A 131,849-nucleotide genomic window follows, 5' to 3' on the forward strand; every position below is an offset into this window, starting at 1 on the left:
TCCTAGATTTATCAGAACACTGGGTTTCACTGATATGACAATCTACAACAGAGTTTACTTACATTTGGAGAAATGTTATGTTCTTTCTAGAACATAGGTTAAAGTAAAGCTCAGGTTGGATGCATGGAGTATGCATTGGAATGGACCGATATTGAACTTTGAATTAGATTTTGAAACTTACCGTAAACATCTATTCAATTCAATATCATAAGTTGATCCTAGATCACATGATCGAAATCTTGATATGGTTAGGCTTAATTTCAAGAGTATTATTCGTGTTCTTTGATTTGTTAGTTAAGCCTAATCTTTAGTCTGGGCAATACATACATTTTGGGAACAACAGTAGTGCGATTGAGTGGGAGCGCTAACATAAATATGGAATCTATAGCTTCTATCTGGCGAATAGTAAGCAAAGGGTGATTTCCTTCGAGCTTAACCAAACGAGATAAATGATTGAGTACTCATTTCACTTAGTTGAAATATCATTTATACAGGGTTAAGTGTTTTAAGGATAAAATACATTGTAGGGTGTTACGGTAATTTAGTCCCGTTACAGTGTAAATCATCCATATAGAGGATCATTGATCACATTAGGATTATAACAATGGATAACTAATAATGTGTCTATATGGTGGAACATATAGAGCATTCTATATACTGAGAGTGCAATTCTGAGTTCTATGTGTGGATTCAACGAAGAATTAATAAGTCAGTGAATTTAAGTGGTAAATTCTAGATCTGCTTATTGGAAGCTCGGATATATAGACCCATAGTCCCCTCACTAGTTGAGATGATATTACTTGTAAGACTCATTTAATTGATTTTAATTAATCAACTAAAAATTCTCAAGATAGACTTGTCTATTTGAGAATTTATCACTTATTAAGGGCAAAACAGTAAATAGAGATTTTGAAGGGCATATTTATTAATTAGGAAACTTTAATTAGTTTCATTATTAATAAAATAAATGACAATATATTATTTGATAATTAATTTTAATTATTAAATAATTAGATTTGACATTTATGTGGTTGAACAAAGGAATTGGCAGTTTTTGACAAAACAGGAAACTATCAGTGTAGGAAAAGGAAAGTTGGAAAAGTGGCAAGCCTTGTTTCCACAATGCCTAGGCCGGCCACTTAGCTTCCTTTTCTCTTTGATTTTTTCAATTCCAAATGTCAATCATAGCCCTTGGTGGTCTTCTATAAATAGAAGGCAAAGGCTTCAGAGTTGAAAACAACTGTACAACCTTTTCACAACATTATTCTGAAAGAATTTTCTCTCAGAAAATTCTCTGTGAGCCGCCACCCTCTCTCTCTCTCTTCCTTCACTGTTTCGAAAAGTATAAGTGCTAGAGTAGTGCCCACACACATCAAGTAATACCTCAATCATAGTGAGGAAGGCTGTGTAGAATTCAGAAACAACAAAGAAGGACTATCGGGCTCAGATCTTGATTATACTCTGCTACAGAAAGGAATCAAGGGTTAGAGATCTGAGTGGGAGGAGACATATATTCCGCTGCAATCACTGTAAGATTTCTGATACTCTTATGTGTTTAATTTCCTATCATTTTAGAAGTTCATATTTAGGTTGTTAAATCAACATACTTGTGAGTAGATCTAAGATCCTGGTAAAATAACTTCCAACAGTCTTAGGGATTGATTTAGATGGAACAACATTTAAAATGTCGGTTGCCATCTGAATTGCATATCCCCAGAAGGACGTAGGTAGAGTTGAAAAACTAAGCATGGACCAACCATTTCCAAAAGCGTGCGATTCCGTCTTTCTGCAACTCCATTTTACTGTGGAGTGCTAGGGGCGGTTAATTGGGATTCAATTCCAAGTTCAATTAAATGATCTTTGAACTGCATATCCATATATTCTCCACCCCTATCAGTTCGCAAGATCTTTAATTATTTACCTAATTGGTTTTGAGCCAATGCGTGAAATTCTTGAAACTTTGCAAATATTTCAGATTTCTTATGCATAAGGTAAATATGTCCATATCTAGATTAATCGTCAATGAAAGTGACAAAGTACTCATAACCACCTCGGGCTTTGACATTCAAAGGTCCGCAGACATCGGAATGTACTAACCCTAGGGGTTGTTTGGCACGCTCTCCCTTTGCAGAGAAAGAACGTTTCGTCATCTTTCCTTCTAGGCAAGATTCGCAAACAGGTAATTCACCTAAGACGACATTTTTCAATGGACCGTCTTTGGTTAGCCTGTTTAGTCTGTCATAGCCAATGTGACCTAAACGTAAATGCCATAGATATGTTTCATTATCATCAGCGATCTTTTGCTTTTTGTGGTTTCTAGGTTTAGCTACTTTAAAAAGTTTGTTATGTAGGACAAATGGTGTTTCTGGTCTTATAATCCTTAAGTGTCTCTGGATTTTCAACTACGTTGTTGAGTTATACATCCAGCCATGTGATTCAAGTTTGGAATGCATTTAGTCTTTAATTTGCTTTCACAAAAAGAAAATCAGAGCAGATTATCAACTAAAAAAACCCTAGATCATTACTGAAGGAGAAGATTATTGTATTGATCTTCTTGATTGATGCCAAAGTTTTTCTCATTCCCACATCAACGTCTTCTTCTGTGAGGGGTTCAAGAGCAGTCGTCTGAGAGTGGTTCGGTTCGGCTCAACGACGTCTTCCATTTCAGATTTTTGTTTTCATTTATTAATTTACTATTATTAGTTTAATTCCAATTAATGTTTTTATGGGGTTAGAATTATAAAGAGTTCATTCCTTAATTAATTTTAATGTTGTGATCGCGTTTATGTGTTGAAATTAGTTTTTCTATTAGTCTTGTCTTTTGACATGATTCTTTAGTCTTGTCTTTTGACATAGTTTTTTAGTCTTTTCCTTTTAGTTTTTTCTGGTTCGAGTCTTGTCTTTTGGCATGGGTTGTGTAGCTCAGAATTATCATGGTGATATGGTAGAAACATTCAAGAAAAGGAAGATTGGATGTGTTCAACCCAAAATTGCTGTGATAATAGGGCATTAAAGAAGCATTGAGTGGATTGCAACTCATTCGTGGGATAGAGTCATGTTGAAAGCAGATTACTTAGTGTGTGTCCAAGCAATTCAAAGCGGTATTTTATGCCTTCACAATTTGTGTTTTGTAAAACGATCTGCAAATAAGTTGCTCATTGCTTGAGAAGAGACTCTTGTTTCTCTATCGGTCGTGTGATGTTCTTCTGAAGTGCGTTCTATTATTTTGAACGAATTTATTAATTAATAGATTTTATGATTTGTATTAAAAAAAATTATTTAAATTTATATTTTTTTTAATAATGAAGTGTATTTATCATTTTATATGTTGTAAATTAAATTTACTTTTTGATGCATTTAACATTTTAGTATTTCCAAACTACCCACATTTTAATATTAATCTGATTATTATATCTGAAAAGTAATTTATTAATTATCATATATAAATTTCAGAATATAAAATTATTTCAATAAATAAATTCTACAAGATTTTTTTTCCTTTTTCTCTTCTTTTCTTTCTCGATTATTCCTCTTCTCAAGCCCAAGGCATCGCCGTCGACAATGTGGTCGTCATCTTTGTGATGCCGAGTTGGAGGTAGCTTTTGCTTGCGAGGTTGGTGTTCCGGACTTAGGGTTAACGGCATCGGCGACGAAGGTGAATAAGCCGAGTTTTGTGTTGTCTACTACGGGGACGGGGGATGCTTGTGTACCTGGATTAGATTCCAGATCTAAGTTTTCAAGGTGAGACGATTTTGGTTTTTTTTTTGGTTCACTCACCACATTGAATTTAGATTTGTGTTTTTATTGAGGTGTTTGATCTTGGGTTCAAATCTGTAATTTAAATTTTGTTTGTGAGTTTTTTGTTAGATTGATTTGAGAATATGGATTTTTGAATAGTTTAAGAATTGTTTGAATTTATTGAGTTTGATTTTTGGCATTTGGATTTGATTTGGGTTCTGGACTACAGTTTGTTTTGATGTAAGGGGTTCTTGAATGGTTAAACTTGAGTTGATGAAAATTTTGAATGCATATATTATTTGACTTTGTTTTGTTATTGGCTTTTAGTTTCAATGCTTGGACTTGGATTTGGGTATGATTTGAATAGATGTTCCAATTAATTTTGATTAGAATATGATAGAAATGGCAATATTGCTGCAGTTGAAATTGTCTGTATTAATGAGAAGAAGAGCAGGCTATATCCATGAATGCAATACAATATTGGTGGATTGCCTTCATTTTAAATTTATTTATTTAATTATATTAAACTATTTTTATAATTTACAATTACATTTTACTAGATTTATTTTCAAATAAATATTTTAATTATTTTTTTTTAAAGTCAATTAATAATTTTTTTCCCTTGTATTCTATACTTTGAAATTAGTATGATGGTTTATAAATTTAGTTATTTTTTTTACATGAATATAATAATCAGATTAATATTAAAATGAAGGTAGTTTGAGAATGCTAAAATTTTAACAAAACACAAGGTTCTAAAATGAGTAGTTTTTACAAACAGAGAGTACCAAGTGTGTAATTAGGGTTTTTTAAATTTGGTTCTTCTAATGAAGTCTCTGGTTTTTGTTTCTTCTAACAATTTCTCCCCTTGTTAATGCAGTGACCCCTGGTTCGTAATTCTCTGTAAAATTTGTTTCCTAGTGAAGGGGAAGGGCTTTGGAAATGGCAGCAATCTACAGTCTCTATATTATTAACAAATCAGGAGGTTTAATTTTCTATAAGGTATTATTATTTATTTACTTTCTCTACTAAACTGTAATAACATCATATCATATGATCATGTCAATCCAGATCTATTTGTTTCCCGAGTAAATGGGATTTAAGACAAAACATAATTTTGATGGAAAATTTGTTACGTGAAGATTCTAGGTTTGCTTCTGATTTGTTTTTGAAATATTTCACTCGTGTGTCTTTCGGAAATTGCAGGATTATGGCTCGGCAGGCCGTATGGACACCAATGATAGCTTGAGAGTGGCAAGTTTATGGCATTCGATGCATGCTATCTCGCAGCAGTTGTCTCCAGTTTTGGGTTGTTTTGGAATTGAGCTTCTCCAAGCTGACACATTTGATCTCCATTGCTTCCAATCACTAACGGGTACATTAATTATTTGTTTTTAGCAGGAGTCTGTAGAGTTGTGTTGTTATTTTGTGAGTGAGCCTTTTATTTATGCTAATTTTCTGGGGAGAGGGATATATGGTACGATAACTTATTTACTAATAGCAATATCCCATATCAATTTGTATAGACACAGTCAAGAATTTTTTTTTTTTTTTGTAATAGGTTATGAAGTGTTAATCAAGGATTTAAGTGAAAATTTGTAGTTTGTAATGAAGTAGGATATTATGCAAACATACACATTTCATTTTTGTTGAGGCTGTCACTGCTTGATTTCCCATGAATTCAAATCTCTTAATTGGAGATGTTTAGAAGAGAGAGCAGTAAATATGCGAAGAACATTGAATAGGGACAATGGGGATTACAAATATATTTTGTAAATTTGGTCCTTTGTTGTAGATTTGTATTGCCGGGTAGCCAGTGAATTGTTCTTGTCAAAATGGCTTACTTAATATGGAATTTATTCTAAGGAATCCAATATTGTTGCTTTTGTTGTGGGGCGATATTAAAGAATAATTTACATGCATAGTTTTCCTCATAAATTTGTTAGTTATAAGTTCAATTTTTAGTGCAGCAGAAAGAGAAAAATATGAAGTATTTACCAAAGGTTCTATTCATGCTGAATTTGTCATGTTGAGTACTACTACTAGCCCCCTTGTTATTATTTTGCTTTAATTTGTGAAAACATGATAAACCATACCTGAAGCTATAGCTTACAAGTATTGGGATGCTAAATTAATATAGTAAAGCCTGGTTCTTTGTCTAGCCATATTACTATCTAGCAAGCAGAGGAGAGGATCCATATCTAAGGTGGTCCATGGTTTGTATAGACCAGGGTGAACGATATTTTCTGTATTGATTCATCTGATCCTTGTTGAGAAAGTATAGGGGTGTAAAGTTCTCCTTGGAAGTGAAATGTTGCTTGAAGCTTTTGTTAGACCATAATTAACAGTTCTGTTTTTGTAGTGTAAATTTGAGTAGTGAACATCTTCCATTTTCTAGGAATTTCTTAGATTGTTTTATTTTTGCAGGGACAAAATTCTTTGTGGTCTCAGAGCCTGGGACACAGCACATGGAAGATCTCTTGAAAAGCATCTATGAGCTATACACAGATTATGTCTTGAAGAATCCCTTTTATGAGATGGAGATGCCTATAAGGTGCGAGCTTTTCGATATGAATCTAACGCAGGCAGTTCAAAAGGATCGTGTTTCCTTGTTTGGCAGATGAACTGGTATTTAGCTAAGCTTATATGATCTGAGTTATTTCCTTTTTTATATGTACATCTTTGAGCAATCTCATATACTCTTTGAAAACAATGTTTTGAATGGCATTGGCTTTTCTAACATGAGTAACTGAGATATTGTTTAGTTGGGAACTCATGTTTTCTTCCTTGAGATCTTCATAAGGATTTCACCTTAGCTATATACTCTGTATGCCTATTCTTGCCTTGTTGAAACTTGAAACCAAATGAATTCAATTCTATTTTGAGAGAGAGGGAGAGGTGGGAAGAGGGCAAATTAGTCAAATTAGTGGAGATGCCCACTATTCTTGTGGAAGATTTGAAGGCAACCAAAACTATGAAGAAACAAGCTAGAATTCTTCAATCTTCCTAATATGCAAATTTTGGTAAAATGCAGGTGTAAAGCAATGTGATGACTAGTCCACTAGGGATTGGACTTGTATAATCCTTTTCCCAAAAATTTTATGAGTTAATTTTCTAATTAATTAACATATTCTTATTGCCAATTAATTTCAAAAATGTCGAAGCTCAATTCTATTTTTGTCATGCAAGGTGATTCTAATTTCATCAATCAAGTTTGCGTCAATTGATAAATAAACTAGTTGAGAAGTAATACCAAATCACTCAACACTGTAAATAAATATTGACTGATCCAAATATTAAGTTATTAAAACATTCTTGCAAACATTAACTACAAATTATAATAGTTCATTAATATTTCTAATTCAAAAAGTTTAGCTCATAACTAAAACTAACTTGGTCATAAACTCATAAGTGGCGCTTGGTTGGAACGAATGAAAACACAACAATAGAAATAAAAATAGGAATATGAATGGAATGTATTTACTTGAAAATTGACGCTGATGATGTGGACATCAATATTTGACGCATGGCAAGAAGAAAATTGACTCGAGAATTCTCAGAGGCATTTTCTCCATTTTTATCAACAACAAAAATAAAAGTGTTCTCAAGAAGCAAACGAAAGCATCTGTAGGCCAAAATAGGAACCCAATGCCTAGGTTGACATTGGGGTTGGTCCATGCGCCCAGGTTGACGTTAAACCTAGTTCGCATGGTTCTGCTGCTCAAACGTAAGTTCTTTTCTTGACATTCTTCTTATCTTGGTCCAAAATGAAGTAATAGACCTCCTTTGCAATTTTGAATGCCATAGAAGTACCAAAACGAGTCCTGGGAAGCTCAGTAATGAGCACCCAACGCCCAGGTTGACATGTGATATGGTACGCTAGATTTTGCTTATCCGATTTGAGTTCCGTATCTAGTATGTGACTATTTTTTTGTAGTAAATGAGAACTACGACTCGTGACAAGTCAAATTCAAACTTTGGTATTTCACATTTTTAGCAAAGTGGAATATCGACAAATTTGTCGCAAATCGGGAAGTTTTGAGTTTGCCCGATTTTGCAAAAAAGCAACATCTCCGAAAACTGGTGAACAATTTCACTAGAACCAAGAAATTGATTAAGTGATGTCTAAATATCATTTAGACATCAAAAAATACAATTCTGACACGTTTTCTTACCATACAATGTCCAGGTTGACGACAAAATGTCAACCTCGGCACTGACTGTTACATAGCCTTTAATAAAACGACCAGAACTCACTCAATGTTACTCCGATTGACATGATTCTAAGTGTGTTTGAAATATCTTTTCAAGCTCTTTCTACACACGTACGTCTCACACTTATATCTCAATTATGAATATTTTAAGTCTAAAATTCATCCCTAAGTTGAAGTGCAATTTTGTCCACAAATAACCCGAAAAGATTCGACGGACGCGATTCAAGCTCCAAAAATTAACGATCACCCGGAGTCATTTTAACCATTAGATCACCATCAATGGTAAAGACTAGCCCAAAATTATTTTTTCAATTTTTTGTAATATTTTATTATTATTTTAATGGACATCCTTGACTATTAAAGGAGAGCTCCACTAGCTCGTTTTTCATATTATGCTAAGTCTCCATAAGGTGAGAGCATATCCCTATAATTTCTCTCTCTAGAAATATGAGGTATTCCCTTAGTCAATTCTCTTGTAATTCTCGTGAGTAATAAAAGCTTGAAGTAAATGTAGCTCCATTACTATCGTGATATGTCTCTCTTATTTAATTTCTTTCATCTATTACTTTTCTAGCCAATTTAACGAGATGATGTTGGCCAATTTTCAATATTAATATTTTGGTGCTTTCATTAAGAGCCACAACTCGAGTTCCTTATTATCGTTTGAGTTCTTCACTAGGAGCTTTATTCCGAAAGTGTTGTCTATATTTTTTACCAAAATACGTGGCAAGTAGAGAATAGAACATATATTTATGGGGCCCACATAGAAGAGATGACAGATCAATATTTCATGTTAAATTTCAAAAAACATTCTGAAAGCACGGGGACATTCGAGACTGCACAACGATTCTAAAAGGATTGTTGAAACTAGGTTCTAACTCTGTCCTCTAGGAGAGTGAGAGCCTCTTGGATCATATAGCGTCTAAGAGCTACCAAGGTGCCTGACTCCTCTCCCAAGACGAAGCACTGTAGATGACTGCTTCAGCGCAGACGGTAAAGTAAACCTGCCCTAAAAAAGAAGATATCTTTAGGATTTAGACCATATTGTTCTGACATTGTGTTTTCCTATAAATGCTAATTGAAGGCTAATCCTGTTGCTGTCCCATAAGCCGTATAGAAGATAGGTCTTGTCTTATCAAACTCCTACTTTGGAGCTTAGACTATTCACACATAACAAACATTATTTCCTACACTTACAGAAAATGCCATGTAGAGCCTAAAGGTATGAGGATGTACCAATCACACAAGAATATCCCATTTCTCTGCCTACAAATAAAGGAGGAATGTCAGAGAAAAAATGATCAAAAAATAGAAAAGAAAAAGGAAACTCTGAAATTGAAAAGATCTATGGTAATAACAAGGGTAAATATTATTTTGGACCCTGTATTTTGCAAAAGTTACAGATTGGACCCTGTGTTTTGTTAAATGACAAAATGGACCCTGTATTTTCTAAAATAGTAAAAATAGGACCCTGAGCTTAATTTTTGACAGCTTTTTTTTTTTTTTAATACAACCAACTTGAAGACAATGCTTAATACGAACAGATACAAAAAATGTAAACAGTTTTGTCATAGCACTTTTAGATCAGATTATAATTAAACTTTATTTTGACAAAAAATCAATTCAGGGTCCTATTTGTACTATTTTAGAAAATACAAGGTCCATTTTGTCATTTAACAAAACACAGGGTCCAATTGGTAACTTTTGTAAAACAGAGGGTCCAAAATAGTATTTACCCTAATAACAATATTACTCATAAATAAAAGTGCTCGTAAACTAAGCTTAATTAACACTTAAACCACACAAAAATACTTTTCTGACTCATAATTAATTTTCCTAAAACAAGATTAAGAAGTTGTTGAAAATCTCGATCAACAATATTACTCATAAATAAAAGTGTTCGCGAACTAAGCTTAATTAACATCTGTACTCATAATTAATTTTCCTAAAACAAGATTAAAAAGTTGTTGAAAATCTCGATCAACCAAAAGTAATTCTTAAGTTCAAGCAAACAATCACAGAACTCAATAAATGTCACTAATGTCTTTAAACGCACGAAGCAACACTGCAACAAGCACAGAGGTGCCCCATAGGAAAACAAATTATAATCGAGCATTTGAAAGGACTCAAACTTAGGAACACAGACCTATGGGTCCTCCGCCTGATGTAGAGCAGTCACCTGTTAGAGAAACAAACTACGAACAAGCGTCCGAAAGGACTCAGATTTGGGGTCGCAGACCTACAGGCCCACCACACACCATTAATAGGACCAACCGTAATTCTGCTCGAAGCAGATCTCCTCCACGGCTGCCCCATGACCCTAAAAAGGGAAAGGGACCTCTTCTTGTGGATCCCATCGATCTATCCCCTTAATTGTCTCAAACTTCTTTGTCATGGAATATACACAAGGCCAAGGAATTGGAAAGATATGAAAAATTTGCCAATGGATGATGCAATTTTCTTTATAGCAATTGTCTCTTTGTTGAGCTAGAGATCTAAAGCTATTAAAGCCTGAAAGGAAATAGGTGATTTTTGATATGAATTGGGTTCAGTTTTTGGCCAGATAATACGACTTCAACCACACATTAAGATGAATATATTTTCAGGATGAAAATGTTAATAGCAGTTGATACCAATTACATGGTTCAAAACAATAACAGATCTACCTAAGCTGCACTATATGTATTGTAAATGGTTTTTGTGGATTATTGTTTCTACTCAAATTTAGTGAGGCATGTCTTGTATAAAGCTAGCTTATTGTATCATACATATTACATTTTCTATTATCAAAAGTTTTACAAAAATAGAGTATTTGACACAAGAAAACGAGTTGAATATTTAGTAGTGTGAATAAGACATGTGGCCATTATCACCAATATCAGGATACTCAACTATCCCAGGCTGCAGACATGGCCTGAATCCATATAATACTTCCACTATTTTCTTACTAATAGTATCTCTATCTGTGGAGCCTGGTCTAGGCATTATCAGCAACCGGTTAGACCATTCCAACACCTCAGGAATAAAGGCATGCCAATAATACAAAGACCTTATCCAAGTTGGTACTGTCAAATAGTAAGCTCCCTCACATGCGCTGTTGACAATTGCTTTTGCAGTCTCTTTGGCTGGCATCATTGGTGTCATGCTCATCTCAACCTGTGTAAGTTAGTTAATATAAGTTTGTATAAATTTCATTGGTGGTATTTGATTATTTCCAATGAAAGACAAGACAACTTACATCTCTCATTTCTTGATCCAGTTCTAAAGTGCCTCTTGAGGTTAAGAATTTTCCTTGAGTCATTTCTGATTCAGTCAAGCCTGGAGACACAATTGTTATGCCAACCTCTTTCCCTATTTCCACTCTCAATGTCTCATAAAAGCTTGTCACTGCTGCTTTGGTAGCCTGAAATGAAAATTGTAATAAGAAAATATTAACTCAAACCACACTTTAAAAGAAAGTTATATATATTTTCTTACACTATAGAGGCCAAGTCTTGGCACTGGTAACCATGTGGCAGCAGAGGAAATCACTATGATCTTTCCTTTGGTCTTTTTAAGGTATGGAATTGCAAAATGTGTTGCATACACTGAACCCCAGAAGTTTATATCCTAATAAAAACAAAAACAAAAAAGTTATATTTGTAGACAGAGAGAGAACTACATTTACATTTGAATTCTTTTTAGAAAATAAATTACCATAGCAGAAACAAACTTAGTAAGGTCAGGTGTTTCTCCAAACATGCAGACAGGAGCTACTCCAGCATTGTTCACCAAATGATCCACTATATCAAATTTTCAACACTTCAGAAACTGGTTAAGAAAAATTAAGTTTATTTGATTTTTTTTTATACACTTACATCGTCCATAGTAGTTGATTGTTTTATCAACAAATCTTTGACAATCTTCAACTTTGGAAACATCAGCTGTTATTGTGATAACATCTTTGCAGCCTAGCAAGGTGGCTATGCTAGCCACTGACTGGAGTCTGCCTTCTCTTCTGGCCACTAGTGCTAGACGAGCTCCTCTGCTAGCATAATCATACGCCATTCTCTTTATAATAAATTAAAACATAGTTATCTTTTTACATTTTCAATATCTATGTATATATATTTATATAACTAATATAAACTTGTAATTAGCTTAGCTTATTATTACCTCACCAATGCCAGAGGAGGCTCCAGTGATGATGACTACTTTTCCCATAAGGTCTTCAGAAAAGATGGGTCGTAAAATGGCTAAAATGTACTTGAAGAAGAGATATGGAGGCAAAACTACGATCAATAATGTTAGGGACACAAGAGGGATTATAATGTTCATCATTTTGTTGATGAAATCAATCGTTTTTGCTTTGAGTTGAATTGTTTCGTCGTTTTGGCTATGTAAGAAATAAATATGGTTAAAAAGAGTATGTTAGGTTTAGCCACGTAGTAAGTTTGCATGGCAAGGTAACTACACGTAGATGAAAGGGCTCAACAAAATTACTAGCTGTTTACACACTGAAAAAATATTATCCACTTGTCGTATTTTTGCAAATGCTTGTTTTCTTTTTCAATACATTTTAATTTATATGTTTATTTATATTATTTGTTAGTAATTTCTAGGGTACAGAAAAATTAATAGCATCCACCTTAGAATTCCATACTTGGAAAGAAGGGAAAAATATTAATGATCTGCTTAATCCGATCATGGTGCTCTGTTCGACACTTGTACTCGTGTCCATCTATAGTGTAACGACCCAAATTAATTTTCTATTCAACTCAATAATTTTATGTGTCAAATGGAATTCTAGTATTATGATATTTTTACTTTTCACACCAAACACATCAACATAGTTTTCTTTATTTCCTTTTTCAAGTAATTTACCTCTCATTCATTCTTATATTCTTTCCCAACAACATAACATAGTTCAAGACAACAATAAATGCTCAAAGAGCTTCTCAGCTAGTCATAGGCATAATATATACTATGTTAGAACACAGAAATGTCACCAACGAATTCCACACAGATTGTTCAGGTAACTTACCCTGGTTTATCACCTCTTCCAACAACATCACACTTTCATATTGTCTACCCACAGAGCAAAGACCCCTAATAACTATATTGAAAGTGTCAACACATGGCCAATAAGATTTGATTAACATCTCCTCCAAAACTCTGTTTGCTTCAATAAATTTTCCCTCACGACACAACCCATCAATTAAAATATCATATGTTTCCTTATTAGGAACACAACCAACTTGTTTAACCATCTTTCTCAAATACCCAACAGCTGATGCCGATTTGCCTCCATCACAAAGTCCTCTTAAGACTATGTTGGAACACAGTGAGCCTTCACCATCTCCACTTCAATAACCTTCACTGCTTCATTAACTTCACTTTCCCTACATAAGGTAGCTAACTTTGCTTCATAAACCGATAATGTCGGGCGAAAACCTGTGTCTTGCATTTCTTTGACAACTTTATCAGCCTCAGTAATCTTATTTTCCATGTAAAGATCAATTGTCATTGCACTAAAGCTAGCCAGACTAGGTATTCCACCTTTTATCAGAGCTTCATTAAGCAATCGTTTAATGGCCTCTACATCTTGAACATTACTACATTGAGTGATATCAATGCGGAATCGAGATCGATTAGGGGCCTTCAGCCCTTTCCTTAATATCTTACCAAGAACTTCAACTGCTTCTTCAACCTGTCCATTATCACATAAAGCATCTAACAAGGTTCTATAGATTATAACATCCTCACCACTACCCCTCTGAGAAATCCTCCAAAACATTGAATACAACAAATGAGTTCCCTCATTCAACCTGCCATCTTGACACAATCCTTTCATTAAAATCCTATAACTTTCCCTATCCGGACAACAACCCTGATAATCCATCTCTAGGAAGATTTTTAAAGCAACATCCGAACGACCCTTTTCGCAAAGCGTACTCATGAACAAATTCAAAGACCGAATTCGAGAGCTCACTTCCCATTTACAACAATTCTCTAAGAAAAGGCATCTAGCATCATCAAACCTCAACTCATTCACCATTATCTGCAAGATGGTATTGAAAGACATGGTCCAATTCACACAGTTGAATTCTGGAATATTCTTAAACAGAGAAAAAGCTTCATCCATCAATCCAGCTCTAGCATATGTCTTCATTGCAGCTACAAAAACTGAATCTTTGCACTCACATGAGTCATTTTTCATCTGATTAATTACCTCCTTCATCTCACTGATTCTACCTGAGTTTCCAAGGATTCCAACCATGGTTTGATAGACTGGACCATTATGACGGTAACTTGGGTACATAGATTTAGCTTCATTAAAGATTTGGAGAGCTGTTAATGGTTTTTTCTGCTTCCTTATAATTTGGGAGAGGTCTGTAGGTGTCAAAATCCTCGACCACCTTATACACATGGCGTTTCAACAAGACAAAATAATGCCGATACCAAATCTCAACTCACAAGAACTCAAATTTATTTGAAACAAAAATAGGTTAAACACTCAAAATTAAGAGACCTAGAAAAATGTAAAGTTAAATCCCAAATGCAGTTCTCAGAAGAATTAAAGAGCCATGTTGAATTATATCTCCAATAGATTTTCAAGATTCCTGAAATTCGGTAAAATCAATACAGCAGAATACAAATTTAATCAATGCAGACACTCTTTTAGGAACATCAAATTAAAAGTATACCATACAACAATCGATTCAAAATCAAGAGTGATAAGTAACTTAAGATTAGACGGAAAAAGGGAGAAGAGGGTAGCATAGGCATAGACGTTTGAGAAAGACGGTGGTGAATAACCGAAAGGAGGCGAGAGAGATAGGTTGCGGTGGCTGCGAGGAAGGAAGAGAGAAGCAGTGGTTGGGAGAAAATAGAAACCCATTCAGAGGAGTCACAAGAGGGAAGAAGAAGAAGGTTGAGATACCATAGATTGGTTAAAAATGATTTTTTTTTAACAATGAATAACTTCAAAGAAATCAAATTGTCATACAAAGAATTAAGAAATCCTAATGAAATCTCATCAAATTATATGCCGAGCTAATTCATGTAAAGTTCAAGAAAATTGGACATCAAACTAGCTAAATCTTCTAATAAGAAACTAAATTTATTAAAGAAAAAAAAGCATTTAAAAAACGTATTTACAACTGCTAAACAAAATGTAAGGAAAGACTAAGAATCCAATCCAATACTACAAGTAAAACCACACTCTCTGTTTGGATAACTGGAAATCAACTTACATAAGACCAACAAAAATAACATCAACTCCTAAAAAATCGAAAAAAGATAAATTAACAAAACAAATATATTTGCTTATGCTAATAATAATAATAATGATAATACATTTAAGGTGTTTATTAGATCACATTTAATATTTTTAGACCCATCCAGATCCAATCTAATTATACATTGTATGTTGGATTTCTCCAACCGATCCAATTCAATACTGTAGGCTCAACCGAACCGAACTGATCCAAAAAAATATTAGATTGGATCGATTCCATACAATAGATGAATCCCTGTATTAGATCGGATACATCCAATACTTTTGATGTAATATTTTTAGACCGGATTGGATGAGATTTTAGAGTTTATTTTTTTTTAAATGTTTTTTTTATATGTAATCCCTAAAATTTATTTATTTATCTTTTGTTTTTAAACTGGACCAAAATTTATTGAATATTATTTTTAGTCTATTATTCTGTATAAGAAACTAGTTAGTTTCCTTTTTTTTTTTTTTTCAAAAGAAAGGAAATTAGATACTTTGAAATTTAAGATTTATTTATTTAAAAAAAAAAATCAAAACAAATCGAATTCAGTTATTATTTATCATTTTTAAAAGATAAATTTACTAATTACTTAATTAGTATTTAAAGGAAGCATAAAAATAATTAAAAAATAGTTATTCCTATTCCTATTCCTATCATAAAAATAATTAGTTTTTGAGGGTTTCATTATTCAGTTTTAAATTTCACACAAAGGATAGTACACTTACAGTAGTTGGACTTGTGGAGCATCAGAATACGACGTCGTTTCGTTCTAAACTTCGGCAGTTATTCTACGCCTTGGTTGGTCCATCAGATCTGTTTGGTAACTAGGAAAATCTTCCGATAGAAAAGAAAACCAGACCTTGGACTAGAAATTAGCTTCAGTCTGGATCATTTAGTTCAAACGGCATAGAAAGAAAATGTAAGTGAGCCAATGGAATTTTTTATTTTTTATTTTGAAAAATTTATTATTTCATTGAAATCGATCCTTGATTGTCTATTTTGTACCCAAATTCTTTTACGTCTTCATGTATGTTGTATGTGCCTTAAACTGTTTCTATGTGACTATAAATTTCAATTCAATGTATACTGACTGCAATGCAATGGGTATGGGTTGGTATATTTTTTTTGTTCAATGCCTTCATCATAGTTTAGTATGCAGTTTTTGTGTAGAACAGTATGTGGTTTGTGTTTATTTTTCAGGACCCTTTTCTTTTGATTAAATGAGTTTCATTGTTGAAAATCTCATTTAATTCAATTTGAAAAGAAAAGAGGGGATTTTTCTGCTGGTGAAAAGTTTTTTTATTGACAAGTGACTGTCATTGTTGATATTCTATTTGCATAGATTGTAACTAAACCCAAAGAAGCAATTACTAACCATAGAAATGTCATGTTTAACTATTTTGTAATGGAAAGAATCGAGGGGAAGTGATTTAAAGAGGAATGAGAAGGAACTAGAAATTGGTAAACTTGTTTCTTGAATTAAACAGGGAATGCATTATTTTCATTCTGGTCCATTACAGAATTGTAAACATGACCTTAGATATATAGGACCACCTAAAGGTAATATAACTTAGTGTTTGCCAACTTTCTTATGTGTTTTTTTTTTGTTTTCTTTCTCATGATTAGTGAGGTGGAGATAAAATGGATGATAGTTGCGTTGTTTGTGCGGAAACACTTGAATGGGTTGCATATGGACAGTGTGGCCACCGAGAGGTCTGCTCAACCTGTGTCATTCGACTCCGTTTTGTCTGTGAAGATCGATGCTGCTGCCTCTGCAAGAGCAACTGTGGAGTCATTTTCGTCACCAAGGTTAGCTAGCGTGATTGTTCTATTTTTCCTTTTGGGGGAATTAGATGTCATAAAAACTAGAAATTATTTATGTTTCTATTAGGAGTTTCGAAAATCCAATTACAATGGCTGAGGAGAAGGTTAAGTAATGTTGGCAAGTTTGTTTTGTTTGTTTTATTTTAATACTCCCACCGAACTCTACATTGTTATCACTTATCAACATTCCTTTGGTGTAAATATTTCATTTTCTATGCATGTGATGTGAGTCACTGATAAACTTATTGCTTTAAATATTGGTTTTTGATTCTATCTTCTGCTCCCTCACTTTCTATTCATATTTCCTTAAAAAGTTATCCAGGCTTTAGGATATTCTACTTTGTTCTTATTTCTTTAATTTTTTTAACAATGATCCAGGCTTTGGGTGATTATACAAAGGTGATAAAGGACTTTACAAATTTTCCATCTGATTCAACGGAGGGTCAAGTTGGAGAGTATTGGTATCATGAAGGAACACAGGCATATTTTGACGATTTTGATCATTACAAGATGATAAAGGCCATGTGCCGACTTTCATGTAGTGTTTGTGATAAAATAAATGAACAAAGGACTCAAGGATCGAAGAGCACAGGGGAATTTCAAAATGTTGAACAGCTGAAAAGTCATTTGTTTCATCGACACAAACTGTTCATGTGCACCTTGTGTTTGGGAAGTAGGAAGGTGAGTTAGATTTCAATGGTACACTCGATCTTGTCTTTGTTCATATGTTTCTTATCAAGAGTGGTATTTTAGTATCTCTGTACATAATACCAATATATATTGTTTGCCAAAAAACAAAGACAGGTTTATTGCACTGGTGTTCTATGTATTTGTTTATATTGATCATTACTGTATGTCATGGACATCTGCTGAGCTTCTTACCATTTTCTTATTATCAGGAACATTTTATTCTGGTATTTGTTTTCATTATGCATGCATATGTATAATTTGTACGTGAGCAAATTGATATTGTACTGTGATATCTGATGTTGAAATTGTTTACCAGGTTTTCATATGTGAGCAAAAGTTGTATACTAAAGCACAACTAAATCAGCATACAAGGAGTGGCAACTCCGAGGTTGATGGCAGTGAAACTGAAAGAGGTGGATTTATGGGACATCCCTTTTGTGAATTTTGCCAAACTCCTTTTTATGAAAAAAATGAACTTTACTCTCATATGTCAACCGAACATTACACTTGCCATATATGCCAAAGGTAACTTTATTATTACTATTTCTCTCTGGACTTTAGTGTAGGCTTTTTTTCAAAATATATATATATATATACACACAAACACTTATTTGTGCATCATATTTATCTTGCTTAATGCAGGCAGCAGATTCCAGGAAATTTTGATTACTTCAAAAACTACGATTACCTGGAGGTCAGTTGTGCTCTGTTTACTTTACTTACTAGATTCTATGCTTTTCTAATATTCGTTTCTTAGTTGACCCAAAAAAATTCTTGTTACAGAACCATTTTCGTGAAGCACATTTCTTGTGTGAGGATGAGGCTTGCCTAGCAAAAAAATTTATTGTTTATTCAACTGAACCCGAAATGAAGGTACCTTTTTTTTTTTTCTTTGTACTCATTTTTTTTCTTTCGTTTTCACTCTCTTTAGCCTGTGTACAACTTCACTTATACTATGATGTAAAATTTGTCTCACGTGAAACTTAAATTCTTGTAGAGGCATAATGCTAAGGAGCATGGAGGGCGAATGTCTCGCCGTCAGCGCTTTGCTGCTCTACAGGTTATTATGTCACTGAAAATCATGCCTGTGAATTATTCATAAATCATGCCTGTGAATTATTCATAAATCATGCCTGTGAATTATCTACATTCTTGCTACATCATTAGATCCAAATGCTTCAATTTTTTTTTTGTTATATATATATTTTTTTCCTACCAGATTCCAGTGAGCTTTCAGTATAACCGAAGTAATGAGCGAGATCATCATGGAAGACACGGTCATCCCTCGAACTTGGTTAATCTTGCAACTTCCAATGCTGCGAGTGTTCGTGAAACTTCATCCATTGCTGGAGCAGTTTCCAATCTTAGAGAAACAAGCGATTTGGAGTCAGTTGTTGTCCCTTTTGAATCCTTAACCACGGGTGATCGCGAGTCATCTTCCTCTCATGCTTTAAGACAAAGCTTGAGGAGTGCACCATTGGAAGATTCATCCTTTCCACCACTCCCTGTGGCTCCAAGTAGAGGTCAAAAGAAAAACAAAAAATCGTCTGCCTCTGCCTCCAATGCACGTCCTCAGGCTTGGTTGACAGCAGATTTTCGCCCCAGACCTGGGCTTCCTAGCTCTAACCGGCTAAGGCCTGTCGCAAATTCTGGGCTTCCATCAACATCTAGATCTCCTATTATAATCCAAAGTGGGTCGACAACAACAAATTTACGTCCATCACCATCTTCTGAAAGCACCATCTCAGTTAGACTGATAAAATCGCATGAAGTTGCATCATCCAGCATTGCTAGCTCGTCAAGAAATTCAGTTAACTCCAGTATGGTCACTGATTCTGCTTCAACATGGAAACTTGTAGGCAGCAACAGGTCTTTTGACAACTCTACATCTAGTTTTCCACCTATTAATGTGGCGCAAACTCGTAAAATACCTACAAGCAGCCAGACATTGCCAAAGGGAGAAGATGTTAATTCTGCCAACAAGTCTCTTGTGGAAAGAATTCGCATTGCTTTAGACCATGATGAAAAGAACTACGCTGCATTGAAAGAACTATCTTCACGGTTTCGACGGGGTTTAGTTAGTACAGAAGAATATCTTGCCTTTGTTTGCCAGTTTGGCTTGTCACATCTTGTTCTTGAATTAGCTAAACTCTGTCCGGATCTGGAGAAGCAAAGAGAACTAATTGAGACATACAATTTCAACACAAGGAACTGTGGTTCTAATGAGAATAGTACAGTGAATGGCAGTAGCCGTTTAAAGAACAAGAAAATTACCAAGAAAGGTAAAGAGAAATGTGAAGAGAGTGCAAGCAGCACTACTTCAAAGGAAGCCATTATAAGCAGTATGAACAATTTGGAATCAAATCATAATGTCTTATCAAACAATGGGTTTCAAACGAATTGTCATTATAATGAGAACGAATCTATTCATTTGAAGAAAACTTCAGAGACCGGTGGTGGAAGCAAGCAACCGAAAAAAACTCCAAAGTTCCTCAGAAACCGACTTGGCAGCGATGCTGCAGCTAGTTTTGAACATGGTAGTTCCAATAATGAAGGAAAAATAGATGACATTAAGGATCCACCTGACGTATTGCCAGTTAGGGGAGTTTGGCAAAATGGGGGTGGTCGGAAACTTGTCGAAAGTACCCAGAGAGATCGAAGAAAACGTTAAGTGCAAAACTCAGTATTGAAGTTTTTCTTCGTTCTGTTAAAAATACCCACACAATCTGTGGCAATGCATTGGTTAGTTTATGCAATGTTATGGTACTTAATATTTACATTCTCTTTATGACTTGTACCCATTGTTGTTATTTGGTACTCGGTGCCCAACATTACATGAAATAGTAAATTAGGAATGTTAAAAGGGATGAGATGTAAAATGGTTTTAAACTTGAAATTAAGTTAATAAATGTCTTTTTTTTACAAAAATTAATAAAATAGCTAAATATAATAAATTAGTTACTAAAAATTATAATACACTTATTACATATTAAATTTTTATTAAATATATACAATAGTATATAATATATTGTATCACTGAAAATTAATATACCAGAGTAAAAATATTATATATCACAAAAGAAATTATAACAATACTAAATTAATACTCAAAATATATATATTTTTTTTAAAAAAAAATACTTAAAATATATATTATGCTAACAAAATTATATATACTACTATTAAAATATGTATATATATTAAAAAATTTATATATAATAAAATATAAACTAAACATCATCTTAAATAAATGATATAAAATATACAATAAAATCATAAATCATACAACAAACAAAACATATATACTTACAATAAAAAATAAAATAATATAATATAATATTATTAAAAAATTATTTATATCATATTAATAAAATTATTTATGACCATAAAATAAGTATGTCATACTTACAAAATTATATATCACTTTTATATTTAATAAAATGAAAACTAAACATGTATGATCTAAATAAAATGATATACTATACCACAAAACTTATATATATCATATAACAGAAAATATATATTTATAATAGAAATATATATAATAACAACAAATAAGAAAAATATAACATGCTAATAAAATTATATGTCATGTCAATAAAAGTTCAATAGAAAATAAAATTTAAATATTATTTTGATAAAAATATTATATCGACAATAATAATAATAAATATATTACTAATATATATGTATATACTATGCTAACTAATTTATATACTACAATTAAAATATATACACCGTGATAATCAAATTATTAACAACCATTATATAATAAAATAAAAACCAATTAAATATTATTTAAAATAAATTATATATCATACAATGAAAATATATAAAAATAATAATTAAATATATGTAACTTCCGTTCGGTTCAGTCGGTCGACGTCGCCGATCAACGACGACCAGTCGTCTGAGAGTGGTTTCAACAACAGTCGTCTTAAGTCATCTGTGAAGGGTTCAAGAACAGTCCTCTGAGAGTGGTTCGATTGTAGGCATCCGATTCAATTCAATATTTTTTTCTTCATTCGACCTAATTCAATTAGTAATTAGATTTAGAAAATCATCATTAGATTCAATCCAATTAGATCTGAAAATCCAATCCAATCCAATTACTAATTGAATTGGATCGATTTTTAATTGGATATCTAATTACACACCTAAATTTTAATATTAACTTAAAAATATGAAAAAAAAAAAATACGTAAAAATTAAGTATCACTCTTTATTTAAGTTTAATACTCCATAAACATACCACTCTTACATGTGTAATGTAACTAAAAGTTTCAAATAATTAAAAAAATAATATTTCTAAGTAATAAAATAAAACAAAATATGATGAAAATAAATACACAAAATAAGTAAGTATTACAAATTTAACACAAAACAAAATTAATAAAAATATAATTAATATATATTATATTTTTCAATATTTTTTATTATATAAATAATTTTTTAACATATATAATTATAATTGGATTAGATTAATTTTTAATTAGATTCTAAAATTGACATCCAATAACCGTTCTAGTCCAATTAGAATTCAACTTTTAGCATCTAATCCAATCCAAATTGTAATTGAATATGAAATGGTTTCACGAGATTCGATCAATTGTCTTGATCGTGGGATATCATTGAGAAATAGGAATCCGTGTTATCAAAAGATTTCCTGCGATTATTTCTAGTATGGAATGAGTCAATTATCCACTTTGGTATCTTATTGAACAAAAATAGTGATATTATTCCTCCATTGATCAAGAATTTTGATTTTTGGGAAGTATCATGATCATTCAATAAAAAGGGTTTTCATTTTTTTTAAATGAAAGATTTGAAGACCTATTGATTCTAATAAGTGATGGCAGAGTTGATCATTCGGACCTTTCAATTCATAGATGTGGATTTCGGACCTATGAATAGGGATATTCCTAAAACTCACAAAGAAAAAAGGAAGTGAGTTAGACAAAAAGAGAAGAAACTTGGACCAAAAAAAAGAAATAACTTGGACAAAACATGAGATAGATCTTCCAAAGAACGAGGCTTTTTTTGAATAAGCCAATTCATTTGGAACCCTGCAGATCCACTCTTTTTCTTATTCAAAGATCAGCCTTTTGTCTCTGTGTTTTCACATTAAGAATTTTTTGCAGATGAAGAGATGTCAAAAGGGCTTCTTACTTCCCAAACAGATCTTCTTACATCTATATATAAACGCTGGTTTATCAAGAATACGCAAGAAAAGTACTTCGATATCTAATATTTTGTAATTAGATTGGATTGAATCGATTCGGTTCAATTGGATTGATGGAATGTTGCCCACCCCTAATTATCCTTATATTTTTGTGCTCATGGTTCTTTGGATTTTGATTCATTTAATTATTATTTTCTTTTTCTGAGGGGTCAATTCAATTTAAACCTGGGTCACACCCATTAGAAAGCTAGCTAGCAACATTTAACATGCGAAGATGGTTTGAAGAAAGAGTAAAAAATATTGACCAATTATCATGCTCGAATATACCAAAAGCAACAGTACATTGATTCTGCCATGATTCATTTCATCATGACAGAAAAAATCCATAGCTTTTTTATTTCTTTTCAGAAGGCCAAGAAAGTGAGTAAAATTCTTTCAAAAGTAAATAGGAAGAAGAAGAAGAAGAAGAGATGAACACAATGACAATCAATGAAGACATATTATTGGTGAACTGCAGGCAGTGTAGCCATAAGCTTACTCCTTAGGCTTTCTCCACTTTAAGGGCTTCACCACTTCCCATGTAAAGTCAGCATCGTCTCTACCGAAATGTCCATAAGCAGCTGTCTTCAAAAACCTTCCATTGCCACCCCTCTTGAGGTCCAGGTTAATGGCAATCATTCCAGGCCTGAAATCAAAGTTCTTCTTCACAATCTTGAGGATCTCCTTGTCTGGAATCTTTCCAGTGCCATAGGAATCAACAAAAACCGACAAGGGCTCTGGAACGCCAATGGCATACGAAACCTGGACAATGCACCTTCTAGCAAGGCCACTGGCAACAATGCTCTTGGCAGCCTGCCTAACAATGTAAGCACCACTCCTGTCTACCTTGGTAGGATCCTTCCCAGAGAAAGCACCACCACCATGAGCTCCCCAACCGCCATAAGTGTCAATGATGATCTTTCGGCCTGTCAAACCTGCATCCCCATGAGGGCCACCAATAACAAAACGCCCTGATGGGTTGAGATGGAAGATGGTCTTCTCATCTAGGTACTTCTCAGGGACAATAGGCTTGATGACATGCTCTTTAAGGTCAGCAGCAATCTCATCATTGGTAACAGTTTCATCATGCTGTGTAGAGATGAGAACAGTGTGGACACGAACGGGAACCATGGCGCCATTGTCATTGATGTATTCGACAGTAACTTGTGTCTTTCCATCAGGTCTCAACCAAGGACATGTCCCATTCTTCCGGACTTCAGTGAGACGAGCACCAAGCTTGGTAGCAAGAACATGGCTGAGGGGCATGAGCTCAGGAGTCTCATCAGTGGCATAACCAAACATGTGACCTTGATCACCAGCTCCAATTTCCTCAGGGCGCTTAGTAAGGTGGCCGTGAACACCCTGAGCAATATCAGGACTCTGCTGCTCGATGTAAACCAAAACTTTGCACTTGTCAGCATCAAGACCAACATCATCCGAAACGAATCCAATAGAACGGCAGGTGTCACGGGCAATCTTTTCATAGTTAACTTTGGCTTTGGTTGTGATCTCCCCAAACACCATAACCATATTGGTCTTTGTACAAGTTTCACAGGCGACCTTACTGTCAGGGTCTTGAGCTAAGCAAGCATCAAGAACTGCATCAGAGATCTGATCGCAGAGCTTATCAGGGTGTCCTTCGTTCACTGATTCTGAAGTGAACAAGAAGGAATCCATTCTCCCAAGCTGCAATTCAAATTAGATGAAGAGAAAGTCAGAATTGACTACCTGTTACTTTAGAGATACCACAATCAAACACCATGTCTATGATCCCAATGAGGAACAACAAAGCATAAACAAATAAAAAGAACCTTAATAACAAATGAAAGATCACATTCATTCACCAATTTCTCATTTTTTTCTCATGATTTTATACAGAGAAAAAGAAAATTATAACAATACCTTTTCTCCTTGTTTTCTTAATGGAAACTATGTTAAGCTAAACCCCAGCAATGAAGTTTCATAAAGAACAATTCAGAAACAATAAAAAACGAAACTTTTCAGAAATGAACAAGAACAAGTTGATGAAAAGAGAAAACCCCAGCAATGAAATTTGAAAAAGTTCGAACCTTTTGGTCTTTTAAGAAGATTTGCTAGTGTTGAACGTGGAAACCTTTAAGAGTTGTCTAAATCTCACAACTCAACTCACTGGGACAATTGGTCCAACAGTTTGAGTTGGTATTTATAGGGAGAACTAACGAGTTCCCATCCAAATATAGACTTGACTATGATTTTAGTAATTTAATATTTTAATGTAAATTTTAAAGTGTTGTTATGAGGTCAATTTGTAAAGGTTGGTTGGTGGAAGAAGGAAGAGGGAAGAATTTCAGCCGTGGATGAGCAGGAACCAACGGTTGAGATTGTTTGTAGTTGGTAGTTAAATCGATGAGTGCAAAGGAAAGGACCACTGATTCTCTTATTTTTTGTGGAAAGAAAATTGACTAATTTTGGATGTAGTTGGTAAATTCATGAAGAAAACTAATAGTTCTAAGTATGTGTGTATGTGACCAACAAGAACAATGCTATTGCTCCCGTGGTTGGTGGCTGGGTTTTTTTCTTTTTTTTTTTTTTTTTGAGAATTATTCTATATATTAATTTTTTAGGTCTTTTTCATTTTTACATTTCAAGACATTTTTTTTTTGTATTTTTACGGAATTCTACATAGAAACTCCTATTGCAACTAGTGCTGCAACTTAAATTGCAACAAAAAATCGTACAAAAACTCCTATTGCAACTACTGCTACAACCACTTTAGAAACTCAAACCGTAAATTTAAAAAAAAAAAAAAAGTTAAAAAAATAGTATATGGGGTAATTCCCCTTAATTTTTTAATTTTTTTTTTTAAAAAAAATTTACAGTTTGGGTTGTTCCAATAATTTTTATGTGGTTACTATGTAGATTTTGTTTGCATTTTAGGTTATTCCGTTGATTGTTTGGGTTTTTATATGGATTTCTGTAAAAATATATATATAAAAAAAAAACCCCTTGTTTTTTAGGCTTTTTTCGGTTATATCTAAAAAAGACAACAATATTACAAATTTATAATGGACTGGCCAATTAAATATTTATACAGCCTAAATAAAAAAAAAATTACACAAATACATTTTATACTCACCTTCAAGCCGCACGATCCACGCTTGAGAGACTCGAACCCTTCGTGCGATCAAACGAGAACAACAACAATGAATCAACCCCGACAGTCGAAGAACCATCATTAATTCTGGAAACGTCACCTGAGAAGAAGACCTAAATCAATCTAAATATCTACAATTCTCGAGTGATGCAAAAATTTGTAGAAAATTAGTTTGAAACATAAATTTAATCTTGAATTATAATTCAAATTCTAGAAAACTAATTTTTCTAAATTCAACTTGCAGATTTATAAAATGTAGATTTGTAAGAAATAGATTTGTAGTTCCTGATCAATTTAAAACATGTATAATCTTGAAAAAAAAAATTGTATCAATATAGTAGCTAATATTTTACCCGTTGTATTAACGCTGTTTTCCAAATTTTTAATGGTAGATTTATTCATTTCTAATCACAAAAATTAAAGTAAATTTGAATTCATCTCAAGCCACAAACATGAAAAATCATTCTAATTTTTATGTTTCTGAGTAGTTGCATTACAATTAGCTTAGTGTTTTACTAACAATCTAAAAATTGACATGTTACAATAATTTTTATGATATTTGAAGGTATTTCATGCTAACAACCTAACACAAATCTATCTAAAAAATATTATAATTTGGTTAGATTGTTTCATATTTAAATTGATTGATTTAACGTTGGTTTACAGAGTTCTAACAATTATTTCTCCACAAATTATTATTAACGTACAAGTGATTTTTAATCAGTGCCAAAAAAATATTGATAATTTTTTACTTAACCATGCCCAAACATATTTTTCATTCATAGTTGTGATTATGTTGTAAATATCTATTGTATAATAGTTGTGCTACTACAATATTATTATATATAAAAATAGGGTTTTGAATTGGCAATACATGACTCGTATAGAAAAAACTCAATTATGGTAAGTTTGTATCACATATGGGGTGTTATTAGTTGTTTTATATTAGATGCCTAATAACAAATATAATTGTTGCGTTACAGTTTTTAGATAGTTTGTTCATAATTGATTTACCATGCTTGAATTTTTAGATCGTTAGGAAAATGACACAATTTTATTTCTCATATTTTACAATGGGCAGTTTGATCAAGGAATGAATTATGCAAATTAGGAAGCTAGTGGCATTCATTTCAATTGATTGCAAATATAGAGAACTAATACACAAGTGAAATAGGTATTGGAATGCAACCAAGAAAACCCTCAACTGCAACTAAAATACCAAGTGAAAGAATGATACTAACTGATAATTTAGAAACTTAGTTACTTACTTAAGTTATGACTTCACTGGTTATATTGATTCACGTAAATTAACATTTAATTACGTCCTTACAATTACTAGTAAGTTGTATCGTGGAGAATTTTAATTGTTATTTCTATTATAGAAGTCAAATTCATTTATTGTTTTGAGGATACATCTCGTATAGTGTATTATAGAGTTTTATACTAGGTCTAGAGTTCATAATTATATTTTCAGGCCATTAAGAAAATTTTACAACAAATCAGCTACAATATTTATGGCTAAAAACTATAAGAGTACTGGTCAAAGCTAGCATATTGACATTAAGTATTTAGCCATAAAAAATCATAAGTGGTCATCAAACACGCAATAATGAATTGGGTGATTGCAGTATTTTTAACTAAAGGCATGTCGCAACACAAATTCAAGGATCGTAAAGTAATAATGGGATTCAGTTACCCCTTATGCAGTTTTTGGTTGTACAACTAAAATTATTAATGAAACTCTTATTTTACTATTTTTTTCTCATATTTATGTGCATCTTAATTTTACATTTGAGAAAATTTTAAAGAACCAGAATAAACATAAGGTTTAGGATTTATTCACTTAAGTATATTGCCACATAAAGTATATTGTTATGTAATGAATATATCGTAATACATGGAAGATAATACTCGTCATAAAATGAGAACCTATCGCTATAATTCATATGTTTATTATATAATGAGTAACGTTGGATTTAAGTGGTAAATCTAAATGCTGACCAAGTGAGAGAATATTAAAATATTTCTATTATTAGTACAAAATCATTTATGAATTGATTTTGCTTTATCTCGTTACCTGTTCGTTGACTGTATATGATCACAAATCAAATTGTGATAAGAACGAATATTCTAAATATGGTCAGATTACGATTTACTAATTGATTTATTTACCGAATTAATTATCAAAATATTCTAAAAATTAATGTGATACAGATACTAATGGAGTATCTCACTTATAATATAGAGTTTTGGTCTCCGAGCTCATTACTCATTCTGTGCAAACAACAAATTCCATCTAAAGGGAGTAGAGAGAGCTTGGAAGCACGATTAGCCAATCAGAAACTATACTAGGGATTTAGACTTAAAGTTCAATGATTTGCATATATGTTCGATATGTTTATATTATTCTGTATTTCATATCGATTGTACATGCTTTATTATTTTTAAATAATAATATCTAATAGGAAGCTCACTTTACTCTTATATTAATATGATATTATTCATTTTGAGTTTATTTCGCATAATTTTATTTTTGAATACCTTCCAAAAGACTCTGTACTAATAGAGTAGGTAGAACACTTATTATATTCGACACAATTGTTTTTTTTTTCTTTGTATGAACAACTTGGGTTGAATTAATACCCCCAACAAATCCAAATTCTAAACATAGTCAAAAGATGATTTTAAAGTGAAAAATGATTGAATCTGAAAAGATGAGAATGGTGGGGAGTTTAATACAACTGGTATGGGGTTCGCTTTCACATATATCCATTGTTGTTTTTATGCATTAAAATGACAATATACCTTTACATGCTCAGCACATGTATATGTCTACACACCTTTCAAAATGCCCATGTCATATTGGGATTGGCATTAAAAAGTGACACAAATAATTGGCACCATTATATTGCATTGATTCCCATGTCCATAAAGGGGAAAAAGACCCCTCAAAATGATTTCATACAATTTTCTCTGCATTAGTATTAATAGTAATACTTGTTTGTACTTTCATGTATAAAAAAAACTAGTAGATTGCATATTCAGTTTCAGCACAAAGAATCCATGTTTCACAATAATAGGGTTTAATTTTTTATGAGACAATTTTGTTTTGGTGTGGATGTGACATATACTAGTTGCTTAAGAATTAATTAAAACAAACGTTGAATATCACAAACGACATGAATGATACTGTATCTTGATTTAAGTGTGTGCGTTTATATATATATATATATATATTTATATTTATTTTATATTGTATATATGATAATGGGTGATTCTCATTGCTCATAAGATGTGCTGGAGTCCACGTTTTGAACACATCAGGGAAATGAGAGTCACCTAACCCTTTCACTATTAAATTACATTATAGGAAAAGGAACAATAAACAAGTGGGTAGGTGAATTTGTTGGTTGGTCAAATTTTTTGTTTATTATTATAAGAAAAATAGAAAAGATATGGAGATTATTTCAATGAGTTTGTTGTTGTTGTTGTTGTTGTATATGAATGATTTTTGGAAAAGGGTTATTTTCATAATTGAAATTTCTAAAATATTAATACTTGTGTCTTAGGTAAGATTAGTGTGTTGTGTTTATTCATCATTCAATTTCATGCCCTTTTATTAAAAAGACTGTTCTGTCACTTTACAATGTTTAATTCTTTCTTTGGTGGGAAATGGATATTAAATATATGAGAAGTTTTTATGTCATTTATCACTAATTAATCAAATCCCCACCACTTTGGAATGTCTATCATCACACAATACTGTTAAAACGACAATAAAGAACACATCACATGAATTATAAATGATTTTTGGATGAAGTCACTTTGATACTTTTTTGTTCATTTATATTATGTTCTTAATTTTTGCAGCTACAACAACAAAGAAGAAAGTAAAACTTAGATAATAGCTTCTGTTCAACTAAACTACTTAGTAAGAAATCAGACCAAAAAAAAAAACAGAGAAAAAGCATTAGAAAAGATAAGTTCAAATACAAAGGGATATTTACTTTATAACTACACAATTTTTAATGGCTATTTTTTAACAGTAAAACTACCCAATGTTCTTAAAAATTAATCTGATTCAATTCTCTCACAACAGATTTTGTTTCTAAGTTTGTGTGCACACATGTAAAGACACCATTAACTACACATGTTACATGTACAGTTTGTTTAAACTGTAAAATAATTACAAAAATACTTTAATAAATGCTTTTGTAGTTTTATTTTTGTTTATGACTCACTAAAATTCAGGGTCGGGCCCGGGTCCAGGTCCGGGCCCTGGAATGATGATTTACAGAGAAGCAAAAGAGGTAACATATGTACATAGATGTTAATGAATTTGTGTTATCTTCTCTGGTAGTTCAACCTTCCTATGCAGTAAGTGAATAGAGATGAATAAACAAGAGGAAAGGCAATAAGAACAGCTGCCACAAGTGGTAGTTGGTCATAGTGAAAACCAAAGTAATCTTCTATGAATGTAGCCACTGTTTTGACTTCTCCATAGATTTCAATTTCCTTGCTTATGTCTCCATATTGAGAAGTTAGTAAACCGTTTAGTGACCAAGATGTTGGAATCAGATAGTACAACCAAATCCACCACTTTGGAATATGCTGCAAATATACAGAAAAACACAAAATGGTTAGTTTTTTCTTTTCAAACTATATCTTTTTCATTGTAAAATGGAAAGCTAGACTGGCTTACACGTTTAGGAATAAGAAAACCCGCGAAAAGATTGAACAATGTGTAGCAAGATGAAGCTAGAATGGCAGCAATGTTGAAGTTGGGTGTCATAGAAACAAGCATCATTCCAAGATAGTTGTAGTACAAAAATGTACAAAAAATTGTATAGAAGTACCAGAAAATTTTATATGTTGTCCAATAATATCCAATCATTGGATATGTTATTATCAGAAAAAGCACAGCTTCAGTGAATGTGTAAGGAATTTCAACTGCTACCTACAAAACATGGTGAGTCAAAAGTGTTGACATTTTCAAGCAAGACACTTTAGAAGGTTCTATCGAAATTGTACCTGGGCAAGTGAATAAGTCCACGATGAGTACATCCCTGCAAATTTTTCTCGATACATAACTGTTCTCTCTGTTGCCACATGTTGTAACACAGTCATGCAATTGTTGATTCCCAAGAATCCCACGGATGTATACATCGAACCAAATATATTGAATAAGTTCTGCTGGTTGGTTCTGAAAAAGATGAATGAATAAAGTTAAGTGTTTTCAAAACTTGGAAAAGAGAAAGCTGATTTAATGAATGAAAAAAGAGTAAGGACTTTGTTTACATTTTCTTTCCTTGGTTCCAAAATAATGCCCCAAAGACAAAAGATGTAACAAGGGTATGCATTAAACGCATAAAGTTGTATGAAGGACTTCTCCAATAAGACAAGTTGAGTTTCCATAAGCAAGATTCGAATTGTCCCCATGCATTTTGTGAAAAACGAGTTGGGAAATGAAGATTTCTTGAACCAGGTGGTGGAGTACTCAATTGCTTTGCGAGATTTTTATTGTTCCTGCATACATAACATTGAGGTTATTTAACATAATATTCAATCTGCAAAGATATTTGTATATAAGAAAACAACTTTTGTTCTAGTAACTGTAAGATTCTACTTGCTTGTATAAAGAAGAATCTTTGTAAATTTTGGCAAAATCTACTTCAAGTCCAGCTTCTGAAGATGAAGAAGTGACTTCTAGCATCCATGTTGCTGGATTACAGTTATTCCTAATATTTGCAACTCCAGAAATACCCTGTTAGAAAGAACGAAAAAAAAAACAAAGGAAAACAAAAGTTAATGAAGCAAAAGAACAAAGAAGGATCATACATGTATCAATTGGAAGTTGCACTGACCTCAAAGTATTCTATAACTCTAGTTGAGTTCTTCCCAAGTGGTCCAGAGTATATTATGCGTCCACCAATTTTCAGAAGGATTAGCTACGTTGAAATAGAAGAGCCATCATTAGCAATGTTCCATAGTACCATCTTTGCTATGGTGTTTATATTATCAATCACATTATTTCTTAAACTACAATCAAAGACATGTTACCTCATCAAAAGATTCGAATATGTCGATACTAGGTTGGTGAATGGTACAAACAATTGTTCTACCAGTATCAGCAACATTCTTCACTGCTCTCATGACAATTGCAGCTGATCTAGCATCCAAGCCAGTTGTGGGTTCGTCCATAAAGATTATGGATGGGTTTGAGACAAGTTCCACAGCTATTGTTAGCCGCTTACGCTGCTCATTCGAAAGACCACTAACACCAGGTATTCCTACTAAGGCATCTTTTATTCCATCAAGTTCAATGGTCTCAAGAACTTCATTCACAAAATCCTGTTAGAACATTTCAAGCATATATTAGCTCCAAGTAGAAAAGAAAATTTTGGTAACTGAAATAATTAGCTTACAGCTTTAGTTTTTGCATCAATCTTAGAATCTAGACGCAACCAAGCTGAAAAAATGACAGATTCTTCTACAGTGATTTGTGGTGAATGTATATCAGTCTGCTCACAGTATCCTGAAATCCTGGCAAATGTTTCTTGAACTTTAGGATATCCACCAATTCGAATATCTCCTTCTATGTATCCAATGGTTTTTCTTCCAGCAAGAACATCAAGTAAAGTAGTTTTCCCTGCCCCACTAACTCCCATCAATGCAGTGAGAACTCCAGGCCTAAATGAACCTGTAATATCAGCAAGAAGTTGGAGTTTTTTCTCACTAAATCCTCGTTCCTTCATTTCCTGAACACGAAAATAGAAGCAAAGAAATTAGTTCAATTAATGTGAATAGCTTCTTAACTGAATTAACTGAATTACCAATGGGGTGTCAACATAATATTGCACATCCTGAAACACCATTGTCAAGGGAGTGAAAGGTAAGACCATCTTGCCTGTGTACATTGAAAAAAGAAGAAAGAAAAACAACTCAGAAGGGCTTTTTGAATTCTGTCAGTGAGATAGATTGCCTAAATGGGGATGGGAAGTTTGAGTACTAACATTCATCAGTTTTAGGAGTCCAAACGTTAGAATCTTCTTTCTGATGCACACCAGTTCTTTGAAGTTGGGAGAGCTTTTCTTGTGAAATAATTGCACCAGATGATGATTTAGGAGCTGCACATATATGAAAATAGCATGTATAATATAAAGTTGGTTTTTAAGCTAAAGTATCATGAAAACAACAGAAAACTTACACTTAAAGAAACTCAAAGCCAGTATAAACCCAACATTGAAAAGTATTGCGAAACCAAATAAGGCACCAACTGATATCCAATAAAGATATCCATCAAAGTTCAGGCCACGGCTCATAAGTGTTTCTTGTCCAATTGTAGTATTAGTGGTTAACATCTAAAAGTGAACACCGAAGGTAGATCATATATATACTCAAACTCCATAATGGTAGGAAATTTGTAAAGGAAGGGTTAAATTGAAAATGCAGAATCACCTTTTGCCATCGTGGTGAAAGAAATTCATTTACTGAAAGGCCTATTTCTCCGTATGTCAAGGGTGAAAACCAGAAACCCCATTTCAACCAAACTGGCATTGACGCTGTAATCATCAACAAAACAAAATCGAGTTAACTTTCTAGTTGGTTCTTCTTTATTACTCAATATGGAAAACCAAGCAAAATATCCTTACGTTGTGGTATAATGAATCCAGCAAAGAGTAACACAAACAGTATTGTAAAACTACCAGCTGTCGTAGTAGCAACCATAGTCTGAAAGAATGATGCCAAGAAACGGAACATGGACAATGATGCCAAGTGAAGAACAAAATACAGAAAGAATTGCCGCAAGAACCTAGAAATGAGAGAGATAAACCATATCAAAGATATTGTGAGTTCTTATATAACAATGTCTAAATTTATCAAGAAGTTATGGTGATTTCAATTTAAACTCACCTCTGGATCTCAGGACTGTATCCTATCACATAATAAGTAAGACAAGTCCAAACCACAGATTCCAAAAGTGAAAGAGGAATCTTTAACAAAGCAGCTGGAATTGCATAAGCCCAAGCTGGGTAAAAACGCAATTCTTTCTGTTTGTAGAAAATATTAAGCCTTTGAATAGTCATTGACATCTCAGGAATTCCATTAAGAAAAAGTATGCTAAGAGCATAGTACAGAGCACCCATATAGAAATTAGCATGAACAACATCAACTTCCATTCTAGTCCTCAAGAACATAGTCATAGTCATGAAAGCAATGATGATGAGCTGCAAAGAGGCAAATTATGTTTCAGATTTAACTCTAGTTCTAACATTCAAATATACAAGAAACGATTTGAATCTGATTAATCATGACCTGGCTTGTTTTGAATATGTAAACAAAAGAATTTCTCTTCATGAGAAGAAGTTCCCTTGATGCACAAGCTCTAAGAAGTTCCCATTTAGAGATGGAATACACACTGAAGGAAAGAGCATTCTCATGGCCTTGAGATTTATCATATGGCTGTGTAAGATCCTCATCTAGCTTCTTCCCAAAACGAGATGCCTTAAACTTTTTGGAGAATTCCTCCACTGATACATACCGAAAAGCTTTCTCGGTTGAGTACCAGTACTGCTCTTGATCTTTCTTAGAGATTACCTACATACCAGAAGATAAAGTGTGTTTTTAAAGAGTACATGACAACAAAAGTTGAAAGGCATAAAAGAAAAATTATAATGCTTACCTCTTGGACAAAATCAGCTACTCCTTTCCTCTCTGGACACCTAAATCCGCAACCTTCAAAAAATTCAAGAACTTGATCACGAGGACCATGATACACAACATTCCCTTCTGATATTAATATGAGGTCATTAAATAGTTCAAATGTTTCTGGTGCAGGCTGAAGGAGCGAAACGAGTACTGTACAATCTGTAATGTGTGCCAACTGATGAATACAAGCAACAATCTGAAATGCAGTAGAGCTGTCTAAGCCATTTGTTATCTCATCCATGAACAAAGCTTTTGTTGGACCAACAATCATCTCCCCTGTTGTCAATCTCTTCTTCTGACCACCAGAAATGCCTCTTCTCATGGCATCTCCAATCCAAGTGTCAGCACATATATCAAGTCCAAGAATCTGAATGGCCACATCACACATCAGATGAGTGAAAAAACATACATTAGCATTTGGAGTTATACAAATACAAAGAAGTTATAAGTTCGGTTGGAGAGGATGACCTTCAGTATATAGTCTGTTTGAAGGGTTCTTTTCAGTCCCTTCACCGAAATTTCCTGTCAAAAACAGATTAACAAATTGTCAAATACATATTTTTAGAACAACATCCAGCTAAATTATTATCCTTCATATTATTATAACTCATAAACAAGGACTAAAAGCTGAAATGCACCTTCATGAAAGTATCAATGTCAGGATCAGGTACAATTCCAGCTTCTTTCTCTCTTCTACTGACCTCCTTCATAATCTCTACATGATCAGAAAAGACATCATCAGTCTGATACCCAACATATGAGTCATGAATACATACTATATATGGCTCAAAAAAACATACCAGCTCGGCTTCCAACACCCTGACAACGAGCTGAAAAGTCAAGTGTTTCCCTTACTGTCATTTCAGGGATGAGCTGATCAAATTGGCTTACATAAGCAGCAGTTTTCTCAGGAACAAACTCCTCCACTTTGTATCCATTGTAAGAAATTTCCCCTGTCAACTATTAAAGAATATGAACCAAAAAAGTAGCATCATGTTTCCACTATTTTCACTTCAACATATGTTTCTCAGTTTCTGGATATATAACAGGGTTGATGATTAAGGTATAATACTCTGAAAAAGCAACATATGATACCTTAAGGGACGAGTCTAGATTGGCTGATAGAGCTTTCAATAGTGTTGTCTTACCACTTCCTGGGGGCCCAAGCAGAAGTGTTAATCTGTCAGAAAACAATAATTTTACTTGGGTTTTCATAAATGCATCAAATAAACTTCATTCTGGTAAAAGAAGAAAAGAAACTCAATGGTAAAGATATGAATTATATTTTTGACTTTGAACACATTTTCAAACCAATAGTTCAATATTCGTTGGGTCTCATAAACAATGAGAAAAAGTAAGTAGTTATAGCTATATTTGAACAAATTCATATAAAAGCTACCTTCCAGGCTTTATGATACCGCTAACATCGTTAAATAAGCTGATCTTAGCTTTAGCTGAACCTAAACCTGGAATCTTTGTAAACCCCTGTAATAATATATTAACATATTTAGTGTAGAAGATCATATGGATAAGGACTTAATCATAATAATAAACCATGTACTTTTATATAATTGAAATCAATCAATCAATGACTCACAAAAATCATGCTCTTAAAAGAATTCCATAGAGTTGGCAGAGGCTTTCCATGGACAACCTCACACTCTGCATCAATTCTAAGATTTTTATACCTCACCTCTACAGTAGGCAATTTCACACCAACCCTGCATATTCCATTCCAACTTAAATATTTTTCTGTTTTCAACTACGGAAATGAAAAAATGTATAGTAAACTTCCTGAAATTTATCACTAATTTGGTTCTCTTTTAGGAAAATCTACGATAGTGTTCAAAATGAAAGAGAGAAGAAGAAGAAATTGTTAAGTAAAGTAAGCCTTACTTGTCAATTCTATTTCTGATTCTCGTCAAGAGCTGGAGATTATCGTTCTCAACGTGTTTGATAATTTTCTCAATGAAACAATGTCGTTCTTGAGCTCCAAGCTTGGCAACATCACCACCATAATGATGAACTGTTTCTTTATCACCATTATCGTCCTTCTGGTCTCCATAATCATCCTCTTTGGATCTTAACCTTTCAAACTTCAGAGCCATTCTCTCTGTTTCGTCGTCATTGGCTGAAGATCCCAAGCTCCTTATTCCAACCTCGGCCAACTCGATTCTCAATGACTCTGACTCATTGTCGTCTGTCCCTACCATTGACGCCATTTTTGGCTACTCAATAAAGCTAATCAAATCTAACTATAGTTGCTGTAGTTACAGTTACTACAGAAACACAAACAGCATATATATATATAAATGTATGTTTATATATAAGTGTGTGTCAAAATTAAAGAGTTGGACCATTTTAATATAAGTAAAGCTTATTAAGATTTTGAAATAAGTGATTATATGTTAATTAAAGCCATATCAAAATGAATCTTTTGAACACTTTTATTAATTATTTCACACTATTTTCACATGAACTATAATTAATATTAATGGATTTAAATTGATGAATTGTGAGAATATTCTTTCTCATAATATATAGTTAAGTAGTATGTACTATGCTTGAGATCGATGACAGAAGCATGCATGACTTAAATTACCATGATACACCAAAAACTAAATTATAATTAATAAATTAGTACTCTGCTTAATGTAGTTTAATATTATGTAGGGTTTTCACATATTTTAAAATAAAAAAATTCTAAATTTAAAAGACATAATCAACACCACTCAAGATATCATAGGGCTGTTTTAATATTGAATCTCATAATTTTAATTTAATAATGACAATGCTATGCTATGGTCATTTAATTAAATTAAGGTGTTCACACTTAGCAAAGCACGTGCGGCTAAAGCTCTCAGCCTATTTACGTGCCGCGCGCATTGCCTCCTTATAATATATTATTATAAATAAAGACCTTGTATTATATATTGTATAAGTTTTTTTTTATTTGTTTTGTTTACACAATTAATTATTATTAAAAAAAAATCATAGTAATGTTTATACAGATTTGTCTCAGATTATGTGTTTGTGGCCTGGAACTCCCTTATTTTTTGATATTAATATAGTGGGGTTGCAATTATTTTTTAGTTTTTCAACTTTATGTCCTACAAGATTGTTTTGATCTGACACTTGATATATGTATGTGCAATTATTAGGTAAAATTAATTATAGCATTTTATATCATTTCCTAAAAGTTAATTCAATATAACGACTGATTAGTATATAATATTATGTTTATTTATGAATGACTGTATCACCATAAAACTAAGCTTATAGTCTTTCTCTAGTCTTGACTCTTGGCCTATATGTAAAGTAAACAATAAAACGATCATAATACACAGCAATAATATTCTGAGATTATCTAGAGACCCAACCTAGATAATTCAAAAAAAATACAAAGACTGAAGCTATATTTCTGGAAATGGTAGATAACAAATTCTTTAAGAGCTTTCAACTCATTAACCCACGTACTCGTGAGTATGTTGAAAGACTGAGAAAAATAAGAGAGGAGCGACCAGTCTCGAAATTCCTAAAAGAGTAATACAATAATTAGCGTAAAATACATGATTTTCAACAGCTCTCTTACTCAAAATGTGGCACTTTACCAGAGAGTTGTGTGGAGTTCTCTAACATTACCTAAACTAAAAATATTTGTTCTATAGCAAGCAATGAACCTTCAGCTTTTAACTAGAGACAATCTAGTTAAGCTTCATGTTGACATTGATTCTCTGGGTTGCCCTGTTTGTACAGCTGAGTATGAATCACATTTTCAGGTGTTATCTATCTTTCGAGACAGGTGGTGGAGCAGATTTTTAATTGGTTGGGGAAGAGAGCTTGGTCGACTGGCCTTGTCGGGTGGTAGAGTTAGTTAGCCCAGCCTCCTTCGAATACCATGCAAGTTGTTGATGTTGCTGTCTTTGCTGCCACTTGCTACTGTCTTTGGTTAAATAAGAACAAATTTTCTTTTGAGGGATATTCTAAAATAGCTGCTCATATTGTTAAAGAAATAAAAAATATAATTTGGCAAGATTTAATTGTAATTTGAGGGCTATTTTTTTCTGGTTTGGAGCCGAATGGCTTGATCTTGTAATCTTGTATATTCTCGTTTATTAATTAATGAAGTTTTCTTCTTTCTTGATAAAAAAAAATATAAAAATACATAATCTACTATTCTCATTGAGATGAATCCACTTAATTCATTTGCTTCCATATTCTTAAAAGACTTTAATTATTACTCAATGTCATTAATACTTTTTTTCTGGATGGAACAAAATAATTTTTACTTGTTTCATTGTATAACTAGTATTTAAATATTTTATTTTAGACATTTTTATTTCAATACTTTCTTGTGATAGGGCAGGTCATTAGATGATTTTTTTATTATTATTTTTAATTCAGGATGCATTAGACTATAATTATTTTCAATAAAATACTCGGGCTCGTTTGGTACGCCGTATTAGGTCGTATTGTATTGTATTATATTGAATTGTATTTTATGCAATATTTTTACATAAAACTATATGTGGTATTAACTTTTATAGACACCTAAATATATAATATTTTAGTATAAATTAAAGTTTAACATAGTATTATATAAAAATATGATATATAATCCAATTCAATATAATACAATACAATACAATACAATACGATCTAATACGGCGTTTCAAACGAGCCCATAGAGAATAATAAGAGTTTTTGTAATATCATATTACAATACCTCTAGCTCCACATTTTTTTGAAAATAAACATGACTCAAAATACCAGATCCTAGTAAGATTCTCTCTCACATTATGCAACCCAAAAAAAAAGGAAGAAGAAAATTTACTATAATACCAATACAATATATATATATGTACAATCTAATCACTCCATCTAATTATCTTCTCTGGTAATTTAATTTTCCAATACAATAAGTAAAGAGAGATGCGTAAACAAGGGGAAAGGCAATGAGAACAACTGCCACAAGAGGCAATTGGTCATGGTGAAATCCAAAGTAATCTTTTATGAAGGCAGACACTGCCTTCACTTCACCATAGATTTCAATTTCCTTTTCTATGTCTCCATATTGTGAAGTTAGCATACCATTTAGTGACCAAGATGTTGGAATTAGATAGTATAGCCAAATCCACCATTTTGGAATATGCTGCATATATACACACACACACATAAACAATACAAAATAGTATTAGTTTCTACACACACCGAAACTGGTTCTAAGATTTCTCAACTTTGAATTAGTAGTATATGTATATGTACCTTTTTAGGAATAAGAAATCCTGCAAATAGATTGAACAACATGTAGAAAACTGAAGCTAAAATGGCAGCAATGTTGAAGTTGGGTGTTAAAGAAACGAGCATCATTCCGAGGTAGTTGAAGTACATCAATGAACAGAAAATTCCATAGAAGTACCAGAAAATCTTATATGCTGTCACATAGTACCCAATCATTGGATATGTTATTATCAGAAAAATCACTGCCTCTGTGAAAAGATATGGGATTTCAACAACCACCTGCAAAATGAAGTTGGAGAAAGGTTATGTAATAGTTCAAGAATAAGAGGCTTGATCATAAGCAGGAGACTCGAGCAATTTCTAAGGAAAATGTACCTGAGCAAGAGAATAAGCCCATGATGAGTACATTCCTGCGAATTGTTCGCGATACATAACGGTTCTCTCTGTTGCTACATGTTGTAAGACAGTTGTGCAGTTATTAATTCCCAAGAAGATCACAGAAGTGTACATTGAACCAAATACATTGAATAAGCTCTGCTGGTTTGTTCTGAAAAGATGGGGAAGAGATAAAATTGAATAAAGAAAAATTAGAGCTTCGGAAACACGTTAATTTGATCAAATGAATAGAAAAGAAGAAGAGATTTTTACATTTCCTTTCCTTGGTCCCAAAACAGTGCACCAAAGAAAACAGCTGATATAAAGGTATGCATGAGACGCATCAAGTTGTAGTCAGGACTCCTCCAATAAGACAAGTTTAGTTTCCATAGACAAAATTTGAATTGTCCCCATGCATTTTGTGAAAAGCGAGTGGGGAAGTGAAGATCACTTGAACCAGTTTGTGGTGTACTCAATTGCTTTACAAGATTTTTGTTGCTCCTACATTACATAAAATTTAGCCTCTTTAATACCAATGAAACTGTAAAATACTGATATTATTATCCTTGATAGTACTCACTCGTATATAGAAGATTCTCTGTATATTTGAGCAAAGTCTACACCAAGTTCAGCTTCTGCAGATGTAGAGGTGACTTCTAACATCCATGTTGCTGGATTATAGTTATTCTTAATATTTGCAACTTTGGGAATACCCTGTCAAAAACAAAAGGATTAAGTTAAAAAAAATATTCATGTTCTCATGCTTGTGGTTGGACCATACTAGAATTCCTAAATAAAATCCAAAACTAAAACTGACCTCAAAATATTCTATAACTCTTTCTGAGTGCTTCCCAACTGGTCCGCAGTATATTACACGTCCACCAGTTTTCAGAAGGATTAGCTGCATTGAGATGGCAGAGCCAAAAGGGAAGTTAACTCTTATAATTTGTATCATCTTACAAAGATCTTTGTCTTTTAAAACTGAAATTCAACGACATGTTACCTCATCAAAAGATTCGAATATGTCAATACTAGGTTGGTGAATGGTGCAGACAATTGTTCTCCCAGTATCTGCAACATTCTTCACTGCTCGCATGACTATGGCAGCTGATCTTGCATCTAAACCAGTTGTAGGTTCATCCATAAAGATTACAGACGGGTTCGAAACAAGTTCCACAGCTATTGTAAGCCGCTTACGCTGCTCATTTGAAAGACCACTAATACCAGGTATTCCTACTAAGGCATCCTTTATTCCATCAAGTTCAATTGTCTCAAGAACTTCATTCACAAAGTCCTGTTAGAACATGTCATACATATATTATATCAAAGCTTCTCAACAATTTTAGATACAAGTGGGGAGCAAAAAAACTTGATAACTACAAATAAAAAACTTACAGCTTTAGTTTTTGCATCAATCTTAGAATCTAGACGCAGCCAAGCTGAAAAAATGACAGATTCTTCTACAGTGATTTGTGGTGAATGTATGTCAGTCTGCTCACAGTATCCTGAAATCCTGGCAAATGTCTCTTGAACTTTAGGATACCCACCAATTCGAACATCTCCTTCGATGTAACCAGTGGTTTTTCTTCCAGCTAGAACATCAAGCAAGGTAGTTTTTCCTGCCCCACTGACTCCCATCAATGCAGTGAGAACTCCTGGCCTAAATGAACCTGTAATATCAGCTAGAAGTTGGAGTTTTTTCTCAGTAAATCCGTGTTCCCTCATTTCCTGACGAAAATAGAAGTAAGGAAATTAGTTTAGGTAATGTGAATAGCTCCTTAACTGAATTAACTAGAACCTTAAAGCATCATATGATTACCAGTGGGGTGTCAACATAATATTGCACATCCTGAAACGCTACTGTCAATGGAGTAAATGGTAAGACCATCCTACCTATAACCATTAAAGGGGAAAATACACATACACAACTTAGAGCTGAAGAGATTTCACAATAGTTGAAAGACTTGACTTTCAAAACTAGTTGGGAAGCTCAAATGGAAATTATTTGAATAACTTCTAAAGGTGTAAGAAAGTTGTTCTAACATTTATCAGTGTGAATGTTGGTTTTAGGTGTCTGAACTTTAGAATCTCTTTTCTCATGTGTTCCATTGTTGGAGCTTTTGCTTCTTTGAAGTTGGGAAAGCTTTTCTTGTGAAATGATTGCACCAGATGACGAGCCAGGAGCTGTACATTTATCAAATTAACATGTGTAATGTCACTTGGTATTGTAAGTTGAAATATTATGAAAAAAGAATGAAACTTACACTTCAAGAAACTCAATGACAAAATGAATCCAACGTTGAAAAGTATAAAGAATCCAACTAAGGCACCAAGTGATATCCAATAAAGATATCCATCAAAGTTCAGTCCACGACTTTTAAGTGCTTCTTCTCCCAATGTAGTATTTGTAGATAAATACATCTAAGTGAAAGCCAAAGGCAAACACAAAAGTTTAGATCATTTATTTAAAGGAAATCAATCCTGAAGAAAATATTAAAGGAAAAGATAAAGATTACCTTTTGCCACCGTGGTGAAAGAAATTCATTTACAGATAGGCCTATTTCTCCATATGTCAAGGGTGAAACCCAGAAACCCCACTTCAACCAACCCGGCATTGCAGCTGTAAACAACACATTCAAGTTTATTTTTTTGGTTGGTTATACTTCAGTTACTTAACACCAATAAAGATGGAAACTATTCTTACGTTGTGTGATAACGAATCCCGCAAAGAGTAACACAAACAATATTGTGAAACTACCAGCCGTCATTGTAGCAACCATAGTCTGAAAGAATGATGCCAAGAAACGAAACATGGACAATGATGCCAAGTGAACAGCAAACAGCATCAAAAGTTGTTTGAAGAACCTGTTGAGAAAGGCATTTTCCAAGAAACAACATTTAGTACTCATAATACAACATACTATAACAGTTAACATAATGTTACATTTTATCTATGCTTTATCTGTTTTTGTATGTCTACCAGATACCTAATGTTTATAAAAGAATGTGAAATGCAAATAATAAACATAAGCTACTTAAACACACCTCTCGACCTCAGGACTGTATCCAATCACATAATAAGTAAGACAGGTCCAAACAAAAGATTCCAAAAGTGAAAGAGGAATCTTCAATAGAGATGCTGGAATTGCGTAAGCCCAAGCTGGGTAAAAACGCAATTCCTTCTGTTTGTAGAAAATCTCAAGCCTTAGAATAGTCATGGCCATCTCAGGAATTCCATTAACAAGAAGTATGGTTAGAGCAAAGAACAAAGAACCCATATAGTAATTAGCATAAAGAACATCAACTTCCATCCTAGTCCGCAAGAACACAGTCATCGTGATGAAAGCAACAAGGATAAGCTGCAAGATAAAAGAAATAAAACCATGTTAGAGATTTCACTCTAAATCTAGCCTTCAAACAAGCAAAAGTGATTAGAGTATCATAAATCCTGACCTGGACAGTTTTAAATATGTAAATAAAAGAATTTCTCTTCATGAGAAGATATTCTCTTGATGCGCAAGCTCTAAAAAGTTCCCATTTAGAGAGGGAATACAGACTGAATGAGAGAGCATTCTCATGGCCTTGAGCTTTATCATATGGTTGTGAGAGCTCCTCATTTAGTTGTTTCCCAAAATGAGATGCCTTAAACATATTGGAGAAATCATCCACTGATACATAGTGGAAAGCTTTCTCCGTGGAATGCCAGTATTGTTCTTGATCTTTCTTGGAGATTACCTGTAAACCAGAGGGTTAAATATGTATGTTATTTACAGACTATAAAATCAGATTTTAGATATAAAATATAAAAATTATATGATTGTAGTGCTTGCCTCTTGGACAAAATCAGCTACTCCTTTCCTTTCTGGACACTTAAACCCACAATCCTCAAAAAATTCAAGAACATGATCACGAGGGCCATGGTACACAACTTTCCCTTCTGATATTAAAATGAGGTCATCAAAGAGTTCAAAAGCTTCTGGTGCCGGCTGAAGGAGTGAAACAAGTACTGTACTTTCTGTGATGTGCACCAACTGCTGAACACAAGCAACAATCTGAAATGCAGTGGAACTGTCTAAGCCATTTGTTATCTCATCCATGAACAAAGCTTTTGTTGGACCTACAGTCATCTCCCCTGTTGTCAATCTTTTCTTCTGACCACCAGATATGCCTCTTCTCATGGCATCTCCAACCCAAGTGTCAGCACATATATCGAGCCCAAGGATCTGAATGGAAGCATTAGGATGAGTGAAAAGATAACAAATAAGAGATACACAAAATGAAAGAGGTGTGGTCTGTTGAAGAGAATGACCTTCAGTATGTAGTCTGTTTGGAGAGTTCTCTTTAGTCCCTTAACAGCAATTGCCTGTAAAAACAAACATCCTTTCATTTTCAACACTTAATTGTCACTTGCATGGCACTTTAATTGCCATTGTACATGTAACCAGGTTCATTATTTTTGGTACAATGCATTGTATATGTTGTTACTTATAGTTTTTCTACTCATAATATGATAAAATAATTTAGTAAACTCATAAATAAGGACAAAAAGGATCTGAACACTATTTGAAAAGCACCTTCATGTAAGTATCAATGTCTGGATCTGGTACAATTCCTGCCTGTTTCTCCCTTCTACTGACCTCCATCATAATCTCTTTTATAAGCAGAAAAATACATCATCACTCTCATGTACTAATAGAATATCCAAACATATGAGTTATGAACATACTTTATATATATATATAGCTCAACAAAACATACCAGCTCGGCTTCCAACACCCTGGAAACGGGCTGAATAATCAAGTGTTTCTCTTACTGTCATATCAGGGATATGCTGATCAAATTGACTGATATAAGCAGCCGTTTTCTGGGGGACAAACTCATCTAGTTTGTATCCGTTGTAAGAAACCTCACCTGTTAACTATTAAAGTATATCAAAAGTTAAGTACCCAGTTGAGTATATTGACTAGATATAGTGTTAAAATTAATTAACCTATCATTCACCAGCAAGCATAGTTTAGAAATTGTATCTTATTTTCTACTACTTTCTCATTAACATTTCTTTCCAAATTTGCAGGGGTGATGATAATGGAATTCATGCAAGTTGGTGAGAAGGCATAATATGAACCTTTAGTGATGAGTCTAAATTCCCAGATAAAGCCTTTAGCAGTGATGTCTTCCCACATCCCGGGGGACCAAGCAGAAGAGTTAGCCTGCCACAAAAAGATTAAAATTACTTTACTTGAGGTTAGTGATTTTATGAACACACTAAAGTGTCACACTCAATAAACCACTTGAGGCTAGCTCAAGTGGCCATAGGAAGTGTGTGTGTTGGAGGTCCTTGGTTCGATTAAATCAAAAAAAAAAAAAGGTGTCACACTTAATAGTGTTACAAATTTAACTTCAGAAAAATGTACTTATGTTGACTTGTTGAAACTGGAAAATAAGAAAGCCTACTCTTGGACCCACAACTGTGGATCCTACCATATATGGTGACCATATCTCTTTATAACTAAACCAAAAAGAAAAAAGAAAAATCTTGCAAAACTAAGTAAAAGACTTAAGATAAGGAGTAAGGACCCTGATAAGTAATAGTCAACCAAGATAGTAGTTGAGTAGCTTTCAAAAAGTTAATCACCCACACAAGTGAAATTATAGTAACTGACTTAGTCCACAGTCAAGTTAATTTATAATAAATCCGATATATATTGTAAAAATTAATCAATAATTGATCCACAAAATTCCAATTACACAGACAAGGACAAAGAGTAATTATATTATTATATGTGATCAAATTCAAAACTCAAAGCAGACAAGGCTGGAAGCTTACCTTCCAGGCTTTATGACGCCACTAACATCATTAAATATGTTTATCTTGGCTTTACCTGACCGTAAACCCGGCACCTTTGCAAACCCCTGTAAAACAAAATATTATAATATAAGATAAGATCAGATAATTTTGGTCAAGATCATTAATTAGTCTAAACTAATTAAATCAATTTGGCTTGATGCCCATTAAAGCATAATCATATTCCATTGAAATTATTAATTACAAGTTACTACTCACAGAAAGCATAATGCTCTTGAATGAATTCCAAAGAGTTGGTAATGGCTTTCCATGAACCACTTCACATTCTGCTTCCACTCTCAGATTTTTATACCTTACTTCTACAGTGGGCAATTTCACACCAACCCTACAAATCACACAAATCAAACAACTTTGATAACTATTTTGAACAAATTAATTAGGATAAGTAATTAATTAATTAATAATCAAGAATACTTACTTATCAATCCTAGTTCTGATTTTTCTCAAGAGCCGGAGATTATCGCTCTCTATGTGTTTGATAAGTTTCTCAATGAAAAGATGTCGTTCTTGAGCTCCAAGCGTCGTAACATCAACCACCTTCTTCGCTTCATCCTCATCATCATCACCATTGCTATTTTTCAAATCGAATAAAGAAGATCTCAGCCTATTGAATGTGGGAAGCTTCTCAATAACGGTCCATTGCAGAGCTAGTCGTTCGGCTTCGGCAACATCGCCGTCGTCGTTCGCCGAACTAATGCTTCTGAAACTGGAATTGTTTCGACGCTGAAACGACGATCTTAAGCTTCTTCCGATCTCAGCCAACTCGATTCTCAGTGACTCAATATCATCTCCCACCACCATTTGCGCCATTTTTCTTTTGGATTACTCAACAATAATATTATTTCATCATCAATGCTTTGAAGTTTGAATATACATATAATTAAAAGCTAATTATCTGGGAAACTGCGTACAATATATATATATATACACATATATAAAACTGATGAATTAGTATATATGAAAATGGATGAAGTAAGGTAGTGCGTCATCTTATTTTTACTTAAATCCCAAGGAAGTTGAATTATGCATGATAATATTGTTAAGAATATTTTACTTTCAAACATGAAGAACAGACACACATATATACGTATATATATATATATGTAACAGTGGTCAGAAATATAAGACTTAATAGAGTTGATTTCAAGTTGATTGGTTCATGGGGCTCTATTTATATATATATATATATATGAAGATCAATTTATGTATAGTTGACTATAGATATATCTTAATGAAATGGGTGTAATTTTTTGTGTGAAGTTTTAAAGCCATCTTTATATAATGTGCTATGTCATGTATATTATTTTAATATTTACACATGGATTATTTAGCTAAGTACATAACTAGACAATGAACTTAAATTATTGACTGTAGATCTTGTTCAAACCTTCATTCGATGCGTTGACTTTCTTTAAAGAAAACTGATTGAAAAGAGATTAGTGGTTAATGGTACCCGCCGAAAATATGGCTGCCTTAAAACAGTGAGTACATTATCACTATAAATAGATCAATCTAATAACATCACAATTTAAGCAAAAGCTGATAATTAGATGTAAAATTAGTACTTAGAATAGTTTGATGAAAGAAATATTACAACTTGTGCATAGAAAAAAAAAAATATATAAATTTGTTCAGTCATTTTTCGGTAATTTTTATGTGGGTTGCTATATATATATAGATTTTGATTGTTTTTTAAATTGCTCCGCTATAGGAATTTTTATGTGTAATTCCTTAAAAATATAAAAAAAACTATCTTAAAATGTAAAATTAAAAAAGTCCAAAAAAAAAAAAATACAAAAACTTTAAAGAGTAATATTACAAATAAAGTAATAATGTCAAGAGTAGCTAGAAAGAACACTCTCTCACACACTTACACAACTTTGAGTACGTATAGAGGAGGAGATCACTAAATTAACTAATAATGTTCAAGATTTTCTTTTGTTTTTTGTAACTATAATGTGGTGTTTTGTTATGGGGTTCTTGTGAATAGGAATGTAAAACTAAATTTAATATTTGGTATGATTTTAATGAAATTTTACTTATGATTATTAAGCAGGTTTCACTTGTAAGTTTATTTTTAGGGTAATTATTTAAAACTCCTTAAATGATTAAGTTTAAGATTCTCTTAATTTCAACCCCTCTTAACTAAAATTTACCAAACAAAATTCTTACACCAAACTTCTCATAAGATCTGTTTGGTACGCAAAATTAAACTGAATTGGACTATACTGGACAAGATTGAATTATGCTGGTGTAGACTATTTTATTTATTTCTTTTTATATAATGATAAATAAATAAAAATGAATAATTTGTAATAAAAAATAAAATATTATATATCAATTAAATATATATCATAAATATATAATAAAATAATTTATCATATTTTTATTTAATGAATAATTAAAATATTAAAATAAAAATACTTGAATAATATAAAATTATTTATAATAAATACTAATTTAACATAAACATAAATTTTTTAAAATATTGATATAAATTTTCTAATGATTTGAAAAGAATATATAATTTTATTGTTATATTGTTTCTCTTAAAATCAATTTAAGTAATTATTGTTTATTTAATATTATTTTAAATTTTGAAAGCTTATGTATTATAATTTAAAATTACATATTTTCACTCATTTTAATGAATAAGCTTTTCATAAAAAACAAATTATTAAATAAATTTGTAATATTTTTTTCATATAAATTCTTATTAAATGTAAAATATATTAACAAAATCAAAATTAAAAAAAAAAATATCTCACCTATATAAGATTATTTATTCCCTGTTAGATTAGCTGGATGGGATAAATAATCTCAGACAGATAAAATTAGCTGGATTAGTTATCCAGACTTCCAACATGCCCAAACACTGGACTGGAAAAATTAGTAGGGTTGTACATAAATTTTTGTAAACCGCCCAAACCAAACCGAACCAAAATAACACGACAAAAAACGCAAACTAAAAAACCTGACAAAAATATAACCCGCCCAATCTTTACTGAGCAGGTTACACTTAGATTTTTGTAACCCGATCTTTATATTGGGTTGAACAAAATGTAGCACAAACCGATCAAACCGACCGACGTGTTGGAAATTATTTTACTATGATCTAGATTTACTAACATGTATGTTGATTATAATCTATAATCTAACACCCTAAATATGAATTTCTTAATACCATGAAATAAACACATAAGAGATTAACAAATCCTTATATTGATGGCAACAGAATAATAATGATTCCTTCTGCTCAGATCTCTAACTCTTGTTCCTTTCTGTCGCAGAGTTATAACAAGATTTGAATCATGAATAAGGTGATCAAGCTTAAACATGCAATAAAAACAAAAATGAATAAATCACACAATCTAGGAAGAAAGAACAATTAACTAATTTTAACTCATGAAATAATCTCAAACAATCCATCATATCTCTAAATAGAGAGTTTAGCTCATAATCAAATTCACAATTAAACTAGACACAAATAAAAATATAAGAAATCAAGAGAAGAAAAGGAAACTAGATGGATGATTCTCATAGATTGCCTACGTTCGCTCCAAGATTCTTCTTCTTGTATTTTTAGGGTTTCATTTTGTCTATTTTATCCCCCTATAATTCGCGACCCCCTTTTATTAAATAGAATTTTTTAGCCCAAAAACGAGAAAAGACAAAGTTCTCCTTGACCCGTACGGAGTCGGCACCGCGACAGTTGTAGAAAGTTGAATTTGAGGCTTTTTGTAGTCATCTCACCGCAGCCACGAATATTAGTCACGACCAAAATATTCCTACTTCAACCTCTTTCAGTAAAATATGCATAACATTCACATACAAACTCCAAATGAGTTGATTTAATATGAGTTAAAAAGGTAAAAAAAAGATCTAAAAGTTTTATGTTTTGATTTTTTCTAAAATCGGATCAGAACATAGTAAAATTTAGACCTGACGTTTCAGCTTTATTTTTTTGTAAAATTTTCTCTATTTTATAAATTACCGTTTTTCGAAATTTGATAAATTTATACATTCTAAGTCTCAAAACTTGAAAATAAAGAAAACAAGCATAATTTTATTTGAAAAATAATAACAAAGGAGAAAAATAATTATAAAAAGTGACGTGAAACTTAGGATAAAAATAGCCTAACATAAGCCTAATGTCGTGGGTTTCCTTCGTCAAAAGTCGTGGATCTCGAAGGTCTCCACAGTGGCTCTCTATTTGGGTGAGATTTGGGTCTGGGTTGGGTGTTTCGTGGGTCGACAGTGGTGCAGTTTCGCTGGAACTCCTCGATCAGGAAAGAAAGTAAAGAGCGAGAGGGGAAGAGAGACCAGGCCAGAATGGGGTTTTTTTAAAAATAAGAGAGGTAACTTTGGGTGTCTCACCTCACCAATTTTACCAAACTTTAGTTTAGCTTATTAATTTTATCTTAATATGAGCATGTTAAATCAAATTTTCTTTGTCTTATGCTTACATACAATGTTGAGTGAGAGTGAACTAAAGTACTTCAGCTTATTTTGGTAGATATATGTCTTAGTATCTTACATAATGAAGAAAAAGTCAAATAATTTTATGTTGTTTTTTCATCCTCAATGGACTGTTCTTTTATTAATATAGAATTATTTATTAAAAAAAATACATATATATTTATAGAATTATTGTATATATGACAAAGTTTATGAGTTTTAAACAACAAAATGGGGAACAAACAACAAAATTAACCAATCATTAAACTCCGACTCCATTACAAAATTATGCTAATCTTTCTCCTTTTTTTTGAGATACCCCTCTCATTTTAAATTCTCTTAATTTTTTCAATCTTTAGTTCTTTCTTCTTCTTTCACATCTTTCTATTCTAAACTCACATTGAACCACCATCAACAGCAGTTGACCTTTACCACCACCACCGGGGTCGGCCCAAGCAGAAAATAGGCCTAAAAATTGTGTTATATGTAAATATGGAAATGACTTTGGGTAAGTGTGGGTTTGGGTATTAGTGGGCCTATTTCACAAAATTTAACTGAAATACCATTTTTTTCTCTACATATTTATAATATTGCATAAAAACTTTGGGTCATGGATTTGAGTGGGTCCTAGACACAGGCCTAGTCCGTCTTAGACCAGAAATTATATTATTTTTTTGTACTTAGAGGGAAGCTTTCATAAGTTTGTTCCTTTCTCTAACATTTATGCATTGGTGTTAGTTTTTACATGTTTAAAGGTTTTTTTGAACTGATTTGTGCCTTTTATTTATTTGCTATGTTGAATTTTTTTTTTTTGGCAATATATATTTGCTTTTTTTCTGCATTTTTTTGGAACTTTTTGCAAAAACAAGATAGGTTCAATGGTTACTCGATATAAGTATGTTCTTGAGATTGGGAATGAATTTTCGAAATATATACTCAATAATAATCGATGGTGTTGTTATGTTATTTGATTTAAAACATTCATTGTACTCTGTTAGAGTTGTTAGTTAAGTTAGTGACAGTTAAGTTTGCTAGTTGTCATTAGCAAGTTAGTTAAGATTCAGTTCAATTAGTTGTTATTTGTTATTATCTTTGGTTGTAATAGTTTTATATATAAACATTTACTTCAGCTATAATAAGTGAAACTTTATTCACCATCGAGTACTATCAAGAACCATCAAGTTCACCATCGAGTATTATTGAGTATCATCAAATTCAACAAATACTTTAAATTAAATGACATAATTTACCAACACCATCGAGTACTATAAGTACCATCAAGTATAGATTGAAAATTCATCTACCTAAAAATAGACAATTTGGAAACCAAAATGCAAGATTCAAAATACATGTTATTTGATTGAGTATTAATGAAGCCATCATAGGCTTATAGCTTAAATCATGTGATCTATTCTATTGGGCATTTTTATAAAATCAAGCCCATATCTTGAGTCACAACCATAATGTTGTCGTTTTCCCTAAAAGCTAGAAAGAAGTTGGAATTAGGTGTAATCACATTGCATAGCTTAGCTGTTTTACTCAAAAAAAAAAAAAAGTGATGGATCATGGATCACAACAAAAAGGTACATGTCCCACAACGTGGTCTCTATTTTATCTTATTATTATTTTCATCTCTCATGGCAGCTGGAATTGAAATTGATTTCTTTGTTGGTCGATTGCAATTATTATTATTATTATTATTATTATTATTATTTATTTTCTTTCTTGCCAAACAAAAAAAAAATAAGAGAAAATTTTATAAGATAAGAGGGTTTAACCAGCTACCAATTCTGTACACATAGCTCAAATGTTATGGGGATTTTCACAAACCACCACTTCAATACACAAACAATACTCTCTCTCTCTCCATCTACAATTAAGATGCAAAACCAAAAAAAAAGAGCCAAAAAGATCAACCAACCAGTCCCCTAACCATGCCCCTCAATGCCAAAATGGCAAATATATTGGCTCAAGATTGATATACAATACAAGCCCAAGAAATTAAAAGAGTTGAAAGAATTTCAAGAATTTTAAATTAAGTGTTGCCCATCAGATAATAGATACTCATCATATGACTTGTAGTTGGTAATGGAACTCATGACCTTTGGTAGCTTCTGCTACCTGATCTTGAACCTGGATTTTCACTCCTATCGGTATCTGAAAATTCCTTTTGCGAATCAATCTCCATGCTGCCCGCTTGGGCTCTACGGTGCCTTCGATCCTGAAATGAAACAAGCTAGATTTGTTACAAAAAGCTTTTGGTCAAAAGTTATAAGATTCAGATATGGGATTTATGAAGTTGAATACAACAGAAAATGTGCCATACCTCTCTTGATATAGGATATTCCTCAGACTCGAGCATTCGAACAACTTGGCCCATCTTCGGTCTTTTCTCAGAATCTGGATCAACACACCTTAACGCAGTCAAAAGTGCTCGCTTTAGGGCTCTTGTTGATGGTCTTACCTCAATGTTTGGGTCTACCACTTCTTCTGAGCGCCGGCTCCCTACCATCAATTTCAGCCAATCTACAAGATTTACCTGTGAGCAATGGTTTCAGTTCATGTCACTATTCCAATAGAACAGGATCAGATTCTAACATCATAATGACCTTTTGGATCACTCCTTAGGTTGAGTCAGATTTCACTTGGTCAAAAAGATCAAGTAAAAGTGGTGAATTAACATGAATTACAGCCATAAATGTCTACTGATAATTCTATGTGATACATTATGTAATTCGTGACAAATTGAGCTTTAAAATTCATTTTTGCAGTCATGACCCTTTGAGGATTCTAACAAATGTTTTCAATAGCAACATACCTCATTGGTAGGGCGTCCATAATCGACAGGATCTCGTCCTGTAATTGCTTCCAAAAGGACAACTCCAAAGCTATAAACATCACTTTTTTCATTCAAAAGGCCAGTATTCGCATACTCTGGAGCAACATATCTAGAAATAAAATGGTTTACATGTCAAACAGTTAATTCACTGTCACTAATTTTAAAACTTATGAACAAACATGAAAAGGGAATTCAGCATATACCGCTCTAGGAAGAAAAATATACTAACCCGAAAGTCCCCATAACACGAGTTGTTACATGACTTTTCCCAGCTCCTAACAGTTTGGCTAGGCCAAAGTCAGATACCTTTGCATTGAAGTCGTCATCAATCAGAATATTGCTCGATTTGATGTCTCGGTGAACAACCTTCGGCTCAATAGCTTCGTGCAAGTATGCAAGACTGCAACAAGTAGTCAAATTAAATCAAAACTCTTTTTCCCTTAAATCTTTTGTAAATACTTAAAAGAGAATGACAGATAATGTTGACTTACGCTTTGGCTGTGCCAAGAAGGACCTTTATGCGGGCTTCCCAAGTGAGATATCCATGCTGACGCATGGCACCATGAAGCCACTGCTCTAAATTTCCATTGTTGACATACTCATAAACAAGCATCCTGAATTATTTTAAACAAAAATGAAACTAGAAACTGTCAACTAAGATATTCTGAATCATTGAGCAACAACAACTTGAACTTAAGCTAAAGATGTTGTTCTTCTTCTACTAATAGAAAATCAAGATATGAACATCAAAATGCGAGCGGTACCTATGAATGCCTTCAACGCAGTATCCAAGAAGACGAACCAGATTCTTATGGCGCACATGACCAATAGCTTCAACTTCAACTCTGAATTCTTTCTCAGCTTGGCCCCTGCAATGGTAACAAGGAGTTTAAGCCACTAGACAATGTAGCAATAAATATGAAATCAAACACAAAAAACTAAAAGCCATCAAACTCACACATTATTTAGGATCTTTTTAACTGCTACTGGAGTTCCATTGATCAGATAACCCCGGTAAACAACTCCATATCCACCTTCACCAAGGATATTTTCCTTTGAAAAACGGTTAGTAGCAAGCTCTAGATCTCTTAATGTAAACCAATGGCCCCAACCCAAGTGGGAAAATTCAGGCAAGCCACTCAATGGAGATGGTGCAGTTATGGGATATGAAGAAGATGGCTTATTATAGCCAGTAAAGTTACCAGAACCACCTTCTTCTCCTGATTGTGAACCTCCACAATCTTTATCAAAACGATTAAATGAGCCAGATTGACTGCTAATCTCTCCATTCTTTGACTTCCCCATTCCTCCTACATGAAGCAGAACCTTATCTGATTCTCTTTCACTTGACTTGTCATGAATGGTGAGAAGTATTCCATCTCGTGGAACAAACTCACTTGCAGCAACTTGCTCAACTCGAACTTCTTTAATTTCTTTTGAAACAGTTGGGATTTGGCTATGAGGATTCCTGTCCCTAGCTCTTTGGGACCTTTTCCGGGAAGTGAGGCATAGAGACAACACAGAGAGAATAATTACAATAAATAGTGCAACAGCAATACCAATTACTTCCCAAACCTTAAGACCAAAGATAGCAGTTTTCTTGGATAATTCAGCATTGAGGTCAGAACCCATTTTTCTTTTCTTTCAGATTTCTGGGTGCCTGTAAAGTTTAATCAAGAATCTCATATTAAGCTCTAAATTTTATGTACTGAAAGGATACTGACATAAAGCTCTTCACCATTTTCAGATACAGAACTGAAAACAACAATAGTAAACATATGACTAAAGGCACAACAATATGAAGTCAAAATACCATTATGCATTAGAACTTAGAACTTAGAACATTAAAATGTTGGTTACTAGAAAAGCAAGCCATGATTTTGCTCACCTCTCTGGGATAAAATTTCACAAGGGCAGACTTTTCAAAGCCCAGATCTTTGAAACACCTTCAACATTTCTTGTCCTTCTAACAAACAAAAAAAACCCAGATCTCAAACCAAACAAAAACTCAACCAAGAAACCAAATAATCCCAGTTCAGATAAAATTCAATTATATACCCAAGTATATAATTTGGATAACCTTTTAGGAAAAAAAAAATATTTTTCTGGGGGGGGCAACTGTGAGACTGAATCTAAGCTGAGAAGGAGCTTTCTGGCACCAGCTTTGAGCCTTCTCAAAAACCCAAATCCAAAAATGACTGTAGGGGTCCTCTTTTGCCTCTTGCAAATGGTACAAGGACATAGAAAAAAAAAGAAAAAAAAAAAAAATCAGATAATTCTAAGTGGTGGTGGGGATCATAAGAAAGAAGGGGTGGAGTTATCAGTGGTAGGTGATAAGAAGTTTATATGCCATCCAATACATATTACTATGCATACATAATAAGAATAACAGTGAAAGAGAAGCATGGAAGGAATTCTGTAAGGTGTTCTTGGGATTTTCTTGATCTGTTATGAAGATGACTCATTATCAGTAAGTAATTTAATCTCTTCTATTTATTTAAAGTTTTATTTTTTGTTTAATTATTAAAAATTGAAAATTGGTATAAATTATATATTTGTGTGTTGTGTTTGACTGCTGTATTTGTATGTATGTGTGCTGTAATGATTATACAACATAAAGTGTTACATTTATGGGTCATTTTGTTTTTTTTAATAAAAACATAATTATAGTTCCCCATGTTTTTCTCTTATTTTCTTACTTTAATATTTTTTATTATTATTATTATTATTTATAAAGCTGTATCATTCTAATTCTTAGTAAGACATCTGGGTTGAAAGATGATTAAATGACCAAGTCAGAAGAAGTAAAAATTGAAAACAACTCCCACCACAAAAACTACTACCCACCACCATCATAGTGTCTTTGTGTTTAAGTGTGAATTTATATCATTTTTAATATTTGTTTTACTATATTATTTATTTTATCTCATATTTATAATAATGTATATTAAGTTGTAATTTTACTTTAGAAAAATCATATATATGTTTTTTAATATGTAAAATATATTCTATTTTAATAGATAATGATAAAAGAAATAGTGTAAATTAAATATGTTGTGCAAATAAAAATTAAAAAAAATTATTTTTTATGTATTATTTATAATTTTACAACCTAAAATTTTTATTTACTAATATATATTTGTAAAGTTTTAAAATTACAAAAAAATATACTTTTTCATAAAAAATAAATAAAAAGTAAAAAATAACGAGAAATTAATATCATAATAACTATAAATAAACTATAAAACAATCTCATAATAACTATAATACAACTATAAATAAAAAAAATAATTTATTATTTTTACTAAAAAAAATATTTTTATAAATAAAAAAGTTCAAAACGTAAAAAAAATCCGCATTAATGTATTTTTATAATTTTTATGAATTTTTAGTCTATGTAAATTTTTTAAATAAAAAAATCTTAATACCACATTGGGGTATTACATAACATTACTTTATATTATTTTTAGTAAAAATAAATAAATATAAATAGAGTAATTTGTGGCCTAAATACTTAAGTTTAATCTTTAGTTGCAAATACATAAGTTTAGTTTTTTTTCGGTAATAATACTTAAGTTATAATTCTAGAACATCCGTAGGTACCTCGCCGCGGAAGTCCCTTATTGGTTCAAGTCGTTAATTTTTATTTTTATTTTTTTTATTTTTAAAAATACTATTTTTCATGTTTTATTTATAATTTTACGACTTAAAATTTTTATTTATTACACTTATAAAATTTTTAAATTATAAAAATACACTTTTTTCAACCAAAAATATAAAAAATAAAAAACAACAAGACATCAAGACGACTATAAATCAATTATCTATAAACTATAAAACAACTCCATGAAAACTATAAACAATTATAAATAAAATAATAAAAAATAATTTATTATTTTTACTGGAGAGATATTTTTATAAATAAAAAAATAAAGCGTAAAAATAAAAATAAAAAATCTGTGTTGGCGTATTTTTGTATTTTTTTAAAAAAAATTGGTGATTTATGTAAATTTTTCAAATAAAAAAAAATCTTGATAACTCATTGGGATATTATATAACATTACTCTATATTCTCTTTAGTAAAAATAAATAAATGTAAATAGAGTAATTTGTGGTTGAAATACTTGAGTTTAATTTATGATTGTAAATAAATATTTAAATTTAATTTTTCATGGTAATAATACTTAAGTTATATTTTTGAAACATTTGTAATTACTTAACCATGACAATCTTTGATTGATCCAAGTTGTTAAATTTTTTATTTTTTATTTAAAAGTTAATTAAAATATACCTATTAGAATATAATAGGTGAGAATAACTTGACACTTAATAATTATATACTCACAAAAATTTTAAAAATATAACTTAAGTATTATTATTTGTAATCGAAAATTAAATTTAATTATTTATACTATAAGTCACTCACATAAATATTAAAAGAAAGATAAATGTGGTGTGGAAATATAAAGGGAAACAAAACATGCGGCAAACTTTCTAAAATAGGGAAGGATTAATTAAATACTGTTTAAAATTAATTGGTTTAGCATATTAATAAGGAATAATTAGAGAAGGTGCTATTTTTTAAAAAATATATATATTTTTATGTTTAAAGAATTTTTTTATAATTTTACAGTTTTTCATAAAAATAGCATGAAAATTATATAAAAATAACATATATATAACAAAAAATCAACAACAAATTAATAAGAATACAACATAAAAAAAAAAATTGTATTTTCTATAAATAAAATCGTAAAAATATTTAAAATTCCTTAAAATCATATTTTTATAATTTTTTTATTATCTTTGTATATTTGTAAAATAATCCAAATTAATAATCAGCAGAACTATTTACTGATATAATCCACTACAATACAAACACTCGTGGAAGAAGGAATAAGTTTTGTGTTTGACCTTTTACAGTGAAGAATACTACAAACCAAGTATTAATAGAGACTATAGTAACACCACACCACCTAATAAAATTATAAATAAATTACAACACTCAAATATATACTCGTAAAAAAACAACTATGTATATACTCATAATAATAAACAGTCAGGATCAAGTCAAACCCAGCTTTTCTTATATTGAATGAAATTTAATATCTACTTGAACAATGAAAACCATACAATAAAGAGAGAGTGACCCTTTCCAAACCCATTTATGTCCTTCATGTGTTTTTTTTTAGTTTCTTTTGCTAAGAAAAAAATCCCAAAAGAGACTCGTAGTGCTTAGTACTTTTATATGTGTTATATCGTTATTAGTATAATTAAATATTGTGTTGTGTTTCATGTAATTTAATTTAATAATTTTTAGGAAATATCGTTAATCAATCACAAGACGTCACCAATAAGTGTACTAAGTACCTCTAGTGTCTATAGCAATAACCTATTTAGTTTTTAAATAGATTTATATATATATATACTAGGTTAATATTACGTACAATGCACGTATGCTTAGTTATATTATTTTTTTTTTGGGAATTACCCCATATACTATGTTTTTAACTTTTTTTTTTTCAAATTTACGGTTTGGGTTTCTAAAGTGGTTGCAGCGCGCTAGTTGCAATAGGAATCTTTATACGATTTTTTGTTGCAATTTAAGTTGCGGCGCTAGTTGCAATAGGAGTTTCTATGTGATCAAAGTCTTGTAGACAACATTACAAAGGCTTATAGGACGGAAATCTTTCATAGTTTGAGGCTTTTTGACTTTGGGAATCAATGTGATCAAAGTCTTGTCAATAACAACAGGATTACCACCATCATTAAGCACATGGAGGACACCTTTTGTAACTAAATTTCTAACAATATTCCAATTATGTTGATAAAATATCACTGACATACCATCAATATCAGGACCCATGATTTTCAAAGCAATAAGAACTTCTGCTGCAGTAAATTCTTTAAGTAGAAAATCATTATGGGAATCAGTAATGGTAGTAGGAATTGTGGAGAGAACATGTGATAGGGCCCAATAATCTTCCTCAGAAGCGTGAATAAGGTGTCAAAATATGAGGAGATAATTTTTGCAATTCTTTCACGAGAAGTGATAGTATTGCCATTTAAATCTTTCAAAAACTTGATTTTATTATTTGAGTTTCTTGTCGAAGCTTTAGCATGGAAAAATTTTATTGCATCAAATCAACACGTGACCTCTGCTGCCAATATTGTTCTACAGCAGCTAAAAGTTTATCTAAAATAGTCTCCGCCAAAATAACATCATCAGAATGAGCAAAACCTGGTGTTTATGAATATTTTATTTAGCATATTAAGTTTCATAAAAAAAAAATTGACTTAAATATTTTTTCATATAAACATATTTTTGAAATAGTGTAAAAAGAGATATTTTTTTTTTTATATTTTCTTTAATTAAGTAGCTAAATTAAGCATAGAAATTTAAATTTTTCTTTTATTATTTGCTATCGGACCAAAATCTAATGGTTTAGTATTTTTAAAATTAATATTTATAGTTAAATTTGTTTATTACCCATTAATGGGTAATTCCATATATATTTATGTATTAGCTTAAAGTAACCTAAAAATATAAACAATATTTGACATCCACATTTGGAGAATAATTTTATTTCTAGGTTAGATGGATTCCAGTAAATATGTATATTATATATACTGTTATAAAATATTATTTATATAGATGTATGTTTAGCACAACTTTTAGAAAAGTTAAAAGTTATTTTTTAAAAAATTTGTGATAAAAATGTGTTTGGTAAGAAATCGAAAAATAATTTTTTGAAATTTTTTTAAAAAAGCTACAGTTAAAAGCTAAAGCTGCTTCAACTCAACTTTTAGAAAAAACTGTTTTAATTAAAATACTATAATAATTTTTTTTATACTAAAACCATATTTACTTATTTATTATTTTTTAAAAAATAAAAATACTTAAAATAAATTATTATTAAATCTCTTATTTTTTACATTTTATTCTAATATCAACAAACAACATTAACCTAAAACTTTTCTTATATACTTGAGTTTTTTTTTTACATTTGAAAAAACATAATATAAAAATATTATTAATTATTTTTATCAAATTGCATATAAATTTATATTTGAAAAAAATTAAAAATATATATAAAAAAAATATTATATAAAATAAGTTTTTAGATATTTGTAATTATAATAAATTAGATTATTACATTATCATTATCATTATAATAGATCTTAACAACTCACAGTACTTTGAAATTTATAATTTACTAAACACTCGACTCAGTTTTTTTCCACAGTTCTGCTACAGCTGCTTTTTCTTACAGCACAGCTGGAATTATTTTTTTCCAAAACACAGCTATGCCAAACTGGTCCTAAATCACTCAAATATTTTCTATTAGTTAATATTAATTGTAATTATTATTTTTCTCCTTAATTTTTTAGTATATGGCTCACATATTTGTATAAATAAGAGATCATTCCATTAAAATAAAGTACTAAAAAATTCTCATTAAGTTCCTCTTTTATCTCTTTATTATCTTCATAATGCTTTTGTACATATATAATATACACATATGACTATTAATTAGTATGTAATCTTAGCTAGCCAATATCATGCTAAGAATTTTTAGAAGAATATTTGATAGATGAAAATAAAAAGAAATTTCAAATATTTTCATTCTTTTATATTTGTAGGATAAGAAATTATACCATTGAATGAAGTATTTTAGTTATTATTATTTTTGGAAAGAAAGTGAAATATTTATACTAGTTGTTTGGAATTGATATGATGTAATTATATGTTCATTTATTTTTTAGTACATGGAATAAATGCTTGAAATTTATTTTTGCGTTGTGTACCATTTAAATAGGTTTTTAAATACCATTTTGGAATGTTTGGAAAGTTACCAATGGTATTTTGTTAAATGACAAAATGGACCCCGTATTTTCTAAAATAGTACAAATAGGATTTGAAATTTTTTTTTTTAATTATAATCCGAGTAAAAATATGCATATGACAAAAATATAAATTTTTTTTACATTTATTAAGTATTGTCTTCAAGTTGGTTGTATTAAAAAAAAAGTTGTCAAAAATTAAGCTCAGGGTCCTATTTTTACTATTTTAGAAAATACAAGGTTTATTTTGTCATTTAACAAAACACAGGGTCCAATCTGTAACTTTTGCAAAACCCAGAGTCCAAAATGGTATTTACCCATTTAAATATAAATGAATCAATTTTGTTTAAGAGATTTCTATTTGTACCTCAAAATATGATAAATACATTCTATTACTGAAAAAAATAAACTTAAATAATTTTTAAAAATTAATCTTAATATTTTTTTTTCTTTTGGAATTTCCTCACATTATTTTATGTTAATTCAATACTTACTTTGATTATGTTTTCATATTTTTTTCTAAACCATGTATATATATTTATTTTTTTTATAAGAATGTTACATATAAATTTTTATTTTAATATTTTTGTCACAATATTTAAAATATAATTTATTTTTATTTAATAGGTATATTTTAGGGTAAATACCATTTTGGACCCTGTGTTTTACAAAAGTTACCAATTGGACCATCTGTTTTATTAAATGACAAAATGAACCTTGTAATTTCTAAAATGGTACAAATAGGACGCTGAGCTTAATTTTTGACAATTTTTTTTTTTAATATAACCAACTTAAAAATATGAACATATACAAAAAATATAAACAGTTTTGTCATAACACTTTTAGATCGGATTATTATTAAATTTTATTTTGACAAAAAATCAGTTCAGGGTCCTATTTTTACCATTTTAGAAAATACAGGGTCTATTTTGTCATTTAACAAAACAGAGGGTCCAATCGGTAACTTTTGCAAAGCACAAGGTCCAAAATAGTATTTACCCTATATTTTATAAAAATATGAATTGGAAAAAAAAATTACAAAACTTAATACAATTAAAGATGCAAATGTTATGTAAAATAAAAATTATTAAAATCAGGTTTTATTTATTTATTATTATTTCTAGGTCGATATAATACACATTTTTTATATAATAAAAATATGGGAATTGTAAATTCATTTTTTCGCCAAATATTTTAATTTTGTTGACAATTTAGAATGTGAAGCTAGGTAGATTTTATTTTGAGAATAGACTACGTAGTCCTAAGAAAAATATTGTTTTATTTTACAATTATTAATATTAATGTTTCATCATTATTTTGTGAATTTATTATGCTGTTTGGACTTTTTATGGTTTGATTTTTCTTTGGTAAATAAACTGATTCCTTATAGGATTATGAAGTTTTTTTTTTTTTTTTGTAAAATAGGATTATGAAGTTTTGATTCCTATAACTTTTTTTAAAAATTATTATTATTATTATTATTATTATTATTATTATTATTATCGAAAGGGATTCCTATAGTTAGTTATTATTAGAGCCTAAATCCCATGCGGCGAACTCGGGATTGTGAGTGGACATGGAGTAGGGCCCATTAACGGGCCCAATTACAATAAGTCCAAATGATTTATTTGTTAATTGTTGTCTATATTGCCTAATTAGTAATATATATAATATATATTTATATATTAAAGTTGTATGATTTTGATGTATCAAACACCTCCAAAATGGATTCATTTTTTTTTAGTAATTATAAAATTCCATTCCCATTTTTCCATTATAGAGGACACAGCTGACAATTTTTTTATATATAGATTATTATTATTATTTGTTTGATCTCATTGTCATTTTTCTTATTCTATTATCTTTCATTAATATTATGACTTATGGTATGAGATGGATGGATTAATATAGATATTTAAAAGCAAAAATAGTCGATTTAGAAATTAAAAAAATAAAAAAAAAAAAAAAGTAAAGTAAGCATTGTAGAGCATAAGCTGCAACATTAATTAAATTATTAATTGGCCATAATAATCCAAATATTTTTCACATGTTCTAATCATCAATTAATTAGAGAATTGTAGTAGTCTTGTTAAATATTTGATAAAGAAACCCTAACGAATACGATTTGAAAGGTATTTTTTCCCAACATTTAAGTAATAATCCTATCTATATTATGCTGTCCTACATACCAATTATATTATATATTATATAGAAACTTCTTTTATAGACTATATAGTTAACCTATTGTATATATTGTGTGATTAATTAACCTATATATATATTATGTGTACTATCTATGGCCAAGAAAAATTTAAATTATGTGTCGAACATATATATATAATCATTATACAGTCAAAAAAAAAGAAAAGAAAAAATAGCCACACGAGCATTGTGGTTTTTCCTAATGAGTTGAACCCATAATAATAGTAATAATAGTACTTTTTTTAATTAGTAAATTAATTCTTTAATTTCTAGCTTTAATATTTATATATAATCAAAATCAATCATAATAATTAGTGTAACTAACCATAAACGTCAACATCAAATTATATGCATGCATGCATGCGCTTAATTATATGTTTATTAATTATTTATTTTTGAAGCATTATTATTGATAATACAGCAATTAATATATTTATCTGAAATCTTTGGTTAGGTAGTGTTTGTTTATATGTCCCATTGAAATGATTTTTAATTTGTCAAAAGGAAAAAGAAGAAAAAAATAAAAAGTTATTTGTAATCTTTAATCGATCTTTATTATAATTGCATTGAAACAAAGATTTTGCAAGCTAGCTAGAGTACTTTACTAGACATGACAATATAATGTTAATTAGTTTTTGGCTTTAACTAAAAAAGGTTGATACGTTGGGTTAATCAACTTTATTTGTTCAATCTTCGATAGTGATCACCCTGATCTCAACGGTTTTGTTTTGTTTTTATTATTAATGCAGATTTTTGTTAACTAAATTTGAGCCTCACGATCATGATTCAATATAGAAATAATAAAAACTATATAGAAAAATAAAAATATGAACACCGAATTTATACGTGATTTTGTAGTTAAAATTCTGCATAGAGTTCACGAGTCAATCTTATTCAGATTTCTGAGTATATTTTTTTAGGACCTCTTGTGTAAGAGTTTTTTCCATCCCTTTTTTGAGATTGCCTGCCACTATTTATAATTGCATAGTGGTAGTAAATTACAAGGTTGACCAAAATGTAATTACAGTTATTATCCCTTAAATCGTGGGATCTGATTACATATTACAAAATGTAAACGCGGTGCATGATTTTGAAAGTCATACAATACAGTTGTGATTTTCCTGCTTTTACTAGATCAGAAATATCGTGTATTAAACACGTCTTTAATTATTGATTCTGGAGATGTCTCGACAGAAACTTGATTGTAGTGATCCCAATAGCGAGTTGGAACCACTCTTCTTTCCGAGATCGACAAGATGTGTCTTGCGTCGATCGCGGATATAAGAAAATCTGCTGACTTGTCAGGATTGTGAGTCTCGCTTCCATTAGTTGGATGAAACTATAGGAAGTTTCCTCATAGCGAGATGGTCGTCTCGCATTCTTGTGTTCCAAGCCGGTTTGACTTTTATACTTAGTCTGCTTATTGCAAGTTGAGGTATGTGTTATTCTTCTCTGGTGCCTCGCTATTATCTCTTAGCGACATATGGTTTCTCGTTAATACTCTAAGTACCAGTTCATACATTGATTCCTTGCCTAAGACTTTACAGTCAGCGGGTTACAAATATATACTCTAGTACTTACACAATTAAAGAGTTATTCCAAAAAAAGATATGACACCGATTCACATTCCATTTATCTTAATACTTGTCCTCCAGACGAATTTCATGTATAACATTTATTATAAAATCTTTGTATGGTCACACTCACTCTGAATATCACAAAATGTGAAAAATAATTATTTTTATTATTACAAGAGTAATTATATCAAGACTTGAACATATTTTTAAAAGACTACAATACATCAAACAATTATACTCTTAGGGTTCGTTTGGTACGTCGTATCACACTGTATTGTATTGTATAGTATTATATTGAATTGTATTTTATACAATATTTTTATGTAAAACTATATATGTTATTGACTTATATGGATGCATAAATATATAATATTTTAGTATAAATTAAAATTTAACATAGTATTATATAATATATAATCCACTTTAATATAATATAATCCAATCGAATACGACTTAATACAACATTCCAAACGAACTCTTAATTTAATACTAGATACATTTACAAGTCTTGTATATAACTCACACTTTTAAGACACTCTTTAGAATATTTTAGGAGGCGTTTGGTATGAGGTTTAAACTTGATGGAAATAAAATTGTCAAACTAAATTAAATTTTAATAACCAAGGGATTTGTGTGATTTAGAAATTCGAGTATTTATAAGTAAATATTTAAATTCTAATAATTTAATTATTTTTTTATTTGAGTGCATGTAAAATATTGTTGAAAAATTAAATAAATATTAATTGAAACTATAAAATATACATATAGTTTAGTAATTATAACTCATTAATTGTAAAAAAAATTGGAAAAAATAAATCGTGAATTTGAGCTCAGATATGAAAATGGGTTGGCCTGTTTAAGAAAAACGGTTTGTCACGGCACGAAAATAACGGGTCATTCCGGGCCTACCCTTTGAAAGTGTTGGCACAACACGACCCGTTTTCGTTAAAGCGCTATACGACATGACCCATATTTTTAAAAGCACAAAAAAAATATAAATTGAACACTACGAATTTACTTATAAAGGTAGCCATTATTAATTATTGGACTTGAAGACTAATTTGATAGTGTTTATTTTTATTTATACTTTGTATTTTTTTTTAAATAATATAGTTATATATGTGAAACCTTATTTAATTTTTTTTAAAAGAAAAGTTGAATAAATTAGGTTCAATTAGTTTACATCATAATTTCGACTAGAGTTGTACAAAAAAATTTGTAAACAGCAAAACCAAATCGAAAAAACCGATAAAAATTACAAACCGAAATAACCTGAAAAACTTACAACCCGCCCAATCTGTTAATTGGGCGGGTGGTTGAAAATAGGTCCAACCCGCCCAATTAAACCGAATAACCCGACCAATCCGACTTTGGCTTTTTTTTTTTTTACTTTTTAGTTTTTTTTTATATACAACATAAATGATTAAATATATAATAATATAAAATTATATACTTAATTGTTAGTTTCAAAGTCATATATATTGTGTTGTGTTTTGGTGGAATTTGATATTTTTAATTTATCTTTTTAATTTTTATTGACTTTGAAACTAAAAAAAAAAAACAAAAAAGAAGTTTGGCCGGTTTGGGCGGGTTAACCCGACCAAACCGCCCAAACCGTTAGTCGGTTTACAATGGGCGGGTTGCACTTAAATTTTAGCAATCCGAACTTTAGATTAGGTTAGAAAATATATAGAACAAACTGCCCAAACTGACCGATGTACAACCTTAATTTCGACATCTTAAATAATTTAGATTCTTAACCAAAAAAAAAATATAGAAAACTTGTTAAAGCACTAAAATATTAAATACACGCTCCATCAAATTATGTATTTTAGAGAGTGCTTTTCCACATATAGGAAGTATTATTTATTTTTTAATAATAAGTGCTTCGGATGCTCAAAAATAAAAGTTCTCTAAATCTAATTTTGATGCTTTAGATATATTTGTGGTATGTCTAATATATGTCCTAATACAAAATTTGACTCATTTTGTACTATAATGGTCTCAGAAATTAAAACTTTAGCTAGTTGGGATTATGAACTCGAGCGTTGGCTGAAACTCTAGGTGCCCATGTTAATTTCGAGGTGTTGATTCGTATATTTTCAACTCTCGAATTATTTAAATTATGTTTTATTCTATGTATTATATATATATTAAAAAATATATGTTATTTAAATTTCAACGGAGAAAATATGTTCTTATAGAAAGAATAAAGAATAAAGTTACAATTTAAACGTGTGAATAAAATATTAAAATAACCTATATATATTAAATAATAAAAAAAAAACTCAATAATTTTCATATATATATGTATTTATTATGCTATCATATTTTAATAAATACCCTTGCATTTGTACATTGTAAAATATAATTAAATAATACTTTTTGACCTATAAATTATTATAGTAATGTAAGATTTTTTAGTACAACACATACTAATATTGTAATGTAAGATTAATGTATTGAAAATAAAGAGTAATAAATAATAATAATGCCTAATGTGACATTACACTTTACACACAATGAATTTAGAAAGATCTCACTCCTCCTAGATTACAGACCTAAATTCAGATCTGAACTTTGAGACCCAAACTCATACCCCAACTATGCTCCCAAACTTGAACATGGACCCCGATCCGAACTTAGACATGGACACAGGATTTGGACCCAGACCCCGAACCCTGGACTCATACCCGACCCCGATCCCAAATCTCAGGATTTAAGTCTGAGTCCAAGTCTAAGTCTAGGGTTCGGGTTTGGGTCTGATCCTAATTCGGGTTTGGGTCTGGGTCTGATCCTAAGTCTAGGGTTCGGGTTTGGGTCTAAGTCTAGGGTCGGGTCTGGGTTCGAGTTTCGGGTCCGGATCTAGAGTTCGGTACGAGGTGGGATGGGTTCGTGTTATGGAATAGTATGGTGTAAAATATATATATATAAAAAAAAATCTAAAAATAGTTTTACAAAATCTGAGTCAAACACCATTAAATTTTTAAAATGACCAAAAATGTTTTCTATTCTTATTTTTGAAAACACAATTCTAAAAACTGAAAACCAGCCAAATCTAAATACAAATTTATATTTTTAGTTGAAAAACAATATGCAATTTTATGTTTTCTAGCTTTTAATCATTATTTTCAAAAGTTCTCCAAATATTTTACACTTTTTCATTTTAATAAATAACAAATTCAATTTTTTAAGAACTTTTTTTTTCCATATTTTTATCGGTTTAAATTTTAAGGTATAAGTTTACAAAAATATGATTTATCAAAAAAAATTTATTTTATGGAAATATTATATAAAAAAAAAAAGAGAGTTAAAAATATAAGAAAAACAATATATATTAAGTGATTATCTCTCTAGTTACCCAAAGTATGAGATTCCCATAACTTTTAACTTTTTATTGAAATTTTCTCATAATATATATTTATTTAAAAAGGCATGTTTGGCATAAATAATGGAAAATCCCATAAAATTTATAATTTCCTAAAAAAAAAAAAAAATAACTAACATTACAATTAATCACACTTTGAAAAACAAAATTAAATTAAAATTTTTATTTCGAATTTGATCTTTTTAAAATTACAATTTTCTAATCATAAACTCTTTAACCCCAATACTAATAAGATCTGAAAGTTTTTTGTATTAGGCAATTGCAAAAACAAGAAAAATAGATATAAGTACTAGTCTTAGCTTAATTTTAGTTTTTTTTCTTACGAAGGAGCTCCTAAATTCTACCTTGGGATATAGGTAAAATTAGAAAGCAACCAAATGCGAATAGAATAGAGAAATATCAAACAACACCAATATATAATAGCTTTATATTACTGTTGATTAATTATATAATTAAGTATTAGGTGTTATATATATTTTTATAAAAAAAAAATCTCATATATTTTAATTTAATAATTATTATTAAATATTAACTATTCACAAAACACTACAAAAAAAAAGACCACTTTTAGTAACAACCTTTTATTCACAATAAAAAAAATTTATGATTAAATGTGATTTTTAGTTACAACAAAAAAGTTACTTGTAACTAAACATAGTATTTAGACACAAGTTGTCACTAATTTAGTTTTAGTCACAACAAATATTGTGACTAAAAATACATTTAGTCACAACAAAATTTGATTTTTGTGACTAATACTTTTAGTCACAGACTTTTTAGTCACAGCGTAGGAATAATAATTTATAATATTAGTCACAACATTTTTACTTTTAATCACAAGTTTTGTTGTGACTTCAAGTAAATTATTTATTAGTAAAATATCACTTAGTGATAGTCCAAACCACTACTAGTATCTAATAATAATACTCAATATAATAAATTACTATACCAAAAATATAAAGTTGTTAAGCCTAACAACATAAAAATAAATAAACAAAATAATCATAGTGCTATTACAAATATTAAGTGTCGAAATTGATAAAAATTAAATTCAATGACAAACAAGAATTTATTGAAATTGCCTTTTCTTCAAGGAAAGTTAAAAAAAACAGATACACATAAAGGAAGTAAATATATAAATGAGCAATTATTGCATATAGAAGAAAATAAGTTACTTGTATGGAATTCTCTTTCTTAATCATATAATTTAATAGGTAACATTTATGGAAATTGAAAGCAAAGTTGGTATGCAATACATAATGAACTTTAAGCAAAGTTAATGGTAGCCACCCCAATATAAATTTCTTATACTGAAATGGAAGTTAATTTCAAGTACTCTCATCTAGAATAAATTCTTAAACCCCACCCCATCAGAATGGGTTCTTTCAATAGTATTTAGTGGGAAAAAAGGAAAAATCAGTACATACTAGAATAGAGGAAATAAAGTATTTTTTTTTTTTTTTTTCAAATTATCCAAAATAATTGTTAGTGACTTGAAAATCAATTTGGTTGGTTTGTAGGTGTTGGTGGAGTTGATGCAAATATTAATTTGACGTGTTCTAACAAAATAATTACACACCACTTGAGGTTAGCTCAAGTCGTTATACGGGATGCGTGTGTATTGGAGGTTCTGAGTTCGAGTCTCAAATTATACATTGTTGTAATATATATAAACGCTTAAATTAAAAAAAAAACAAAATAATTACACAAAGAATCAAAGTTACAATCTTTAATTATGAGAAATGAGTTAAATTAAATATGAAGATCATAAAACAAAATCAATATTCAAACTAATTGATTTTTTTTCTTCAAAAATTCATATAAATATATAAAAACTTACAACAAAACAACATTAACATAAAATTGCAACTTATTTAAATTTGAATAATCCATTAGTTCTAAAACATAAACTTTGAAAATTTGTATTTTTGCAAATGTCAATAATTATACTAAATTTCAATAAAAAAAAATACAATTGTAACAGTCTGCAACAACAGAATGCAATCCCGTCACTGCAGAACACAAATTTGCAGAATCAAAACAGAACCAAAAATAAATAGTGCATTATTTAAAAACTTGACACAAAAGAATTTTACGTGGTATCAATATTTTTTCAAACACTACTAGTCCACAGGCCACATCTAGAGAATGAAATCAATTAGTAAAGTATCAAAGATTACAAAAACAATTGACTTAAATAAATTTAGACTCACTCTAATGATTTGCCGCAATCCTTTATAATCCGCCTTGCTAATTTGATCTCTGAAACACACCAAGTAGTGAACTACCTTCAACTATTGATGTGTGCTTACTTCCTCTCTAAGTAAGGCTTAAACAAATCTTCTCCCAAAGATATATGCTCACATCCTTCCGAAATGAGACTTAGAAAAGTCTTCTCCGGAGACCCACACTTGTTCAAAGCTTCTCTTCAACCTATTCTATGAATAGTATGAGATCATAATAATAAGAAAACTAAAACTTAGTTGAACACTCTAGGTTTTTACAAATGAAACACTCTTCTCACAAAAAAAAAAAAAAGATTTGAAAATATGAGACTAGCAGAGATAAATTGCTGGAACATTAGATTTTACAAAGTTTATTTTTCCAGAACTTTTAGTACCATTTGATCCAAAAACAGCGAAGCCTCTTTGACCTGCATTGTGAATTTCCTCAAAAATAGAAGATTCAGGGTTAAGCATATTTGAACATTTTTCTTGAAATTTTCAAGTTCTTTCTTTAATAAAATAATTTCTCCACCTTTTAAACAAAAATCAGTCTCATATTATTTAATTTTCAATTCAAGAGATTCAGTTTGATGAGACAATTGTTTATTTATTTTTTATAATGTTCTATTTTTATAAGTAATTTGTATCCACTGACTCCTCACAGATTTCAGATTTATCAGAATCATATTCCTCCTTAATGGAATTATTCAAGCACAACGATCTTTCTTTCACCCGTGAGTCACAAACAAACTTAGAAGAAATTGAGGTTAGTGCAACATTGTTAGAAATATCTTCATCACTATTAGTTTTATCGTCACTCCATGTGACATTGAAACTTTTTTTTTTATTATTTTTCAATGTATTTGCACATTCAGATTCAATATGTCTAAAACCTTCACATTCTCTAAATTGAATTCTCTTTTGATTGTTAGTCATTGAAGGTTTTGAAAAAGTATTACCTTTGGAGAATTTTAGAAAATTCTTTTTGTCACTTATCTTTTTCATGTATTTCTGAAAGTTTTTAGTCAAAACATCTATAAATTTTAGGATTCTTTCTATTAACAATTTTTGTATTATGTAATTAGCTACTAGTTAGTTTTATCATTAACAATCATATAGTTGATTACTAATTATAAAAATTTTATATAAGTTTTATTATCGTTATTTTAATTTTTTTTATTATATTTTTACTATTATATAAAACCATTCTAAAATCTGAAAAAATACAGGTAGGGAAAATTGTATGGAAATCTGCAATTTTTCCTTTCCTACATTTATGCTTCATTTTATAACCGACGCAATAGGTGAAAAAAAAAAGTATTTCAACAAGTTATGCAACATGTAAGAACCGACGATATAAGTTTTTTGTGACGGTTTTGAAATGACACAAACTTTTTTTGCGTCACTTCCAAACTGACACAAAATGTTATAAAGAACATTGTATATTTTGTGTCAGTTTTAAAATGACGAAAATTGTTTTTTGCGTCACTTTAGAAACGTCGCAAATAAAAAACTATTTGCGTCTACGGCTTACACGTCGATTTTGTAGATCGACGCAAAATCTTTATATGTCACTTAAAAATCGACGAAAATACTCCTTTTTGTAGTAGTGATTCAACTCAAAATTATGCAAAGAACCCATTAACTCCTCCACATTCATCTTGCTAAAATCGTTTGCTTACTCTATAGCCAAGAGTTTAGTGTCAAACATGTTTGGAAGAACTTTAACGATTTTTCATACAAGAACAAATTCATCAAGCTTTTCACCAAGAGAAAAATATTCATTAGCTATATCAGATAATCTTTCATAAAACTCAAATAAAATTTCAGATTCAAACATTCTAAGATCATCAAATTTGGTCTTTAGCATAATAAACCTAGAACTCTTAACATCAGAAGTTCATTCAAATTGAGTTTGAAGGATTTGCCAAGCATCTTTAGCAGAAACACGTGAATATATAAGTTTAATAAAACACTCTCCTACTCCATTAAATATAGCATGCACGACCTTATTATTGTAAACAGACAATTTATCATCTTCATTAGAACATTCAAGTTCAGGTTTTAACTTAGAATTACCTTTGAAATCTACCACAACACAGGATGAGACCATCCTGAAAGAATTATTATCCATGCTTTATCATCTTGAGACTTGATAAATGCCCTCATTCTAACATTCCAATAAGGATAGTTAGAATTATTGAGGAGTGGTGGACAAACAATAGAACTTCCTTCTGCAAAGGAAAACATATTGTAAAAACACAAAAAAAAAAAAAAACATTAAAGGACCACATTAAGAGTTTAGTGTCCCGCTCTGATACCGATTGAAAAAATTGTATTTTTACAAATGCCAATAATTATACTAAATTTCAGTAAATAAACACAATTGTAACAGTCTGCAGTAATAAAATATAATCCTATCACTACAAAACACAAATTTGCAGGATTAGAACATAACTAGAAATAAATAGTGCATAATTTAAAAACTTGACACAAGAAAATTATACGTGGTATTAGTGTTTTTTCAAACACTACTAGTTAACGGGGCCACGCCCAGAGAATAAAATCAATTAGTAAAGTATCAAAGATTACAAAAGTAATTGACTTAAATAAATTTAGACTCCCTTTAGTGATTTGCTGCAACCCTTTGTAATCCACATTGCTAATCTGATTTTTGAAACACACTAAGTAGTGAAATCCCTTCAGCTATTGATGTGTGCTTACTTCCTCCCGAAATAAGACTTAAACAAATTTTCTCTCGAATATATATGCTTACTTCCTCCCGAAATGAGACTTAGAAAAGTCTTCTCCCGAAGACCCATACTTGTTCAAAGCTTCTCTTCAACCTATTCCATAAATAGTATGATATCATAATAAGAAAACCAAAACTTAGTTGAACACCAAAACCAAAACCTATTCCATAAATAATATGAGATCATAGTATGAAATAATTACATAATACACTATTTTTTTAATAAATTTTTAACATTTTTACGTTCATTTTTTTTAATACATTTTCACAGTATTCTATAAAAACAATACCAAAACAAAAAGAAAACTACATAAAAGTATCATGAAAATAATATCAAAACAACAATAAAATAACAACAAAAAATAATATACAAATAATAAAAAATTAACAATAAATTAATAAGAGTACAACATTAAAATATATCAAAAGATCTTAATTTCTGTAAATAAAATCATAAAAATGTTAAAATTCTATACAATCCTATTTTTGTAATTTTTATGTTATTTTTGTGTATTTGTAAAAGGGAAATTTGATTTTCTATACTTAGAAAATCTTAAAATTTTTTCCCTAAATACATACTTAATAATATTGGTAATATATGACCACATTCCTAATATCCCACAAATACCCCTCCCATTTGAAAAAAAATTAAAAACTGAAATCAGCCATGGATGCTTCATCCCGAACCTCTCTCTCCCATGGCTGCCTCATCCCGACCACCACGCCCGGCCACCGACGACTACCCACCACCCCGACTACGCACGACCACCGTCCGAACCACGCACGACCCAGCCCCTTCTCTCGGACCCAGCCCCTCTCTTTCTTCCTCTCTCTCAAACTGAAAAAAAAAAAAAAAAACCGGAGGTCGATGGTCGGACCACATGGTCCGATGGGCCCCATCGGACCATGTGGTCCGACCATCGGACGTTGTCTCTTTGTTTTCCTCAAACCGAAAAAAAAAAAAAAAAAAAACGATCGTGCGTAGTCCAATCTGGTCTCCTTTTATGAATATGTTATGAATAATAGACACAGGTATGTTCTCTGGAAATGGTAGACCTATCACCAAAACAATATAAATGTCAGATAACATCATATACATATAATTTATTTATTTAATTGCTTTTATAATACAGAACATATATAAGCAAAAAGAGGGAAAAGTAGACAAATTTTTATTAATAATATATAATTTATTATTATTATTATTATTATTATTATTATTATTATTATTATTACTAATGTTGTGTATGACAAAAAGTTCTATAAATTTTTTCAGTTTGAGGAAAACACGAGACAAGTCGATGGTCGGACCACATGGTCCGATGGGTCGGACCCCATCGGACCATGTGGTCCGACCATCGCACCTCCGGTTTTTTTTTTTTTTTTTTTTTTTTTTTTTCGGTTGAGAGAGAGGAAGAAAGAGAGGGGCTGGGTCCGAGAGAAGGGGCTGGGTCGTGCGTGGTTCGGACGGTGGTCGTGCGTAGTCGGGGTGGTGGGTAGTCGTCGGTGGCCGGGCGTGGTGGTCGGGATGAGGCAGCCATGGGAGAGAGAGGTTCGGGATGAGGCAGCCATGGATGAATGATTTCAGTTTTTGATTTTTTTCAAATGGGAGGGGTATTTGTGGGATATTAAGAATGTGGTCATATATTACCAATATTATTAAGTATGTATTTAGGGAAAAAATTTTAAGATTTTCTTAGAAAATCAAATTTCCCTTGTAAAATAATCCTAAGAGAAACTCTTATAGTTTCCTTAAGTTGACGACCCAGCCCAAAAAGGCCCATTTTGATATACGGCCCTCTTTCTTCATCCTCTCGTCGTCGTCCGTACAATTTACAATGCTATCAAACTCAAAAGTGTGTCAAACTCCCGCCTTCTCACACTGACAGATTCTCTCTCTCTCTCTCTCTTGCAGTCATGGCTTCAAATACAGGTACAAAGAGAAAACTAGATGTTACATCATTTTCAAATTTCCCTTTCTTCTTTCCTTACAAGTTATTTAATTTATTATGCTTCAGGTGGTAATGGCGTCGATCTCTGGTCAGAGATCATAGCTTCCCAACAACAACAACAACAACAACAACAACAGTCGCATGTTGAAGTGTTTTACAGAAGAAGAAAACCATCTAAAACCCCTCCTGATGTCCTTCCTCCGTAAGTTTTTGTTTTTGATCAAGTGTTCTACCAAACTTTTTCATGCTTAATTTGTAGCTTTTGAACACTTTAATTGTGTTTTGGATTTTTCAGGAAGCAAATGGGCTTGGAAGATGATGGGATTCATCATCGACTAAGCTTGGTTGTTCTCCCCCCTGGTCCAACGAAACGCATCAGTTGGAATCGTTCACTCTCTACCAGGTTTATTTCCCTGTTTTCTGAACCCATTTTGGGTTTTTGTTTATACTTTTGATTTACATTTACTTTCTAGTGTTTGAGTTATATCAATTTTCTCTTTTTTGGTTGCTTCTTATGTTGGTAACTGGGTTTTGGCGATACACATTATTTGCCATTGTCACCATAATCTTTTGAGATTATGCTTTAAAAAAATTCCCATTTTCTTCATTTTTATTTGTCTGTATATTGTATCGTTTCTGATTTTGGCTTCAGGGTAATGATTTATTAGATTTATAGTTTTCATTTGTGGTTTTCATTATTGGATTGTATGCAGAGGTCGGACTAGTATTGCCGTTGGCACTTGCATTAATCACCAGCCACAACCTAAGAAGGGCAAGAGAAAGGGAAAGCCTCCTCGACCCAAAGTGTGATTTCGCTACTCTTATTATGCTGTTTCTTTGTATTGCCAGTGGTTGTTAGTATGTAGTAATTTGTTTGTAGTGTCCAACATGAAATTGCATTTTGTCAACTTTGAATTGAATCATATTTTTTTACGTTTTTGGTACAACTGTTTGTATCTAGAACAAGGAAATTTGCTTTCAGTTGTCTCAAGAGGTAGATCAAAATGATTTGTTTTGGTTGACATTATCATAGAAGTTTTGATGTTTTAAATTCTAAACGGATAAAGGTATTTGAGAACTTTTTTTTTTGTTTGTGAAAACCATGTATTTATACTATCTTGTGTCCTTGTGGTCAGGGAAAACAATTTAAACCTCAAAATTTTGAGATGGAGAGGATGTATTTTGAAGAGGTTGATGCCTTTGAATTATTGGAGGAGAGCCCCTCTCCCAAAGTTTTTGGCACATGGGCCGGGCCCAACAATACTGATAGTGTTGCATTAACACATCTGTCCACAAGACTAAACAAGTGGTTAATCTGTAGGAATTTGAACTACTCCTGTGGACCTTCGAGCACGTTATCAAAGATTCTAGGAACACCGTCTGTTAAGTTGGAACCTATAGATTGTGATAACATTGACCCTGGAAATATGAAAACTCCGGAAAAGTCATCTGCCAAAGGCACTTCTCGTTTGCCTTGTGCTGAGATCACATCACATAAGGTTGAGGACGTGGGCAATGAGAGTTTTGAAGAATTAGAAGCTTCAGTCAAAAAACTGTCACTAGCATCAACTTCTTCGTCAGATGCTTTGCAATTTAATCCATTTGCTACACTGTTAGCAGTGTGTGAACAGTCAGTGCCTTCTAAGTTTCAGGATGTTTTCTCAAAATATTGGTATGTTTCTTGCTCTTTATATAGTCATATGTGTGTATAGGTGTAGCAGTTACTTGTGTCTTATTAAAAGCTAAAAAATTGGAACCAATTGAACATGGCTAACATCTTTTTAACACTTTATTCCCATTCATTGTGTTCTTATTATTTCATGGCTGTACAAATGATAGTAACATTCAACTTGCAAACCAATGTACACAAAACAGAATGCTGGATTCATCAGCAGTCTTATGTATGACTTGTGTAGTAATCACTTACTAAGCTTCATATTTTCATTCTTAGTCCTGGCTCAGGGTCCAGGTTTGAGTTGCATAATGATTCTGATTTTAGGTCCTACAACTAGTTTTATAGCATAGTACTCTCTAAGTAGCAAAAAATTTATAAGATGACAAGCTAAGTTGTTAGTTCAATAGAGAAGGAATATTTTTTGATATGGCATGTTAACTATAATAGGTATCTTGAAAGTATATCCAATAGTTCTCTGGTGATATTTGAGGTCCTCCAGTTTTCTCTCTCTGTCATTTGACATCCAATTATATATTTTGCAGTCAAGACTTTTCTTTGTTTTTCTTTTTAATTGAATTGTTCAAGTCAGAGTGCTTGAGGTTTTAGGCTTTAATTAATATGAATTTTTTAATAATTATGTGACCTGTCTTTAGGCTATTTTGCTTATCATATCTGTTTGTGCATTTTACCTCACAAACAAGATTATGATCTTTAATATGTATATTTTTAAATTTAGTGATCCACAGGAGATCATTAAAATTGGAGAAGGGACGTTTGGAGAAGCTTTTATGGCTGGAAATTATGTCTGCAAAATAGTTCCTATAGATGGAGACTTCAGAGTTAATGGAGAAGTGCAAAAGGTATGCCTATCTACAACTTATTGCAACGGTTTTGTCAATTAATAAGACTATTGATAGTAAGTAAACGTAGGACAACACAGATGTATAAAATTATAAAAAAAAATTGTTTTAAACCAGTTTTTTTATCACCTTGGCAAGTATTCATCAATGCACCTTAGAGTTCTTTCAAGACCTTATTCATACCTCTGCAAGTTTTATCATTATGTTAATAGGCTTTGTTTACTGCTGACTGTTGCAATCTTTTGTGGTTGCTATGCTCCAGAGATCAGAAGAACTGCTCGAGGAGGTTGTACTTTCCCGAACTCTTAATTATTTAAGACAACACCAAGAAGATGCTCGTAATGCCTGCACCACTTTTATTGGAACAATAGAGTATGTAATCTCTCTGCTTTTGATGTTCAAAGTTTTACGATTCTTCTTGCAAGGTGCAACTGTATCATTATGCAGAAAGTTCCTTAATTTAGTTCTGCTTAACTTACTTCATTCACATCCTGAATGCTACGAACACAGTGCTATAGGCTGTTGAGAGTTCTGAGTGAGCGTTTATGTCATTGGGGGTGAACTTTTATTTATTTAGATATTACTGTCTGACCTCAACCTATTGCAGTTTAAAGGTATGCCAGGGTTCCTATGATGCTAGTATGATCAAAGCGTGGGAAGAGTGGGATGAAAATAATGGTTCAGAAAATGATCATCCGAATGAATTTCCTGATAAACAGGTTTGTTTTACTTGCTGTTGAATTTTTGTTATCTTTTGAATCTATTTTGACATCTCTACCATACCAAGTGTGCATATTGATATTTTTATGTATATTTATATAATGAGAATTGAATTTCATCCTCTATTTAAGGATTGCTACAAGTTTATGAGGTGAATATGGTCTTTAGTTGTTTTATACAACTGGTGATGTTGTATGCAGCGCTATGTCATGTTTGTCCTAGAACATGGTGGTAAGGATCTTGAGAGCTTTGTACTTCTAAACTTCAACGAGGCTTTGTCTTTCCTGGTTCAGGTAAGTTGCAGTCATGTATAATATCAATCCATATTTCCTGCGACCAAAAATCTTTAACTTGTTATTATGTAATTATTTTGTTGTGCTTTCCAGGTTACAGCAGCCCTTGCAGTGGCAGAAGCTGCATATGAATTTGAACACCGGGATCTGCACTGGTACAATTTATTGCAAAATGTGGTTTTGATCGATTGATTGTGGAGTGTATTTTGTGGCTTAACGAAATTTGTCTGATTGCAGGGGAAATGTCCTTTTGAGTAGGAATGAGTCTGCAACTGTGCAGTTCATTCTCGAGGGGAAGAAGATGTCTGTGAAGACATTTGGATTATTGGTTTCAATAATTGACTTTACTCTTTCAAGAATAAATACTGGTATCCTTTTTCTCTCCTCTGGTCAGAAATTATATAATCCGCTATATTATAAATTTTCTTTTAGTAGCATAGTTAACCAATGTCATGGATGCACAGGCGAAGACATACTTTATCTGGACCTATCCTCAGATCCTTATCTTTTTAAAGGTCCCAAAGGAGATAAACAAGTAAGAAGTGGTGATATGGAACTAATGTTGCATTAGTAAGTTTATCTTAAAACAAAGCTAATTTAGGTTTCATTGCTTCCAGTCAGAAACTTACCGGAAGATGAAGGAGATAACAGATGATTGTTGGGAGGGAAGGTACAGTTGAGAAAATAGTGATGCATGATTATAAAATACTGGATAGAATCTGTTCTCGGATGATATAGAAAAAGAAAAAGAAAAAAAAATGTATATTGTGCATGCACCATTGAACAAAATTAACCTGGATCTTTTTCTTGGATCCTAATTATTGTTAACTTTTATTGTTATCTTTGCTTCTAATTTATAAGGATCCTTAATCTTAATGTGAACATATTATATTTGACAGCTTTTCTAAAACAAATGTGCTGTGGTTGCAATACTTGGTGGATATATTGCTCTTGAAGAAATCATTTGTAAGCTTAATTTCTTCTTTAAACAACCTCTTCAGACTTTTTTTTTTTTTGTTTCTGTTAGTTTAAAGATACTGCATATTCATTGCTTTAAATCCATATCTAGAATGGATAGTTGGCTTTGATGTTGTGAGGGTCTTTCAATACTATTAGGATTTGATAGTTGGCTTTGATGTTGTGAGGGTCTGTTGATACAATTAGGATTTGATATACATTGCCCTCTAAAAGAGGTTTCTTAAGCTTTCAAAATATGATCCAAAAGGGGTAGCTTGTGTAGTGGACACGCGGTTTAGGCATACCTACAATGCCTGAGGTTCGAGTAGGAGGTACCTACATGGCAATTGCCATAGTTTCCGGAATTCCAATAATTGTAGGGTTAGGCGTAAGTTAAATTACAAAATATGAGGTTCTTAATCTGAATTGTGTAAGTGTTGGGAATGATCTTTCAATAGTCATGAATTCTTGAATCTAAGCACTCATAATCAGATATGAAGAAGTGATAATATTTTCGGTTTTAACTAATGAAATGGTGTGGTAGGAACGTACCTCAAAGAACGAGAGAGATCTGCGCTCTTTGAAGAAGCGTTTAGATACATATGGTTCTGCCAAAGAGGCTATTTCTGATCCATTTTTCAGTGACTTATTGGTTGAACGGGTACAAATTATTGACTTGGATGACTAGTAACTTACCTGCACAAGAAAAGAGGGAGGTTTTTTTTGCATTGTATATCATCAGCAGAAAGATTTGTAACTTTTTTTTCTTTCTTTCTTCTGTCTAAAGTTAGTGTCCAAACACTGATAATTGTCATGTGAAACACGTCATTTTATGGACCAAGTGTTTGGATATCGATGAGAAATGTTGATTATGATATAGATCACTTGCCTTTTTCTGGTCTGTAACAAAGATTTGCTATGTCATTATGCACTATATATACTATCTAGAACAACTTGTTCTTTTGAACCCACTTTTGTGTGCTCTCCAAACAACACCTTAACCAAGAAATATTAGCAATTATTCAATGTACTTTCTTGTTAATTTTTTATAATATTGCTACTGACTTTTTCATCACCTGATTTGTTTCAAAAAGATGTTGTGTATATGCTGCTGATTTCACCAACCCCACCATTTTTTTTGGGGTAACTACTTGCTCTAACAAGTTTATATATATACATCAACTCAACTCATATGTTTTTATCCATTCCAAACTTTTAAGAGTTAGAAAATCAAAGCCTCCAAAGCTAATATCTCAAATTGAATGTACCCATATCAGAACTTTATTATATCTTTTAATTTTATGGGTCATCATATTCATATGATGACACTTAAATAAATATATATAAAAATGTACTCAACCTTATCGCCGCTAATGACTGTATGACCATCTTTGCTTTCGGCTCAGAACTTTAGTCACATAATAATGTGCTTTTGATTCACTCTTTTGAATTTCACATGGGTTGTCTATACTCATATTAATATTGTATTGTATATATTCTATATGGTCAGCTGATAGACAAAAATATAAGGCTCAGTTCAGCTTTTTATTTATTTTTACTGCTACTTATCATTGATATTAACTTGCTTGAATTTAACACACCTACCTAGACTAGAATATGATAAAACTGTTTTATATATAATAAATAAAAGTCCCACCAAGGATATTGTGGTTGATTTATACAATCAGGCAAAGAAACAAAAAGAAAAAGAAAACATTTTTATTTTTCTTTTTCTTTTTAGAATAAGTAATTTTGCATGGTTTTGTTGAATGGATATATATGGGTGTGGTACGTTTTTTTATTGATCATGGGACCATGATGATGCAGCATGGAATATTTTGTGTCAGATATTTTACACGAGGGATTAATTGTTAAGAAATTTATATATTAATTAGACCATGTCTCACTATCACATCTTCTTGCAAAGCCTTATTCAACAAGTAACACTATCCAAAAGTAGGAATCAAATACCCAAAAACAAAAACGAGAAGACTTTCTATTATTTTATCGTTTGGAACGCCGTATTAGATCGTATTGTATTGTATTATATTGAATTGGATTATATATCATATTTTTATATAATACTATGTTAAACTTTAATTTATACTAAAATATTATATATTTAGGTGTCCATAAAAGTTAATACCACATATAGTTTTACATAAAAATATTGCATAAAATACAATTTAATATAATACAATACAATACAATACGACCTAATACGGCATTCCAAACGAGCCCCTTATCATTTACAAATTACAAATACTGAATCATTAAGATGGTTTTTGCCTGGGATGAGAAAAAGGGAGAGTGTATGGGTTAGAACCCAAAATTTTTAATACTACTACCCTACACTAAAAGAAAAAAAAAATCAAAATTATAAAAAATTGTTTTCACTTTTTAAAAATAAAAAATTGCTTTTAAAAACAAATAGAGAATGTTTGGCCAAATTTTTCATTAACAATTTTCTAAAAACTGAATTAAAGAAAACAATTAAAAAAAAATCTAAATGTTATTTCCTATTTCAAAAACAAGTTTTATTTTGTTTTGTCTGATACGTTCTTTTTTTTTTACATTTTCTCATATACTCGGGTTCGAGCTCTGGGATTTGGATCTAGGTTTGGGGTTTGGGGTCCGAGTTGAAGTCTAAATCTGGTATATTAGTTTTTTACATATACCCGAGTTTGGGGTTCAGGGTTTGCATACAGGTTTAGGGTCCGAGATTTGGGTTCGGGGCTGGAGCTAGGGTCTGAGTTCGGGTTTGAATTTGAGTTCAAGTTCGGGTTCAAGTTTGAGTTTGAGTCTGAGTTCGGGGCTGGGGTTCGAGTCCATATCTAGAGTTGGGGTCTAGGGCCGGGGTTTGGGTCTAGGTATAGGTTTGGGACCAAGGCCGATGTCCAAAGTCGGTGTCGCAATGGACTTGGGGGTTGGGATTGAATCAAGCAAGGTATGGAATATCAAAGCTTTTCTTACTAAAAAGAAGTCTAAAAACAATTTTTTAAAAAATATTAACTAAACACGTCTTGTATTTTGAAAACTACATTTTTATTTTTGTTTTCATTTCAAAAAATACAATTTTGAAGACAGAAAACAGAAAAGAAAAAAAAAATATACTAAACACCACTTTAGTATTTTTCTTTGAATCCTCTTTTACAACTAGGAAGCGTGTAATTATTTAAATGAATCGGCAAAGCTTGTGAAATTTATCCATGAATCTTTTTTTGTATAGGCTATTTTTCAATTAGAAAGAGTCACATTAGTTCGTAATGAGTGATGACCTAGCCTTTTTTGTGCTTATTCATTTTGACCAACTAATTAACAATTTTCAAGTCTTTTAAGAATCTAAGTTGTCTAACCACTTCATTGATCATCCTTCTCTTTTCTAGATTGATTTGATCAAAAATGAAAAAAAAAAAAAAGGTTTATGTATATATACTAAGGTGCCGTTTGGTAACACTTTTATTTTTTAATTTTTTAATCACAAAATGAAAGTAAAATTTTTGTTTTTAAAAAATTTATTTTTTAAAAAACAAAAATGCGTTCTATAACCACTTTTGTTTTTCAATTTTAAAAACAGAAAACAAAAGTGTGTTATGTAAAGTTTATTTTTATTTTTATTTTTTGATTTTATTTAAGTCGGGTCTAGGTCCGGGGTCGGATTCGGGTTCAAGTCAAAAACCGGGTTTAGCGCCAGGGCCGTAGGGAGGGGATTTGGGTCCGGGTCTGGTCGTAATCTAAAAGATTGATTAAGAAAAAAAACTGTTTGAAAAAAATATTGAAAGTGATTTTTTTTGTTTTTAAAATTTTGATTTCTAATTATAAAATTGAAAAGTAAAAACAGTTTTATAGAACATGTTTTTGAAAAATATTTTCACTTTTCTACTTTTAAAAACAAAAAAAAACTGATTAAAAAAGTGTTACCAAACGCCACCTAAGTATAGTTTAGAGCATCTCTTATGGAGTTCTAAATAAATGATGCAACATTATATTTTAATATTTTTATAAAAAAATCATTTCTAATTGTGTGATTTAACATTAATGAATTACTTTAATATATTTTTTTAATTAAAATATTGCCACTGATTTTTAAAATATATATCTAATTTATTAAATCTCGTTAATATAATAATTATTTTTTATTTTAATTTTATCTTAATTTATTATTATACATTGAAGTACAATTATAAAAAGTGTATTAAATATAATATTTACTAATATTTTTTGCTAAATTTTATATATTTTGGGAGATCCGTGCTCCCAAAATATTTGATGCAAAAATTAAAATTAAGAAGCATATTGTAACTATGTTTATTCACTAATCTACCACTGTGATTTATGCATGCTCCAAACACAATTATAATAAGTGTGTACGTATATAATATGGGATATGATTTTGTCTCGTAATGTACTTTCATGGAATGTATTTCGTGGTACATTAGATGGGTCTCAGGGTACATTAAATGAGTGTCAGGGTACGTTTCTATTTTTTTAACTCTAATTACCCCTAGATCAATCTCAGCCGTCAAATTAAATAACTCCCTCATCTGACGGCTGCCGTATATCACGGATTACAATCCGTGAAAGTACAATAACGGGACAAAATCATATCCCTATATAATATTTAAATATTTTGATTCTTTAGGTATATACTTAAAGAGAAAAATTTGCAGGGGCATTTATGTCTATTTTTTTATAATTCAATTTTTTTGGTATAACAATTTACATTCTACTTATTTAGAACCTTTTATAAGTTTTTATAAAATTTTATTAAAAATAAATGTTAAAATAATAAATTTTGCACGTATATACCTGTATATAAAACTTCAAAACAATTTAGTTTCCTTCTCGACACATAAATAATTAAGTTATAATAATATAATAAAAGAAAATTATACACATTATAATTTATAATCTTATAAATTTTAGAAAAAAATTAAAATAGTTTATATAATTAAAAATATAAAATAAATTAGTTTGAAGATAATTATATTCATTATCGGTGGCGGAAAGACATGAAGTAATTTAGGGACACATGATCTCACCTAATTTTTTAATTTTTTTTATACGTATATTTTTGTTATATATTTGTATTTTTACTTCTATAAATTTAATTTTTATTTTAGTTTAACCATTATATATTATAATTTTGCCCATATAAATTTATATTTTTTTTTATTTTTATCTTCATATATTTTTATATTTATTCTCCTATATCAATTCCTATCTATAAAATTTATATTTTTCTTCATAATAAAAATAATATTTTTTTATAAGTATAATTTTTTTCCAAAACAAAAAAATTTGCCCGCTAATATTTCCACTGTTGATTATATATAAAAAATTACAATTTTTGTCAAGTATCAAAATAAAAATGCTATGAGTGAGAGTGAGTAAATTAAAAGTAGAATGACCAACGAGATAGAAAAAATTATCTAAAAAGCCAAAGTTTTTCTCATTCCCACATCAACGTCTTTTTTTATGAGTGGTTCAAGAGCAGTTGTCTGAGAATGGTTCGGTTCGGCTCAACGACGTTTTAGATTTTTGTTTTCATTTATTAATTTACTATTATTAGTTTAATTCCATTTAATGTTTTTTATGGAGTTAGATTTATTGGGAGTTCATTCCTTAATTAATTTTAATGCTATCATCGTGTTTATGTGTTGAAACTAATTTAGTTTTTCCATTAGTCTTGTCTTTTAGTCTTGTCTTTTAACATTGTTTTTTAGTGTTTTCCTTTTAGTTTTTTCTGGTTTGAGTCTTGTCTTTTGGCATGGGTTGTGTAGCTCAGAATTATCACGGTGCTATGGTAGAAGCATTCAAGAAGGGGAAGATTGGATGTGTGTTCAACCCGAAATTGTTGAGATAATAGGCATTAAAGAAGCATTGAGTTGGATTGCAACTCATTCGTAGGATAGAGTCATGTTAGAAACAGATAGCTTGGTGTGTGTCCAAGCGATTCAGAGCGGTATTTTATAAGAGACTCTTGTTTTTTTACAGGTCGTGTGCTTTAGTTAGAGATTGTTCCTCTGAAGAGAGTTCTATTGTTTTGAACGAATTTATTAATTAATAGATCTTATTTTTATTAAAAGAGAGAGAGAGAGAGTAGAATGACCATGTTCATATTTATCGTTAGTGTTTTAGATAATGCTTTAAACTTAGTGGAGTGTCATCTTGTAAGAAAGTAGTAAACTAACTTTTCTACTTTGCATTTATTTTCATGAGAGGAAAATCCATCAAAATTCAGATGAAAGGGACATGAAGGAAAATAAATAAATACAAATCACTTTTACCAAAATCTATAAATTATATAAGGATATCATCATTAGTTTTGTTGATTTTTTCACTCAAAAATGTTAGTGGATATGTCTTTAAAATAATCTTGTATTTTTTTAAAAAAATATAAATATAAATAAATCATCCAATAATCATCCATTTTGATCAAAATAACAAACTATTAAAGAATGATTTTTAGTTTTGTCTTTTACATAAGATTTCTTACTAATTTAATAGAAACAAAACTACGATAATGGCCTTTTAACTCACTTGAATAACAAAAATGCAATTATAATCTATATTGTATATAGCTATATTATGTAACATAACAATCAATATTTAATTAATATCAAGAAAATAAATGATATTTTTTTTCCTATTTTTGTGTCTGAAAAAATCGTACAAACTTTAAATACAAAATTATGTTAGTATTGCCAAAATTACTACATATCGTTTACAAGTAATAATAATAAAATTAATTAAATTATTATTTTTATTTAGCAAATAAGTAAATACATTTTTAAGCTAAATAAATTAAGCAAAAATTAAATAAAACAAACAAATATAGTTTAACAATAGATGTAAAATTAGGGATATAATTACTTTGATTATCCAATCATTAATACTAATTAGCCATTCTTCTTCCTCCTATATGATGACAAATTATAAATTAATCTACTCTTTTTAGATCATAAATGTCATAAACTGCATGTCAACTACTGCATCTCTGTGATAGAACAATATACAATTTACATTAAGCAATAATCTAAAAGTCACATTAGGTATCTAAATACTTTCGTTTCACATCAAAATCTATGTTTTATTTATTTAGAGCATTCATAATATTCACTTTTCAAATTTTATATTAGTTAGGATCATAAATCATGCAAAAGGTGATCAAGGTTAAACATGTAATAAATAAAAAGATGAATAAATCACACAATCAAGAAAAAAAAAACAGTTAACTAATATCATGATCTTAGACAATATCTATCAAACCTCTAAATTAGGAGTTTAGCTCATAATCAAATTCATAATCAAAGGCACAAATAAGAACATAGAAAATTAAAGAGGAAGAAAAGGAAACTAGATAGAGGATTGTCACGAATCGCCCACACTCATTCCAAGCTTCTCCTTCTTGTGTTTCTAGGATTCCATTTTGTATACTTCCTTTGAAATTCGACCCATTTTCATTAAAATAAAGTTTTTCAGCCTAAAATTGAGAAAAAAAGAAGTTGCCCATGTATCGTATGGAGGCGGTGCCGCAGCCACTAATAACCTTGCCGCGGCACCTGTACAAATACGGAAAAACATCATTTTTGTACTCCCTCGCTGCGACCACCATTAGCCTCACCGTAGCGATAACACGTTTTTCTACTTTGACCTCTCTCAGTAAAGTATGCATAACTTTTACATACATACTCCAAATGAGCTAATTCAGGATGCGTTGGAAAGCTGAAAAAAGAGATCTAAAACTTCTATATTTTGACTTTTTCCAAAATTTGATCAAAACATAGCCAAATTTTGGTTTGAAGTTTTAGGTTTATTTTCTTGTAAAAATTTTTCTATTTTATATATTATCATATTTTCAATATTTGACCAATTTATACATTCTAAGTGTCGAAACTTGAAACAAAAAAGACAAGCATAATTTTGTTCCAAAAAGTAACAATGAAGAAAAAAAATTAACTCTAAAAATGACCCGAACAATAGGCTAAAAATAGTCTAATAAATTCTTCCAATCTAAATCCTTACTTGCTCGAGTAAGACTAACACTAAGACACAAACTAAGCTAACAAACAATGAATTAAGCCTCCATCTAATAATACTGCCTTTCTGCCACTTGTGGAACTTCAATCAATTAATCAACTACAATTTGGATTCAAATATTCTAACAATTAATTTAGATGGCTTCTTTGAAATTTGTGCATAGATGCAAATTCAAATTCTTTATTTGGATAACATCATAAAATTTTTACTATTTTCAACTTTTCACAACTCAATGATCAATATGCTTGCATGACCTACCTCTCTCTACTAATATCAACAATCTTTACTTGGAATCAAAATGATTTCCATGGTTGTAATGTAATGACTTAGGTAAAAGGTAAATAAAAAGTCAATTTAGGCTACATCAATGAGAGTAATATTTATAGTTGTCAAAATACACACATCATCTAAAAATATTATTTTTTTTATTTTCTCTCTCATCCACATAAAATTTGTCACATTTTCTTAAAAAAAATACTTCAATGGTTGGTTATACTAAAAGTTGCCAATTATCGTTCCACATCACATTAAATTAATGACTTTTTTAGGTAAAAAATATTTTTTTTTAATAAAAAATTAAAAAATATATATATTATGTGACCATTGTCTATATTGGACAACACTTCACATAAAATTGGTCCATATTGCATATATGGCAAGACCAATCTAATGAGCAATCCCCATTGGAGATGATACCATAAGCACGCTACATAAACCCCTCAAGCACCCAAAATAATCCAATATCCCATAATTTGCCCATTTTTTAAATGATTGAGAAGGTTGCTAACTATGTATCTAATCACTTTTATTCACAATAATTATTACTTCTTTCTTCTTCTTTTTTTCTTTTTTTTTAGAAAGGAAAAATATATATTTTTTTAGAGATGCTGAAAAACACTATACATTTTACTATCTCTTCTCAATCACCATCTTTTTTAAAAATTTCACTCACAAATCTTTCACTCCCCTAAACTTATTCCTAAGCTTATGGCATAATTTAAAGTGCAACGAGAAGAAAAGTAATGAATAGATACTTTCAGGTTTTATTAAGTGGCTAAAGATTTTAAAACAGGCTCAAGTCCAAACACTCCAAATGGAATAAGTCTCACAATTCACGAACACGATAGCAAGCATTTGACACAAGGGGCACGATTTGTTCCCTTCTTATAATTGTCAGACGAGTTTTCCATAAAAAATAGAATAAACATGGATCATGGTTCCACTGCTCTGACATTTTCTTTCTCAGAGTCCCAAGTGATCAAGGTAAATTATAACGGTTTGTCTTAACAAGAAAAGTGACAATATTGACCCTTAACTTAGCCATTGGACTAGCCCAATGAACAAGGGATCAATATTAGGATAAGTTGAGAAATATATCATTTTTTATCCATTACTAAAAAATACTTTCATATTATATTTTATTAAAATATACCCACTTTTAAGTAGATTGTCTTAAGTGTAGCACACGATTTACATTAACTTAAAGAGGTATAATGAGGACATCATCTATAAAAATAGATGTATCTTAAATAATATGGAAATGAAAGTAAAAATTAAAACAAATAAAGTAAAGTGAGTAAATAATGCAATTTTCTCCCTCTTATATAGTTGCCTATAAATAAGATCATTACCTTATTGTATAAGAGTATGATCTTGGTTTTCCGGCCATTATGCTGCAAAAATCCTAGGAACCTCCATTGTTGTAAGTTCACAAAACAAATCTAATACAATGACTTGAGAACTAAAGCTTATTTTTATAATCTTATCTCAAACACTATTAATCCATTCCAAAATTTTCATAATCTCATAATTAATATTTAGTCAATTGTCACAAATATAGAGTCATATACTAAAATATAGGTACTAAAATAATATAATTCTTACTATAGCTAATAGTAATTTAATTATATTTAAAAATATTTGACCTTATGGTCCTAATTTTAATCTTTCAGAAAATATAGAGTTTAAAATAATTTTTTTAAAAAATATAAGGTCTAAACCATTAAAATGTAAAATCTAAAATAATATAAATTCTATTTAATTATTCATTTAAAAAAAGGTGAGATGCTTCCAATCTAACCTAAAAATCTCTTTATATATTTGAACATCATCCTTTTCTTATTAGTAATATGATTGAGAGTGTTCAAAAACATGCTTACATACATTTCATATTACGAGTAAAATCATATTTTATAAATCAATTTGATATAAAAGATATAAAAGAGTGTGCTAAAATATTTTAGGGGCTTTTTTATTTTAACACTTCAAAATAATTTTTTATGCATTTTTACGAAATTTTACATAGAAACTTCTATTACAACTGGCGCTGCAATTTAAATTGCAACAAAAAATCGTATAGAAATCCCTATTACAAAATCACTTTAGAAACCCAAACCGTAAATTTGAAAAAAAAAATTAAAAAAATAATATATGTAGTAATTCCCCCATATTTTATTACATAAATATAGATTATTTTGGTTTTTTTTTTACATTTGGGATAGAGATTCTAATTTGTGACCCTTTTTTTTAAAACTACTAAACTATACTATGACTACAAATATAGATTATTTTGTGAAAAAAAAATGAGAAGTCTTTTTTATTTACTTATGATGTATTTATTGACATTTTCTTTTCTGATGATATTTAATATCTTAAAACATATCCCAAAATCAATATGTAAAATAAATGATAAAGGAGCCTAATAAATAAGATAATGAATTCTCAAAGCTCATCAGATCAGACTGCTCCACTCATTCAAAAGCTAAAAACTTTACTTCCTTTTTTTCTGGTGTCATATGGCTGCCGCTGAATATGAACATAACAACTGCTGACTAGGCTTATGAAAAGCTTTATTTAAAAAACAAAATAAATAATAATAAAGAAACAAAAAATATAAACCTTTATTTTTTCTTCCTTGGAAAATACTAGTATAAGGTGGTGGTATATATGTCTCTTTTTACATGCATGTGCTTATGCTATGGTAATGCCACTTGTTTTGGCTGCTTTATATCTTGAGACTTGAGTAAATTTTCTCTCTTTGGGAAAGTGAAAGAAGCCCAAAAGCAAGAGTGGATTCTTTCTATATTCTCTATACTGTTTTGGGACAGGAAGGCTTCCATTCCACTCTCTATCCTTCATCACAAAGCAATGTCTTTTCTTTTCTTTAATTTTATTTTATTTTTGTCAATTTTCTAATCTTTCTTTACCTTTTTTCCCCCTCCCCCACCTTTTATCTCCAACACTTTTTCTCTCTCTCCCTCTCTTTTATACCCCATTACAAGAAGAAATATTCTTCAATCCTCTGCCCTTACATGAATGAATCACCTTAAAATATCAGTTGGGGTCTCTTCCTAAATCCCAGAAAAATAACTCTCTCTCTCTATGCTTATCATGGCCACTAAAAGAGTTTCCAACACACTTGTTTTACTATTCTTTTCTCTACTCATTAGTTCTTCTTCTGGTAAGTAAAGTAACCCCATTTGTTTTGGTTTCTGTAACAATTCTCAATCAGTACTAATCATACAATTTTTTTACTCTATTTTTCAGGAATTCATGTGGGGTTTTCCCACCATGCAGGAAGTACCACTACTAGACAGTCCTCTTCATTAGATGAAACAATATCATTCCTCAAAGAAAGTAATGTGTCTCCATCTCAGATTCGGGTTTTCTTGACAGATTACAAGCTTTTACCAACTTTTTCCAACAATGGTGTCTCTGTTGATCTCTACTTCAGTCACAACCAGCTTCAGAATCTAATCAATGTCTCTTGGCTAAAAACCCATGTAGTATCTCTTCTCCCTAATGTTAACATTAAAAGCATTGTAGCAATTACAAGAAGACAAAATGAACTTTCTACAGTTCTGTCTGATCTCAAATTGGTACACTCAATCCTTAAAAGCTTTAATCTTGACAATAGAGTTAAGGTCTCTGCTGCATTCCCTTTCTCATTCTTCAAGAATCTGAGTAATGAACAAGAAAAAGAGCTGAGTAGAATCATCAGTTACATAAAGGAAAAGAGGTCTTATATCATTGTTGAAGCAACCATGGATGAAGAAGAGTTGTTTATTGAATCATTAATTCAAAAGGCTAACTCTGTTACTTCTTCAACTTCAAATCTTCTTAATGATGTTCCAATGGTTTTAACCATAAAAAGCACTGTTCTTCTCAGTTCAAAAGAAGTAACTGAATTCAGTGACAAAGTCTCCAAATGCTTATTACAAAACAACACTCGAATTAGAGGTAATGTTATTGGGTTATATACAGAGTTACTAACTAAAGCAGAAGATTTTGAAGTGAAAGAACTCAGAAGAGAAAAAGAACAGATTTTTCATACTTTTTCCCGGAGGCAACTCCTCACTACTCCGATCAAACTCGACCCACAAACACCTTTACACGACACAATCTTTCCCACTACTCCGACCATAGTAACTGTTCCTTCTTCAAACCCAGTAACCATAACCCCAGTAAGTCCATTAGATACGCCTGTACCGTTCCCTTTAACCACTCCGGTCAATGTTCCGGTCACATACCCATCGAACACTCCGGCACCTATCACAGTTCCCGGAGCACAACCCGTTACTAATCCAGTCACAACCTATCCGGCACCGGCGGGAGCAGTTCCAACGACGACTCCACCTTCAGCGCCAACAGGAAACTCTCCGGTGGGATCGGGTCAGGCCTGGTGTATAGCAAAAAGTGGGTCGTCGGAGACGGCACTTCAATCGGCATTGGACTACGCTTGCGGCAGTGGAGCCGATTGTTCTCAGATCCAGCAAAGTGGGGCTTGTTATAACCCTAATACGCTTCAGAACCACGCCTCGTTCGCCTTCAATAGTTATTATCAGAAGAATCCGGCGCCGACAAGCTGCGATTTTGGAGGCACTGCAACATTAGTTAACGCAAACCCAAGTGAGATTTAATTTCATATGATCGATTTGTAGTTTTTTCAATTTTGTAGAGGTCGAAATCTGATCTGGGTTTTTTCAGGTACTGGCTCGTGTGTCTACCCAACATCTTCTTCTTCTTCATCATCATCATCTTCAACACCAGCTTCACCGTCCCCTGTAACTCCGGCAACTCCAACTCAAACGCCACCAACCCTAACTCCCTCTTCTCCAATGCAAGGAACTACAACCCCATCAACTCCAACAACTCCAACGGTGACGAATCCAGCGGCTGGAACACCATCGCCATCATGGGGAGTCGCACCTGGGTAAGTACAAAACTAAAGTACAGACCTTTTTCTAAAGTGTCATCTTTTTTGAGAATTAACCCTTTTCATTTTTCGTTTTCATTTTCTTTAGCTCTGGTTCTACTCCGCCGACAGTGTTGAATAGCAGCACCGGAACCACCCCAGATTTTGGATTGGATAGCCCACCTGGGTTCAACACTTCTACATCCAAAGCTGGTGGTTTGAGAAGACCCTTTATTGGGTTCATATTTCTAATACTAGGAACATTGTTATGGTAATATAGAAAACAAATGATAAAGCTTCTCCTTATTCAATCAACGGTCAGGATCTCATCAAAGAAAATCAAGAGCTTTTTGTATAGATCAAGATCATATCACTGTGTTGCAGTAACCTGTACGAGCTTTGATGGAAGATATATAGAGATGGTCAATGATCAGTGGTCATCATCACCACCATTGAAACAACATCCAAATTCCCAAATATGCCCAAATATGTTTTGAGGTGATTCTCATGATTTTCTGTATATAAATATTTATTATGTTAGAAGTTTGTGGAGAGTATTGTAGTTCTAATTGAATATTCAAAATTGCTTTAGAAGTTTATTAGTTACAAGTTTTTCATGAACAGTCAGTAGTGAAGCTAAATTTTAACTCTTTTTGATGAGACCAGCAAGTTTAAATCGATTTTGATTTTCAGTGAAAGATCTAATTTTGGCTGATTTGAAATGTTGGAGAAAAAGGGGAACATCATATGGTTATTGTCATCATATTGGTATCTAATTTCATACATGTCACTTTAGATAATATTCCATTTGCATATCTGATTTTTTTTTCTTGAATGAAAAAGATAAAGAATAAGTAAAAGGAAAAGAAGAGAAAAAATAAAAATCAGCCCATGCTCATAAAGAAATGGATATCCAATAATTTAGTGCTACCAAGTTTCTCAAACTTCAACTATGTTTAACTTGTACTATGTACATGGTCGTTAATAAAGAATCTTGTTTGTTAAGATATCAAATAACAACTAGATTTTTTTATGTAAGAAATGATAGAGAGATCAAATTTGAATAAGATATTAGTGTCGGTAGTGGTCCTCAATAAGAAAATATGGTATTGGTAGAGATATTCTCTAAGCATATTATTATGTGAGAAAGCCACCTAATTGGTATGTACACCATGCATTGGATGCCACCCACTTGAACAGCTGAATTATCTAAATTTAAAACTAGTTAAGTATACCAAACTTTTGACTTTTAATAAGAAGTTATGAGATGACAATTTCATTTATTGAAATTGAAAGTTGAATGCTCAACATGGTAACTACCAAAATTATGCACAAAATATAAACTCTACAAGCAAAATTGCCTCCTCCTTAAATTAAACTACTACTATAAGACTAGAACTAAAGGATTTTAAAGATGATTTTATACAGTGACTGTTTCGGTTTTTCCTCAAGGCGAGAAAAACTGATTTGTTGTTTGTTTGTTTCTATCGCTTCGAGAAAACTACCAATACCAACATCGACATGGAAACAACAATCTTGAAACCAGAACTTTCCCAGAAATTTTGCTTTTGGGAACTTGAAGCTTCAACTTGTTTCACAGCTAATTGGTCTCTGAGTTCTTCCAAAGCTTTGTCTCTTCGCTCTCCCATCTGTTACAATAATGCAAAATATTAGAACTTTGAAACAATGATGTTAAATGGAAACATTTCAATCAACATTTAATCAATTTGCATATAGAAATCTTGAGAATTGAGATTAATGTCATGGTTACCCTTCGGAGTTTGCGTGTCTGAGATTTAGCTTCCTGGAGACAGAATTCCAACTTCAACACGCTCTTCTTCAATTCCTGATCGGTTCGACGTTGCTTCTCTAACTGTTTTTAGATAAAATCGGAAAAAGGGTAAATAAACAGTTGACAAGAGAACCTTAATGACAAATTGAGTGGACTGTTGTTACCTGTGCTTCCAAATCCTTAGTCTTGAGCTTCCAGTGATCAGACATTATCCTGATTTCCTCTCTCAGTCTAGCTATTTCTTCATCCTTAGCAACTAACAGCCTATTAATGTTCTCTATGTTCTTTGGAGAGACCTCATCTAATATCTTCCTCAGTTCACATTCCTTGTTCGACGCAGTTTTGGAAAGAGCTTCCATTATATCACGTTCGACCCTCATAACTTCATCTCGCAGCTGATTTTGGGAAGATTCTCGAGCTTTAAGTTCCTTTTGTAGAATATCTACTTGCTCCCCTAGCCTGGTTACACGATTCTCGTGCTCTTTTAATGAAAGATTCTTCTTCTCTAGCTCCTTAAGAAGTGATGAGCACTGCATTTGTGCAGATTGAGCTGATGCAGCACTAGCATCCGCAGTTGCTTGAGTGTCTGTGAGCTTTGATCTGAGATCATCTAACTCCTTCAAGTGCTGGGCTACATCATAAATCCACAATCAGCTTTTAACCTTACAAATTTCGAAACCACACGGTTGAACTAGCTACAAGCATATGTGCAATCATCAACAGGTTACTATTATCTCACACCACAACTATTAGAACATTTAATTTTATCTATGAAAATATAAAAAGAAACCGAATTTCGGACAAACGAATTCATAAGTAACAGTCTAAAAGTTATTGATGAACTTGAAACTTCAATAACAAGCACAAAATAAACAAAGCATACTAATTAAAGCCCTGAAGCATATCAAATAAAACTTTGTGAACAATACCTCCGAAATTGGGTAAATTATCACTTGTAGCCATGTTTTTGAGCTATGAACAATACTCTCTCTAAATTTGCTCTCCAACCACACCCAGTTTCATTAAGTGTAAGGATTTTCTAACACCCATTTTGTGTAAAAAAAAATTCACCTTGTTTTCCAAACATGTAAAGATCAATTAATTTAGAGTGTATCCATGAGCTTTGAGTGCACTTAGTAAATTATGTCCATCCCATTATGATCATTAGTTAATACATACATAATTAACTACATAGATATTGTAACAGGTATATCTATAAGAACTACTTAGCATAGTGAATCACAACTTTTACCCAAGTATACACAATTAAATAATTATGCAAAGTCCCTAAATGTTACTAATATATACTAGAATAAACCTACAAGAATTAACAGATTACTTTTGGAAATTCAACATTTTTTTAAGTTCTCTAATTCAAGAATGTCCACCTTCTCACAACATTTTTTTTTTTTTGTGATAATGATCACTTTTTGTGACAAATCTAATTAATTATTACTCCGAGAGAAAGTTTGTATTTAATGATAACGACCTTCCACTAATGTAAAAGTGGGAAAAATATTAACAAGTGTTTCAACTAAAGCTAAATTTAGAGATAATGATGAGAACTATTAATCTAGTGACAACCATCAAAACTTTTGTAAAATTGGCAACTTAATCCATTTACCAATAATCTATTCTATGCTGCTAATGCAATTGGGAATCTCATATATAAGATCCCTTTTCAAAGAAACAATAAAGTTATTGCATGAAATTTGGAAGTTGAAATAACAAATACATAATTGATTGAGTCTTCTACACAAAACTTTTAAAATAAGAAACAATTTATACAACCAACAATTATGGTATGCATAAAAGACAAAAAGTTGCTTGAATATCTCAAATAGAGGGAAAACAATAGTTTTATATTATTATCATAAATACTTGGTCATCTTTTCTCTCATGGGTTCCACCAAAAAGAAAGGAGAAAACTCCAAAAGAAAGTATAATGATATTTTTACATAAACATATAATTAGATGTATTTGATAACTTCAAAATAACAAGATTGGGAAAACAAATTAAGATAGGACCAAGCTGGTAAAGGAAGCTAGCAACCATAATTAGTGAATCATAATCATGAGTATAAAAGTTTTAAACTAAACACACCCAAAAAGTAAAACACATAATTAAAAATTTATTAAGCACAAATCTCAAAAGCTAAAACAAGTTTAAGAAATTGAGTTATCAAAAAGACCTTCTCAGTTGTAGATGTTGAAGCTTGAAGTTGCTCATTCCTCTCTTCAAGTCTCCTCTGCAATTTACAAATCTGGTCTTCCATGTTTTTAGCCTTTGTCTCTGCCTCCTATTGAAAAAAAAAATTGAAAAGATCCAAAAACTAAGTCCCAAACAAAAAACTCCACATGACCCTTAAACCAAAACCCAAAATAGAAAAAATAATGATAGTCCAACCAAAAAAACTACACAAAATACAAAAAGAACCAAAACCCACAAAAGACATGCCTGTCTTGTTGTTGTTTCTTTAGCAAAAATTTGCTCTTGAGATGCCAAGCGGCTCCGAACTTCCTTTAGTTCAGCTGCCAAAGACACCACGTTTCGCCGAAAACTCTGCTTTCTCTCATTCAAATCCTTGAGCAAAGGATCAATATCAGGGGCTGATATTGAACATAAGGATGGTGAAGATGATGAGACTTTGGAATTTGACATCAGAAAGTAGAGAACTTGATCCAATGGTGGCAGTGAATTTGGTGCAAAACGATCTGGTGATGTTTGTATAACCTGAATTAAGCTCCAATGGTCGAAGAATAAGTCGTTATATGGTCTTTAAAATGAAAGTTATCATCTCATGCCTTACCTGTGAAAAAATGGTAGATGGGCATTTAATATAAAGGGTCTCCAAGAAACTGATAATAAAGAAAAACGGTAACTTAAAAAATACTGTAAAGGGTTGACAGTTTGTAACTTAAAATTTAAATCTTGCTATTGAATAAACAGAAAATTTTTCTACCCCATCCTCATTTTCTCAGGAAAATTTAGTCCAAGAGGGGTTTGCCTTGTTTTTTTATTTATTTTGTACAAATAAATAATTGATTATACACCACCTCTCTCCCACCTTAACCCAATCTATTAATGAAGAGTAAGAAAGAGAAGACATTTCTAGAGAGAGAAATCATGTCACTCTCAACAAATAATTATTTTCAGATAGAGAGAGAGAAAGAAGAATCAAAATGGCTTCATGGGCAGTAAACTTTTGATGACAAAAATTAATAAAAATAAAAAAAGTTGAGATAAAATTCACACCCTTTATAAGATGGTCTAACAAAATCTACCTCTTTCATTATATATTGACCTACATATCTGAAAACACAAGAAGATTTTAACAAACTCCATTGACCCACAAATAAAAATCTCTCTGAAACAAGAACAAAGCAAAGCTATGCATCTGCAAATCTTCAAATAACCCAAATAAATAATAATAAATAAATATAAATCTCACCCTCCCTCACATGCAGATCGTTTTAAATTTAAATGGGTCCAACAACCATAAAAATATATCAAATAAGAAGAAGACTGAACTAAATAAATATAAAAATTAAAGTTTCAAACTTTTTCTCAAAAATCTAACCTTTTCATTACTGCATGTACTAAAAGCTGAAAGCTAAACCAAAATCCAAGCCATGGAAACATAGATGGTTTCCACAGAGGTAAGAAAAAGAGAGAGAAACCAAGTTCTGAGCAGAACCCACTTGGCAATCACACTGTTTTGCTCTAAAAAAACTCTTCTTTCTCTTAACGTGACAAAAAAATCTCTTTTTTTCTTTTTCCCATGGAAAATGAACAAGTGTTTTCAAATGAACGGTGTCGATTAATCGTCTGACGCCATCAAATGGCTGAGATGGAATCCAGATCAATATACCAATAAAGCCCGTAAATTTAGGATATTTTTATTTAATTACAGAAAAATTATGAATAAAAACTTTGTCTTTTATTGTATGTGTTGTGAGAGAGAGTAGCTGTGTTTGAGGGAAATGTCCTTTATTAGTCCACTCCGAAGCAATGTTGTTTTTTGGTTCGGAGAATCCGAGCCTTGTGTTTTGTAAAATCTGACGAATTCCGAAGCTAACGTTTGGATCTTCAGGTTTGAGTTTGACCCAATGCGCGGCAAATCCAAATTTTTGGTTTCTGCCTCTGAGATTTGGCCACGTGGTTTAATTATGACCGTTCGATGATGTTTCTGTGCCTCGTGGAGGGTTCCTTTTTATTTATTATTATTTAATTGTATTTTTGATTGGATTATTGATTATTTAATAGTTGGCTGCAGGGGATTACATATGTCCACACAATAAATTTTAAATAAATGTTTTCTTTTGCATAAATTTTAAATAAATGTTTTCTTTTGCATAAATTTTAATTAAATGTTTGGTTAATAATGACAATACAAACATTTCAGTATGTAAGATTTTTTATAAATGTAAAACACGTTTTTAAATTAAATTGATGATGAAATTTGTTGAATAATAATAAGAATAGTTAAGTTATTAAAATGACTAAAAAAAATTAAAATATAATCAAAATATTTTTCACTTTTGGTATTGCTACTAGGCATCATTTAAAGGTATTCATTTAGAACTCCTTATTGATATTCTATAAAAGTTATTACATTCAATTATATAAGAATGATACTTAATTGTACTGATATGACTCTTAGGGACGCTGCATGTGTACTTTTTATAAATTAGCTTATAATAATAAACTAACGATTTAAGTAAAATTGTGATTTAATTAAAATCTTACTAACTAATTTGAAACATAAAATTTCTTAACATTATTCTTTCAAGATCGAGGATTCCTTTAAAATATTACAAAATATGTCATTACATTATTTAAATAAAATACACATTAAGTTCAGAATATCGTAAAATATGAATCCCGACAACTCGGCTCCACTTGATGGATAAGCTGATACGTACATTCATTGGAGAAGATCCCTGACTCATTGTTGTCCAAATGTTTCTTAACCTTTACCTGCACCACATAGCACCCATCAGTTACAAAAACTCAACAAGAAAAGCAATAACATAATATCACAAATTAGTATATAATTATCATTAACCAAAGTCAAATAATCACAAGTATATAAATATTTAGTAATACACAAGTACTTGTCCGATATGATAAGTCATATTTGCTACTTTATAAAGTAATTGATGTCATTATTGTTTAATAAGACAACCCTGATATCCAGGTCCAACCCTCAGTTGAAATAGGCCATAGGCAAAAAAAATAAAAAAAATTGAGCCCTTACTATAAAGATAAATAGTATTTTAAAAATTATTAAAATATATATATATATTTAAATATATATTTTTTTATTTGGGCTCCTAAATGAGTGGGCCTTAGGCGCGGGCCTAGCCTGCCTATACCTAGGGTCGACCCTACTGATACCTAATGTAACACCCTAACTAACTTAGGCGTATTACGTGATTTTTAAACGTACTGTGCAGCTCGTTGCTAATCAACGAGGTTTATGGAAAAACGTGATTAATTAAAATTTTGCTTTTTCAATAACTTATAAACCATTTTACAAAAAGTCACGGGATCCCGATTTATAAAATATTTACAAACGTTTTCACTGTTCAACTTTTACATCAAAATAAAGTCGTCTAACGACAATTACAAAATCTCAGCCGTGCTGTCCCGAGGATCGTACGCTCCAGGCCTAACCGCCCCGACATGTACAATCTCATAAGCTCGCTCACGGTCCATCAGCAACTGCCTTGCCTTTACCTACACATGCACATAAACTGTGAGTCGACAGACTCAGTAAGAAAAGCATAATAATATCATACATAAAACTGACTGTCGTGTCCAACACGATACTGAGTCCCGCTACTGCCATGTCCAACATGGTACTGAGCACTACTGCCATGTCCAACATGGTACTGAGTTTTGAACGTTCGTGGATCGGTACTATTGACACGTAACAACCTGATCGGTCGAACCGGTCATACTCCGGCTGCTGGTCATACTCCAGCCTGTACCGACGTGTTACTATATCCTCCTGATCGGTCGAACCGGTCATACTCCGGCTGCTGGTCATACTCCAGCCTGTACCGACGGGATACGTCAATAGCACGGAACCACCAACCAAGTGTCACTGACGGCCAAACCGGTCATACTCCGGCCGTCGGTCATACTCCAAATTGTACCGACGTGACAGGGTTGGATGGTTCGAAGCCTAAATACATATCTAATGTAATCTAGCAGCTTCCTACATGCACGCTAAACATGTAATCTACATATGCATACCGTTATACTAATCTTACCCGGATTCCGATTTCAGCGTGCCGTCAACCTGACCGGAACCGAAGCCGAACTACGGACATCGGCTCCTAAACCACAAAAACCACAGCGCTATCAGTGAGACGCTTAGTCACTTCCCGGGGACTAAAACTCGAAACTAAAAGTTTCCCTATCGATAAAAAGCATGGCAATACCCCTAAAAACCCAAAACGAGGAAAACTAGGGTTCTGAAAAATCCCCCATCCGGAAGTCCGGTTGCCCAACCGGAATTCCGGTTCTGGGAAAATTCAGGACCCCATCCGGAATTCCGGATGCTCAACCGGAATTCCGGTTCCTCGCAGGCAGCAAGCAAAAATTCACATATCTTGACCAATTCGAACCCAATTGATCCCAAACTTTCCAGACCTCCTCTATAGGTCCCAAATAACAATTCTAGAGCATCAAACCTACCCAGAAATCCCACATGCAAAATTCACCATTGGAGCTCAAGCTTTGAGTTCCAAACTCAAGCTTGAGCAAACCACCAAAACCAGCATGCAAACCAACTAAAATCAACCTAAACTAGCATAATATAACCTCTGAAAACAAACAACAACCTCCAGCAATTCACAGAAACAAAACATGGCATTTTCTCCTCAAAATCACATATTTTCACATATAAACTTCTAGCATGCTCAACCTAGTAATCAAGCATCAAAACAACCCTAAACTAACATGCTTAAACACAAAATAATCACCAGATTACAGCAGCAACAACAACATAAAATCCAACATGCATTTCATCCAATTTTCACAAAAATTCAAGAAAACTAAATAGAAGAGCAAGACAAGAATTACCTCAACTAAAATCACTATGATCAAGCCAAAACACAAGAAATCACCAACCAAAAATCCCAGCTTTGAATCCCCAAGCTCAGCCGAAAAGAGAGGAAAAGAGAGAGAGCTTTCTATTTTGAAACTTTTCTATTTTTTTCTAAGTGTTGGAAAAGAAAGGAAAAAGGATTTTCAAGCACATATTAACCTTTTATTAAATCCATTTCAGCCAAGAAAAATAATTAAAAATAAACATTAATCCATTTATTAAATCATATAAGACAAAACACTAATGGGGCAAAAAGACCATTTTGCCCCTTCACCATAAAATCACATAATTCATACTAAAGGGGTATTTTTGGGACATTCTAAATTCCCGGCCATTCCCGACATTCCCAATGTCTAAAACCCGTCCCCAAAATACTAACATACTAAGTTGTGATTTCTACTGAGCCAAACGCCGCGTTCCAAAATACCGGACACCGGAAATGCGAAATATAAAACTGCTGATGACATAATTATGCATATCTGAATTCCATAAATAACACTGATAAATTATTTAAATAGCTATAAATAATTTCCTGATTAACATAAATAACTGCTAATTTCCAAATTAACTAAGCGGGCTTTACAACTATCCCCCCCTTAAAAGGATTTCGTCCCCGAAATCTAACCTGAATAACTCTGGATATTGAGCTCGCATATCTGATTCTAGCTCCCAGGTGGCTTCTTCCACCTTACTGTTTCTCCAGAGAACCTTGACCAACGCTATGGTCTTATTCCGAAGGACTTTATCCTTTCTATCCAGGATCTGCACTGGCTGTTCCTCATAGGACATATCTGACTGAAGCTGAAGGCTCTCATAACTGATTATATGAGAGGGGTCTGAAACGTATTTTCTCAACATTGAGACATGAAATACGTTGTGCACTGCTGATAAAGCTGGAGGCAATGCTAACCGATATGCCACTTGACCTATCTTCTCGAGAATCTCGAAAGGTCCTGTAAATCTAGGGCATAACTTGCCTCTTTTCCCGAAACGTTTAATCCCCTTCATCGGAGATACTCGCAAAAACACATGGTCCCCTACTCGGAACTCAACATCTCGACGTTTCGGATCTGCGTAACTCTTCTGTCTGCTCTGGGAGGCAAGCATTCTAGCTTTAATCTTCTCTATTGCCTCATTGGTCCGCTGAACTGACTCTGGACCTAGGTATTTCCTCTCCCCTGTCTCATCCCAGTGGATAGGGGATCTACATTTCCTACCGTACAACAGTTCGTAGGGTGCCATCCCTATCGTACTCTGATAACTGTTGTTGTACGAGAACTCCACTAGCGGTAGGTATTTATTCCATGAACCCTCAAAGTCCATAACACAGGCTCTCAGCATGTCCTCCAATATCTGAATTGTCCTTTCGGACTGACCATCTGTCTGAGGATGGAATGCTGTACTGAATTTTAGCTTTGTACCCATTGCCCGTTGCAAACTTTGCCAAAATTTGGAGGTGAATTTCGGATCCCTGTCCGAAACTATAGACTTCGGTACCCCGTGAAGTCTCACTATCTCCCTGACATATAACTCTGCCAACTGATCCACTGTAAACGTCGTTCTGACCGGCAGAAAATGAGCAGATTTCGTAAATCGGTCCACCACTACCCAGATGGAATCATACATACCCGTGGTCCTAGGTAACCCGACCACAAAATCCATAGTAATATCCTCCCATTTCCATTCTGGTAGGGTTAGAGGCTGCAACAACCCTGCTGGTCTCTGATGTTCAGCCTTGATCTGCTGACATGTGAGGCATCTCGATACGAATTCTACCAAATTCTTCTTCATACCGTTCCACCAGAAGTACGGTTTCAAGTCTTGGTACATCTTGGTGGTGCCGGGATGCAGAGAATATGGGGTAGAATGAGCCTCCTCAAAGATCTCGTTCCTCAAGTCCACACTGTTCGGGACGCAAACCCTGGCTTTATACAAAAGCATCCCACTATCTGACACTGAAAAGTCCTTGGCTTGACCAGCCAATACCTCATCTCGGATCTTCACTAACTCCGGATCTGTCGTCTGAGCAACCTTTATTCTTTCTAACAGATCAGATTGCAGCGTTAAGTTGTGAAGCTGACCTACCACAAACTCAATGCTGGACCTGACCATATCCTCTGCTAGCTGAGGTGAGATCTGACCCATGCCAGCCACCTGCCCGGGCCCCTTTCTACTCAGGGCATCGGCCACTACATTGGCTTTTCCGGGATGATAGAGGATCTCGCAATCATAATCCTTCACTAATTCCAACCAACGCCTTTGTCTCATGTTCAAATCTTTCTGAGTAAAGAAATACTTGAGACTTTTATGGTCGGTATAGATCTCGCACTTCTCACCATACAAGTAATGCCGCCAAATCTTCAGTGCAAAAACCACTGCGGCCAATTCTAAATCATGAGTCGGGTATCGCTGTTCATAATCCTTTAACTGACGGGAGGCGTAAGCGATAACCCGATCGGCTTGCATCAGTACGCACCCCAAACCCTGTTTGGATGCGTCACAATAGACCACGAATTTCTCCTCGTCCGAAGGCAAAGCTAGTACCGGAGCAGTAATCAACCTCTGTTTCAGCTCCTGAAAACTAGCTTCGCATTTATCCGACTCGTATAAATCGCCGATTCTTCTTTGTAAGCTCGGTTAGGGGCATTGAAATTTTGGAGAACCCTCCACGAACCTACGGTAATACCCGGCTAATCCCAAAAAGCTTCGATCTCTCGTCACTGTCTTCGGTCTCGGCCAATCCCTGACGGATTCGATCTTCCCGGGATCCACCTTGATCCCATCTTTACTCACTATGTGCCCTAGGAAGGACACCTGAGACAACCAGAACTCACATTTCTTGAACTTGGCGTAGAGTCTATGTTCTCGAAGTCGTTGCAGTACCATCTGGAGGTGTAACTCATGCTCCTCTTCTGACTGAGAGTACACAAGGATGTCTTCGATAAACACAATCACACAGATATCGAGGAAATCCTTGAATACCCTATTCATCAGGTCCATGAATGCTGCAGGAGCATTGGTTAGTCCGAATGACATAACCCGGAACTCGTAGTGTCCATACCTAGTGCGGAAAGCCGTCTTTGGAATGTCCTCCTCTCGGATCCTCAACTGATGATAACCCGAACGGAGATCAATCTTAGAAAAGACCGTCTTCCCCTGAAGCTGATCGAACAAGTCATCGATCCTAGGTAGTGGATATTTATTCTTCACCGTCAGCTTGTTCAACTCTCTGTAGTCGATGCACATCCTCATAGATCCATCCTTCTTCTTCACGAACAAAACCGGGGCTCCCCAGGGTGACACACTGGGCCGAATGAACCCTATGTCAAGCAACCCTTGGAGCTGAATCTTTAACTCCTTAAGTTCAGCTGGAGCCATCCTATACGGGGCTTTAGAAACCGGATCCACCCACAGTGCCAAGTCAATCACGAAGTCGATCTCCCGATGAGGTGGTAACCACGGAAGTTCTTCGGGAAAAACGTCCAAAAATTCCCGAACCACTCGATGTCCTTCCGGCCGATGGTGTCTGGCCGTGTGGTGTCCACCACCACGGCCAGAAACCCTAAGCACCCACCGTGCAATAATTCTCTCGCTGACATAGCCGAGATCACCGGGATCCGAGATCCCTGAACCGAACCCACAAATACGAACGGTTCTTCACTTTCTGGTTGGAAGACCACCATCTTCCTCTTGCAATCAATGCTCGCCGAATATTTAGATAGGAAATCCATTCCTAAAATAATATCAAATTCGACTAAGCTCAACTCTATCAGATCAGCGCTTAACTCTCTACCATCTATCCTGATTGGCATAGACCTAATCCACCTATTGGAGATAACCAATTCTCCGCCAGGTAACAGGGTTCCAAACCCTGACTCATATCTATCAAAGGGTCTACCCAACTTACTAAAGACTCTGGCCGCCACATAAGAACGTGTAGCCCCAGAATCAAACAGCACTGAATAAAACGAGTCGTTAATAAGAATCTGACCTGTAACAACTGATGGGCTGGCATCTGCATCAGCCTGCGTGATCGCGAATACCCTGGCTGGAGTGGGCATCGCTGGAGCTCTCGGTGCCTCTGGCCGGAGCTGGGGACATTCCCTCTTGAAGTGCCCGGGCATGCCACAATGAAAGCATCCCTGCCCCTTGCACTCTCCCCGATGGTGCCTCTTGCAGATAGGGCACTCGGGGTAGGAGAATCGGGTCTCATTACCACCAGGACGACTCCCTCTGTTCTGGTTCCCCCGGAACCTCTTGTTCTGACTCAAGCCGCCGGAAGCAGTGGGTGCCCTCTTCCTCTGATCAATGGCCGAACCACTACTCCCCCTGCTAAATCCTGATGCAGGAGGGGTAGGAGCTCCGCCACCAACCGGAGTACTGGCTGAATCTGACATACACCCCACTGCGCCCTCAGCTCGCAGTGCCTTCTCCACCATCTGAGCGTAGGTGGTGCTGTCGTCAGTGGTAATCATCAGGTCATGCCTGATCTTGGGATTCAACCCGTCCAGATACTTCTCCTTCCCTACCGAAGCTCTGCCTAAGACAATACCCGAGGCTAACCTCGCCAACCGTCACAACCGAGTAGTATACTCGGTGACACTCATGTTCTCCCGCCGGGTCGGGTGTACGAACTCTTTCCTCTTGGCGCTTCTAACCGCCTCATTGTAGTACTTCGCGTTGAAGAAGTTCCCGGAACCTCTCCCAAGTCATGGTGGTGACGTCGTGAATCCGAGACACCATGTCCCACCATACCAGGCATCCTCCCGGAACCGAAATGTGGCGCACACCACTGCGTCGTTGCCGGTGACACCCATAAAGTTCGAATTCGGTGATCACCGTAAGCCACCGCTCGGCTTTCGACACATCCGGACCTCCCGTAAATACCGAGGTGCTTGCTTCCGAACCGCTCATATAAAGGTTCCAATCTGTGGGCCGCCACTACCATCTCGGCACAGGCGGCGGGCGGTGCCGGAACTGCGGCACCGGGGCTGCGGGAGCACCCCGCCGTCTCAACCTCTCGAATCTCGAGGTCTTGTTCTTCGATCCCGGCTTGCATCTCCGCAAACCGTAACTCCCACCCGGGCTCACGATCGGCCGGGGAGCTGGGCGTCTGTGGCGGGTTCTCATCACCCCGACCACGAGCCTGCCTCGGGGACCTCTCGCCTCGGCCCCCAGCGTGGGGGAAACCGAGCTCCCTGTCCCTGATTCGACCCTACGGAGTTGCCCTGACTCCTCGTGGTCCGCCTGGCGTCCATCTAGTTAGAACCGCCCGCGAAACCAAGCAGTTGGCATATCGGGTCGTATTCGGGCGAGCTTACTAATGCCGCTTAATTTGGAAATTAGAAATGAAACATGCGCCTATTCTACTATCGTGCTACTAACATGCTTCCTAACAGCTTTTCTTTTTCATAACTGAATAAAATAAACTACTAAAGCAATAAAGGCTTACTGAACCGTGAACCGAGCTAACCGCTCGATGATGATTGTACATGTCGTGACGATCTTCTAAGACAACCTGCGGCTTCGATACCAAATTGTAACACCCTAACTAACTTAGGCGTATTACGTGATTTTTAAACGTACTGTGCAGCTCGTTGCTAATCAACGAGGTTTATGGAAAAACGTGATTAATTAAAATTTTGCTTTTTCAATAACTTATAAACCATTTTACAAAAAGTCACGGGATCCCGATTTATAAAATATTTACAAACGTTTTCACTGTTCAACTTTTACATCAAAATAAAGTCGTCTAACGACAATTACAAAATCTCAGCCGTGCTGTCCCGAGGATCGTACGCTCCAGGCCTAACCGCCCCGACATGTACAATCTCATAAGCTCGCTCACGGTCCATCAAGAATCGCCTTGCCTTTACCTACACATGCACATAAACTGTGAGTCGACAGACTCAGTAAGAAAAGCATAATAATATCATACATAAAACTGACTGCCGTGTCCAACACGATACTGAGTCCCGCTACTGCCATGTCCAACATGGTACTGAGCACTACTGCCATGTCCAACATGGTACTGAGTTTTGAACGTTCAGGGGACGGTACTATTGACACGTAACAACCTGATCGGTCGAACCGGTCATACTCCGGCTGCTGGTCATACTCCAGCCTGTACCGACGTGTTACTATATCCTCCTGATCGGTCGAACCGGTCATACTCCGGCTGCTGGTCATACTCCAGCCTGTACCGACGGGATACGTCAATAGCACGGAACCACCAACCAAGTGTCAGCCTGATCGGTCAAACCGGTCATACTCCGGCTGCTGGTCATACTCCAGCCTGTACCGACGTGACAGGGTTGGATGGTTCGAAGCCTAAATACATATCTAATGTAATCTAGCAGGCTTCCTACATGCACGCTAAACATGTAATCTACATATGCATACTGTTATACTAATCTTACCTGGATTCCGATTTCAGGTGCCGGTCAACCTGACTGGAACTGAAGCTGAGCGGCGGATTACATCGGCTCCTAAACCATAAAAACCACAACGCTATAAGTGACACGCTAAATCACTTCCCGGACTAAAACTCGAAACTAAAAGTTTCCCTATCGATAAAAAGCATGGCAATACCCCTAAAAACCCAAAAACGAGGAAAACTAGGGTTCGAAAAATCCCCCATCCGAAGTCCGTTGCCCAACCGGAATTCCGGCTCTGGGAAAATTCAGACCCCATCCGAATTCCGGATGCTCAACCGAATTCCGGTTCTCGCAGCGGAAGCAAAAATTCACATATTTTGACCACTTCGAACCCAATTGATCCCAAACTTTCCAGACCTCTTCTATAGGTCCCAAATAACAATTCTAGAGCATCAAACCTACCTGCTGTAAAATCCCACATGCAAAATTCACCATTGGAGCTCAAGCTTTGAGTTCCAAACTCAAGCTTGAGCAAACCACCAAAACCAGCATGCAAACCAACTAAAATCAACCTAAACTAGCATAATATAACCTCTGAAAACAAACAACAACCTCCAGCAATTCACAGAAACAAAACATGGCATTTTCTCCTCAAAATCACATATTTTCACATATAAACTTCTAGCATGCTCAACCTAGTAATCAAGCATCAAAACAACCCTAAACTAACATGCTTAAACACAAAATAATCACCAGATTACAGCAGCAACAACAACATAAAATCCAACATGCATTTCATCCAATTTTTCACAAAAATTCAAGAAAACTAAATAGAAGAGCAAGACAAGAATTACCTCAACTAAAATCACTATGATCAAGCCAAAACACAAGAAATCACCAACCAAAAATCCCAGCTTTGAATCCCCAAGCTCAGCCGAAAAGAGAGGAAAAGAGAGAGAGCTTTCTATTTTGAAACTTTTCTATTTTTTTCTAAGTGTTGGAAAAGAAAGGAAAAAGGATTTTCAAGCACATATTAACCTTTTATTAAATCCATTTCAGCCAAGAAAAATAATTAAAAATAAACATTAATCCATTTATTAAATCATATAAGACAAAACACTAATGGGGCAAAAAGACCATTTTGCCCCTTCACCATAAAATCACATAATTCATACTAAAGGGGTATTTTTGGGACATTCTAAATTCCCGGCCATTCCCGACATTCCCAATGTCTAAAACCCGTCCCCAAAATACTAACATACTAAGTTGTGATTTCTATTGAGCCAAACGCCGCGTTCCAAAATACCGGACACCGGAAATGCGAAATATAAAAACTGCTGAAGACATAATTATGCATATCTGAATTCCATAAATAACACTGATAAATTATTTAAATAGCTATAAATAATTTCCTGATTAACATAAATAACTGCTAATTTCCAAATTAACTAAGCGGGCTTTACACCTAATCTGATATTCAAATATAACTGACGTTGTCTCGTTAGACAACCCTAAGGCATCCAAAATCACAGTCGTTACCTAATGAGATAATCGACAAGTAAAAAATCTAACAACGGTTTCAATTTATAGCCACGACTTTTCTCACATAACGGTAATGATCGTGTCTTATAAATGATAATACTCGTATCTTATAAACGATAATAATCGTATCCCAACATGACATGCTATGTAGTACAATTGTGCTTTTCTTACCACCTTTAATCCAAATTCATGCATGCCAGACAACCTGAGTGGAGAAACATTCGACGATCTCAGTCCTATGTCACAACAGTGGTAAATCAATCAACAACTTAACCTAACTTGTACAAGGTCTTAAATTTGTAACCCGAAAATTCCTTATCAATAAATAGCATGGTAATACCCTGAATGTTGAAAAAATACAAAAAATGAGGTTCCCGAGCATCACCCAAAACAGTAGACTGTTTGGAAAAATAGCAAGTCATTTTTTTGGGCTCCCTGCCAGAAAAAACGGTAGACCATTTGGTAAAAACGGCAAGTCGTTTTCCTGGATTTCCTCCTAGGAAAAATAGTAGACCGTTTTATTAGAAACGGTCTGCCATTTTCTGTAGAAAGTAGAAATCCCGAGTTTAACACAACTACAACCTTACCAAAACTCAACCAAATCCTACCAAACTTCATAAGACAACTCAAAATCATCAATATAATGTAACCCAACTAACATAAACTAAAACCACATTATAGTTCAAAACTTACCATTAAAGACCAAGCTTTGAGTTCAAAAAACTCAAGCTTGCTTCACCCAACAAAACCAGCTGCAAAAGAGCATAGAAACCTTATTTAAAAAAAAAAAAAAAAAAAAAAAAAAAAACCCCTCTAATTCTGACCTAGGAACACATACCAACTCACACCTAAACTCATAACAGCTAAACCAAGCAAACAACCATTTGAAATCAAACTTTCTCTTAATGAAAACAAAGAGAACTAAAGATGAGAGGATTATCTTAACAATTCTAACTATTAATTATTCCTTCTAGCTGAATTCTAAAGTGAAAGAGAAGAGATCTTGGTTGTGAACATTTGAGCTTAGGTTTAGTTTCTGGTTCTTCTCTTACCCGAGAAAGAAGAGAAAGAGAGGATGAGTGATATGTTTTGGTTTTGAATTTATCCTTGCTTTGGAAAGAAATAAGCTTAGACATCAAGGTTTTATTCTAAACTTAGTATATTAGGACAACTCTTACTAACTTCCTTCCTTAAAACCCACTTAAAACAATAACTTAATAAAACATATGGAAAATACCAAATAATATCATTATCTTGCCAATTAAACAAACTTTAAACCCTATAGATAAAATGGTCATAAATGTTAGACAATTTATATGTATAAACTAGAACATATATGATTAAGTATAAAGTGCGGAATTAATAAAACATATATGTACTATAACTAAGGATCGAAATACCTTCAGCTATTAATTCTTGAGCTTCAATCCCAAAAGTTATGATCTGCAAAGGAAATTGACTACCATGGGTAATCGGGCTTCCTCCCTCTCTCAACTCTCTTTAGATGGAATTTGCTGTTATGAACAGAATGAGTGAGAAGCTCGGGGACCGAGACCCTATATTTATAGGTGAGATACTCCATCAGTATCTGCGCCACATTAATTATCAGAATATTTTGACAATTAATTCAGGAAATCAAATTGGGTAATGAATATAGAAATCTGACCATATATAGAATATTACGTAATTGATTTTGTCCAGATTCAATGAATATAAAATATTCATTTATCAGAAAAGCAATTATTTATTTATTTCCTTAAATAGAAATTTATTTCTTTAAATAAAAATATATTTCCTTAAATAAAATATTCTTATAATAACTATATACCCAAGGTATCCTGGAACAACAAATACTAACTAAACTTCTCGATATCACCAATATCACATCTAATATCGTTGTGATATTTCTCACCACCAGTCGGGTTTTCATAGTTATCGGACCTGAAAATATTTTTATTTCATAAAAAGCATGTATATTACCCATGTATTTTAATAAAATATTCATAATTAATAAATTACGTTTATTTATTCAATTACATTAAAATCTCTAATTACCACGTAATTAGATTAATAAGATCATAATCTTATCCATTAAACTATTTATAAATCCATATTTTATAAAATATGCCTTAATTATTTATAACTAAATTTTTGAGATATTACATAGGTACTGCTGGTATCTTTTAATATTTTTCATTATTTAATAGGTAAGAATATAATATAATTTCATGAGGCAAAAATTAAAATATAAGTTAAAAATATAAATTGAAACGTCTATTGAATATTGAGAAATATTGAGGTGTCAAGCACAAGTGACATACATGTATTTGCAGTGTAATTTATTATTGGACTCCATACATTTTGATTAAATAAATAATATGAGAAATCACTATATACTTATAAGGAGCTATATGAGTATGTTATTGGGCATGTTAATGTACCTAATAAAATATTGGTTGTATAGGAAATATACTTATGATGTGCCCTCATTATTTACACATGAGAAAGAAAATATTGTTATTAGATGTGGTGGTGCTTTGTGAATGGTTAGTAATTATACATAGGCTATTTAAAAATTTTACCTCCAAACTATTATAATTACCAAATCATGCTTTTAATTTTTTTTTGTTCCTTAAAAGTTCCTCTCATGCTATTCACAATATTGTAATATAGGGTCATTTTGGCACAATCGTATTACGGTGAAAAACAGTTGTAGCTGTCTTATGAGAAAAAGTAGCTACAACAAAACTGTAGAAAAAAACTAAGCTAAATGTTTGATAAATTATAAATTTCAAAGTACAATGAGTTATTAAGATTTTTTATAGTGCTAATGATAATGTTATAATCTAGTTTATTATAATCACAAGTATATAAAACTTATTTTATGTAATATTTTAATTTTTTTTATATATTTTTAAATTATTTTTTCAAGTATACATTTATATATATTTGATAAAAATAATTTATAGTATTTTTATATTATATTTTATCTAATGTAAAAAAACATCGAAAATTCAAGTATATAAGAAAAACTCTAAGTTAATCAAGTTTATTAATATTAAAATAAAATATATAATATAAATATTATTTTTTAAAAAAGATATTTAATTATTATTTATTTTATTGTAATTAATTTATTTTAAATATTTTTATTTTTCTAATATATAATAAATAAGTAATTACAGTTTTAGTACAAATAAATTTATTATAGTCTTTTAATTAAAATAATTTTTATTAAAAGTTGGGCTATACCAATTTTAGCTTTTACAGTAGAACATCTATCTAAGAATACTTTTGTTAGGTTATTTTTAGTATTAATTTTAGATTAATTTTAGTATATTTTTAATTGAGTTTTAATCATGTTTGGAGCATTTTTACGCTTGTTATCTTTTATTTTTACAGATTTAAAATAGAAGAAGATTAGAAAAATATCAGAGAAAAAGATGGGAAAAAGATAAAAAATATCATGATATTTAAAATAGAGAAAATTGTGGAAGCCGAAACTTCAAGCCTGAATTCGACGGTATTCTGATTGGATTTGGGAAAAAGTCAAAACATGAAAGTTCTAGATCTCTCTTTTATCTTTCTGGAACACCTTGAATCGTCTGATTCCGAGCAATATTGAGAGAGTTATGACCAAAATACTATCAGTCAACGCAGTAGAAAAAAAATATCTCGTTTGAGGTTTCCCAAAAATTTAAATCCGAATGGGAATTTAAATATTGCGTTTTTTTTCCATATTTTTAGGCCTTCAATGCCTATATAAAGGGAAGAATGGAGTTGATTTTAGCAAGCAATGTCAGAGAGAAAAAAAGTGAGAGTTCAGATACAAAGTAGAGAGATCAACTGCAATACTGGAGACATACTGCTCAGGGTTTTCAGCATTCTTCTTTTCTTCACTTCTCTATTTTTCATCTCTTTTCTATCAGTTAATATGTGTATTTGTGCTTCATTGAACATGAGTAACTAAACACTTTATTAGGGTTAGATGGATATTGTTTGATATTGTTTATGGTTTTAATATGATTAATTTTCCCCCTAATTTCTATGTATTCTATTTTATTTGTGCTTAATTACTTTTAATTGCCTGATCACCAATTAACTGTCTATGATTTTGATGCGAGATCTGAGAAGTGAGTGTCAAATATGCTATAGTAGAATGGAACTGAATTTCGATATAGGACGAGAGTACCTATATGGTTTACATAGCTTATAGGGTTTCTGTGTTTAATGCCTGTTGCATGTTAAATTTATCACGAGAGTAGAAAGTTTGCATGTAATTGAGGTTTATATATCTGAGAAGACTATAAATTACCTTAGTAAACCTGCTATTGCATAGAAATTAACATTAGAAAAATAATCATATTAGGCCATAATCAATAGAAACAATTGAAATCGACACCCTAGTTTATTAACTATCAATTTTCTCGAATCGTTGCTTCCAATTATTTTTCTTATACTTCATTGTTTTTTTCCTATCTTTTATTTAATCAAATAGAAGTAAAAGTTTAATTTCAACGTACTTAACTACACTCCCTGTGGGATCGACCTCACTCCTAGTGAGTCTACTACTTTAAACGATACGTACACTTGCGTGTGCAAAAATATCGCAACAAGTTTTTGGCGCCGTTGCCGGGGAGTGTTAGTTAATATTATTAAAAATTAAATTTTGTTCTATTTTGGTTTTTCTTTTTAGTTTTAGCATTATTTTTTTTCAAATTTTTATCTTTTTAGTACTAATTTAGTTTTTTTTTATTATTTTATTAATGTTTTATTGATGAGCTTGACCTGCAAGGTAAATCCAGATGCTATATCTTGAGGATTTTGCCCAACAACATAATGAACCATTCTATTCTGCTTGGAGGAGATTTAAAAAGTATGGAGAGAGATGTTATCCCACTTTCTCAAGTGGATGTTTTACGTGGCTATTTTATAATGGACTTAATAATGAAACAAGAAGCTGGGTTGATTATGGAGCAGAGACAACCGGAGCACCTCTATTAATGAGAGGCTATGACGTAATAAATCTGTTGAATAATATGGCAGATTTTGATTATGACTGGCATTGGGATCCATCACTTCAGGGTTGGAGTCACCAATACCCACCTTATTGCCCAAATTCATCTGAACAATCTGAAAAAGAGGAACAACTACTAGCACTTATGCAATCACTTCCAGGAGAGATTAATCGCTTAACAAACATGGTGAGATCCTTATGTGATAATTTAGTAGCTCATGATTCAGAATGTAATAACTCCAATAATGAAAGTTATGAGAGTTATTGCTACAATGAAGAAGGGCCATTAGTTGAATACAAGGAAGACAATGAGCCTACAATTGAAGATCAAGATCCTTGTGAAGAGGAACTCATTGAATATGAAATCAGAAGTGAGGGTATGAATAGCCACGTGGAGAGTGAGCAACAAGAAGAAGGGTTGTTAGATGAAAGTGTAGATACTATGACATTGGAGGATAAGGAAGAACATGACATCATTGATTCGACCTCAACAATGATATTGACTAATAAACCACCAATGAATCCATATATTTCATCAACACCATATTATATCCTCTGCAAGCTACAAAAGGCTTCTCCCCAAGCTCATCATCCAAAGTCTTATGTTGTTGGTGCTGACTTTTGTTCAAACTCATCGCTTGCCAAGCTTGAAGGCAAGTACAACAACAATTTTCAAGTTGTCTTGCATGACGCTTATTATGGGCGTCAACCGCTTATTGATGTGGCACCCAGGTAAGTTTCCTTTCCTTGTTCTTTAATGTCACATTGGGGACAATGTGTCACTTTAGTTTGGGGGGAGGAGTGACTTAATTTTTATTTTGAGTTTTTTTTTTTAAGTTTTATGTCTTTTAATTTTTAGTTTTTAGTTTTTATTGTTTTGAGTCAGTTTTCTTAATGTGAGCCAATTTAAAAATAGGTAGATAGCATGATTTGAAAAGTTCACTTATTTTCGAAAAATCCGTGTGCTTGGTGATATTACATTCTTGACTAATTTCAATTTTGAGCATGGAATCATATTAGGTAATTTGCTAGTAATTGAATTGTTTTATGCATGTTGATTGTGGAATGTGGAAAGTTGTTTGGAAATTCTAGAACTTGCTTGCTTGCTATTTGAGGCGAAATAATAAATTATGCATGACTAGGAAAGTGATTTAGGCAATTGTTTGGATCGATTGTGCCTTTCAAGCCATCCTTGTAATTTTCATCCTAGTTACCCTTTTGAGCCTTAACCTATTCTTTATTTCTACACATATTGAGCCTAAGAAAAAAGATAAACCCATGAATATCCTAAGATTTAATCCTAATTATACCATAAGTAGATCTTTAGTTTGGGGGAATTTGGATGGGAAGTTTGTTATATGTGTGTGGAAAAGGTGTGAAAATTGAGAGAATATAAAAAAATTTGATTGGAAACAACTTGAAAAAAAGAAAAGAAAAGAAAAATCTGACAATCAGTGTCAAATCTAGAAAAAATAAATAAATATAAAGTTGTTACAATTTTGTTGAAAAAGAAAATTAAATATCTCTCAAGTAATTAGAAAAATGGGTATTGGGATTGTGTGAAAAATATTTTGGGAGACATGATTGGAGAAGCTTATGGTATAGACAAGCGTAAATGACCATCTCATCTACCCTTACCTAAGCCTAACAATACAAGCCTAGAAAGACCTTCTGATTTTTGGTTGTGCATTAATCTATATTAGTGGAGAATAGTACGTATTGCAAGCATATGAAATTTTGGGTTAGTGGATTGATGATTTTAATTGGCATGCATAAAGTGGTTTAATTGTTAGTTAATTGCATTCTATGGTTTCATGAGCTAAATGAAAATAAATTGAAATTTGTCTGTAATTGAACTAAAATTCTGGATTATATGCATAAGTGAATTTTTTCATAATCATATTATTGAACCTACTTGAAAATTACTCGTGTTTTGAAGATTGACTTGTTTAATGTTTATTTAGTGTTTTACTCGAGGACGAGTAAAAGCTTAGTTTGGGGGAATTTGTTAGGTTATTTTTAGTATTAATTTTAGATTAATTTTAGTATATTTTTAATTGAGTTTTAATCATGTTTGGAGCATTTTTACGCTTGTTATCTTTTATTTTTACAGATTTAAAATAGAAGAAGATTAGAAAAATATCAGAGAAAAAGATGGGAAAAAGATAAAAAATATCATGATATTTAAAATAGAGAAAATTGTGGAAGCCGAAACTTCAAGCCTGAATTCGACGGTATTCTGATTGGATTTGGGAAAAAGTCAAAACATGAAAGTTCTAGATCTCTCTTTTATCTTTCCGGAACACCTTGAATCGTCTGATTCCGAGCAATATTGAGAGAGTTATGACCAAAATACTATCAGTCAACGCAGCAGAAAAAAAATATCTCGTTTGAGGTTTCCCAAAAATTTAAATCCGAATGGGAATTTAAATATTGCGTTTTTTTTCCATATTTTTAGGCCTTCAATGCCTATATAAAGGGAAGAATGGAGTTGATTTTAGCAAGCAATGTCAGAGAGAAAAAAAGTGAGAGTTCAGATACAAAGTAGAGAGATCAACTGCAATACTGGAGACATACTGCTCAGGGTTTTCAGCATTCTTCTTTTCTTCACTTCTCTATTTTTCATCTCTTTTCTATCAGTTAATATGTGTATTTGTGCTTCATTGAACATGAGTAACTAAACACTTTATTAGGGTTAGATGGATATTGTTTGATATTGTTTATGGTTTTAATATGATTAATTTTCCCCCTAATTTCTATGTATTCTATTTTATTTGTGCTTAATTACTTTTAATTGCCTGATCACCAATTAACTGTCTATGATTTTGATGCGAGATCTGAGAAGTGAGTGTCAAATATGCTATAGTAGAATGGAACTGAATTTCGATATAGGGCGAGAGTACCTATATGGTTTACATAGCTTATAGGGTTTCTGTGTTTAATGCCTGTTGCATGTTAAATTTATCACGAGAGTAGAAAGTTTGCATGTAATTGAGGTTTATATATTTGAGAAGACTATAAATTACCTTAGTAAACCTGCTATTGCATAGAAATTAACATTAGAAAAATAATCATATTAGGCCATAATCAATAGAAACAATTGAAATCGACACCCTAGTTTATTAACTATCAATTTTCTCGAATCGTTGCTTCCAATTATTTTTCTTATACTTCATTGTTTTTTTCCTATCTTTTATTTAATCAAATAGAAGTAAAAGTTTAATTTCAACGTACTTAACTACACTCCCTGTGGGATCGACCTCACTCCTAGTGAGTCTACTACTTTAAACGATACGTACACTTGCGTGTGCAAAAATATCGCAACAACTTTTGGGACTAAGTAATTTATATTCTAATTGAGAGGTTATAACTAAATCGAGTTACACTAATTTTTTTTCTTCATAATATCAAAAAATATCAATGTAACTGCAATGACATTAAACAATCCTTAATACTATATTATAATAGAATTATTTTTGAGTAAATATAATATTTATACATGTATTATAATTTAGAATAAAATTACTAATTCTACATAAATAATTTTATAAAATATATGTATATATTTTATTAATATGTAATTATTCTTATATAGATGTATACTTTGTTAATACGGGACTTAGAAATTGTATAACTAATTATAATATAGAGGTTATTCTTATTTATAATAGGTCCAAATTGGTACTTGAATTTTTTTATAACAAATTAGAGTTATTATTGAATAAGGTATTCTTAAATAGAGGTTCTACTGTAGTTGTAATTTTTTTATAAATTCTTCAAAAGAATTTATTTTTTAACTGCTTACCAAATACATTTTTTAATCACAGATTTTTCAAAAAGTACTTTTTAACTTTTTCAAAAAGTGTGCAAACGGACTCATAACATTTTTGTTAAGTTTCATCTCATGTGACTAACCAATTGTGAAGCTCAACAAAAATCATATATTTTTTAGCATGGTGAATAATTTGGGAGAATTTTTAACAAGTAAAAAAATTCAGTTAAAATAATTTAGTGGTTTTAATAGCTAGAAAGATAAAAATCACAAACAACCAAATAAAAATACACATTTATTGAGCGCCTCCAAAATTTTTGGAATTGATAAAGCTAAAAAAAGAAATTACTGCAAGTCAAAATTAATATATGAAAAAAATTTATTTTCATAATGCCCATCCAAATAATGGAATTAGACACTATAAACTATGATACTATTGTTATGTGGCACCTAGCACCAATATAAAGTGATAAGTTAGCATTTATTTATAGTATATGAAATTTGATATTTAAATTGTAAAATAATAATATTACACATCACAACATACTAAATTCATTTATTTTTGCATGCATATAGTTATTAGGTTGACCTACTTATATTATAATAAAATCTTCTTTTATTATAAGAATAGTGAAAGAGCTTTCTAGAAAGTAGAAACAAAACTAGCAAAGACTAATTCAACAAGACTAGGTGAAAATGTATTTGATTATTATTGTTATATTATGCATTCAATATCAGGAGTCATGTGAATTTATTTGGGATTCATATTTCTAAGAGAATTAAAATAATTAAATTGGCCATCTTATTCCAAATATAATATATTTGGTTAATAACGATAGTTGCTTGTTGGATTGAGATGCTTAACTATACTTAAGAGCCACAAAATTATTTAGACATAATTTGAAATTTGAACGAAATAAATAGATTGAGTTCATGACAACTAGACCACATGTCTTGTGGTATTGGTAGTTTCTATTGTGTGAGGGGATAATATAAGCTAGCTCAAACATTGTTTTTGATATTCCACACTAATTATATAGAAGTTCATTCTTAACGAATGATAATTCTTAGGGTTAGGAAAAATAAAATTTTGAACTCTTGGAAGAAAATGTGATATTTTTCAAAATTAATAAAAATTATATTAATTTAAAAGGGGAATTTTTTAGGCCCATAGATTAGGTGAGCTCTAAACACAAGCTTATATCGCATATGCCTAGGGTCGGACTTAAGTACGTCGATGACCTGATCAAAGTAAATATAATGTACCTTGATGCATTTTTTTCATATTTTTGACATTTAAATAGTTTTAAATTTTTTTATATGAGTGTATATTGTAATCATCTAAAATATTTTCTAATTTTTGACAATCCATAATAATTTGCTGCGCCAAAAACAATGTGTAAACACTCTACTGCACATGTGCTTTATTTTACATGTGTGTGATAGTTTAAACCTACTTTATGTATTGTAAATTATTTTAAAATTTTCAAAACTTTACAGTAATTCTTAAATAATTATGATATATACTGTTATATTAAAAAATTAAGATTAAAACTATCTATATGTTAAAAATATGAAAATGACTCATAGATACACTTTTTATAGAGGATGCACTATAGAAACACCCAAAATTATATATATATTTTTATTTATTATTTCTAACATCATTTACATATTATTAGAAAATTTTAGGGTGCACTCCATTAAGACAATCTTTATTGATAGATGTAAAAGTTGTGCTATATTTAATACAAAAAGTTTTTTTTTTTTGATATATTTACATTAATTTTTAGCATTGTGCTCCAATACATAATTATAAAATTTGATGCATAATTTAATATTTAATTTATTTTTTTATTAAAAATAGAAAATAATAATAACTTCATCATTAATTTTATTAAGGTGGCGTTTGGTAATACTTTTTTAATCAGTTTTTTGTTTTTAAAAGTAGAAAAGTGAAAATATTTTTCAAAAACATGTTCTATAAAACTGTTTTTACTTTTCAATTTTATAATTAGAAATCAAAATTTTAAAAACAAAAAAAATCACTTTCAATATTTTTTTAAACAATTTTTTTTTTTAATCAATCTTTTAGATTACGACCAGACCCGGACCCAAATCCCCTCCCTACGGCCCTGGCGCTAAATCCGACTTTTGACTTGAACCCGAATCCGACCCCGGACCTAGACCCGACTTAAATAAAATCAAAAAATAAAAATAAAAATGAACTTTACAGAACACACTTTTGTTTTCTGTTTTTAAAATTAAAAAATAAAAGTGGTTATAGAACACATTTTTGTTTTTCAAAAATAAATTTTTTAAAAACAAAAATTTTACTTTCATTTTGTGATTATAAAATTAAAAAACAAAAGTGTTACCAAACGACACCTAAATAAAATAATAAAAAATAAATGTAAAAAGTTTATAATTTAACGTAGTAACTAAATTTAATAATAGCATAAAAGTAAATATAAAAATAGTGTATTTATTGTAATATAAAGTTTGCATAATATCATATTGTAGTACAAATTTAGATCAATTTTTTATATGTAACAAATTTGAATTAATTTTAGGCACACCATTGGAGCACATTGTTTACAAGGTGATGGTTTTTATTTTAGTAATATATTACCAATTTATATTTTCATTGGAGATGCTATGAAAAAGATGCATCGATGCAAATCTTCATGTTTTGACATCTAATTTTATTTTAATTTTAGTTTTTTATATAGCGTGTACAAAGTAGTTATTTATTAAGACATACTGTAAATTTTTAAAAAATATTATAAGGAATTAAATGAATCGAAAATAAAGTTCAAACAATTTGTTGTACACTTGTCTTTTTTATTTTGTACGCATATGGCTTAGACTTTTTGAACCTTGCCTATGGCTTTTACGCATATGTCTTTTTTACAAGATGTCTTAAATAATTATAATATTAATTATCATATAAAATAATTAAAATTATAACTATTTAGAAAGGTGCATTATAAAAGTACCTATATTTATATTTTTTTTTTAAAAAAAATAATAACATTTTGTTTTTATTATTGTTGATTAAACTGCTAGCAAAATAAAAGAGGAACGATATTACCGAATGAAGAATTCTGGGTTGAGTCGCGGACTAAGTCGCTCTCTTTAAGACGTTCGCGGCACTGCCCAGGAGTGTGCAAGCAGTCGGAAATTGCCGGTCGTCCCCAGGATAAAACAGCCCAGTCGTTGCACTGTATCGGAACCCCACTGCACTGTAGAGCACCGTCGAATACACCCAAAAAATTTGATATCGTAGATGGAATTTTAATTTTATGAAAACTGTGTTTTTCAGATACGAAATAGATGCTTTCTTCCCATCAGTTCAATCGCATTATATAGGCGAATGGATTGAATAAACATAACGGGAAGAATAACGTTTTCTGAAGTGGGGTGAGTTGGTTTTTTTGAACGTGTCCCGTTAACTGATACGACTAAGTAATCAGTTTAATTAAACACGTTTCTTAATTAAATTAATAAATAAAAAATAATTATTTTATTAAATAATTTTTCTGTAAAAAATAATATAGTGTCACACCACACCAAACCAACCCGGCCCGGCCCGGCCCGGCCCGGATCGGACGGACGGACGGCGCGCGCGGGCGTGTGTGGTGGGTCAAGTGTGTGTGTCCTCACCCATTCGCACAAAACTGGGTACCCCTTGGGGCCCAAACCCAAATGCCAAAGTTGCACTCTTTATACCCTTGTAAATGAGGGTTCATATCCCATGTGAGACTCTTTCCAACTCACACACACTAAGACACTTATATATTTTGTTAAAATATTCACAACATTTCCAACAATCTCCCACTTGAATTTTTTAAAAAATATTTCCATCTACTAGTATCATTCAACAATAAGATTGAGCATAAACAAAGGTATCTTTCGATTTGAACCTCTGCGTAGTGAATACGATTTAGATTTTACTAGAGTGACCGTAGTCTTGAACTCTATCTCTAACATTGTACCACGCAACAACCTTTTCAGGGGTGTAATCAAAAGCCCGTGTGTTAATGGCCATGCACGTCTATCCCAGTATAGTGAACGCTCTAGAAATTTTGCCCAAAATTTCATAGGAAGCGGCCCCACTCCCACATTCACATAGGTGAGTCTATCAAGAGTACTCCCGTAGCTCGGTACTCCACTCCACTTGGAGTATAGATCTCATTAAGAGTTTCTATTAACTCAACCTTAAATCGCTTCAGGAATTCATGCTTCTCTTTTCGTATAATTATAGCATGATCTCACTTTTATCACTTCATAACTTGTTATTACCCATTGAACCTATTTCTTGGGATCTCCAGTCTATAGGTCGGGTTGCCATTATGAGTGATTCATCAATCTAAGGGCAACAGTCCCATTCCTTTCGATGTTTTAAGGACTTTCTCTCTAGCTAAGCCTTTCGTCAAAGGATCAGCCAAGTTATCATCAGTGCGTACATGATCCACTCTAACAGCTCCTGTTGAGAGAAACTCTCTAACAGTGCTGTGCTTACGACGTATTTGTCGTCTCTTACCGTTGTAGTAATCGCAATGTGGGATTTGTACTTTTGCAATAGCCGCGGTACTATCGCAATGGATCAACACAGCTGGAATAGGTTTTTCCCATAAAGGAATCTCAGCTAGCAGGCTTCTCAGCCAACCTGCTTCTTCACTAGCAGTAGCTAGTGCTATCATTTCAGACTCCATTGTAGATTGAGCCAGAATAGTCTGTTTCTTAGATTTCCATGAAACAGCTCCACCAGCTATGCTAAAAATATAGCCACTGGTTGCCTTGGAGTCATCTGATAAAGTGTTCCAGTCAGCATCACTGTACCCCTCAAGTACAGCTGGAAACTTTTGATAATGTAATCCAAGAGTCAATGTTCTTTTGAGGTATCTCATGACCCTCTCTATAGCATTCCAATGCTCTGCACTAGGTCTACTAGTAAACCTGCATAGTAATCCCACGACATAGGCAATGTCGGGTCTAGTACAATCAGTGGCATACCGAAGATTGCTAATGATGCTCGCATATTCAGATTGCCTTACACCATCACCAGTGTTCTTAAATAATTTTACACTGGGATCATATGGTGTACAAGCAGGTTTACAGTTAAAGTAATTATATTTCTTTAAGATCTTCTCAATGTAGTGAGATTGATCCAAAGAAATTCCCTTTTCAGTCCTAGTGATCTGTATACCAAGGATTACATTCGCTTCACCTAGATCTTTCATGTCAAAATTTTCACATAACAAAGATTTCACATTGTTCACGACATGAATATTAGATCCAAAAATTAGCAAGTCATCCACATATAAACAAATAATGGTACACACATTATTTTCAGATTTATAGTAAATGCATTTGTCACTTTCATTTACTTTAAAGCCATGTGAGATGACAAGATTATCAAATTTTTCATGCCATTGCTTAGGTGCCTGTTTCAAACCATACAAAGATTTATCTAATTTACACACTTTATGTTCTTGACCAGGAACAACAAAACCTTCAGGTTGGTCCATGTAAATCTCTTCTTCTAATTCACCATTCAAGAAAGCAGTTTTAACATCCATTTGGTGCACAACAAGATTATGAATAGCAGCAAGAGCAAAAAGCACACGAATAAATGTAATTCTAGTAACAGGTGAAAATGTATCAAAGAAATCTACATTTTCTCTTTGTCTAAACCCTTTGGCAACAAGTCGTGCCTTGTACTTTTCAACAGTACCATCGGGTCTTAATTTCTTTTTAAGAATCCACTTACAACCTATTGTCTTACAACCTGGTGGTAACACAACTAAATGCCAAGTTCCATTTGACTCAAGAGAGTAGGGGTGTTCAATAAAATTTACAAACCGCCCAACCCGAATAAACCGCCCAAACCAAACCGAATAAACCGACAAAAAATACAACCCGAAATAATATAATGAAAATCCAACCCGCCCAATGAATATATTGGGTGGTTTACAAATTATTCTAAACCGCCCAATTAACCCGAATAAACCGAATTAAACCGATTTATATATTTTTTAATAAAAGTGTATATCTTATATTATATAAATTACATTTATTAGTTAAATTATTTTGTATTTAAAGTTTGGACAGTTTAATTTTTAACTTAAAACTTAGATTTTATAGTTAATAATTTTTAATGTATTTGGATATTGAAGTTAAAGTTTAAAATCTACACCATATTATCACTTTTTTTTTTATATTATTTTATTCAATTATTTTATGTTTACTCAATTATATTTATCTTATATTAAAGTTCTTAAAATTAATTTAAACTATAGCATTATTTAGCTTGGAATATAAATAATATATTTTTATTTTTTTAACTTTTTTATTACTTGAATTCTAGAAACTAACAATAATAATCATAAAAAAAAAAAATGAAGAACGGTTTGGGCCAGGTGCTTAACCCGACCAAACTGACAAAATCATTGGGCGGGTTGAACTTTTTCTAAATTTTCATTGGGCGGGTTACGATTAAATTTTTACAACCCGATATTTATATTGGGTTAATAAAAATATGCTATAACCCGACTAAACCGACCGACGTACACCCCTACAAGAGAGTCCATTTCATCATTAATAGCTTCATTCCATAAATCAGCATCTAGTGAAGTCAAGGCTTCTTGGAGGTTAGAAGGATCCTCCTCTAGAGTATATGCACAAAAATCAGAACCAAAATCTTTGGTAATTCTAGCTCTTTTACTTCTTCTAGGTTCAGTTTCTATACCCTTTTCATGCTCGTTATCCCTAAAAGCAGTCATGTTACTAGATGATGCACCCCCACTATTTCTCAATTTAAATGGAAATCTATGTTCGAAAAAATCAGCATCATTAGATTCCAAAATAGTATGCGCTTTTAAATCATAAAATCTATATGCTTTACTATTAACAGCATATCCAATAAAAACACATTCATATGCTCTACTAGCCAATTTAATTCTCTTAGGATCAGGAATTCTAACATATGCCAAACAACCCCAAGTTTTAAAATATGAGATATTGGGTTGTTTATTTTTCAAACTTTCATATGGAGAAATTTTCCTTTTAGATTTAGGAACTCTATTAAGCACATAACATACAGTTAATAAAATTTCTCCCCACCAATGAGAAGCAGCACCCGAATTCAATAAAATAGCAACAACAGATTCAGTAAGAGTTCTATTTTTTCTTTCAGCTTTGCCATTCATTTCAGGTGAATAAGGTGCAGTCTTATCGTGTATGATTCCATGTGAGTTATAGAATTCAATAAAAGCAGTAGAATCATATTCAGTGCCTCTATCGCTACGAAACTTCTTGATTTTTCTACTAAGTTGATTTTCAATTTCAGCCACAAATATCTTAAACATATCAAGAGCTTCACTTTTATTTTTCATTAAATACACATAGGTAAAGTCAGAACAATCATCAATAAAAGTGATAAAGTAGCATTTACCATTTCTAGTCAAAGTTCCATCAAGTTCACAAATATCAGAATGGATTAAATCTAGAGGCTCGGTTTCTTTTTCTAACACAGATTTATGTGGTGTTTTAGTAATCTTGGCTTGGCTACAAAATTCGCATTTTTCAAAGTCATTTAAAGATAATTTAGGAATTAGGCCTAAACTACTCATGTTCTTGATTATGCGTTTATTTACGTGACAAAGTCTAGCATGCCAAGTATTAAAAGAACACAACATATAAGCAGAAGCATTAACTTTATTTAATTGAACATTCAATTTAAACATTCCCTCAGTTGCATACCCCTTCCCTACAAATATCCCATTCTTAGTTAAAGTAAACAAATCAGCTCCTATAGTCTGAGTGAACCCCGCCTTGTTGAGAAGGTAGCCCGAGACCAAATTCTTCCTCATCTCTGGAGTGTGCATCACATCTTTTAGAATCACAGTTCTTCCAGAGGTGAAGTTCAATTCCACATTTCCAGTACCAGCAACTATAGTGGTGTGAGAGTCACCCAACAACACTTTCTGATCCTCAGTAGCAGCAACATATGTTTTAAACATATTTCTATCATAGCAGACACGGCGAGAAGCGCCAGTATCTACCCACCACCCTTCAGATCCACCAATAAGGTTGATCTCTGAAATCATAGCTGTAAAAGGCAGCTCTTCTGTCAGGTTAGCCTGCGGAGCAGAACTAGGCCTGTTCTTACACTTTCGTGCCATATGACCTGGCTTGTTACAGTTGTAACACATGAACAAACCAGAGTCATTTCTATTAGGGGGTGGTTGCTGCCTGTTATTATGGTTCCTTTGATGGTTCCAATTCTGATTGTTGTTATTGGTTCGAGGTTGATTGTTGCGGTTTGGATTCGCTTTGCGATTCTGATTCTTAAAGTTTTTCCCATTGGGTTTCAGAACAGTGGATCTTTTATTAGTGTTGTTGTTGTTTCCAACAACAAGCACCTCTTCCTTTTGGTCTTGTTTTCGAGCTTCCTCCTCAATTCGAAGACGACTGATCAGACTTTCCAAATGCCAAAGTTGCACTCTTTATACCCTTGTAAATGAAGGTTCATATCCTATGTGGGACTCTTTCCAACTCACACACACTAAAGACACTTATATATATATTTTGTTAAAATATTCACAACATTTCCAACAATTATCATTTGTGAAAAACAATATGCTTTTCCTACATCGAACCCCTAAACCATTTTCACTGTTTCAGTCGCTCCGCCTCCCGCCTCCGCAGCTCGCCACTTCTCCGGTGTCTCTCTTTCTCCTCCAGTGGCCTGCTCTCTCTCCGCAGCTCGGCGCTCCTCCGGTGGTCTGCCCTCTCTCTCTCCGAGCCTCTCAAATAGTGAGTCTCTCTCTCACTCTCAGTTGTTCACATCTCCGGTAGCTATGGAGTTGTTCACTTGTTCTCCTTTGGTGGCTTTGCAATTAAATGTATAAAATCATTTCATTTCTGGGTTTTCTGGTAGATTTTTGTTCAAAGGTTTTTGGTAGCTGTGGACCCTTTTCAAATTTTGAAAGTATATATAAAAAAGTATATTTAGTATACATACACACACATATATATATCTAACTGATAATCACTAAAATCCCAGAGAGAAACAAGTGTACTGTTGAATTATGAGTTTTTGGAAGCATATTTATGAGCAATGAGGAATAAACAAGGGATTGGTATTGACTTTTGAAAGACCAATGTTTTCCGTATGATGTTTGCATGGTATACAAGTATAAAAATCTAAATCAAGCAGCAAAACTACATGTAAATAATGTATTTATATATGTATCAGCAGCTTTTTGTGTATGTATAATAACATATTTGAATTAGTGTTGTTCTCTGTACAATAACGTTTCTTAGAATATTTGTTTTATTTCGACATTGATGATATTGGTTTTATCTTTTTCCTCAGAAAGTAGTCCAAATGGTTCATGAAACTCATCCATGGCTGTAAAGGTATCGTCTTTAGCATTTTCTAAGAGATTACCCATCTGGGTTATTTCAAGTGCAAACATTTCGTCAGTTTCCTATGCCAGTTCAGCTGAAATTTTCCCTGAAACCAACCCGCCAAATTCATTTGATTTCAAACAAAATATTCAGTTTTTGAGGAATGAACTTGTTCCGGATAGCTTAATCCGGGTTTTAGATGGTACAAATGATTTGAGTTCAGCTGTAAAGATATTCAAATGGGCTTCTCTCCAAAATCGGTTTTTTCATACGGCAGATACGTATTTTCAGATTATTCTTAAGCTGGGTTTGGCTGGGCATATTCAGGAAATGGAGGGGTTCTGTCAAAATATGGTAAGAGATAGAATTCCAGGTACTGAAGAGGCTTTTTCAGCATTGATTAATGAGTTTGTTAAACATAGTAAGCTGAGTGAAGCGAAAGTGGCTCTTGTCAATATGAGTTTAGGTGGCCATAATCCCTCAATTGAGACATTTAATGCTTTAATGGGTGCTTTAGTGAAAACCAAGAGAGATTTTCATGATGTACTGTTTGTGTATAAAGAGATGGTGAAGTCAGGAGTCTTGCCAACTATTGACACTTTAAATTTTTTGTTAGAGGTGTTGGTTGATACTGACCGCCTAGAAATTGCATTGGATCAGTTTAAGAGGATGAACAAGAAAGGTTGTCTTCCAAATGCAAGATCCTTTGAGATTACTATAAAGGGTCTTATTGCCAAAAATAGAGTGGATGAAGCTGTTAAAACATTGTATGAAATGTTTGAATCTGAGTGTCATCCTGATTTAAGCTTTTTTAGTTGTACAATACCGTTGTTTTGTCAGGAAAACAGACCAAATGAGGGAATCAAGTTATTCAGAATGATGAAAGATTCTAACTTTGTGCCGGATTTGTCAACTTATACAGTCTTAATTAAGTGTTTATGTGAAGATCTTTTGTTCGATGAGGTAGTCTCTCTTCTTGAAGAAGCAACAGAAATTGGATCAGAACTGCCTACTGATGTGGTTGTTGATGTAATCAACATGTTTTGTAAATTAGAGAAAGTAAATGAGGCTATAAAATTCTTAGAAGATAGTCATATTCTTGAAACTTCTCCATATAATGCATTACTTGCAGGTTGCTATGGGACTGGTAAACTGTCTACAGCAAAAGATGTTCTATGTAAAATGTCTGAGAGAGATATAGACGATTGTGATTCTTGGAACATTCTTATCAGACATGTGTGTGAGCAAGAAGGGATCAAGAAAGCCTCTGAGCTTGTTGGTAGAATGGTTGTATCTTCTTTTACTCCTAATTGTGACACTTACTCATCTTTAGTTTTCGGAAACTGCAAATTGAGCAAGTACAATGATGCTATGGAATTGTTTTATAAGATTAAGGCCAAATGCTGGGTTTTAGATACCGTATCTTACGCTAAGCTAGTTGAAGGCCTTTGCAGCCTTGGACGGATTCAAGAGGCTGCTGAAGTTTTCTCTTACATGTCTAATAAGGGATGCTCTCTTCAGTCATCTTCATTTAATATGTTGATTAAGGGTGTTTGTGACACTGGGCATCTCACCGAAGCTTTAAGGCTACGCCAATTAGCTTACTATTCAGGTACTTCTTGTACAAGTTCAACTTATACGATGATTATGCGTGGTTTGTTGACAGTAAACAAACCAAGAGATGTCTCAGTAGTCTTCTCACAGATGCTGGTAGAGGGTATTAATCTCGACTTGGAAGCGTACTGCATCCTCATAGTGAGCATGGATTTGCAGCATCAAATAAAGAATTGTACATTGCTTTTCAATATGATGATTAATGAAGGCCTTGTACCTGATTCAGAAAGACTTCTTCATATGCTGTCTTGTATAGCCAACCAATGTCAGTTGTCTATGGTTTTATGTTCGATCAATAAACTTATATGCAGAGAAGAAATCAATGCATCGATATTCAATATTCTGATTAATGGACTGTGGAAAGAGGGTAATAAAAGAGAGGCCAATCGGATATTGGATTTGATGTTGGAAAAGGGTTTGGTCCCTGATGCTAAGACTCATGGATTGTTGGTTGGTACTAATGGTAGAGAAGATATGTATAGCGAGGCGCCGAGCTATGGGAATTCTGCTACACAAGACACTGTCAGCAACATACTAGTTGAAGGCTTAGAAAACATGTGATACCTGCTGCTGCTGCTGGAAAAAGATTTGTCTCCCAACTGGTTTGTATGCGATGGAAGCTTGTTTTTGAGCTATTTTTGTGGACATGGCAGAAGCCGTTGGCGGGTATTATGCAATGTGTAGCAATTGTGATGTGAGGTTAGGCTGCCTTGTTTGCTTGGTTATGTTGAAGCTTCTTCATTATAAATTAAAATGTTACTTTGTATCTAGAAAGAGCAATTTTTGTATGATGTTTGTATACTTTTTTTTTTATAAAAAAAAATGATGTTTGTATATGCTGGGATTAAACTCACTTAACCCCACCTTTCTTTCAGGGAAAAAAAAAAACTCACTTAACTCTTGTCAAGTCAATAGGTTGATCTTAATTCTATCCTTTTTCTTCTTTATATAGAACTATTTTCAAAGATACCCTATGGTGAATTCCTCCTGTTCTAAATCTTCTTTTCTCATGTTTTACCAAGTTGATACCATCGTCCTTTATAATAAATGGAGAGTGCTACTATCGACCTCTTATTACAATCTCTATGCTCAAAATCACATGTTCGAAATATTTTCTTTTTTATACAATTTTAATGACAATATTCATTATATTTACAAATTTGAAAATTTTTTAACACGCATAAAAAATTACAATATTTAAAATTATATTCTTAATATTGTAAACTATTATAAAATTTTAAATTTTTTAAAAATATAATATTATAACTATAATAAATAGAGCTACAAAAAAATATATATTTTCGCACGTAAAAGTTAACTAAAAGATTGTAATTAACATTCTTCCTAATAAATAAACAGTAGCATTACATACAATGAATATATCTTTTCCAAGATGAAGGTGAAGCTCATAGGAACACTGTTGTCACTAATAGGGCTGTACAAAAAAAATTATAAACCGCCCAAACCGAATAACTTACTCAAATCGAACTGAAAAAACTGATAAAAATTACAAATTAAAATAACCCGAAAATATTACAACCCGTCTAATCTGTTAATTGGGCGGGTTGAAAATAAGTCCAACTCGCCCAATTAAACCGAATAACCCGACCAACCCAACTTTGACTTTTTTAATTTTTTTTTTAATTTTTTAGTTTTCATAATATATAACATTAAATATATAATAATATAAAATTATATACTTAATTGTTATTTTCAAAGTCATATATATTGTGTTATGTTTTGGTGGAATTTAATATTTTTAATTTATCTTTTTAATTTTTATTTACTTTAAAACTAAAAAAAAAATTTGGGCGAGTTAAGCATTGGTCGGTTTACAATTTTTTTTTTTTTAAATTGAGCGGGTTGCACTTAAATTTTAGCAACCCGAACTTTAGGGTGAGTAAGAAAATATATAAGATATACCTCCCAAACCAATAG

General features: G+C 32.2%; 11 protein-coding genes and 1 pseudogene across 17 annotated transcripts; 5 read left to right on the forward strand and 7 right to left on the reverse strand.

Moving 5' to 3' along the window:
- Window positions 1–3,357: 3,357 nt before the first annotated feature.
- On the forward strand, window positions 3,358–6,584 carry LOC115720708 (uncharacterized). The gene is made up of 4 exons (XM_030649875.2): window positions 3,358–3,741; window positions 4,619–4,740; window positions 4,945–5,113; window positions 6,166–6,584. The coding sequence occupies exons 2-4, from the start codon at window positions 4,681–4,683 to the stop codon at window positions 6,360–6,362; spliced, it is 426 nt and encodes a 141-aa protein (XP_030505735.1). The 5' UTR covers window positions 3,358–3,741; window positions 4,619–4,680; the 3' UTR covers window positions 6,363–6,584.
- A 3,911-nt stretch (window positions 6,585–10,495) lies between these two features.
- On the reverse strand, window positions 10,496–12,585 carry LOC115718541 (11-beta-hydroxysteroid dehydrogenase A-like). The gene is made up of 6 exons (XM_030647340.2): window positions 12,108–12,585; window positions 11,810–12,002; window positions 11,649–11,734; window positions 11,430–11,561; window positions 11,191–11,355; window positions 10,496–11,108 (listed from the first exon to the last, which is right to left on the reverse strand). The coding sequence occupies exons 1-6, from the start codon at window positions 12,270–12,272 to the stop codon at window positions 10,791–10,793; spliced, it is 1,059 nt and encodes a 352-aa protein (XP_030503200.2). The 5' UTR covers window positions 12,273–12,585; the 3' UTR covers window positions 10,496–10,790.
- Window positions 12,586–12,872: 287 nt separating this feature from the next.
- On the reverse strand, window positions 12,873–15,226 carry LOC115718540 (pentatricopeptide repeat-containing protein At1g05600-like; annotated as a pseudogene).
- Window positions 15,227–15,899: 673 nt separating this feature from the next.
- On the forward strand, window positions 15,900–20,659 carry LOC115721026 (E3 ubiquitin-protein ligase hel2). The gene is made up of 8 exons (XM_030650256.2): window positions 15,900–16,136; window positions 16,844–17,026; window positions 17,420–17,722; window positions 18,048–18,256; window positions 18,374–18,425; window positions 18,515–18,604; window positions 18,729–18,791; window positions 18,951–20,659. The coding sequence occupies exons 2-8, from the start codon at window positions 16,859–16,861 to the stop codon at window positions 20,400–20,402; spliced, it is 2,337 nt and encodes a 778-aa protein (XP_030506116.2). The 5' UTR covers window positions 15,900–16,136; window positions 16,844–16,858; the 3' UTR covers window positions 20,403–20,659.
- A 2,532-nt stretch (window positions 20,660–23,191) lies between these two features.
- LOC115719259 (S-adenosylmethionine synthase 1) lies at window positions 23,192–74,967 on the reverse strand. Of its 3 annotated transcripts, none has more exons than XM_061108853.1 (3): window positions 74,927–74,967; window positions 25,022–25,146; window positions 23,192–24,638 (listed from the first exon to the last, which is right to left on the reverse strand). In XM_061108853.1, exon 3 carries the CDS (start codon window positions 24,627–24,629, stop codon window positions 23,448–23,450), a length of 1,182 nt encoding a protein of 393 aa, XP_060964836.1. In that variant the 5' UTR covers window positions 24,630–24,638; window positions 25,022–25,146; window positions 74,927–74,967; the 3' UTR covers window positions 23,192–23,447. The 3 variants fall into 3 exon arrangements, with proteins under 3 accessions (XP_060964836.1, XP_060964837.1, XP_030504084.1); XM_061108854.1 differs by having other exon boundaries at window positions 74,896–74,963; XM_030648224.2 differs by lacking the exon at window positions 74,927–74,967 and having other exon boundaries at window positions 25,022–25,223.
- LOC115718515 (pleiotropic drug resistance protein 3) lies at window positions 30,131–37,088 on the reverse strand. 2 transcript variants are annotated; one of them, XM_030647315.2, is made up of 23 exons: window positions 36,691–37,088; window positions 36,392–36,515; window positions 36,194–36,279; window positions 35,890–35,974; window positions 35,595–35,754; window positions 35,433–35,509; window positions 35,263–35,316; window positions 34,769–35,161; window positions 34,402–34,683; window positions 34,000–34,313; window positions 33,738–33,898; window positions 33,544–33,647; window positions 33,293–33,446; window positions 33,099–33,212; window positions 32,919–32,992; window positions 32,511–32,843; window positions 32,146–32,436; window positions 31,950–32,033; window positions 31,716–31,849; window positions 31,384–31,611; window positions 31,117–31,288; window positions 30,788–31,042; window positions 30,131–30,696 (listed from the first exon to the last, which is right to left on the reverse strand). In XM_030647315.2, exons 1-23 carry the CDS (start codon window positions 37,014–37,016, stop codon window positions 30,430–30,432), a joined length of 4,272 nt encoding a protein of 1,423 aa, XP_030503175.2. In that variant the 5' UTR covers window positions 37,017–37,088; the 3' UTR covers window positions 30,131–30,429. The 2 variants fall into 2 exon arrangements, with proteins under 2 accessions (XP_030503175.2, XP_060964835.1); XM_061108852.1 differs by lacking the exons at window positions 30,131–30,696; window positions 30,788–31,042; window positions 31,117–31,288 and having other exon boundaries at window positions 31,488–31,611; window positions 31,712–31,849.
- LOC115718603 (pleiotropic drug resistance protein 3) lies at window positions 39,484–47,416 on the reverse strand. Its single transcript, XM_030647414.2, has 23 exons — window positions 46,695–47,416; window positions 46,475–46,601; window positions 46,238–46,323; window positions 45,536–45,620; window positions 45,169–45,328; window positions 44,985–45,061; window positions 44,720–44,773; window positions 44,241–44,633; window positions 43,864–44,145; window positions 43,456–43,769; window positions 43,115–43,275; window positions 42,927–43,030; window positions 42,675–42,831; window positions 42,454–42,594; window positions 42,230–42,303; window positions 41,806–42,138; window positions 41,414–41,704; window positions 41,228–41,311; window positions 40,991–41,124; window positions 40,684–40,911; window positions 40,411–40,582; window positions 40,060–40,314; window positions 39,484–39,946 (listed from the first exon to the last, which is right to left on the reverse strand). The coding sequence occupies exons 1-23, from the start codon at window positions 47,084–47,086 to the stop codon at window positions 39,680–39,682; spliced, it is 4,371 nt and encodes a 1,456-aa protein (XP_030503274.2). The 5' UTR covers window positions 47,087–47,416; the 3' UTR covers window positions 39,484–39,679.
- On the reverse strand, window positions 52,471–56,060 carry LOC115719061 (probable receptor-like protein kinase At5g18500). The gene is made up of 9 exons (XM_030647964.2): window positions 55,654–56,060; window positions 55,462–55,539; window positions 54,532–55,233; window positions 54,338–54,442; window positions 54,065–54,187; window positions 53,803–53,973; window positions 53,553–53,682; window positions 53,061–53,273; window positions 52,471–52,955 (listed from the first exon to the last, which is right to left on the reverse strand). The coding sequence occupies exons 3-9, from the start codon at window positions 55,203–55,205 to the stop codon at window positions 52,830–52,832; spliced, it is 1,542 nt and encodes a 513-aa protein (XP_030503824.1). The 5' UTR covers window positions 55,206–55,233; window positions 55,462–55,539; window positions 55,654–56,060; the 3' UTR covers window positions 52,471–52,829.
- Window positions 74,968–75,371: 404 nt separating the features above from the next.
- On the forward strand, window positions 75,372–80,990 carry LOC115718448 (serine/threonine-protein kinase haspin homolog). The gene is made up of 15 exons (XM_030647231.2): window positions 75,372–75,495; window positions 75,581–75,716; window positions 75,810–75,917; window positions 76,228–76,318; window positions 76,651–77,186; window positions 77,926–78,049; window positions 78,312–78,421; window positions 78,657–78,768; window positions 78,970–79,062; window positions 79,156–79,217; window positions 79,300–79,430; window positions 79,527–79,597; window positions 79,680–79,732; window positions 79,962–80,028; window positions 80,564–80,990. The coding sequence occupies exons 1-15, from the start codon at window positions 75,480–75,482 to the stop codon at window positions 80,705–80,707; spliced, it is 1,854 nt and encodes a 617-aa protein (XP_030503091.1). The 5' UTR covers window positions 75,372–75,479; the 3' UTR covers window positions 80,708–80,990.
- Window positions 80,991–91,009: 10,019 nt separating this feature from the next.
- LOC115720944 (uncharacterized) lies at window positions 91,010–93,971 on the forward strand. Its single transcript, XM_030650156.2, has 4 exons — window positions 91,010–91,522; window positions 91,609–92,970; window positions 93,049–93,274; window positions 93,366–93,971. Exons 1-4 carry the CDS (start codon window positions 91,444–91,446, stop codon window positions 93,529–93,531), a joined length of 1,833 nt encoding a protein of 610 aa, XP_030506016.2. The 5' UTR covers window positions 91,010–91,443; the 3' UTR covers window positions 93,532–93,971.
- Window positions 93,972–94,486: 515 nt separating this feature from the next.
- LOC115720945 (nuclear envelope-associated protein 2) lies at window positions 94,487–99,005 on the reverse strand. Of its 3 annotated transcripts, none has more exons than XM_030650158.2 (6): window positions 98,630–99,005; window positions 97,507–97,858; window positions 97,241–97,348; window positions 95,213–95,674; window positions 95,028–95,129; window positions 94,487–94,905 (listed from the first exon to the last, which is right to left on the reverse strand). In XM_030650158.2, the coding sequence occupies exons 2-6, from the start codon at window positions 97,708–97,710 to the stop codon at window positions 94,741–94,743; spliced, it is 1,041 nt and encodes a 346-aa protein (XP_030506018.1). In that variant the 5' UTR covers window positions 97,711–97,858; window positions 98,630–99,005; the 3' UTR covers window positions 94,487–94,740. The 3 variants fall into 3 exon arrangements, with proteins under 3 accessions (XP_030506018.1, XP_060966570.1, XP_030506019.1); XM_061110587.1 differs by lacking the exon at window positions 98,630–99,005 and adding an exon at window positions 98,012–98,203; XM_030650159.2 differs by lacking the exons at window positions 97,507–97,858; window positions 98,630–99,005 and having other exon boundaries at window positions 95,213–95,679; window positions 97,241–97,352.
- Window positions 99,006–127,526: 28,521 nt separating this feature from the next.
- On the forward strand, window positions 127,527–130,908 carry LOC115721308 (pentatricopeptide repeat-containing protein At5g65560). Of its 2 annotated transcripts, none has more exons than XM_030650582.2 (2): window positions 127,527–127,700; window positions 128,263–130,908. In XM_030650582.2, exon 2 carries the CDS (start codon window positions 128,295–128,297, stop codon window positions 130,470–130,472), a length of 2,178 nt encoding a protein of 725 aa, XP_030506442.2. In that variant the 5' UTR covers window positions 127,527–127,700; window positions 128,263–128,294; the 3' UTR covers window positions 130,473–130,908. The 2 variants fall into 2 exon arrangements, with proteins under 2 accessions (XP_030506442.2, XP_030506443.2); XM_030650583.2 differs by having other exon boundaries at window positions 127,663–127,789.
- Window positions 130,909–131,849: the final 941 nt, after the last annotated feature.

Source organism: Cannabis sativa, chromosome 2 (assembly GCF_029168945.1).
Source record: "Cannabis sativa cultivar Pink pepper isolate KNU-18-1 chromosome 2, ASM2916894v1, whole genome shotgun sequence".
NCBI classification, from domain to species: Eukaryota; Viridiplantae; Streptophyta; class Magnoliopsida; order Rosales; family Cannabaceae; genus Cannabis; species Cannabis sativa.

Excerpts from the sequence above, each read along its gene's own strand:
- LOC115718541 (XM_030647340.2), bottom strand. The coding sequence starts at position 12,272 with ATGATGAACATTATAATCCCTCTTGTGTCCCTAACATTATTGATCGTA. Across the intron at positions 12,003-12,107 it reads CCTCCTCTGGCATTGGTGAG|AGAATGGCGTATGATTATGC; the intron begins GTAATAATAAGC and ends TTTATTATAAAG. Across the intron at positions 11,109-11,190 it reads TGGATCAAGAAATGAGAGAT|GTTGAGATGAGCATGACACC; the intron begins GTAAGTTGTCTT and ends TAACTTACACAG.
- LOC115721026 (XM_030650256.2), top strand. The coding sequence starts at position 16,859 with ATGGATGATAGTTGCGTTGTTTGTGCGGAAACACTTGAATGGGTTGCA. Across the intron at positions 18,426-18,514 it reads AAAACTACGATTACCTGGAG|AACCATTTTCGTGAAGCACA; the intron begins GTCAGTTGTGCT and ends TTCTTGTTACAG. Across the intron at positions 18,792-18,950 it reads AGCGCTTTGCTGCTCTACAG|ATTCCAGTGAGCTTTCAGTA; the intron begins GTTATTATGTCA and ends TTTTCCTACCAG.
- LOC115718448 (XM_030647231.2), top strand. Across the intron at positions 75,717-75,809 it reads CCTCCTGATGTCCTTCCTCC|GAAGCAAATGGGCTTGGAAG; the intron begins GTAAGTTTTTGT and ends TGGATTTTTCAG. Across the intron at positions 79,431-79,526 it reads TCTTTCAAGAATAAATACTG|GCGAAGACATACTTTATCTG; the intron begins GTATCCTTTTTC and ends ATGGATGCACAG.
- LOC115719259 (XM_061108853.1), bottom strand. The coding sequence starts at position 24,629 with ATGGATTCCTTCTTGTTCACTTCAGAATCAGTGAACGAAGGACACCCT.
- LOC115720944 (XM_030650156.2), top strand. The coding sequence starts at position 91,444 with ATGCTTATCATGGCCACTAAAAGAGTTTCCAACACACTTGTTTTACTA. Across the intron at positions 91,523-91,608 it reads ACTCATTAGTTCTTCTTCTG|GAATTCATGTGGGGTTTTCC; the intron begins GTAAGTAAAGTA and ends TCTATTTTTCAG. Across the intron at positions 92,971-93,048 it reads ATTAGTTAACGCAAACCCAA|GTACTGGCTCGTGTGTCTAC; the intron begins GTGAGATTTAAT and ends GGGTTTTTTCAG.
- LOC115720708 (XM_030649875.2), top strand. The coding sequence starts at position 4,681 with ATGGCAGCAATCTACAGTCTCTATATTATTAACAAATCAGGAGGTTTA. Across the intron at positions 4,741-4,944 it reads GAGGTTTAATTTTCTATAAG|GATTATGGCTCGGCAGGCCG; the intron begins GTATTATTATTT and ends CGGAAATTGCAG. Across the intron at positions 5,114-6,165 it reads TTGCTTCCAATCACTAACGG|GGACAAAATTCTTTGTGGTC; the intron begins GTACATTAATTA and ends TTATTTTTGCAG.
- LOC115718603 (XM_030647414.2), bottom strand. The coding sequence starts at position 47,086 with ATGGCGCAAATGGTGGTGGGAGATGATATTGAGTCACTGAGAATCGAG. Across the intron at positions 42,304-42,453 it reads CAACATTCACACTGATAAAT|GTAGGATGGTCTTACCATTT; the intron begins GTTAGAACAACT and ends TAATGGTTATAG. Across the intron at positions 39,947-40,059 it reads GATTTCTTATTCCTAAAAAG|CATATTCCAAAATGGTGGAT; the intron begins GTACATATACAT and ends GTATATATGCAG.
- LOC115719061 (XM_030647964.2), bottom strand. The coding sequence starts at position 55,205 with ATGGGTTCTGACCTCAATGCTGAATTATCCAAGAAAACTGCTATCTTT. Across the intron at positions 54,188-54,337 it reads TGCGTTGAAGGCATTCATAG|GATGCTTGTTTATGAGTATG; the intron begins GTACCGCTCGCA and ends AAAATAATTCAG. Across the intron at positions 53,974-54,064 it reads CTTCTTGGCACAGCCAAAGC|TCTTGCATACTTGCACGAAG; the intron begins GTAAGTCAACAT and ends TACTTGTTGCAG.
- LOC115720945 (XM_030650158.2), bottom strand. The coding sequence starts at position 97,710 with ATGTCAAATTCCAAAGTCTCATCATCTTCACCATCCTTATGTTCAATA. Across the intron at positions 97,349-97,506 it reads AAGAAACAACAACAAGACAG|GAGGCAGAGACAAAGGCTAA; the intron begins GCATGTCTTTTG and ends TTTTTTCAATAG. Across the intron at positions 94,906-95,027 it reads AGACACGCAAACTCCGAAGG|ATGGGAGAGCGAAGAGACAA; the intron begins GTAACCATGACA and ends TTATTGTAACAG.
- LOC115718515 (XM_030647315.2), bottom strand. The coding sequence starts at position 37,016 with ATGGCGTCAATGGTAGGGACAGACGACAATGAGTCAGAGTCATTGAGA. Across the intron at positions 35,317-35,432 it reads ACATTGATACTTTCATGAAG|GAAATTTCGGTGAAGGGACT; the intron begins GTGCATTTCAGC and ends TGTTTTTGACAG. Across the intron at positions 31,612-31,715 it reads AAAGATTCTTCTTTATACAA|GAACAATAAAAATCTCGCAA; the intron begins GCAAGTAGAATC and ends TTATGTATGCAG.
- LOC115721308 (XM_030650582.2), top strand. The coding sequence starts at position 128,295 with ATGGCTGTAAAGGTATCGTCTTTAGCATTTTCTAAGAGATTACCCATC.